At 42.0% G+C, this 134,074-nt stretch overlaps 3 protein-coding genes across 8 annotated transcripts in view; 1 reads left to right on the top strand and 2 right to left on the bottom strand.

The window, feature by feature from the left end:
* The first annotated feature begins 27,721 nt into the window (after window positions 1-27,721).
* CDC42BPB (CDC42 binding protein kinase beta) lies at window positions 27,722-92,480 on the top strand. Of its 2 annotated transcripts, XM_018082179.1 has the most exons (37): window positions 27,722-27,808; window positions 38,791-38,874; window positions 42,369-42,464; window positions 46,649-46,797; window positions 50,099-50,192; window positions 51,991-52,191; window positions 54,029-54,277; window positions 55,242-55,321; window positions 56,315-56,481; window positions 56,570-56,689; window positions 58,534-58,667; window positions 61,038-61,280; window positions 62,820-62,930; window positions 63,388-63,632; window positions 63,808-63,913; window positions 64,480-64,604; window positions 65,338-65,443; window positions 67,056-67,204; window positions 67,777-67,871; window positions 67,959-68,038; window positions 70,483-70,572; window positions 70,995-71,084; window positions 71,479-71,584; window positions 73,946-74,082; window positions 74,659-74,798; window positions 76,358-76,439; window positions 79,563-79,779; window positions 80,179-80,241; window positions 82,967-83,563; window positions 86,534-86,631; window positions 86,743-86,827; window positions 86,982-87,102; window positions 87,196-87,313; window positions 88,251-88,289; window positions 88,419-88,527; window positions 88,620-88,690; window positions 90,732-92,480. In XM_018082179.1, exons 1-37 carry the CDS (start codon window positions 27,746-27,748, stop codon window positions 90,861-90,863), a joined length of 4,992 nt encoding a protein of 1,663 aa, XP_017937668.1. In that variant the 5' UTR covers window positions 27,722-27,745; the 3' UTR covers window positions 90,864-92,480. The 2 variants fall into 2 exon arrangements, with proteins under 2 accessions (XP_017937668.1, XP_017937670.1); XM_018082181.2 differs by lacking the exon at window positions 88,251-88,289 and having other exon boundaries at window positions 71,010-71,084.
* A 5,914-nt stretch (window positions 92,481-98,394) lies between these two features.
* Window positions 98,395-119,816, bottom strand: AMN (amnion associated transmembrane protein). Its single transcript, XM_008919488.2, has 12 exons — window positions 119,734-119,816; window positions 117,440-117,558; window positions 117,286-117,330; window positions 107,910-107,997; window positions 106,222-106,457; window positions 104,558-104,695; window positions 104,369-104,477; window positions 103,250-103,332; window positions 102,161-102,347; window positions 101,282-101,456; window positions 98,908-99,010; window positions 98,395-98,638 (listed from the first exon to the last, which is right to left on the bottom strand). The coding sequence occupies exons 1-12, from the start codon at window positions 119,774-119,776 to the stop codon at window positions 98,543-98,545; spliced, it is 1,422 nt and encodes a 473-aa protein (XP_008917736.1). The 5' UTR covers window positions 119,777-119,816; the 3' UTR covers window positions 98,395-98,542.
* A 5,949-nt stretch (window positions 119,817-125,765) lies between these two features.
* Window positions 125,766-134,074, bottom strand: part of TRAF3 (TNF receptor associated factor 3) — a 69,249-nt gene continuing 60,940 nt past the window's right edge. For all 5 annotated transcript variants that reach the window (XM_008919484.4, XM_018082213.3, XM_018082214.3 and 2 more), the window contains one exon: window positions 125,766-133,583. In XM_008919484.4, coding sequence (XP_008917732.4) covers window positions 133,012-133,583 — 572 coding nt within the window. In that variant the 3' untranslated portion in view covers window positions 125,766-133,011. The remainder of the gene's footprint in view (window positions 133,584-134,074) is intronic.

Raw genomic sequence — 134,074 nt, 5'->3', positions numbered from 1 at the left:
CCCCGCAGGTCTCCTCCCTCGGTCCCAGGCGAACCGCTTGGCAGCCGGCGGCAGGAAGAGCACCGGAGTGTCCTTGGCCTGAAACCCTGCTTGGCTTAGCCCGAAATGTCAGGCTAATCCGGCGCTCCTCGGAGGGTTTCCTACCTGGGGGAGGGGAGGAGGGGAGCACAGCAGGCTCAGGCTTTGAAATGCTGCTCTGGTGCCGGGTCGTTGCTTTGGAGAGGGCGTGTATGTGTATGTCTTGAAGAAACAACAGCTCCCGTTCATCATGCAGTCTTTTTTGTAATTTGGGTATGCCCGCGAAGGACAGAGCGTTTCTAGGCGGCCTTTATAAGACCTAAGCAGCCTGATAATGAGAGACCTCCCGTAGTCCGGAGAGCGCTGACAAAAGAAAATGTGGATACTTTTGGTAACACTTAGGATAAAAGTTTCCTATCCAGTGTTATTTAGTTAAAGGCTATTGACTACAGGTATGTGGAGAGCAGAGATCCTTCCCTGCTGCAAGTCTAAATGAATTTATGTTAAAGCGGCCATGGTGGCTGACTGGTTTATTCAGCTGAGTAAGTTATGAATAATAATGCATGATGAAGGTGACTTAACTTCTCTATGGAAATGAGAATTGAAGGGGAGGGAGGAGACATCATTGCTCACGAGTACATTGTCCCGTTTATCAGCTGTTTCATGCATGTACAGTTAATTAGGCCTTAAAAGACCACTCTTAAAAAAAAGCTGCCAAAACAACAAAAAACAACCAAGAAAACAAAGGATTTCCTAAGGGAGAGGGAGGGGCAGATTTACTTCAGTAAATGCAAATGTGCGTCTTCAGCACTACAGACCAGAGCACTACCATGAAGGGACAGCTGGTTCTCCTTAATTTCTGTGGGGACCACCACTCTTTGTCATACACTAACAAACTAAGAGGATTCACTTCCTGGACTCTTCTATTGACGTCAGTAATGCGATTGCCAACTGAATAATTAACCACTTTATCACATCTGCCCCCCAAGGCTGCAGCCCGGGGAACATTGATTATTTGTTTTGTCGTGGGAGCTTTGTGCATCTTCTGCGAAGTGCATTCAGGGTGTTTTGTTTTTAAGCCAATGGCTTGAACGGGTGAGCACCAGCAAACTGTTAAGTGTGATAGATCAGACTGCAAAGGTACTTTGAGCACTGAAGTTGAGGAAAGGATTTGGGGCAGGCCAGAGAATGATGTGCTTTTTCTATAGCACTGCTGGTGGTTGTATCTCACTGATTGATCCCTGCGTTGTCATTTTCTGTGTGATGGAGAGGCCGATTATCCAATTGTTTATAAAATCGCTTCTTTTAATTCTATTTATTGTGTTCACTGAATGTGAAAAGGTTACTGACTTGATGAAAAGTATAGCTCGCAATAAAAACAGTGTGTAGTTCTTACTGCAGTGTGGGATTACCCTGGTATAACAAAGTGCCTATTCAATAAATAATTGAAATGTATGTGAGCTACCATCTGGTGCTGCAGAGTAGGGATAAAAGTTTATAATCCAGGCTCTTGATGGTAAGGGGGTGGGCCTAAATCTGGACTGCTGTATATTTGTGTTCCATCAACAAGGGATACCCTTAAAACCAATTACAGTTGATACCCTGTGCTCCTCCCTTTCCTTCAAGCTGTTAAAAACTAATGAATGCCAGCAAGGAGACACCTTTTATCTGTGTCCTAATGCCCTCACAGTATGTTTCCACTGACAAGGAACTTGTTTCTGCCTCCAGCTTATAAGGAAACTATCATGCCAAACATGCTAATCTTCCTTATGTCATGATATGTCTTAATTACAGCCTGATTCTCTGTTAGAAGATATTCTGGATTGATGTGCACAAATTTTCTGTGCTGTTATGTGTCTGTGGAAGCATGAGAGTGTAGTTAAATATTTGGGATATACTTTGAAGACCAGTGTTTCTTTATCAACTGCAGACAGAATTTCCTTTTGACAAAATGGAGACTTATCACTGACAATGGAAATAAGCTGCATAGGTTCTAAGTTTGAATTAAACTGAGCTATGTAATAAGCATTTCTTTAAAATTTTGAATTTAAAACTGGGTGTGAAATTCCCTTGAAATGATTCAGCGCGGCTAATGGACTTGCTCTCATTCTTAATTGCCAAGAGAAAAGGGAGTTCAGGCGTGGTAGTTGAGGCAGGGCTTTTTCTGGCTGTGTGGTGCAGAGGAGATGAAGACTTGTATGGTGTAGTGTCTGGATGTGGATATCTCTGCTCTCTGACAGCAGCATGATGTTGCTCATATTCTGGAGCTGGCACTTGGTTGCTGGAGAAGAGAAACGGGGAGTCCAAAAAATTAAACTCCATGTTTATCTTGTGATACTTGGGCCAACTTGTCCCTACTCAACATCTGTGGAAGCCTCACACCTTACCTGCAGAGGCTGCTGAGCTCCAAATGGTGGATCCAATTGCTTCTGTCCTGTAAATCCCACTGCTGCTTCCTGGCAGACCTGCCACAGGCTTATTTCTTCAAAATCTTCTTCCTATTTTCTAACCAAAGAAGAGCGTAGGGTGTGGCCATTCGCCTTGAGGCAGCTTATGGCTTCCATTGCTTTACAAATGTTGTAAGAATCTGCCATTTTAACCTTGGCAATTACAGCTTTCCCATGGTGATTGGAGTTTTCAGACTGTTTTTTCCCTATAGTGGATGTATAATACACATATCTTTATGCCAGATATCTTTGGAGAAGAGCTAGCTGAGCTGCAAGTGAGGAGTCTAAAGTCCTTTTCTTCTAGTTATTTTTATTTATAACTTATGTTGAATAAGATCCCACCCAGTTGGTTATCAGCATATTGTTTATATAATAGATATTGAAATAATGCTCAGTATTCTCAGTGTGAATTAAACCCAAATCTCTTAGATAACAGACCTATATCTGCATGTTCAGTAAGAATTTTCCCAATCTGTGCTTAATGTCTTTTAAACTGTTGCTGCATCTGCTGCTCCTAGAGTGGGAAATAGAGAGGAGTGAGGAGTCGTCTTTATTCTAGTTGGTTTTGCTCATTCTTCTCTGAAAGTGAGACTTCTTAAAGCTATCAGCAAGCACAGAGGAGGCTACGTGTCCTTTGGACTTATCTGATGGACTGTGGTGCACACCAGTGCCTTGGTGCTGTGGGGTGGTATTGTCCATGCGCTGCAAAAAAAAGTGTGCTATCCCTTGTTTAACCTGACAAGGAGAGAAGCACAGGAGTGCTGGAGCAGCACTGCTGCAGCTCAGGTGTCCGAGCTCCACCTGTCCTTTAGCTTTCAGGTACAGCGTGTTCCTCCCTATGGAGCCTCTTGTTCTGTCATACTGAGGCATCTGAGTCTTGCATAATTCTGTGCTAGAGTGGCTGCTGCCAGGGCACCTTGCTGGCTGGCATCAGTTTTGTGCTGGTCTGACATCACCTTGTTTTTCAGGAGTTATCTTAGTTGGCTGTGGCTGGTGCTCACTGCCCCTTACTTCCAGTCAGCAGGGACTGGTGCAACCGGCTGCTCCATTTTTGGACAGCTACTTGGCACAGTTTGCAGCCGGTAGGCAAGCATGTTCAGGGGAAAGTCTGACAGGAATGGGCTTTATTTGTGTTCAAAATTGTCTTGATACTGCACAGCCTCTCTTGCTCCAGCCTTTGTTTCCTCTGACCCTGTGTCATACTGCTGGCCTGCTACAGAGAGCAAGATGGCACATGTCCCCATACACTTTGTTTGGTGTTGTCCCACTCCCGGACTATGTACTGGCTGGTTCTCTCTGGGAGAACACCTCAAAAATGATGTCAAAGTGGTTTAAACTGATCTGAAATGTGTTTGATTTTTTTTGCTCAAAGCAGGTGCATGAGATACTTCTGTGGACTATTTCTCCTGATGTGTTACGAGCTGCCTGTTTGTACACTGACTTATCTTCTATGTTCTCAGTTTGTACAAGGTCTGCTACTCAGCTGGAGTGGTGTTCTGCTTTTGGAAGGTGGTGATGGTTTTTTTTGTCTGTGTGTTTGTTTTTACTTTTTCCTGAGTGGAACTTAAAGGGGGCTGAAGCTGTGGGGAAAAGGAAGATTGCAGATGATTAGCACAAGTAGGCCAGCTGGGCACCTGCTGCCGGGCTCCTGAAGACAGTCTGGCATAATAGTGGATGCTGTTGTAGTAACAGCAGTGTGCTCCCAGTGTGGACTAGAGGAGAGAAAAATGTACACGCACAGTGCTCAAAGCAACCTCTAGCCTAGCCCTGAGCTGCCACTTTTGGGTATATATCTGTTACACTCGAGGCTTGACCATAGATAGAAAAAATCACACACAGAACGTTTACCAGGAAGGGCTGCTGTTGTGCTGGTGCAGTGATTCACAGCTTTGGGTCGCTGTCAGGACTGGTACTTCAAGTTTGGATCTTGCTGCTTGGAGGGGCTTTGTGAACTTTGCAAGTTGATTTGCTGCCCTTCTTTCTCTTCCTTCCAGTTCTTCTTAAAGAGGCACCTTAACCTTTCAAATAAAAGAATACCTAATGAGGGAAGGGAGAATCTTGCAGGGTGGCCTTTCTGTCAGAATAGTGTAAAGCTTGCTCTCGACCTAAAAGAAGTTGTGTTTAGAAGTGTAGATGAGGACTTGAGAAAAGATCTTCCCAGCCTGCATTAGAGCATCTTCAGAACGAGCTGCAGGGTCCTCTGACTGCCACAGTTACTGATGTACTAGACAAAGTGGTAGGTAAGGGCAGGGGCATGATGTGTGAGGGAGTGTGCTGCTGATACAGGAGACAGAAACTATCCTTAAGTATTTTTGAGATGATCTTAGAGTTGTTGGACTTTGAGCATTGCTTATGAGGATCTTTTTTTTTGGCCTTTCAGGGTTACACCAGGAAAAACTGTCACTTGATAACATGTTATATCTCTTGACTTGAGGGCTTAAATTCCTCTTTTCTTTCCCTTTGGCACTCCTACCCCATCTCCTGCTTGCAGAAATACACATAAAAAGCCAGGAAGGGACCTCAGGCTCTGCCAGTTTGTATAATGTCCTTCTCTGTGCAGGCAAAAGCTGTGCAGTGAGTGATAAGCCTGTTGGGCACGAGTGTGAAACGACTGTGGTTAGATAATGAAGACAGCTGATGAACAAGACAACTGAATTTCAGATTTTGGCTAAATTTCCTCTACTTCCATCCTCTATCCAGCAAAGCCTGTTATTATCTCTTATACTGGAGCCAACAGCAGGAGGGTATGGATTGAGGGCCCACCAGGGCAGTGTACAGGTACAGGTGCCTTTCAGAGGTTCTGGGAAGGCGAGTGGTGGTGGTCACTACAGTTTCTTTGTACAGTGTGGATGCAGCTGGAACCCTTACCTGTTCCTGAAGGCTTTCCTGTGGTCAGATATGGCACACCATAGCTTGGATCACCTTTGCTAATGAAGTCTTAGTGTGAGCATGGCCGCCAAATCCCAGTTCCCCGAGTTCTCTGCTTTAAACTGGTTTTGTTCTTTTAAAAAACGTATGTTAGCATTAATTCATGTTGAAGTAGCCCAAGATGCCATGTCATCTTTGACAGCATTGTAGGCTGGGCTAATGACCTGAGGGCATGAAGTTCAAACCCTGCTGCTGTGTGATGATGGACTCTTTAGAGGACATTTGTTTTAATCTGTTATTTTTAGAACGAGGCAATATCTTTTAATGACTTTTTCTGTAAAACTTTATGCAGTAAAACATTGTACTGAATGGTGCAGTCATGTTTTAGTAGCGGGAAAGTAATGTGGTCTGGAAGATGAGTGATCCATAGGCATGTGCTGTTAAAGTGACAGACTCCTGGGTGAAGCTTGTCTTTTGTCCCGTAGAAGGAAGTCAGTGTCACTTTTCTGTGGATAAATGTACTAATAAATAGCACAGCTCTTTAGTGAGGGCTTGAGGAATTGTGTGCTATGTTAAAGGCTGTGATCTATATTTTGCATTTTAATTTTGTTTATCTATGAAAACTCAGAAGAGGATAAGTAAGTCATGGATAAATTTGTCTTCGTATAGGAAAAAATGTGTGCAGCTAGGAGTTTCTCAGTGATGGTACATGATAAGGTATAGAATGCAGAAATAAGGTTTCATAAGCATCCATAAATCTAATGATTTTTCTGACTTGTTTCACTCTTATTTTCATATTGATTTTTCACATATATTAAGATATAATATTTTGTGAAAAAATTTACTTAATTTACATTCTTAAAATTTTCATGGTTGGCAGAGTTTTGCATTACCAATGAAATCTCTTGGAAGTCAGTTTAGCCAACAGATCCAGTACAATGAACTTTTTAAATCAAATTAAGTTGAACTAACCTGTTTTTGCAAACAATTCACGTGTGGGAGTGAGTCAGTTTCTTCCACACCTACTAGAACAAATGATTTTAACTGGGTGAATCTGAACTGAGGAGACTTGTTTCGTTAGCTATTTTTAGCAAGTTGCTTTTACTTTATGGTTCTATATTAATGTTTCAGATTTTAAAAATGTTGATCTGTAGTTGAGATTAGTTGGGAACGTTAAACTACAGGTTCTTTGTATTTATAAAAATTATATTTTATCCTTTGCGTGTAATTTGAAGCAATTAATGCCGGCTGGTTTTAGATGGGTATTACAAAAAGGAAGAATTATAATACTTACCTTAACAATTGCAAATTTATCTGAGCTGTTAACAGAATAGTATTAGGAAAAGTTTTATACGTTCATCTTTTTCATTACTCAAGTCTGAAAAGATTAGTAGGATGATGGACCATAAACCAACTTTTTAGAAAAATAGAAGTGGCTTGTTAAAGCTTTTTGCTGTATTGTTGCCTTTGATAATGCCTTAAACAGAGCTGAGATTAATTTCCTAGGTCTTTCATAAGGTACACTTGAGAATTCCAGTGTATTCTCGATGTAGTTACCAAAGGGCTTATATCATGCTCAATAATATGCTCTCAGCAAAGCTCTAGGTTTTGTGATGGTTTTTATTTTTTAATTTATTTTTTTTTTTTTTAAGAAAAGAGATTTAATTTTAAAAAGCTTCTCCAGTTCTAAGGATTTTTGTTGTTTGCTCTGTGGTTCACTGTGATCTGCTCATTTCAGCTCTCTCCTAACACTAAAATCTTCCACCCTATTTTTCTCATCGGCGTATGCAGATTGCCAGAATGCAAGCTTTCATTTATAAAGATCTTGTTCACTATAATGAATGTAGCTTTCTTCAATAGGAAACTACACACTGTTTTCTTAAGCCCTGATTTTGCATAGGCCTCAGTAATCATGTCTGTAGATATACTTAGAGTGCATTCAGATTAAGTGTGTGCATCCATCATTTCCAGCTGAGGCCTTAGGCATCCTGAAGTGCCTGAGATCTTAATTTCTATCATTCATGTCATCAGGGTCTTAACACTGAAACCTGTTATTACTTAACCATGGCCTAAAGCTTCAAATGTGATTAGTATCTTTGGACACCCAACCTGAGACCTCTATAAGAGAATCCGAGCTTTACAAACTGGTGGGGTGTCTTCACCAAGTACTGAATCATTGAAAATTAATGGAATTTATTAACCAGATGTGCATTATAAAGGCTGAGATATAGTTCTTAATTTGCTTAAGTGCAGTGCCATTGAGGGCTGAATACATATAGCTGCCTTTCTGCAAAAGGCCAAGAAGAGAAAACATCAGAAGCAGCACAAATTCCAAATTTTTTTCACCATTTATAATTGTTTTCCAACATAAAAATAAACATGGATAAACTTTGTGAAGTCCTACTTGAAATGTGTTTGTGCCAGTTTAGCAAGATGTGCATGCTTAGGGTTTTAGAAAAGTCTGTACAAAATTCTGTCTGGATTTTAATTCATCTTAAACCTGGGTTATATTATTCTAATTGTCATTAAACAATTAGGTGAAAGATAACAAGTAAGATGACACATGTTTTAAACTCAGGTAGATATGTGAAAGTCGGTCTTAAAGAAGTCTTAAACCACTGTTTTTCTGGCAATATTGTACTTTTATTTTGGACTATGTAGTTCACGGGTTGTGGATTCATTCTTTTTATAGGTGGTATAATTTTACCCAAAACATAGCAACCACTACAGAAATATGGGGGGGGTTGTTGTACATTATGATTGCCCTGTTAGTAATGGTCCCTTAGCCTAAGAGTTAAACTGTGTGCCTTCCCTGGATAGATGAAATCTCTGTCCTCATCTGAGGAAGGACAAGTTTTCTAGTAATTGCATAGTAATACTGGTGGGGCATCCGAAACCTTTTTCCCACTCTTGAGGAATTCTTCTGTCCCTGGTTCCCCCTCTGCCTCTTCAAGAGATCCGTGTGTACTTTGGGGGTGGATGGGGATGTTTTCATTGCCTTGCACACCTTTGGATTTCTGCTGCAGTTACATCACTTCTATGATCTTCATTTTGCGTATCCTTCCTCAAAAGTTGGCTTCTTCATGGAGCTTTTCTGTGTTGCTGTTGGCTTTACTGCTGCCCGTGTGACTTGGATTATCAATGAGGAAAGCTGTGAGTGTTCTGAGTGTCTCTCTATTTTACTGTAATTAAGGCAGAGTAGAAACAGCAGGAGGGTGACTTCAGGCATGAAGATCCTATTATATCATTTTGAAATATGCTCCCAAAGGTTTGCTTTTTAAGATGCATGTTTAGTCTTTAAATTTAGCTCTTTCTTCTGATAGGATTAGTTAGGTCATCCTGTGTAGTTCCTCCCCCCCCCATTTCTGTGTATAATGGCTGCATGTCTGGGCCCTCCTTGTCTCTTGTTAGCCCTGAGAGATGGATGCCCAGTGTGCAGGCACTGCAGGCTTTGTTCTGCAGGCTTCTGTCCGTTCTTGGACTCTGGGTCCAAAGGAGAGTAGCAAATGTGTTTTTCCTATACTTACAGGTGTACTTAAGTAAGAAGCTTCTATTGAAAATTTTAAATTAAAGATTTAAATTTTAAAATAATAATAATAATATATATATCATATTATTAATGTTAATGATATTAATAAATTAAAATTTTAAAATTAGGCTTCTGTGTCTGAGCATTTGCATTATGTCTGTGAGAAATGGCCATGTAATATCTGGCCACATTTTCTTTCTTTTTAGTTAGTATGTTCTTTAAGCAAAGGAGGAGATCTCGCTGTGCTCTTGCTATCAGTGGTTCCTTTTAGGGTGGCTTTGTTGTCTTGCAATGCTCTCAAGTTACTCACCCTAAAGGAAACTACATTATTATGATTCAGAACCTCACCCTATGTGACTTCCTACAGGAGGCTGTGAGAAGAAAAGTTTTACATGTACGAGAGGCTAAAAGTGATCTAAATGTCCTAATGGGGCTGGTAATTGCTACATGTTGGGTTATAGTGCAGAGAGAAGGCTGGAGTTTGTGGTATTTAACCTTTCTGCCTTTTAAGGGTAATATGGTATTTTTCTTAAACTCACAACGCTTCATCTCTCAGAGCAGACTTTCTGAGAAGTTGCAGATTAGTTGTGTCACAGGGAAGAAGCACAAACATTTTCTTTCCAGACCAGCTTTAACTAGTTGTAGTAATATGCCTTAGTCATGTGGCAACATATTGCTGCTGAGAGGAGTTAAGTTTGACTGTGTTAAATTACTCTGTTATGTAACTGAAGATTTCCATTACCAGTAAGTTCACCCTTTGGTTTCCTGAACAGTTTATATTTAAGTTGGGAATAATGACAATATACACACAGTTGTTTTTAAACTGTGGTCCTGCTGGCCTGATACTCCAGATAACACAGGACAACATACAGTGGGGATGCCTAACTGGAGGCTGTATCAGGCCCATGCACTGTCTTTATCTTGCCCTTAGAAATATTTACTGGTTATTAAGGCAACTGAACTGTGGTTATCGCTGTGTTTGTGATATTGTGAGCCAGCAGGATTTACTGGATTGGATTTAGTGCTCTATGAACAGGACTATACTAGTCAGGCTTGACCCAGGCAGGTCTACATCCATGGCTAGAAATAATCAATCCTTGTGAATCCTGAAGTTGACTCTGTCTGATGTGAATTGTAAAGATAAAAGACTCAACATTTTGAGAAGGTGGGAAGGGGGAGAAGTTTAAATAAAAAAATTAAACTTCGATGATGGAGAAGCTTTTACTGCCCTTAGGAAAGGGCTTTCAGTAATTTTCCTCAACATTAAAGGTATGCATGGATTTGAGTGGCTCAGACCAGGAGCAGAAGTACTCTGGTTGATCACGAAAGAATTGAATCTATAGGTTGTCTAAGTATAACCTTCCTATTCTTGTGGGTAGTAGACCTTACATTCTGTCCTTCACCTTTTGCATACCAGCATTATGCTTCCTTCACACTGTGAAACCTCATGGAGTTCAGCATGACAAGTGTGAAGTCTTGCTGTAAAAGCTGGGGAATGACCAACTAGAAAACAGCCTTGCAGAAAAAGATTTGAGGGTCCTGGTAAACAATTAGTTGGACAAGTCAGTGGTGCATCATTGTAGAAACAGAAGCTGCCTGTGTAGAGGGCTCCATCTGCGAGACTGTAACCAGCAGGCTGAGGGAAGTGGTTATTTGTCTCTTTGCAGCACTTCTGAGGCCATTTCTGGGGTACTTTGTCTACTTCTGGGCTTCCCAGTACAGAAAAACCACTGGGGAACTGAAGAGAGTTTGGCAGTAAACCACTGATGTGGTTGGAGGCCTGAAGTACAAGATATGCAAGAAAGGCCTGAGATATCTGAGGCTGGTCAGCCTGGAGAAGGGGGGCTGATCATGATCCTCAACTGCCAGATGTGTGGTTAGGGAGGACACACAGTCAAATGCTTCCTGGGTGCACTGCCAAAAAGGAGATACAGTGGACACAGGCTATGGCAAGGAGGATTCTGACTATTCAAATAGTCAGGCGGACATTTAGTACTCCTCTTGAGGGTGGTCTGGCACTGGAAGAGTCTCCCAGAAAGGTGATAGTCTCTCCATCTTAAGGGATAAACGTCCGCTGGACAGGCCTTGTGTCACCAGATTGAATTTTGATGTTATCTCAGCTTTGAGTAGGAGGGTGGACTCTGATCTCCAGAGGTCCCTGCCAACCTAAATTTACTGTGTGGTTCAGTATAATATTTTTTCCTGTGTTCACAAATGCATTTTACATCATGGCTGCTCTAATAGAAAACAGTTGTTCTTCATACTTCTCAAAATGGAAAGAAATATGTGAAATAGAATCTTCTTCTTGTAGTAGATAAAGAAGTTCACACAGCTTGTGTACCTTTACTATTAATTTTTGATAATCTTCGGTGGTTACCACACTCTGAATGTAAGTATTGACAAACTTGTAACTGGGCTTGTAAATGAAGGGAAACTAAATTTTTTTCATGTTGTTCTGCCATGTATTTAAAGAAAGCACCAGTTTCCTTGTTCCTAGCAGAGAATTGCCAGAACAGGTTTTAAGAACTTTGAACCTATGTTTTATGTCTAGTGCTTTTTCTCAAGTGTGGTTTCCTTATGTCTGGTTGTTGGCCTTGATAGCAGTTGAAGTATTTTAAAGCATTATTCCATGGAGGTGTCAGAAGAGCCTGAAATCCCTGCATGACTGCGAGCCTGAATCATCCTTTATGAAAAATACAGGTTTAGCTGTTCTTCTAGATATATGTTCTCATATCCCAAAGGGATCTCTATTTAGTAGAGTTCCTAATATCCTTCTATCTGATATTATAAGGAGTCTGGCTAAGCGGTTGCTAACAACAGGGTGAAACAAATCTTCCTCATAGTTCTAAAGATTTAATGGGAGATAGTAGCTGGGGTTTTTTGCTTCCTCTGTAGAATAAGAGCTTTATGACCTACATGAAGTTGGACTTGTGACATGGTTTTAATGCTGATGTTCTTTACTGATGATAGCACAGTGAGCCAACCAAAGTGCACAACAAATTCAGTGTTTCAAAATCATATTGATGTATGGAAAATAGCACAGGAAGTGCTATCAGTGATGAGGATAGCAATGTATAAATGGGGCAAAACCCAAGAACTAAATCCTTTATTAGTGGTGTGTCGTGCCTTTAGGGTATCCTAAGTGCCATTTGACTTTCCATACAATGAATTTATGTCTTTGAGTGTGTTGCTTCCAGCAAACTCCTTGGAAAATAATAAGATTCTTCAAAATTCTTACATTCCTAAATACCTAGAAGTCTGGTAGACATCCTTCTCAGAGAACATATACTGTCAGCTATGTCATGAAGGCATTAATTGACAGTACTATATAATGTAATGGTCCACTGCCCTTCTGGGGCAAGGACTGTGTCTGTGAGCAGTTTATAATGTGTGTTAGTTTTTCAGAAGAAACTTTTTTCAAAGTGTTCTGTAGTTGTTTCAGATGTTGTGGTACATGCACACTTGCAGGTACCTTGGAAGAAAAAGCAGATAGTAAAATAATGGCAATAACTTCTTTTTTTGTACTGAGTCTTGCTGGCTAAAACTACTGAGAAATATCATTCTCCTCCTCTCATGTCCTTAATTTCCTCTTTCATTTAGTTCAGACTCTTCACTTCTCATTTCCTATTTGTATTTAGAGAAGGCACTTTGCAGTGATGTTTTTAAAAAAACAATACACGCTTGTGCACACATTGCAGCAATGACCTTTTGTGTCTATGGCTGTAATATGTCATTTTGCACATCAGTAATGATAGCTCTTTCTTTAAGTGTATGCTTGATAGCTACAGAATAAATAATACAGAGACTTTACTGGAAAATGTGCTCCAGTAATTTACCTTCAGAGCTCTGTGGGGAGCTCTGAAATGGGTGACAGCTGGTGAAAGATAATGGATTATCTTTCTGCAAGAGGAAGCCATGGGCAAGACCTACTTCTTACTTCAATCTCCTTGCCCTCATCTCTTCCTCCCCCTTCATGTCCCATATAACACTTAAGAACCTGTCCTCTCCATTTTCTGAGAGACTTGGGTGGAGACTGCTACTTATCACTTTTGTGTTTAAAAAAAATTAATTGGCAGGGAAATAATTTTAGGTGGGCATAACAATTTGTGGAAGAGGAAATCAACACTGTCAGCTTGTAATCTTTTAACACTTATCCAGAAATAGATTGTTGAGGAGTCATAGTACTTGATTTAAAACTTGTAGTCTTGGAATAAAAAAGAAGCAGGTACATGAATTAGAAAGGAGTGGGAAAGAGATCATTTAAAGTCCTAAATATTGATCAATATACTACAAACATTTGTCAGGCCAGATATCTTTAGACATCTTAGCTTGTAGAAGTTCTTGTACTTTAAGGAAACTTTTGAGTTTATTTACTAAAATGTCTGTAAAGGAAGATTTTGAAGGAGCAATGGAACTGATGGCACTCAAAAAAAACTTTTCGTGTGAGATAAAGATTCTTACTAGACTTGGGTGTTTTGATCTATTCAAATATGCTCATGTAAGAAAGATGAGACTTCGGGTTGACCTCTTGGTTCTTTGAAAATGCCTTTCTCATAGAGTGGATCTTCAGTAAAGAATAATTTCTTAAATTTTGGTTTCATGTAATATAGTTGTGAATGCTTCTGGCTTCTTTCCTTCCTTTAAAATGCAGCGGAACAATCAGTCAGGAGCGAATTTTTGCCAGCAGTTGCACAAGCTACTCTGCTACTGTAAAATTTCTTAGAATAATTAGGTGCATTTTTGTTCCTGTGTAAGAGTAACTACTGGTGCAATCTGAGCACAGTAATAGAAACAGTGACAAAGTGACACTTGCTGCTCATGCAAATAATAAAGTGGAATAGTTTAACACATGACTGTTCCTGCTACTTCTTTTTAAAGATTTTTATGGTCCTGGATTATTTTTTTTAATGATGCTGCTATGGACTTGGTTTTAAAATTCAAATTACATAGGAAACAAGAGTTAAGCTTCCTAAAATTATTATAAAAGTGAAATTTTGTTGCTGTTGAGGTATAAACATTAGGACAGTTGCCAGAAGAATAGTCTTCAAGACTTAAACTCCTTTACAGACAATTTGATCAACAAAAATGCAAGTTTGTAAGCACAGCCTTCTTTCCCCTCTGTGCTGCATGGTATCTCTGTCTTGCAGACAATTGCCACAAACTTGTGTTGTGTGTGTACCTGCCCATATGAACCAGATTGAAACTTGTGTGTTACTTCAAAGACCATGAAACTACCAAGAGATTAAAAACATTTTTGGTAATATTCATGTCCTCGCTAGATTCACAGTGGCAACCCAAAGGTGGAATGATAAGTTATTCATCAAGCAGTCCTGAGCAGCCTTTTCATGATATTAAAAAAAAAAAAAAAAAAAGATGACCTGAGTGGCATATATATTATCTTAAGGGATTATAAAGTAAAGCAAATAATTAAAGATTACATCTCTTCCAGACTTTTCCGTTAGAGAATCCCAAAGTTTATGGAAGAAAAGGATTACATAGCCTCAGCTAGCATCAAAAAGAAACTAACTTGTCTGAACTACATTATCAAGGATGAAAAGTTTGACAGTCTTTATAAACTGTGGTTTGGGACTGAGTGTTTGGGTTTTTTTTTTAAAGTGAGTCGATGCAATTGGAAAATATTACTTAAGAGCTAAAAGAATCAGAGAATGGGCAAAGTAGCCAAGGTTTACTTAGATGACACTGGAGACAAATTAGTAAAGGAAAATATTAAATTCTATGTGGGGAAGAAGAAGGGAGTGGGGTATAGCTACAATGATGCATAAGGAGATAGAAAGACAACTATTTGGCTTTCCTCTTTGTAAATACTGACTCAATGTCTATACTACTTTGCAGAGTTTCCAGTTGCATTGAAGTAGGTTAAAGTATTTTGAGGATTGACTGAAATTCCTCATTCTTCTGCTTGTGGTCACCTCTTCTTCTCATGGTCTCCTCAGAGGCCAAGTACTATGTCAAAAGATTTGTGGGAGGAAGTTAATGCATCTTCACTGGTTTGTACTCTGGAAATGAAAAGCTGTAAAAGCACATCTATGCTGGTAGGGTTTTCCAGCTGCATCTGTACTGGCATGCAGCTGCTCACCCTGGTGTTGCATTGGAGCTTCCAAATGTTTGGTTGTTATTTCCAAGTATGAGTAAAGAAAAAGGTTGGAAGCCAAGAGAATGGAGCCTGAGGTACAGATGAAGATTTGAGATTGCCAGGGTACTACAAGCTTGTTCTAAATGCCCTGGTAATTGACTTTCTGTTTTGAAATCAACACACCTGTCTAGATGGGCTGTAGATGAGTAAAGAAAAGGAACTTTCCGCCTAAATGTGTGGAAATAAATCTTAGGGCAAAAGGATTATGGATGTGGTGGCTTATTAAACACAGATGGCATGTGGATAATCTTAAATTTAAGTAAAGTTGTGTTTAAAATGACAAGCTTAAAAGCAGAATGTTCTATCTGATACTTCATCTGATATAAAAACTTGTTGGGATGATCCTCACTTGATATGCCTACCTTGAAAAACTGAGGAGCAAGACATAAAGGTGAGATGTGATATCTACAACTGTGAGGGTAGTGATTGAACAGAGTTTTGTTTGTTACTGGCTTTAAGAATACGAGGCAAGAAGGAGGGAGAAGATAGAACCCAGGGATCTTGGACTGCTGCTGATCATGCTGGAGTGTGCAGTAATGGGAGGTATGTTCTGCATTGGAATGTTAGTGGGGAGGATACAAGCGTCCGGGAGCCTACAGGAGGTTTGGGAATGCCTAGAAGCATGTCCATTAAACAGCACATCATGTGGGCTGGCAGTCTGTTGAGAGCTTTTCTAAAATCATGATCCAGAAACTGGATTTAAGAATTTAAAAGGTATCACAGCAAAGATGTTAGGAAAAGACAGGCTATAAATGCTAAACAAAATCAAAACCAAAACTGTTCTTTGATACACAAAATACTGAGATAAGGGGAAAGAGCTTATTCAGTGTACTGTACATAAATTAGCAAAAATTTGGATAGGAAAGCATGATAAAAATGTGGAATGAGGAGGAGAGAAGAAGGAAGAACTTCATCCTGCCTGTACTAGAGGAAACTGAATTTATAATGCTTGGAGACTTGGAAATGTCTCTAGGAAAAGGCATGGTGTTCTATTTTTAGATTCTTGTTCCGTATGGTTTGCATATATATGTGATGTTAAAGCTGTTTAGTCATGCTGTAAATCAGTTAGATTTTAAAAATTCACTCCTAACTGTTCCAGGATTTGACTTCCCTAAGGATGACTTTTTGATTTAAAGGACAGTTTAAAAATTCAAACATGTGTAAACTGTCATGTATCTAATATTCTAAATTATCATTTATCCAAAATGTTTTCTTTCAGGGCTATTCAATGTGTGTTAAAAAAACAAACCCTGGTTCCAGGCAAGATTTAAATGGCTTTTTTTTCTTTCTGTAATAGCAGGCATTATGATCTTGGTCAGTCTGAAACTTCAGACTAATTAGTTGATGCTAGCAAACTGATAGCTGGAATGGGCAATATTCTAAAACAGTATTCTGCAGGCTTCTTGATTTATTTCCTAATAATGACATTTTGGGAATTTTTTATTTGAGGGTGGGTTTTTTTGAGCCATTACTACTTATAAAAAATTCTGTACAGCTAATGATCCATGTACCATACAATTTGACTCCATTTTTAGAAATCTGTATCTAAGGCCAAGTTTTCCGGTAGATTCTCCCCTTCCTCCACCTGGTAAAAATTTAGACCTTCCTTACCCATTTTAAATTTTAGCTGTAGTATATGAAAAGCCTGGGGATGGATATAGACAAATTGTGAAATATGCTATGTCAGTGTCAGACATTAGGGAAAAGTTGCAAAGTGAAATTAGAAGCACGTTCCCTTATCTGGATAAAGTTTTCATCACATCTTGGAAGGCTGAGAGATGTATTTCTCTTTCCTTTTTACACTTTTTACATCCTGTCTGAGCAGTAAGTGTTCAGAAACATCCTGACATGCCCTCTGGAGATGCGCTTACCTTCTGAATGACCCAGACCCCAGTGATTTTGCTGTTACAGGTGGCTTGCCATGCTCCTAATGTTTGCCCTGAGTTTTGCTGGTAGTGACCTTTAGCACCTGGAGTCCATGAAGACAGTGCTGCTGTAAATGGTCTTCCACTTCCTTGCTCCCAGCTGCTGATATTGGAATTAGTAGGCTGAGACAGAATGGCCTTGGCTCTAGATTTCCTGGTCTGGAGAGGGAACTGAGTGAGAGTATTTATAATAATAAAAAAACCACTCTGAGCCATCCACTATAATGTGTAGCAAATCTTAACATGGGACTTGCAAGTATTCTCTGCAGGATTAAAGGCAATCTCCCTGTTCTCTCCTTCAGAGTAACTTGAGCTACTCCAAATATTCTAATGCCTGGTTACAGTAATTGTTGTCGCATGTCTTCGTGGCCTTTTCCTATTGCAAAAATATGACTTTCAGTGACCTTTTAATTAGATCTCAAGCTCCAGGCAACTTTTGAAACAGGATGAGTAATGTCTGAGAAAATGTCCTCCTGTACACTGCCATTTAGAAGGAAGTGAAGAGAAAGATGTGCCACACCTGTACTTACAGTAGCTGCTGCTGCTGCTTGAACTCTTGAAATTGAAAAACAGCTCAGGGTGTTTATATGTGTAGTGTTGCAGCCTTGAGCCATCAAAAAAATAAAAATCAGGTGCAGTTCTGTAGCACTGTAAGCTGATCCTTAGTCTTATGTTTCCTAGTTTGTGGTGTTGATATGGTTGGGAACTGAAGCATCAGGAAAAAGGTAATTGTTTGTCTCTGCTCCCTGATCCAGCTTTCCATGGGTGTTAGCACCAAGGCAGGCCACCTCTGCAGCAACTGGACGCCAGCAAAGGCTGATGTGTGGGCAGTTCATCACACCCTGTGCCACTTGGGACAGTGACCTCTGAAGAACAGCTGCCCTCCTTTACCCTTTTGCTTGTGCTGGCACAGCAGCCTCTCACGACCCTTCAGCGATGATGATTCAGTTTGTTAAATTACAGGATGATAGTTGTGTTGTGTGTCTCAGGATCCTGCTGATTTAGTGAGTAGAATCAGGTCAGTGAGGTGAGGCCAGTTGGATTTGTTGGAGCTGATACAAGGAAGAGAGCAATCTCCAGAACTGCCCCTCTGGTTGCAGCAATCCACTATGGCTGTGTCATCAAAAGGGATACCTCATTATGTGGATTTCATTCCTGTCACTCTTAAGTGCATTTGTGTAGGGTGCTTTGGCTAGAAGAACTTCATAGAAACCTCTAACCTCTAAAGTAAAGGAGTTGGCATGTGGTAAATACAGCACCAGTGTAAAGTATTAATCGTTCTGTTACATTATGCATGCATTAAGTTTATAGTAACTTGAGAGAATATCTTGTATATATCTGGAGAAAAAAAAAGATGTGCATTCGCTGTAAGTAATTGATGCTACTTTTTTGCTAAGTTTTACTTCTAAAGTGAAATAAAGCGTGCAGTCAGGAACTAGAACTTTGCTCATACATTGATGATGTAAGTGGTGGCTTAATTAATGTAAGTGCATGTAAGCTTATATCAGCACAGTGTGGTCATCAGATTGGAGTTATTTTATTTCTTAGCAGGGTTTGCAAGAGGTGCTAGGTCTGATGAAATTTAGTTTCATCCTATGTCGTTGAAATTTGGGTGAGCTCAAATTTGAGATTTTCTTAATCTCTGCTTTGAAACCATCTGAAAAGTAAGTGATGTATCAAAGTTCTTTTTCTGAGCAGTCATAATTCTCAAACTATTCTACAAAAAAATAATTAACCATGTTTTTAAGATTATTCATCATGCAGTAAAATAAGTGGATTTTAGCAATATTTACAACGTTGTTATGGAATAAAAGAAATGGAATCATTGAAATTTTACTGTTTGGAACTAGCGATTCATGTAAAACCCTGAAACAATTTTTCCATTACTGATGTGCTTCAATATGCAATTACCATTTGCTACGGCTTAAATGGCCTCTCCAACACCTGCAAAATCTGGCCCTGAACTGGGAGTACAGAAAAACTGAGGCATGAATAAAGCTATATTAAACAGAGATTGCATTCTGTGGTGTGTCACATCTATTTCTTACAGTGTTTTGACATGTATCTTGGAAGATCCTGTGCTAATTTGGTACAGGTTGACTAGAAACAGGCTCTGGCGTAGCACTTCCATGCTCGCTGCAGTCCAGGCCAGATTCACATCAATTCCAAAAGCCATTTTGCCCTTCTCCAGTCTTGTCCTTCTCCCTGCCTTGGACTGGGGTGCCAACGTTATAGCTGTATCTGAGTCCCACTGGGTCAATGGTTTGGTGGGATGGGATGGAATGGGACAGACAAGTCAGCTTTCACCTGGAAATGTTTCCTGGTTTGACGTACACATGAATGCTAATGTTGATCCAAACGATAGAGTGGAGTGTGGTGGGAATGAACAAGGAGAAGCTCTTTCAGCAGCAGAATTAATTTCCTTTATGAATTAAAGTGGTCATGTAGCTCCCTATTCAGTTGTCTGAGATGTCTGGAATGTCAGACTGTTCCAAGGAAAATGTATAATTCAAAAGAGCCTGTATAGGACTTGATGTACATGTGTCTTCTGGGCTGGGTATGATCATTTTGAGGAAAATAAAAGGACTGAAGATGAAGCCTATGAAGGCATTGGGTATCAGCAGTTATATAGAAGTGGAAAAGTTTCTTTATTATGGAATAGTAATCTTTTCTTTGCATTTTTTAGCAAGGCTTAGGAGGAAGGAAAGTACCACCTTTGTAAATCTTACCAAATTTGAGTAGAAGCAAGATACATTTGTTTCAGTCTCTTCAGAGAGTGACAACTTGCAGAGATGGGGCTTCTGCTCAGTACGTTAGTCAGTGAAGGCTCAGTACGTTAGTCAGTGAAGGCTCTAAGGCTGAAGAGGCTGATGAACCACCCGTGAATCCATGGTTGGTGCATAGTCTGCTGAAGGAGCTGGAAACCCTAGGGAAAGGTTAGAGAGGCATATTGGCTTTCCCTCTCCCAAACAAATGTGAGAAGTTTGAAAGAGGTATGAAAAACTGGACTACAAAGTGCAGTAAGGAACATAATTTATCTGGGAGCTTTTTTCATTCTCCCATGAAAGTTGGGCTAGAACTTCATTTCAAGCTGCTGAATGTTTTCTGAAATGCCCTGATGAGCACTTCCAAAGGTGCAGGTTTTCTTGTTTACTGTTCAGTCTTTTTTTCCTGCTGTATCTGAAATGTTACATGTTGTGAAGCTTCACCGGGTTTGTGTGGATAGTAAGTCACTTCTGGCTTTCCCAAACAAAACGCTATTCACAGTCACGTTTTTCTTCAATCTTAGTACTAATAGTTCCATCTTCCAAGATCAACTCCAATGTTTGGAAGGGGAAAAATAAAAATACAAATCCTGCCTGAATTGTTTCTAGAGACCAAGTTATACTTCCCTAAATTTGGATCATTCCATGACAGTAACACAACAGTAAGCTGAGAAATTGGTTGCTGAGCTTTGCCCTCTGTTTGATGTAAGGTTCTTCTCCTTGTACTTGCATCCCTTGTAGCATTGGGATATGCCATTACCTTTAGGTCTGATTGACATGTTGTTTTTATTTTACCTGACCATTATTTTTCTTTTGGTAAACTAAGGTCTTGCATATATATGAGTACAGCAAATAGTCATTTGTTGTTGTTTTTTTGGGGGTATGTAAGCCAGCACTTACTTCCTCTCACCTGCTAGAACGCTGTTGCTGTTTAGTTCTCAAAGACACACGCGGTGGCTTTGATTAAACTGGCAACATGTTTTTCACTTGGGCTATTGGGAACCATCTGTGTGTTCCTCTCCTCTAGTCTGTTCAAACCTTGCATATTATCTTTGGTGTCCTTTCATTGTGAGCATGAAAAGCAGTGAATGGGCTAGTCAGGCAGATAGCCAGCTATTAAGTGTTTGTGGTAACATTCATCAGCGAGCTGGCATGTTGCTGCTGATTGAGTCCTTCTGTATGGCTCTTGCACTTGGGGCTTGCCACACAAAAAGAGTAACAGTGAACACAGATGATGTTTCAAGGTAAATGCCTTGCTCTTCTGCCGGCAAATTTAGCAGCACTAATAGGATCAACATCAGAACTACTACTCAATATTTTTCTTCAAAGCGTTTCCCAGTGCCATTACCCTTTAGCTTGGTGATAAATTTTTCATGCAGTTATCACAGACTAGTGTACAAATTCTAAATACCACAGTCAGGTCTTCTGTAATTGATAAAGCCACTTACAGAGCAAAATGCGGAAGCTATGAGCACTCAGTCTTGGTTTATGCCTAAAACTAATTATCTTTTTATCCTTTGAAATTTTTGAGGGGGTTGCGTGTAATTATCTAATCCAAATCTTGTCCCAGTTCATAGTTCTGTTAAGTGTCAGCAAGGTATCTGATTGAAAGTGGTCAAACACTCTTTCACATATGCCAGAAAGCTTTTATAAAATAAACAAATCCATAATCATGGCTGCAAATGGATACCTCTGTGCAGTAGTTCTTCAGAAGAGCTTGAGTGTTTTTTAAGTATTTGGGTACCAAATAAAGAAAAATATGATATTTAATAATTAGCTACTACTTACTATCTTTAAAAATCAACCTTAAGAAGACTCAGACTTTCTTGCTGTTGTGTTAATGTCTGTTTCTACTGTCATTTTAGTTCCGATAAATGCTGTTAGAACATCTTAAAATTTGGAAATACTGAGTATCCAGGCACTGTAAAACTGGATGGCCCCTTGCTCGGGCAATAAAGAGGACTCTAACAGTGTGTGAAGCAGTGTCGTATCAGGAGGCTGTTCTGCAAGGGCTGTAGGCACTTTGCAAGAGGTAACCAGATTGTGGAGTTTGTGTCATTGTAGTGATTACCAAAGTCTTGCACCACTGCACTGGTCTAATGGATGTTGATGAATGACGAAGAATCGGATCATTGAGCAAGAGGCAGACAGAGTAATGGAAGTGTGTGTATGTATGTCATAAAAACAGGAGGGAGGGCAAGCAGAAAAGGTGTCAGAGAACACAGAATGTGTCACCTTTGGCTTGTAAACAGCAGAATTTTGGTGAAGTTTGAACCCTGTAGAATTTGTATCTACCTCCTTTACTAGGTTCAGTGGAATAACCCCCTGCCCTTCCCACTGTACTACCTTCCCTTTTCTGCTACACTCTTCCTTTCTTCTCTCTTCTATGTTATATTGCTTCCCTGTCCCTGCATGACCATGGATGCTTTGCAGCTTGGTGTGTGCTGGCTGCCAGATCACCTTATTTCCTTAGGAAACCAGATTGGAAGAAAGCTTTCACTCGGGTTGACAGTAAGAGGAAACAGGCAGCACAGGAAAAGGGAGGCAAGGGTCTGTGTTTGGAAAAATTAAAACTGAAGTCAGCAAAAGATGGAAGAATAAAAAAATGTACATTTTTAAAATACAGGGAAAATTTCACAAATGGGTAGCAAGGCGATTGTACTTCTTTAAAACTGAAGTGTGGGTTGTAACAGGTATTTATCACCCTAGTGAGCAGGTTGGGGCTACCTGGGTGTGGGTATCTTCCAAGATGTGTATACAAGCACTAACTTGTTAAACCTGCCAGCCTTCTGTTTTAGTAGCAATATCATAGGAATGCTGTTTCTTTGAAAAGGGTGCACAGAGGGCAAACAAGTTACTTGATTTCTAGAATGTAAGTGAAGAGGGATGGTTGAGAGAAATGGTAAAACTTGCTGCTCTTTCATGTTCTTTCTCCAAAGAAAACATCTTAAATAAAATATTGTATCTGCCTGATGGGAATGTGGCTCCACAGACAGTTATCTGCGTCATTTTCTTGTTTCCCTGACGTTAATCTTTTGCAGTTCACATAGTTGCCTACCACAATGTTTTGTAAAGGGGATGAGTAGATAAAGGGACTGTGGTGGCAGATGAATTTCTGTCTGACCAGACGGTTTGGACGTACCTTCAGGGTAGATCTACCTCGGTGTTTTTATCATGATATGTAACGACTTAAACCTCAAATCACTTACAGGATTGGTTCCGAACTGTGAAACTACCTGGTGTAAGGCAGTCCAGTATATGAGCAGGGTTCTCCAAGAGCCCATGGAGTCTCCACCCTTGGAAGTTTTTGAAACCTGACCAGGCAGAACTCTGAGTAACCTGGTCTGAAAGCAGTATTGACAGTGATTTGAGCAGGAGGTTGGATTAGAGACCAGCTAGTCCCTTTCAACTTGAATTGTGAGTCTGTGTATTGTTTGCTTGCAGTTGTCACATTTATTTAAAACTTGAAGCTGCCAATGATACAAAACATCAGATGTTCTTGAACATTTGGCAGCTTCAGCTGAGTGATTTTTGTGAATTTCTGGAAACTTGCACTGCCTAACAAAATATGGAGGAGTCCTCAAATTACAGGCATTGGATAATTCCACCACTGAAGCAGTAGTTACCATAAACCCAGCAGGTAGTCTTTTGCCCACTGATGTAAAGGTGCTGGCTGGTGTGATTCCAGATGGTAAATTATGGACATAAATTGAATGATTCAGAATCTGAACAGAAAGTAAAAATTTAAAATATACCCTGACACTTCTCATTTTTAATGGCATTCTAGGTGGGAAGAGTTAACTTTTTATTTTTTGAGGGTGATGTTGACAATACCACCATCCTTCCCTGACCTGCCTTCAGAAATGAGAGGCAATTTGGCAAAAGCTTCTGACGTTGAGAGAGGCTGGTGAGCACCCATTCCTGGGTGCAGAGTGCCCAGTCTGCTGTGTCAGATCGTCTCCACTGGCATTTCCTGCAGCTTTTAGTCATTCTGAAACAGCCTTCAAATATTTTCTATCAGGTGGTATAATACAGATTGACTGCAGTGTAGATGCACCAGCTCCCAAACCTAAATCACAAACCTGTTTACCTGTGACTGTGCTTTAAACTGTATTTTCAAATTATTCAAATTGATGTTTTTGTGTAAATAAAATATCCTAATCCCAGCTCTCAGTGGAAGAGGAGAATATGATCAGAATAGAAATTGCGTGTGGAAAATTATGTCTTTCATATGTACCCCTCTGTTCAATGAAGAAATAAAGGTTGGCATTTCACTTCCCATTATGAATCAAAACATCGACTGTTACTGTTTTGTTTTATATTCCTGAGACTGTACATTACTTGGCTCCTTAAAATTAGTTCTTTGGGGTTTTGTTGGGTTTTTTTGTTGTCTGGCCTTATGGAGAACACCCTTCTTCCAAACAAGAATAAGTACAATAATGCAAAATGAGCTTGAGAGAAAAGGCAGTGATGCATACAAATATTTGCATGTAGAATGTCTATCCCAAATTCTGATTACATCCTCACAGTCATGAATAAACAAACTCTTGCAATTACTCTCAGCTAATGTTACCCTGACAACAGTGTGTATATATAACAAAATTCAGTAATCACTGCCAACAAAACCCCCAGCACAGCTAAGGCTTCTGTTTGCCAGGATGAAATACTTTCATTAAGTATTAAATCAACTCTAAATCATAAGTTCTGCCTTCAATATTAGGATCAAAACTAATCAGTAAAGTGTAATTATTCATTCCAGTATATGGAGATAAGTTTGTCTCGAGTTCCCTATTTATCAAATAGTGATATAGAAAAGGAGAAGCTGGAGCTTTTTACCAGTTAGATAGTGATAAGTCACTTGGCATTGTTCTGGCAAGCACAGCAAACACAGCCTGTCTCTGCTACTTTTTGGTGGAAGTTTCTGCTCCCTCAGTTTTGCCAGTTCTGTGCATGCTACTGATCTGGATATTTGTGGATTGAGGAACAGCAGCCTCCTGGGAGGAGAGTAGGAAAGCAAATAGGAAATATTTTTTGATTTAACTTACTAAGAGATAGAAATTGTGAAATCCAGTACTTAAATGCAGCAGGTCACATCCTGGTGTAAACAAGTGCTAATAAAGTAAATATGAGTTTAAATGAATTACTGGTCTGTTGCCTCCTTTGAACTCTGACTTGATGTGTAACTTTTGTTGTGGTCTCTGTGATGATGAGATTCTGTGGATATTAGGTTTTATTATAAGACTCAAATTTTTCTATTTTAAGAGAAGTTCTGTCCAATTTAAAATATTTCTGTACATTCAAATATTCATGTTTAGTGCTTTCCAAGAGAGAGGCCACTGAAGCTGCTGTGTTTCCAAACACCAACACCTACTAAATACTAAAAGCAAACATCAGTTAAGTGCACAAATGGCTTGTAAAAATAGTAACTTCCTTTTAGGAGAGAATACTTTTTTCATTTACGTATATTAAAATAATTAATTTTAAAAGCACTACTTCAGTTGACCAATTGAGATGAAAAAACAAGATCAACTAAAACTCTTGAAGTTTTTTAATTGAAATGGTGGTCAGGAGAATGAGGGCTGCTCATCCTTCCTTCTTCAAGGTACAATTCCTAGGAAGGTGGCGTTCATGCCCTTCCCTGCAGACACTACTTCTGCTTACTGAAATTAAAGTATGTTCTCTGCTTGATACGTAATATTTATTATCTTTTGAAATATAAAACTAATCGAATTTACTTGCTTTTATACCACTTTATGCATTTCTAAACTGAATCCCAGTTTTGGTGATGTGAAGTTAGATACACTTCAAAGCAAGGAAGTTTGTAGACAAAATGTTTTGTCACCAGTCAACAAAAATATAGGTTTGGGGTTTTTTTAAGTGCACAAGACAGCTTAGACTTTGATAGGTTGTCTTCCTGCTTTGAATGTTGCTTGTGTTCAATTTACAGTAACAGGGTTTTTTATTCTTAAACCAGTTATTTTATTGCCCAGAGAAGTTGTGGATGTTCCATTGCTGGCAGTGTTCAACCTGGTCTAGTGGAAGGTGTCCCTGCCCATGGGCAGGGACAAGGTCCCTTCCAACCTAAACTATTCTGATTCTATGATTTTGATGTTCTGTTTGCTTATCAGAACTATTGCTAAAATTTGTTATTTATTTAAAACAAAAATTATTATTGGGTTAGTGACTCCAGAAATAAAATTACTAGATTTCATTTCCCCTCTCCTTGAATTTTAATAACAGAAGCTGATGTTCTGCAAAATTAGTCCAAAGACCTCCTTTCTGTAGTAGCAACCTCATACTTAATAATGGAACTGTCATGTTTATTTCTTGTCTGCTGTTGTGCTTCCTCAGTCTGTCTTGGTTTGGTGGGAAGGAGGTGAGAGAACCTTGCAGAATAATTGACATATATCACAGGCATCAGCAGTGGTATTTACTTGTATGGGTGTCTGATTGGACTGGTATAGGTCTCTAACTGGTTTGAGGTGGTGTTTATAAACAATTTGGGGGTTTGGGGTGATAGTCTCAATGACCTTGTGGTGAGGAAGACTGTGGTAGGCATTTCTGTCCAGCTGAAATAGGGAGTCTAGCAGAATAGCTAGTAGAGTCTCATCATTAAAGTTCATACTTTGGGTAGACAAGAAACATGCAGTGAAAGGGGTATTACTTCTGGAGGAAACCTTTTCAGTAACACCTCTCCTAACTACAAGGAAGCAGCATGGTTATTCTTCAGTACAGCTGTTTCTTCATTTTTTTAGCTCTGATGATTTTTTGCTGAGAGGTTTTCAGGCTTTCTTGGTTAGACTCTATACTGAAGTCTGCAGTCTCCGGTTCAGACTTCTGTCTGTGTGGTTGTAAGGATACGTTTGTTTGTGTTATCATCCAAAATACACTGTCAAGGCAATGACCCCTCTTGTAGGAATTCTGTTTGGCTTGTAACTCATTAGCTTAATCATAGTGTAAGGTGAGGTAAAACAGGAGTCTGGGCTGAATTACAAGTAGTAGTTCTGTGATATTTTATTCAGTTGCACATGGGAAAAATACATGTGTTGAAAAACTTCATTCTTTTTAGTCTAATAATGTTTGTGATGAAGTGAAGACCAGCGATCTTTTTGTGCTTAGTTTGAAGAGTGAGCTGCTGCTTTGCTTGTGCATACTTGCTCTTGTGCAGTTTGGCTTGCACTTGCACCACTGTTTTTCCCTATTCATTTGATCTTCGTAATCAGAGTAGTGAACTGTAACGAACGTTGTATCTAAATAGTGATCCCCATGCTGTGATCTGGAGAGGAGAAAATTGATGGAGCTGCAGGTGCAGTAGTATTTATCAACCAAATATTTTGAGAAGTGTCATGAATTCAGTGGGACCACAGAATAAAGTAAGTGTGGGTTAGTTAATCGCTGGACATCTTTTAGGCTGGAGCCCTTCAGTACTTGGTCTAATTGAGATCTGGTGAATGTTGCTTAACAGAAAAGATAGTTCAAAGTAAAAATCCTAAATTAGCCACAGATCTTGTGGGAAATGGTTTCATTGCTGTTGAGTAGAGACAGCTCTCTTGAGAGTCAGCTGTTAAAGCTTTAGCTGGTACTAGCTGAAATAATAAAAAGTAAAGCTGCACTCTGCTTAAGAAGAGAATTAATCTAGTGGCTGAAGGGTAGGACAGATTGTCTCTAGGGTTTACCAATAATGAATGAGCTATCTCCCTTTCACGTGGTCCTTTAGTGATTCACAAAGCCCTAAAGAAAGGGGGGGGGGGATCCTTTTGAAAGACCACTTTACTCATTACTCATTAGCAGCAAGGCAGAGCCACTCATACGATTGAACTTTTTAAAAAACTTTTTAAGTGTTAATTAAATAGTGTTAATAACTTTTTTTTCCTTCTGTAGTTCTAATAGTTGAATATTTACTGTTGCTCTGGGTATGCAACAAGTACTTTTGACCTTTGGTTTATGGATTATTTTGGATTGCAGTGTTTCTCTTTATAATTGAATTTTCTTTTTTTTTTTCTTAAACAGCAAAACCATTTACAAAACTGGTAAAGGAAATGCAACTCCATCGAGATGACTTTGAAATTATAAAAGTGATTGGAAGAGGTGCATTTGGAGAGGTAAGAGATTTTTACTTGCAGTTGTACTAATATAACTTTCATCGTTTGTGCATCTGATTTCTTGCTATAGTTGACCTGTACTTATCCTAAAGACAAAAGATTCACACAGATGTGTTAAAATACTTCCAAATGTGGGATGAAGCAAGATACTAGTGCCAGGTCCCTTTGAAGCAGGTTATTTAGTGTCCAGTTCTGCCGTTTCTGTGACTGGCTCATTCTGACTTCAGTGTAGCAAAACAAGTGTCTCTTCAATGTGTTTATGAACAGGGTGGTCCCACCTAGAAGCTGCACAGCTGAATTTAGGATCTCTTCTCCCACTTGCCATATGTACTGCTGGGTGCTGCTCTAATTTAACACAGAACTGGGCTGCTTCTATGGCAGGAGTGCAGAGATTGCTCCACCCATCTGCCTGTCTCTGTAGCAATCTGGTAATGCAGAAAGACACATTTGGCTGCCTCAAAGACTGCTCCCTGTCATCTTTGAAGATCAAAGGCTGCTGGATCTGTTTTTTGGACAGCAAGTTGAATCATGCGGGGATGATAGGAACGCCTTGTGTTTTGAGGACTCGCCAGTCCCAGGACCCTGGACTGAAGCTTTACTTCTTAATATGCTTCATGAAAGTCTCATCAGTTACACAAGTCTGGTAGGGCTTGCCACTGGTAAAAGCATTTGTGAGCATGTCCCCTCCAGCAGGCATAGGATACCTGAGACTTCTGGAGAACCTCAAAGACAACCCTTTCAGCATTTAAGTACAGGTAACTAAAGTCATAGCTATCAGCAAGAGAGGTTATTAACTAGAGAATTTCTAGAAGAAAAAAACCCATAGATTTCTTCCAGGAAACTTCTTTTAAGTAGTGCCACACTAAAGTGAAATTTAGAGACTGCCATTAGTGGCTTACTTCAGCCCATTAGCACTTGGTTACAACTTCTGCTGCTGGTGGCTAAGGATAAGCTTCCTCATCTCCATCTCCTGTTGTCTCCCCAGAGAGCAGGACTATGTGCCGTGCAGGCCTTTCCTTCCAAGCGTGCTGTGCCCTGGACACCTCAAACTCTTCCATGTAGGGTTTGGTTGTGGGACAGGGTTGTCACAGGCCGACCAGAAACTAAGCTGGAGAAATACCAGAAATTCCAGGACCAGCTTCATGAAGTAATAGCTTCGTATCCACATAATTTTAAGCTACTTCAGAGACTTGCTTTTGAGAAAAGTGGACTCACTCCTAAGACAGAAATTAGTGTTTCAAGAATACCTCTTCATCTATACTATCATCTAATGATATAATGAGGTAACATGTAGTTCAGATGTAATTATTGTGAATACAGCTTCTGAAGGAACTGGAGCATTTTAAGTAAAATGTGCAGATAAACAGTAAAGTCTTGACTTGTAAGACAAAAGTTCACTTTCTAGTGGATGTTGAACTTGATAAGTACAACATTTGTTACAAAAAAGGGAATGTTAGGGCAGTGGAAATACTGCATGGAAATCAGTTACTTAACTTGAGTGTTTCTTTTTAGCTGATATGTATCATTCGAATATGACTTTAGAGAAAAAAGTTACTGCGAAGAGTTTGGCAGGAAAAAGCAAGACTTGGAAAAATTTGCTAAGTCCTAGGAAGGTCTGAAAAAAACTACAAATTTAGTCCAGGAAAGAGGTCTAAGCAGAGAGGTTTGTGAGTAGATAGAAGGCCTGGAGAATCAAGACAGTAGTAGGTAAGTGCCTACCTCTCTGTTAGGGTTTTGGTTCAAAGCAGTGGCACTGTTTTGAAGACAGTGTCCCTACTTACTGCAGAATGGTTTTACTAAGCATGAGCTGGGTTTCTTTTGGAGGAAACTAACCAGAACCTCCATTCCAGGTGTGCGCCAAATGCACTTTGGGCCCAAGGAGTACCTAAGAATCAATCACTGGGTTTGACTCTCCTAACAGCTTCAAAGCATGTTTGGTCCAGGAAACCAGGCTGGATACAGTCTGAAACAAAATTCCTGAACTGCACACAGTATAGATGGGAAGGCTCAGCACAGGATACTTTGATGTTGTTCTGGTCTTGCTGTGCCAAATTACTTGCTATAGTGGCTGTGACCACTGATATCTAAAGAATTTTAGATTAGTATTTTGGCAGTTAGTCTTTTGGCAAGATTAGAAGGGGTTTCTGGATCTTTTCAGAGCTAGACTTGTGAATGCTATAGCTATCAAAAATGGGAACCCTTTATAGTGACTTGCAGATGGAGTCAGTGTTGGGACTGCCTTCCGACAGTATAACTTTAAGGAAGGGCTGTTTTCCATGGTATTTGTTCTGTTCTTTTTCAAAAGATGCTCTTCTCCACTTAAGGAATTGACCAACTGGAAATCTCAGTACAACAGCAGAATGAAGTATTTATATGCACTTCCAGAGACTTCAGTTTATATTTGCCATGGGGCTTTAGGATGACCTTTCTTAGCTTTGGATCAAAAGTCTTAAGGTGTATAAAAGATACAAATTCTGGGTGAAAACTTGTATTAATAGTGTTTGGAGTGCCTGAATCAACAATGTGTTTCATATTCTTTCATTTGGAAAAGCATGGAACTTAACTAAAGCAATTCAAACATCCCATCCCCCTCAGTGGAAATGAAGTTTCACAGAAGTGAAATGAGAAAGTATCTTAATTTCATCCTTCTGTTAGAGCTGTGAGTGCTCACAGAGTCAGTGGTGTTAGTTATCTCTCAATATCACATCTTGTTCATCTCTTATCTAGAAAAGTTTTAGTTTATAGTTGCAGCAGTGTGAAGCTTTTTTATCAGTTTACGTTATGCAGGAATAATTGATTTTAAGTTCACTGTTCTTTAAGCGCTCTTGCCAGAGTATTTTGCGCTTTTTGCTTATGAAAGCATCCTTTGACCCTTGTGTATACTACATGCTATAACTGCCAAATATTGTAGGCATTATAAAATAGTAATTATTTAAAGGTTGACATTCCATAATAAGAAAACAAAATATAGTTTCTTGAGAGGAACTTGTGGCATTTGACTTGTATAAAATAACACTAGATAAAACTGAATGGAGGGGCTGTAAGTAATTTTTCCGTAGTACGTTCATTCATACATGGGAACTATGTTAGAAATTAGTTGAGGGGATTTATCTGCTAGAAGTAAATTTTTTAAATAACTATACAATGTGTTTAAATGTATAAAGAAATTAATCAGAATTAAACTAAACATATTCCTGTTAGAACTAAGTGCTTTAATTTAAGCACTGAACAGCTAAACAAGGCAGACTTTAAAAACAATGAAAATTACATTCCATTCTTCTCAGTTTAGCTCCTTTGGACTTTTTGGAGAATGCCAGCAGCTTTATTCCTACCTAACGCCTTTTGCAATAATCAGTAGCTTTGAAGAAGTATAGCTTAAACAAAATAAAAGCATGATATTAGTTATTAGTCAGGATCAGTGGTCAATTTTTGCCAGACAACACATAAGCCAGGGAAACGTGGTATTTGACCAGAGTGAGGATTGAGACCACATGTGAGCTTATCCCTGTGAACACAACTGCAAAATCAGTATCTAATTTAAGGCAGGTTGGTATAATCACCAGTGCATACCTGTACTGGCATGTCACTACCTTTTTCTTACTTACTTACTCCTTTGCAAACCAGCAGAACTCAGCTTGGTTCTTTACACTTTTTCCAGCAATATGAGAACAAAACCGAGTGCAAAACCTACCTGAATGGAAGTTCTTGTAGCATGGGAACTGGGAGTATTCCTGCTTACAGTATGGTGAGAGGGGTAGGAGAAGGACATTAAGTCTTTAAGGTCATGTGTCCTCATTTTGTGTAAAAGACCACTTATGCACATTGCTGTATGCAATTTCAGTTGAAGAGCAGTTGTTGAAGGAAGAATGTGTCAAGATGTACCTTGTTTGAGAACATGGATTGTATAACGTGGCTGACACCTCCTGGAAATTTGGCAGTGTGGGATTGAAACAATTGTTTTCCTTCCCTTGTTTATTAGCAAGGATTTCTTGAATGAGCAATGCTTACTGTGGTTCCAGAGGAAGGGTGGAACTGCTTAGTCTTGCTTAGGACAAAAATAACTAAAACTCTTAATGTGCCCCACCTAAGTATTACTACTCTGAATGGATTAGAAATACCTTTTCATATAAGTGCTGTTCTGTACAGACTTGATCTGTGTAGTGTTTAGTAATAGTACATGTCACCTCGACTCGAGAGGCTTAGTCAGTCTCAGCTGGAATCAGCAGACAGAAAAATGTGTTCCCAAAAGAAAATAAATAATGGTGGAGAGAATAAGACTGATCCTCTGTGTACCACAGGTTCTGAGCAGTTATGTGGTTCCTAATGAGAGAGATACTGGTTAAGGTCGCAGTGAGAGTCAAAAGTGAATATGTAAAACCTAAGCTTCCTGCGGTCAGTCGTGCTTGGCAGCAAGAGGCAGAGCTGCTTGTGCCCTTTCCATCTTGTAATCACAGCTGTAGGGTACTGAGTTCAATGTTTTGATGTAGTTCTAGAAATTAACCTGGGGCACAGTGAGCTACAGACTGCAATTTAAGGCTGTCTCACTTATTCAGAAGCTTTGGTGGCTGGTGTTAGGTGCCCAGCAGGGACTATACCTTCCTACATTGTGGATTAACAGAATTCCTAAGTATTGCACACAATATATGACACTTTTCATTGAGCTATTCAAAGAGTCAAAGCATTCAGAATATGATGTGGAAGTATTTAATTAGCTTTGCTTTTCTTCAGTATGCTCATCACAAAAAAAAAAATTAAATCAAAGCAAGCTATTTTCTGCTGTGGAAATGGATGAAGAAAGAAGCTGCTTTGTTTTGAAAATGCTTCAAAAGAGCTGGTTGCTATCTTAGTCCTCCCCAGATCCGTGTATGTTTGTATGGCAGCACCAAGTAACTATGGAGACAGGCAGGTTGCAAGGAGCTGGAGAGACACAGTTCATTGTAATGCTGCTGGGAGACCAGCATTTGTCTCTGCAAAACCCCCCCTCCCAGCTGCTGAGGAACAGCTTAGGTGCTGTTCAGGGTCTTTATTTTTACTTTGCAGAATCTTTCTGGCTGGCACTTGTGAGGCATTTCTTATTTGCACAACATGAAGATATATACTGCATGTTCAAAAAAACCTGATTTTGCTTTGGAAATGTGCACCATGGCACATGAGCTCTATCAAAAGATACTGATTGTTAATTTTATATGTAAAAGAGACATAAAATAAACCTGATAGAGCAGCCCAGACTAGTTTTTCCTCCAAGATGCAGTATTAAAACTATTAACTAATGAGCTCTATATCAAAGACTTTTCATATCCAAGACTCTTATGAGGATAAAGCAGTTCCTGCGGTGTTTTTGCAGTAGCTGGTGTCCACAGTATCAATAGCATGAGACAGAAATAGTAGAGTAAAAATGGCATACACAGGCTTTAGCTGAGGGAAATGACTGTAATATTCAATTATGAATCTGGTAATAAGACATTACAGCTAAATTGTTTACATCTGAAATGACATTTTGTCTCTCCTCCCGGTTGAAAGTCTTGACTAAAATCTCTGCTCAAATGTCTAAAGCCATTCCAAGTTCCTGCCAAAGGTTAATTCATGATATTTTACACTCTTTTATCCATAATTTTATTGTCCATTAGCCTAAGCAGATCTTTTATCACCCACATTACTGATGTCCTTCCTCCCAATTTTATTTGTAGATGACAATAATATCTACCTTTTTTTTTTTACAGGTAAAGCTTCCTCTATTCCCACAGTAGTATGAGACACTCTTTAGTTCTTTGATCATCTCAATAGTCCTCTTTCACACCTGCTCCAGATAAAGTTTATTTTTCTGAGGTGTGGCTGTGTGTGGAGTTTCCAATGAGTTTGTATTACAAGGCAGTAATGTTTGCCCATCCCTAGTGGTGTGTATCTATCTACCTGTGAATTCCAAAATCAAGTTTGCCTTTTTTCTTAACCACTTGCCATTATGAGCTGTTTGCATGAGTATTTTCACCTATATGTCTGTGTTCCTCTTCTTTTCAGCTGAGAACATTTTGTTCTTGAGTTTCACCTTATTACTAAAGTCCAGTCCTTGAGGATAAGTTTTACCTGAAAATTAAAGTACCATGAGCATGAGTACTGTCCTAGTGAGCATTTTTTTATCTTTGCTTGGAAATTAATGCCAGCATAGTTTCCAAGAAGTCTTTTTGTTAACTGTCTCAATTGTTTTCTGGAAAGCCAGTCTTACATTTAAATGATTTCTGCACTTTATTGTGCCATACTTATCGTTTACATAAAAGAAAATTTGTAACTTGATGCTGCTTACTAATGCTGATCATGTCACTCAGAGGGCAAAGTACAGTGGTGGGAAGTTCTGTCATGTTTGTAGAGGCTGATTTGGCTCAGATTCCCACCCTGTAGGTTTCACTGGGGCATGAGGAAAGGTGGAAATTGGCCTGGGATACTTTGTACAGTGCAACCCTAAATGTCAGTATTCAGTGGGTTTTGAAGATCAAAATGTAACAAAATACTTTTATAAAACAATTCAAGAAGGAAAACACTAACTCTTGCTGAAGTCTAGAAAAGTTACTTTAGCTATACTGGTTCTTTATTTATTTTATTGCAGTACAAGTGAAACAGTGCTTTGAGGTACAAAGTATGGGAATAAAACAGATGGCAGAAGTAATACAAATCTGATTGGATGTTGTGGCCTGTAGTAACCATAACTGGATCTCACTTGCACTTTAGCACCAATGCTCATATATTTTTTGACATAAATATGTCTAAAGTTGGTTGAATGGTAGGCACTAGGATTCATTAGACTTTCTGAGGTCCTTGAGGAAACATACTTGATCTTTATTGCAGTGTTCCTGTTTCCTGAGAGTTACAGTGATGCTAATGACACCAGATAGTAATGACTCAGACAGTAAACCCATACGGACATGCCTGGCAGGGGGTGTTGCAGTGGTGGGGGAACCCTTGCATCTGCAAGTTTTCCTTACCAGTGTTTCAAGACTCGGTAAAACAGAATCATATAAATCTCTCTACCAAACCTCTCTGTGATTGTTGTGTATTTGGACCCCCTGATTCCGCATTCCAACTTGACATTATGAAATGCAAGCTGGGTGAGTTTTAATTTTCTTAGTTTGACACAGGCATCAAAGGTAGTTGTTCTGGGTCAAAGGTGTGAGGTTTAGTTAGCCCACATCCCATCCCTTTGGCCAGGTACAGAGGTGTAGGAAACAAAATCCAAGGACAGAGCAGAGCTGAACCCTCCCAGTTTCCAGTGGGTGAGGGTTCAGGGACTCCCTAACCCAGCAGTCAGCAGTCACTGAGACCCACACTGCTGTGTGTGTTACTCAGGTGTTAAGCATGTACGTACTTAAATACTTTCTGAATACCTAGGTGTCCACAGCAGCCTGTGGCTGAGTTCCAGAACTGTTGTGTGACAATAATACTTCCTTAATCTTGTTACCTTTTTATTTTATTTGATGCTTTTCAATTTCTGTGTTATGAGAAACAGCAAATTATTGTTCTCTGTTTATCTTCTTCATGGTTTTATATATCCATCATAGCTGTTATCTCTTTCAGGCCTGGAATATTTTAGGTTATAAAATCTTCTTCAGAAGATTCTTCCTCTTTTATTATACCTCTACTTGTACAGTTTTTTCCTTTCATTATCCTCAATATACTTTTTTTTAACTTCTATTACAGTATAAGTTGTATTAGCCTTGGAAATGAAGAGTGAGCACCAAAATTAAATCCTGGTCTGTGCATAACATGAGCACTTGTTCAGCCAGTAGACTTTTAAGTTCTGAAGATAGAAGCAATGCTTTTGTTCTTAAAGTAGGCATTTGTAGCAGTTTACAAATCTGTGTCCTTTGGAATATCTCTGAACACCAACTTTAGTAGATGTGGTGGATCAGTAGGTACTTTAAGAATCATTATATTTAAAATCAGGTATTTTGCATGGTTAGTAGAATTGCAGTAAAAGAGGTCTCTGTTTCATCTTGCAAAGTGGTCAGTGTTGAATGTAATTGTAATTGTATTTGTTGAAATTGTAATTGAATTTGAGGTATGCCAGAGAAAGAGGAATTAATACAAAAATAAGAAAAAACAACTCCACTGCACTATGTCAGAAGCAGCCAAAGTCAATGACAATAGTAAACTTAGAAATACTGCCACCTGATGAAGAAAGTAAAAGAAATGTAACTCAAAGGAAACCCTGAGGTGTTTTATAGAAGAAAGGATTTTTTTCATTATTGTAAGTACTCTTGCTTATAACAGCACTGAGTATATCAGAGCATAATTTCCTTTGTGCTTCCCTGTTTCAGTTCAGACATCAAGGAGGTTTGGGTTACACTTTTCTGTTTGTTTTCCTTTAAAAAAAATCCTAATCATTTGAATTGGTTGAGGAGTCAGGTCTAGTCAGGCAGAAATTCTGTCACTTCTGTGAGGTATCTTCCTTCAGACTTCTTTTCAGAGATAAAATTCATGGGGAATTACCTAATTTGCTGTATGGTTCAGTTAATTTTTCTGCTGACACAAGAAGCTGCCCCTCTGTCACCCTTACAGCTAAAGCAGAGTGTGTTTACTGGTGTCATAATTTGATAACCACTTAATATGAAAATATGACTCAACTTTCTTTTTATGAATTCTACTTTTTCTTCCACAGAAGACAATTATCTTCCTCCAGAAAGTTTAAATTGGGTCTTTTTTAAGCAGTCCTTTCAGTTGAAAATAAATAGCACTAATATATAGTTAGCAACTGGGGAATCGCTAAATTGGTCCTACAGATTTGGCATCCTTTCTTCTCTTCTTTTTTTCTTTTTTCCAGGCCTGTTTCATTTCCTACTTTGTTCTAACATTTGCATAGCTCCTCAGCTGTGCCTGTCCTCCAGCACTCCAGGCTCCCATCCTTCCTCACCAGTTGAGCACGCTCCAAACTTGCACTATCCTGCAGTGCTTTTGGACAGTGATGGCCTTAGATGAAGTGTAGTAGATGCCTATCTGGGTTTGGGTTCGTGCACTGTATTTGTAGTTAAATAGCTGAGCAGTTCTAGTGCTGTGCTGTAGTGAAACTTGAATGTTGCTACTCCAGGGCTCACAGAGCTGCACTTGCAAATTGCACCTGCCCCAGAGGGTTCCTTCCTTTGTTCCTCTGCAGCAGGTAACAGCATTCTGTGCTGTTCTGTCCCTGCTCTGGAGGTGGGGGCTTTTCCTGAGTTGTCATGTTCTTCCTGGAACAGTTTAAGAAATGTAGTCAGCATCTTACAGTTTTTCAAAGCTTTTAATGTGCTGTTTGACTTACAGTGTGCCTTCAGCTGGATCAGGGTAATGACCCAATTAAGTGTACGGAGAGAGGCTGTTACAGTGACTTTTAGCTGTGATGAGGCAAGGAGCAAGGCTGTTTAAATTTTAAGCCATTGCTGAAGGTCAGTGTTGAACGGTTTCATATGTGCCAAGGAACCTCATGTGTTTGGTTGAAACGCTCCTGTCTTGCTCATCCTTCCCCTGCAGCATGAGCAGTGTCTGCAGGAGGTGCTTGTAGGCCAGGAGGCACTGGGATTGTAATGTAGCTGTGGATATTCTACATCACTTATAAAAGCTGCTTCTTAGTGCTGTGCCTTTGCCAGCTGTGCTTAGGGCCAGATTCCCATGTCTTTCCTGTGGTGGATAACTATGAGACCGTTTTTAGAGCTGTTTTTCCATTACATGGAATGTGCAGGTGTGTACAAGGTGCTGTTATCCATTATGTGACCTGGTGAGTGGAGTTTCACTCATTGACACATGGAAGGCTTTAGGAATTCACCTGCATGGTGAGATATCTGTCTAAATGTGAATATCCTGTTCTTGTGTTACTGGAGAAGCAGTAATCCCTGTGCCCCTCGTCTGGAGCTTCTTTACTGCTAAGGTGCAGGGAGGTATGACACTTCCCCCTTCCCTCCTCAAGACTTACAGCTTTGTATAGTGTTGCTCTGCTTGACGCATAAGTCCAACCTTTTTTTGTAGTCAGCGTCATCTTAAAGCTGCTGTAGTTCCTGAATCCTTTGTAGATAAGGGTTTTTAAGCAACAGAAGAGGCGAGCTGATGTCATTCCTTTTACTTTTCACACAGCTATTCAGAGCTCTGTTGGAAGCTGGTTGGTTTTCTGCTTCTGAAATAGAGATGAGCTGAGAAGCAGTAGAAATATTCAAGCAGTCCATGTATAGTCCTGTGAAAATGTTACTGTCTTAGTCATGATGCCTGGGGGTTTTTTGCCAGCTGCAAGAATTTTGTGGAAATGGTGTCTTTACCACAAGAAGAATTAGTTTTGGTCTTGGAGAATACAAGTTTTGGTCAAAATAAAGTCTTTGCATTCTTAAGCCTTGAAGTTTTTGTAGTCTCTGTTTTTTCTTCCACAGTTACAACTATGTGCACAGCTACTGTTCATAACAGATCAGTGTAAGCAAATCTTGTACACAGGATGCAGAGTAAAATGCTTCAAGCAAAATGGTGAATAAATAAATGATTATTTTTTTCTTTTCAAGTATCTGCATACAGTACACAAAAGCATGCTGATTTGCAAATATCTTTCAAGTTTCTGAGACCTGAAATGTGAAAACAAATTAGTCAAATGTAGTGTATTTCTATTGACACCAGCCTTTCTTGTTTTCCCAGGCTGCCCTTTTAAATGTTGCCCCGTTGGCTGCAGGCCTGGCTACAAGCCCTGCTTGTTCTTGGGAAACAATGCAGCTCTACTACACATCTTCATATGAAAAGCTTCATGCTCCTCCTGTATCATCCCCCATGTACTTCATCACGAGCACTTGACCACACATGGTGCATCAAGCACATAGTATTAATGTAGGAGGAATATAGAAGGAGCAAAGACTCAAGCTGTGGTTTATCAATGTGTCAATTGATCACTCATGACTAACTTATTTTGTTGATTTGTGAACATTAAGCTGTTTGAAAACTGTATTTTTCTGACCATGCTTCTGTTAAATAAAAATATCTTATTATTTCAGGTTGCAGTTGTTAAAATGAAGTGTACAGAGCGCATTTATGCAATGAAAATTCTGAATAAGTGGGAAATGCTTAAAAGGGCAGAGGTAAGTAATATGGTTTTTTTAACATGGAGAATTTTTAAAATGACATTAGGAAGATTACATTGAAGCTCTTCCAGATTAGGAAGAATTATTTCATGAGCATAGGAGCTTCATTCTTTTTTTCTTTTTTTTCCTTAAGCTGTTTTAATGCAATCAAGTCTGACAGTCCCTTCCAGGCATCTGTTGTTCTCAGCATTACTGTGTATTCGTTTACCAGACAGTCTGCCCTAGTTCTTACCCTGAATTTATTGGCCAGATTTTTGTTTACGGTAAAGGCAAGTGAAAGACTACATGAAAGCTGAGATTGGTGCTACTGTGATATTCACAGCTGTATACAAAAACATTATGAAAAGGTCTTTTTTCTCTTCCATTCAGAAATCATACATTAAGGAGCTTTGCATCCTACAGTTTGTAACAGGATTTGTATAACTAGTGAAACTGTAACTAAATATTTTGGAATCAGAGATTCAAATTGTAAAACAAAACGTTAAGAAGGTAAATTTGTTTAAGAAGGACTTTTTTTGTGAAAGGAGATGTACATTGTCGCAACAAATCGTGTAAATGGGAGTGGGTACTTCACAGATGAGGAAAAGACCTACTAAGAATACGCAGTGGGAAGCAGCTTTGTAGGATAGATATTCCTAGGATACCTATGCTTGCACAGTAGAGGAAAACCTTATAGCAAATGTAATATTACATAAGCTAACAGCAATAGAGTAGAAAGTACATGTAGTGCATCAGTACTTGCAGGAGTTCTGTTAAGGGGTAAGCACTAGCTGCTTTGCTGAGGACCGAGCTTGCTGACCCTTCCCTGTCCCATTCTTCTGTCCCCTTCCTGACACCTCCTCCCCCCCAGCCTGCCCTTCCCAGTGCCTCCCTTCCTTTCAGTGAGTCAGTGCCAGCTCTTTTCCTGTGATAAAAATCTCCTCCCTCCTGTTAAGCCCCTCTTCACCACTGCCTTTGCCTGATTTAGTCACACTCTGTCCATCCATCCATGCACTTCTTTACAGGCAGCAGCAGCCCGGCTCTCCTTTGAGCTGTCAGGAGATTTCACACTCTGGGCTGTGCTGCATCAGCAGTTCCACATTAAGCCTTTCCCTGTATGAGGGAAATTTGGTGCCCTTTCTATGCAGATTTCAGCTGTGTTAAATCATTGGTCAGTATAGAGTTATTTTAAACAGAAATGTTTGCAGGTATCTCTCTCCCAAACTCTCATGGAAATACAGCTAAGCTGGCTTACTTCAGTCATTTTTAAAGTGACTTCATTATCTAAATAGCTGCAACTTTTGCACGTAGAGATGTCCTGAGAAGACAGCTATTTACAAACTGTCTTCAAATCATGCAACTAACTCCTCTTACCCTCTCAGACAGGCATGAGGTGGAAGAGGTTTGGCCCCCAAAAAAAATGTATAATAAGCAATAGTTTTCCCAATATACACTTAAAATAAATAGTAGTTGAAAAAAGTTCTCTTTCTGCTCATTTTTCACATCTACAAAAGGCAATAAAGGAATTGTCTTCTCTGCTTGACCCCTTTGTCTTTTCCTGTTCAGTTTGATCACTTGATTTGGCTTTTCTGGGTAAGCAAGACTTTATAACCTGCATATCAAGTTCACACAACATTTGGGTGTTAAAATTTCCCAAATGTGGTAAAACTTGTTATTTTTAAAATGAAGCTGCAAGAATACAGTAACCTCTTAAATGGGCAGTTCTACTGAAAAGCAGACTTCAGGTGTTTTATTATCCACTGTATGAGTGGTCTGACAAGCATGTTGTTTTACTGGTTTATGTTTGTTGTGTATGACTTATTAAACCTAGCAAGAAGTTATCTAAATACTGCTTATTCATGTACTGGCTGCAAGAAAAAAAAAGCCCCACATGGTTGGAAGCCACTAAAATAAAGGAAAGATTAGTGAATATCACCTGACATCACCTGATAAATGGGTTACAAGCAAAATTGGCATGCCATCTGTGTTGATAAGGACAATTTGCATTTATTGTTCTGACAGCAAAATACATAGTCATTACCGTATTACTTTTGACAGTTCCAAATAAGTCCTGACTGGGTGATTAGGTAGCCTGTCATGCTTTTTCAAGTCACATCTCAAGGCCTTTTAAGCTAGTGTAAGCAGAGAGGGAGAGTTTTATACTCTGAATTCATGATGCAAAGTGTTCAGCAGCATTGCTGGGTTTTTAGTGTTCATAACGTTCCCTCACTGTTTGAGGTTGCACAGTGAACTGGATCAAGGAACTGATGTCTTCGAAAATAAACAAACTAGTTTTCTGTGTTGGCAGCCTCCTCACATTGTGGTGCCAGAAGATCTGAGAAGGGCTGTGCTCTGGTGCTGCGGGAAGGGAATAGGATTACTTGGAGCTGCTGTAGCTGCCAGACTTTTCTGTAGAGTGTTACTTTGGCCTTGCATTCATAAACCGTTAAACCACTCAGTTAGCATTTAATTACAATTTACTTCTCTTTGCACCAATGATTACTAGCTTTACAATGTGACCACAGCATGGTCTTCTTCAGTAGAAAGGTAAATGGAATTTTGCTTCCTTTGAGGGGAAAAATGGTCAAGATACCTTTATACGGTGCAATCATGTATGGTAAGGCTTGGTCTCCCCAGGCACATTTCCATTATACATTTTCTAAGAACTCTGAATGAACAGCAATGACAGAAACAAAAAAAGTCAATTCTTGTCTAGAACCCTAACACTTGAATCTACTGAATATCCTGATAATGCCTCTCTGAACTGAGAGTAGTGGAAGAGTCCCAAGGTCTGTGTCTTGATGGTTTTGATCCAATAAAAACATTAATATATTTTTATTAAGGAGACTCGCTTGAAGTTTATGAAAGTTGGTTTTATGTAAAGATGCTGAGAAAACCTGTTACACAGAGCTTGCTTCTCTGAAGTGTTGCAGTGTGCTGTTTGAAGTAGAGGAAAGATTATTGAAAATGAAAATGTATTGTACTGGACAAAGATAAGACAGTAAAATCTACTTATTTCCTATAGTGTGTTAGCAGTGTCTGGAACTGGGACTGTAACGTAATAAAAGTATACATGAAACTGTTTTCATAAAGGTCTTTATCAGAAGAACCAGACTTACTTTCCTAGAGCCATTATCTTTCTGCTACAGATGGCGGTGACAAGTTATCATTTTCTGGTTCTTAAAAATACTTTATGAAACAAAGATTTAGTGTTGACTTGAATTGGTTTGTGGGCTTTTTGGTGTTTGTGGGGGTGTTGTGTGTTGGTGTCGAGTTTTTTGGGTTTGGCTTGTTGTTTTTTTTTTAAAGTCCCAGTCAGGATTAGAGTGACTGAATGCCTGACTAAAGCCTGCAGAGATTCCTCGGCTTGTCACTTGTGCAGACTGAATTCCAATGAATAGAGACCTCTGTTCAGTAATTCAAAATAATCCCATAAAACATCCATATATATTCATCCTGTGAAAACTACTTGTTGATGTTGACAATGGCTTTTTCCCCCTCTCTTCCTTTAGACAGCTTGCTTCCGAGAGGAGAGAAATGTCTTGGTGAATGGAGATTGTCAATGGATTACTACATTGCACTACGCCTTTCAAGATGAGAACTATTTGGTATGTTTGATTCATCAGCTAATAAAAACTTTGGGTTATGAAAGAACTTTATTTTTTTGTATATTTTAAGGATATTAGTGCATTAGATCAGTCCACCTCATGCCTCACAGCAGTGTTTCAACATTCTTGTTTCTCCTTGAAGAAAAACTTCAAAGGGACTGACTGTAACTCCAGGAGAGTGAGAAAGTTGTGCAGTAATGTAGTATATAGAGCTTTAGTTGAGCATTTTAAATTAAATAATCTACCGTTGCATAAAAAATATCATGTTCAAGTTTAATATTTTGGATAAGACTGCAATTAAATAATTTGAGAGGTATTAACTCTGTGAAAGTAAGAAATCTTTTTATTTTACTTTTAACTTTCAGAATGTCTTTTGAAGCAAGATTTTGTTTAAAACTGGCAAAAGTAATTTAAAATGTTGGTATTTTAAAAACCCTAGGGGGAAAAAAGGCCTATTTCTTAAAAGTATTTATAAAGTATGTTTTTAAATCAACAGATTGGTCATCTCAGTAGATTGAGAGACTTTAGCAACCATTTATAAAGAAAGTCCATACTCTTATGACATTTTTTAATGATGAGTTACTAGAACTGTAACATAAGCTGTGTTTACCTTAGTCACAGAATACAGGAGAGTACTGGTTAGGAGCAAAGACAGTCAAGTCCCCACATTCTGTAACATGCTGAACCACACAGCTTCCCCGTGGCTACTTGAGGCTGGATTTGCAAGCCTGCTACTTCTGTAACAGCTGACAGAGTTGTAGTGTGAAAGTTTTCACCTTCTTAACACTTTTTAGATAGTACCACAGTAGCAAGTCATGAATATAAATAAGAAAAAATATATTGATAAAAGGCTGCCAAAGAGTTCAGGAACTAAGCAAGAGTTAGAAAATGCACATTCATTTCCACAAATGCTGAAACAAAATGCATTACTTTATCACGTTTGAAGTATTTTTAGAACAAGAAGCACATTGTAAGAAAATAAGTAGTCATGTCTTAGGCCCTCATTTACAGGCTATTTCCATTGAATGGTTTGTGATAGATCCAGGTTTTTGATCTCTCACAGTTTGGTTATCTCTGGCACTGCCTTGTGTAGGTAGCTTATAATTTCAAATTCCCACAGAACCAAACAGCCTTCAGACTTGCAGAAAAATAACATAAAGTATCCTGTTTGTATTTCCAAGTAGCTTGTAAGAATAGAGCTACCTAAGAAAAAATTGTTAGCTGTGCAAGATAGCAAGTGATAGTGATGACAGGGGGATCTAATACCATTTTATGCAAATCAGTTCCAAGTGAGATGTATCAATATAAATACATTTGTTTTCCCAAAGTTCCCAGAGGCACTTAGATGTTGAAGTTTCACTCGCCAGCAGAATGTAGACATCTAGCATGTAATTAAGATCCAGTATCTGAGAAAGCAACAGCTCTGCCCAACAGCCAAAGTCAGCAGATTCTCAGCTTGCCTGAGGTCTGGTTCTGCATGTGCTTGAGATGCTGCCTTCCAATTTGGTCTGTTACTCAGCATCTATCTCCTGTAAATGTGTGGTGCTCACAGATGGAGTGGATCTGCATCTCAGTCACTGTTGTAAATGATGCATGAAGAGAAGGTGAAATACACCGGGAAATAAATTCATCCAAAAACCTGGACAGAAGGTTCTCTTTCATACCATCTAGTGCTTGTCTAAGGGCTCAAAGATCTCTGTTTGATTCTCTTCTGAACTTGAAGAAGTTTATAGCTACATTTTTGATTATCCTGGAGAGTGCTGCCTTGTTTCAGAACCCGGGCAGATTTGGTTTACTTTTTAGCTCATCTGTGATCCTTGTAGAATGGAATACAAAGCTGAGAACAAAACAAGAACAGACAACAGAGCTCAGTTTTTCAACCTGGCCCTCTGAAAGAGAAAGCTCTATATTCCAGTATCTCCTCACAGCGATACTTGTGCATTATAGCTAGAGATTCTTGAATTCAAAACTACCTAAGCCAAATCTGAAGCAGAGAGACAGCCTTGGTGTCTTCCCACACCTCGGGCTTTGTCTCTTCTGGCTGCATGACAAAGGGTTCGGAATGAGACAAAGAGAAGGTAAGATGTTAAAGTAGCAAAGTAGAAAAGGCACCTGCCTTTGAAGAGTCTAAAAGTAACTAGGGTTCTATAGACTCTATTTAATATTAATAGAGCATTCAATAATGCAGAACTTATATTTAATCAAGAAATACAAAATTCTACAAAATGTGTATCTTCTGGAGTTCATTTTCGGGTTCTACTTCTGTAGTTTTAAAACCTTTGAAGTAAATACGTCATACATTACTTTTCTAAACAGCCAAATCTTAAATGACAATACATGGGAATGGTAACATGACTTTTTTCTTCTGGTTCTTAGAAAGCTTTCATAGAGCCATCTTGAGTCAAGATGAGTTAAGTAAGTCTTTGGTGATTCTGCTGAAGCAGATATGATGTAGGTGAAACATAGTCCATGAACATTAAAAACTTATATGGGACCTGAAGTTCTCCGTCTCTTCCAGATTAAAATCTGTTAGTTTTCTTTCCCAGTCTCAGTCATGATGAAGGGGCATATATGTTTGTCTGCTGTCAGCCTCTTAAAGGCTTCTGAGTACTCGTAAGAGTATTTTGATATCCTTTTTTTCCTTTGATTTCTAACTACTCTCACCCTGTTTGATGTAGTCAGTTCCCTGGAAGAAATGCAATGCCTCTAGATTTCAGCATCAGAATAGCCTTTATTTTAACCCCATAGGAAGCACCTCCTGGCAAGTAGATTGTTCTGAATTGAAAGGTGAATAAAATTTGACTTTCTTACAGAAGAGGTCTCATGATCTTTCTCTGATCCAAGTTCCTTGCTTCTGGGTCAACTGAGTTCTTGTTGAGTTATAAATGCTTTGGGAGCTAAGGGAAGTGCATTACCTTGTCCCTGACAGGCAGGATATTTCACTTACCACAAAAGGCTCTGTAAGGTCTCTTTGCCTTGAATTTGAGAGAAAATACTTTAGGACAATATCCCTTTTAGAAGATTGATGGTTCAGAGTCACTCTTTTAAGCCAAAAGATAGTGAGGAAACGGTTAGTATTGCACTTTATGTTCCTTTGCATTCCTGTCTTCTTTAATTTCCTTCCCTTGTGGAAGATGAATCTGTGGCAGGGACGGTGGATTTTAGGTTGCTTTACTTTGAGGAGAAAGATAACATGACTGCTTTGGAAACTTTACTCCAGAATAAGCAAAGTTAGTCCTAAACCCACATATCATCAAATCATTTTAGGAAGCATGGAACAAAATGGCTCAAGACTGGTAGTACTAGATAAAGTCATTATACTTGAAGTGATGGTCTGGATTTAGGTGGCTATTGCTAGGGAATAACTCAAACATAATCCTTATTTTGTGGTATGAAAAACAAATAGCACACCTGAGTCCTCTTCTTTCATGTTACCCTATCAGTATGGGTCCTTTCCCTGGATAGGGTAATGGCTGTTTGGCCTAGGAGGCTCTTTACTTTTTCATTGAAATATATTCAAAAGAGGATTAATCTTTGATTTTTAAATTTCCCACTTTGGTGCCTCTGGCTTGACAGCGCTTTTGGCTTGTCATGGGCATCTGTAACGTATAGTGTCGGCAAGCTCCTGCCAGCTGTGTTATGCATCCATGATGTGGAATGTGCCAAGATGAGTATTTGAAGATGTTGATGTGATAAATGCTACTTTTGGAACAACTAATAGTATGGAATTATACCAAAAATAAAAGTAGTAACGAAGTGTATATTTTAGACTAAGCTGCATCAAATAGTGCTTTTCACTATACTTGTTTTTTTCTTCCATCATCTCTTATTTAAAGAGTTGATAACGAGCATTAGTTGTGATATTAGATCATTTTCCTTGTGTGATAACACAATAAACTCTGATTTACTTGTTTATTGTTACCATATCTTGTTTGGAGGTTTTTTATGGTAAGAACTAAATGCTGATGTGTCATTCTTACTGTGATTATTAAAGGAATATGGTATCTTTTTATACTAAGTAAGCAAATAAAAATAAAACAGAAGATCACCAATTTTGACTGCATTCCACAGGCACAGAAAAAAAGTAGTGAAAGTTTTTTTTCGGAGATTAACTGGTGAACTTTGAGGTTTTTTATTTCCCAACTGTCTCCTAGTACTTGACTGCTTTATTTCTCCATTTTCAGTATCTAGTGATGGACTACTATGTTGGTGGTGACTTGCTGACACTTCTCAGTAAGTTTGAAGACAAGCTTCCAGAAGATATGGCTAGGTTCTACATTGGTGAAATGGTGCTTGCTATACATTCCATACACGAACTGCATTATGTGCACAGGTAAAATACCATCTCATTTGGCAATGTAATGGAAACTGTACATGGAACTGTACATGGAAATACATGTACAGTTATATGAAGTTAATCCTAAAGATACTGCTGCGTATACAAATTATCACAGTAGCCACAGGCAAACTACTGTGGGTACATGCTTAGTGTAACTCTATAATAGCTGTATAAGCTATTACATTTTAAATATCAAGTGTTGATAGATTGATATTTGAAGCAGTGACATTTATCTGACTAACCTTTTACTGAAGCTTCTATTTTTAATCAGGGTTCTTGGCTTATTTTTAGTTCACCTAATGAATATTTATTTGCTTTTGTCCAAGCCAACCTAGAAGTTTGAAGCAGTTTGAAACAGTTTGAGCTTTATACAGATGTTTGGACATTCCGCAAAATTTATGCACGGGTAGCCCATGATAACATCAGTGCATCTGCTTACCTGAGGTCATCTCAGACAGTTTTTGTAATCAGTGGGCACATATCAGTCTAATTGTTTTTGTACACAGGATGTGTATTCTGAATCACTGACTACTATCGTGTAAACTCAGGTTGTGGTTTGTAACAGTACAATTAATGTTTGAAAAGCACAGGGAATTCTCAAACTATAATGCTTTGAACTCTTCTGTTCAGACTTTGCTGTTTTAAAAATCAATTAGAAAAGATATATAAACTCTGCAGAACTTCTGTGAGTAAATGTGGGCAATATATGGGGATTTAAAAATGTTACAGCCTCGGAGAAGTTCACCAGAGGCACCTTGCATCCGTTTCTGAAGAAGGTGGCCTGACTACCTGACCGGCTACATCTTTTCATGGGACTGAGTGAATGTCTGTTGTGACAATAGGAATGGATGGATCTGAGGCCAAAACATATGCTTTGAATAAGAGATGTATGAATGCCCAAGAAATTACTGCTTGGTGACTGGAATGGATTAGGAGGGAGCATGATTGCTCTGGAGAGGGTTTCAAGGACCCTTTAAAGGCTTATACAACCTTTTAGCTGTAGATAGGAAACAGTGGAGCTCAGAGATGAGGAATTAAGCCTTTCTGAACAGCAGTAATGGTCCCTGAGGCAAGTGAGATCTGCATGTGAAGCAGAGAAGTGTTGCATGAGATTGCCTCATGCTGCAAATGGCACTGCGAGCAGTGTTCTTTAAAAAACAAATGAATTACTGTATAGTTGTATATTAGCTTTCATAGTCCCCTGCAACTATTGAGCTTCACTTGTGGTTATGGGACTGTTAAGGAATGTTGACAATATCTGGAGCTGAAATGTACAGAATAAGTTTAACAATACAAAATTGCTAAAGTATTTATTGGAATAGCATAGTGACATAGTCTAATTTTCTCAGCACATATTTTTCTGTATTATCAAAAATAAATATGCATTTAAATTTATGTTGACAGGCATAGATTAGCATTTATTATTTTGTATTAATACTGTTAATGAGCAACATTATTAGTGACATTTCAGGAATTAATTGCAGAGCAGTAACCTTTGGTTAAAAAAGGTTAATGCAAGTTTGTGTTGAATCAAAATGTGTCAGGTTGGCAGGATTTTTACACATATGAGGACCCTTTGTTAAACCTATCACGGTTCTTCTCACAAGTCTCCTCAAGTGTGAAACCAGAATTCAGCACCTTAAAAATCAAACATTGTGAGCTTCCACATCTATGTAGCAAGGTGTATTAGAGCACAGGGTTTTTGTTTACAACTAATAATTCTAGTCGTCTCCTCAAAGATCAAGCTGAAGGTATTGTACAGTATTTAAAGTTTTGGGCACATGTAGTGGCATTTGGAACTTCCCTTTTGAAGGTTTAAGGTAAAGCACGTGTGATTTTATATATTACTAGTAGATAGTATTATTTGAATAAACATAATATCAAAAAACTCCCCCCACCCAAATCAACACATTTATTGGCTTGGTTATCTTTTTCTTAGCTAGCTCAGATCAAAAATAATATTTCAAAAATGGCATGATGGTGTGCTGGCATGTTGGAAGTTGATCCTGGGTATTGTTGGCTAAAGGAAGGGAGAAGACTGGTATATATTGTCTTGGAAGACATGGATTTTCTCCTTTTTAGCCTGCAGAATTGGTACAAAAGTGAGTTGGTTTTGCTTTCTGCTCTTGTTCTTCCCTCTTCCTTTCTTGCCAACTTCCCAATATATTGGCTAGGTGCTCTTAAGTCATTTGGGATATCTTAAGGCTATTAATTAAAAAAAACCCACTCACCAAACCAAACAACAATAACCACAAAACCAAACAAAAACTAAACAAAAAACCAAAACCAGCCCAGCAAACCAACCAACTAACCAGCCAACCAACCAAAAAACACCAAACAAACAAACAACACGTGAATGTCTGAATGATTATCTTTTGCTGATACTTCACTTCATGTGAATTTGAATGCAAAGTGATGAAATAAAATGTCATTAATTGGTGGACGAAATTAAATAAATATGCTCTTCAGTAAATCCTTTTAGTGACCTTCCTGATATTAAAAAGAATATCAAGTAATAAGCTGGAATGAAACAGGAATGTTAGTTTGTGTAATTTAGTAGCTTTATCATGCTGTATATAATTTTATACCTAGCTATATCTATGTAAGAACAGGAAAGATGCAGATTGAGGTTGGAGACTTTCTAATGTTACTGTATCCTGTTGAAATAGTATTACCCTGAGCCCAGAGCTGGATGAATTCAGTGGCTTGTAGGGTAACTGCTGCCTGTACACAGGATGCAAAGATCCTTAGGTATTCCTAGAAGCAAATATGCTGTGCAATAGTGTATAGAAAGACTTGAATAGCAAATAAAAATACTAGTGAACAGAAATGCTGAACAAAATTCCCCACAGTAAAAAATAGTCCTAGATAAGAAGTTAGAAGTCAGTTATAAGTCTTGGCAAAAAAACCCAACATTTGATTAAAAGATTGTCTTTTCTCTTTTATTGTTCTTGCCTCTAAGCAATGTATTACAATGCATATTATCTTGAAATTATGTTGATAAACTGCCTATCTGTCACAGTTAGTAGACTCATTGTCATTGATCTGCCTGGTTATTTGACCATTCAGTGTTGAACTTTGAGCTTAAAAATCTGATGTAGTGTACATCTTCAATATTGTAGGCAAAATTTGAAGTTGGGCAGGAGGAGAGGGTAATAAATAGTACAGTAAAAAGCGTTTGCATCAGGGGGTATCCAATCTAAAATTCTGTGTTATTCTGATGCGAGAATAATCTTTACAATCAGAGCTAATACTATATATGCTTAAATCTTTTCACTTCTTTCTCTTCTAACAGGGACATAAAGCCTGATAATGTTCTTTTGGACATGAACGGCCACATACGACTGGCAGACTTTGGGTCCTGTCTGAAAATGAGTGAAGATGGCACAGTATGTATGAAGTAAAATTTAATTGGGTTGCTGGTAGTAGGACCTTTTAAGTGAGTTGCTGATCTTAAGGAGATTAGACATCAGCAGCGTGCATCGGGATGTGGTATATTGTAGACTATCTGATATGCTAAAAATTGAGGGAAGAGTGTAACTTAATGTACTTAAACACATTTCTGATGTCTTCATCTCCTCGTTTTACAGACTGCTAAACTTTTAAAGTTATACTTTGCTATATTTTTCTGGTTTTCACTTTTTCTCCTACTGATCATTGGAGTTTTCAGGAGATTTTTATGAACTATCCAAATTTATTAAAAAAGGACAAATTTCATATTATATATGTGTTAGAATCACATGTGACCAAGAACCGTAAAAGCCATGACAGACTTGAGTATAAGTCATCCCAAGTGAGGACATAACTAAGCCCAACTAGAACTTAATCTGGCTACTGCTGTAAAAAACAAAAATGTCTTCATAAATGTATTAACAACAAAAAGAGTGTTAAGGAGAATCTCTCTCCTTTATTGGAGTGGAAATATGGTGACATATGCAAGTGGAAATATGGTGACAAAGAATGAGGACAAGACTGAGGTACTTAATGTCTTCTTTGCCTCAGTCTTCAATAGTAAGAGCAGTTGTTCTCTGGGTCATGAGCCGCATGGGCTGGAAGATGGTAATGGAGAGCAGAAATGAAGTCCCCACAATCCAAGGGGGAATGGTCAGTGACCATTTAGACTACACCACTTAGACACACACAAATGTGGAGTCACCATCCCTGGAGGTATTGAAAAGGTGTGTAGATGTGGCACACAGGGAGATGATTTTAGGTGGACTTGGCAGTGCTCAGTTAGCAGTTGGACATGATGATCTTAAAGGTCCTTTCCAGCCTAAATGATTGTCTGATTCTATAATTAATAAGCAGTTTGTTTTATATGCCTTTGACAAATGGAACAGCAACATGATGGTAATGGGCCATCTTGTGCACCAGATTGGATATACCTCTAAAAGCTAAATTATGCATGATGTTTTTTTGTTTGTTTTGCCTAGTTTAGGGCACTTGCAGGGGTGCCAGACCTGCCAAACTATGCCATGCAGCATCATTCACTGATTTTGGCACAAGCTCACATCTTGGTGATGTTCTCTAGTTATAAAATGCCTGCCAAGGCTTTACCATATTAAAATGCAAAATGAAAGAGCTATTGGAATTGAGAACATATTCCTAGAGATCAGAGCTGTTCTGCCACTGCCCTCATGGTCACGTCTTCTCTGCTACTTGGGCACAGGGCCATTCCCCACCTTACCCCTGTATTGTATCCAGTTGCACATTAGGCAATAAACATTTGGCTAATTTCCGACATAATAAAACTTACCCAAGAAACCTGTTTTGTGATCTTCAAATGAAACTGTAAAATTCAGTAGTAGGACTTGGTCTCCCTACTTATCCATTTTTCATTTCAATTTCTGGCAGCCAATTGCAATTTTAAAGTATAAACAGACACAAAGGAAAAACATATTTTGTCTTTCTGCTTTCACAATAGCTGTGATTATTTTGGGTTTCTACTGTCTACAGAATAAAACGTATCAACTGATTTTATGTAGCAGTAGACTGGAACTTAATCTTTGCAGTCTTTGTTACCTTCTTAATATTTTCTTTGTTATGTTGCTGGGAATTTATAAATCTCTTCCTTCTCCAGAATCATGTCCTGCTGTCTCTCTTTGTCAGAAATAGTAGTGTGTGAATTAAAAAAGTTGCTGAGAGAACCTGAAAACTTATGAGACTTATGTTTGCCTTATATTCAAGGTACAGTCATCAGTAGCAGTGGGTACACCTGACTACATCTCTCCTGAGATCCTGCAAGCAATGGAGGACGGAATGGGGAAATACGGGCCCGAATGTGACTGGTGGTCACTGGGTGTCTGCATGTATGAAATGCTGTATGGGGAAACACCCTTCTATGCAGAGTCACTAGTGGAAACCTATGGGAAGATTATGAACCATGAAGTAAGAGCTATATTACATGTCTTGTGTTTCCACAGAGTTTATAATGTTTACAGAGAAACTTATCACTTGAAGATGTTAAAGTGATGGTAGTTCTTAGCTTTTTCACGGTGTTTTAGAGCCATGTTGTGTAGGTTTGATGGTTCAGGTTTTAGGAATGTTCAATTCTCTGAACTGCAGAAATTTAATTGTTTGACAAGTTGAAATTTTTCTCTAAATGCTGATGTTGTTCTCATTGGAAAATCTAAGCAGTCATCGCAAAGTCAAAATTAAAACCTACTGTTATGTTAGGCCCAATGCAAGTTTCCTCTGGAAAGTGCAGGAGAAATGAAGTAATGCATTATTTACACAGCTGTGCACATTTTCTGTCACACTGATAACAGTACCAAAAAGGCAACAGGCAAGTCAGTCAGTGTAGACATGAGCTGCATGAAGAACCTGAGGTTGGGCATTTGCCCAGGGTCAGAGTGGTAGAGAAGAGTTGGAACTTGTGGGTGCATTTTGAACATTAGAGAGTGAGAATAAAACAGTTCATCGTGCCCTTTCAAGAGCTGTATTAGAAGGACACGTTTATGTGCATACTCATCCCAGGTAGCCAGAAGCTGTTGCAATAGGGTTATTATTGCATTTTCTTCTTCCCAGGATGAGTGCACTCTTCTGGGGTTTACAGTGCTGACTCTCGCAGTGAGGCAGTGATGGATAAGACATGAAATCCTTGCCAGAGCTAACACCCTTGCTGTGATGAATATTAATATCTCTCTTGCTTTAATTCCTTCAATGCGTGAACTGATTGCAAATGTAACCTGTCCTGCAAACTCAATATTTTAATCTCACTTGGACACACAGTCAATATGATTGTATGTTTTTCATTGGAAGTTTTTAAGTTTAATTTAATTTATGCTGGTTTGGTCCTTAATGATCTCATTTTTAAACTTGAAAAGTTGTATTATAAATATATATTTTTATATATATCTGTCAGCAACCTGATCTAGTGGGTGGCATCCCTGCCCATGAAAGGGGAGTTGAAACTAGGATGATCCTTAAGGTCCCTTCCAACCCAAACCATTCTATGATTCTATGATATGTACAAATATGCTATTGTCTTTTACTGGAAAACAAACAAACCAACCCAACCAACCAAGCACCAAAAAGCCCTTCTTGACGATACAGCAGTGGTAGTAGTAGCAAGCTAAAATACAAATAAAGGTTTCCCATTTTTTTCTATCTATGGTAATTTCAGTTGTTAGTGATAATTACAATTTTTATATCTTATGTTTGTTTATGATAATATAAATATTTTCTGAATGTAGATTTAATTTTGGTAAGAAAAACAGGTGTTTAACCTATAAATTAGAAAAATACATCCTTAAACATAACAACATTTGGTAAAGAATTAACTATCATCATGGGGTTTTAAGAGTTGAAATTAATTAAATCTCAAGGAATAAATCTTAAGGAGATCAATGGATCTCTGACTAAGAGTACCAGTGGGGGCCTGTCTTTATTGTATAATCTTCAATATATTGCAGTGTGTTAAAATTCTGGTTTATCTTAAAAAAGGTTTACTTTTCCCAACAGAGTTACTGTAACCACAGTTAGTTTAAAACATATCTGTATTAAAGAAATTGAAAAATGATTTCTTGTCCTCAAAATCCATTTTAAGACAAAAAGTCTATCACTGAATGTATTGAATTGTGCTCCTGTCACTGCTCGCTGGAACTAGAACAGTATTTGACTATTCATTTCCAGTTTTACTAGCATGTTCTTTTTGAAACTACTGTTGGAAGTTACAGAATAGATTCCTTCTCTAAAAACTTCTCTTATTTGTTTTGTTTTGTAGGAACGATTTCAGTTTCCATCCCATGTTACAGATGTATCTGAAGAAGCAAAAGATCTTATTCAGCGACTTATCTGCAGCAGGGAGCGTAGACTGGGACAGAATGGAATAGAGGATTTTAAGTCTCATGCATTTTTTGAAGGACTTAATTGGGATAACATCCGAAACCTAGAAGCACCTTACATTCCAGAAGTTAGCAGTCCTTCTGACACCTCAAACTTTGATGTAGATGATGATGTACTAAGAAATCCAGTGAGTCTCTGTTTTTAAATATTACTAATGGAAGTGTTCAACCTTGCTGCACTGAAAGGTAGTAGTGAGAAATTATTTCAAAATAAATAATGTGAGAGATGAAAAATAAGTCACTTCAAATGTGAAAAATTCAAGTTTTTCATCTCTTTGACATTTTGGGTTATTAGAAGTCATGAGCTGCTTTTCTAAGTGGTAGCACTTGCCAAAATGAAGTATTGTTACATGGCCAAAGTTAAAACATACTTAGGTGGGGAAAAAAAACCTTTAGTTGCCCTTTCAGTTAACCTTTACAAGGAACCAGTATTTGGATTTATTCCTTTTCAAAGGTGAAAAAATATCTGTCTTTAGAAATACACATAAATTCTCCATGCAGCTTGCAATCACAGCTGTCCAGGTGAGAGGACTCACACTGCTACTTCTCCACTGACTTAAGAACTGGGAGGTTGGTTTTTGGAGTAGGGAACATTGGAGTTCTGGTCCTGCATTTCTGTTGTGTCATAGTTTGCAAATGTGTCAGGAAGAGCAGAGAGCTTTTGTGGTAATTTGTTCATCAGCTTGTATTCCAAGAAATAAAGAGCTTTTGGCACGTTTTTTGATTACATGTTCAACAGTAACTAGAATACTAAAACTAACAACATGCATTTTGGTGCCAGGTCACTTTTAATTAGGAACTTGGTATTTCAGATTTTCTTTTACTGGCTACATTCTGCTTTGAACTTGTTGAAATGCTGCCCTTTCAAGTGCCAGTTCAAGAGGCTCCTAAATTCAGGTCATTATATTAAGTGACCTAATCTGAAATAAAGCTTGTTCAGGGACAATGGAGCATAACTGCCAATTGTCAGTTGGTGTACTAAGAAAAGTGTTTCCACTAGCTGTCTCTCTTTTAGCTGTTGAGGCTCAGTCAAATGCCTTTCACTCTGTGTGGGTTCTCTTTCGGGTTTTCATGCATGTTGTTTTCATGCAGGAAGTGGTGCCACCAAGTTCTCATACAGGCTTTTCTGGATTGCATTTACCGTTCGTTGGGTTTACATACACAACTGATAGGTAAGCAAAGGATTTGTTCTTCATTAAACTTGTTTCCCAAATGCAACTAATTCTAGGAAATTCTCATTTTTAGAAACATGTAGAAAGATTGATGTTCACAGGTATACTTCTGGATAAACCTGTATCCTTCTTTTTTTCCCCTTCAAATGTCTTAACATATTTTGATTATACGTGCCAAGATTAGATGCTTTTGTATTTAATATTTTATCTGTTTGAAATGAAAGAAAGTTAGGGGACTAGATGTGTCAATTGCAGTTGGGTGTAAACTTGCTGTCCCTGCACTGTGAGGCTGAGAGCAAGTATTGTCCACGCTGGACATCTTCCAGTAGCTGTTCAGGATTATCTCATTGCTCCAATGTCCTACTGGTAGGCCAAGTTAACACAGAGGGTTCTGAGCACGGACAAAGTGGCTCACTTTGCACATCTTTGAAATGGCCTCCATGTAGAGAGATCTCCATGAGATCTCTCAAACATGTTCTTGTCTCTCATGTTAAGATATTCTGCCCTGTTTGTTACTTTGTTATTTCTCTTTGTTGGGGTTTGTTACCCTGTGAACCCAAAATACACGTCTCATCCTTTTCAGAGGGAGATCATGTGCCTTAACTGAAATCCATCTTTGTCATGCTTTAAACTTTGGGGTTTGTCCCTCAGCTATCTCAGTGCAGGTACACTTACCTGCTTCCTTTTCTCTGCCAGATAGTAGTAACCTTTGGAATTGGAGAGTTAACATTTCCAATCATTTAGGCAGTTTGTGAAGTGAAATGTGTGTCTGCATTACTGAAGTCCTGCATGCAGGTATCTTAATTCTACAGCAGCATGGACAGTAGTTAGGGAATAATAACTTTGCCCTGACAGTTGTCTCTACAGTAACAATTACTGCATTAATTGTTCTTGTAAATTTAAGGTGCCTATTTGGTGGAATCCCAGCATGTCACTGCTATAGACTGCTGTGAGTATTTATTAAAATGTTCTAACTTATGTAATTCTTTTCAGCTCTTTATCTGATAGAGGCACTTTAAAGAGTGTGATGCAGTCTGACACTGTAACCAAAGATACAGATGTACAACGTGACTTAAAGAACACTTCACAAATAGAAGGCTATGAAAAGAAAATACGGAAGTTAGAGCAAGAAAAGCAGGATTTGAACAGAAAACTGCAAGGTTAGTGGTCTGTATTTGTTTGGATTCTTACTTCTGGTCATTGGAACATATTTATTGAAAATATTTTCCTTTCTTTTCTGATTTTAAGAATCTACACAGACAGTGCAGAGCCTCCAAGGTCCAATGTGTGTTACAGTAAATACAAGCCGAGATAAGGAGATTAAAAAATTAAATGAAGAAATTGAACGGTTGAAGAACAAATTAACAGGTAAGCCTCTGGCATGGTAATTATAGTAATGCAATTTATTTTGGTTCTCCTAGTAACATGATGTGCTGTGTTTTTGCAATACGTAGAATTAATGTTCTTGAGGTACTTGAAAAACAAAAGAGTTTTTTAAATCCTCCTTCAATATGAAGTGACATTTCAGTTTTTCCAAATGAGTGCTTAACTACTTCTTCCACTTGCTTGACCTGATAGCATATACTAGAGTGGGAAGTCTAGAGTACAATGAATTGTGTGCATGGATTCAGTTAAATATTTTATGTGATGTTTGTTTCCTTAAAAATCTCAGGAGATTATGTTCTCTTACTCCTCCTTTTTGGGGAGAGCACTGTTTTGGAGGGGTTTTACTTGGAGGCAGGTGTAAGAGATAGGGGAGAGAGAAGTGTGGTTGCTCTTAAGTAACATAAGGGAATAGATGGGGAGATGTATAATAATAGTTCACATTTAAATATTTCTGAGCTCCTGCTCCCTTTGTGTTTCTATTTGGTGATGCATTAATTAGGAATCTGTCCTGAGGGAAGACTGACTCATATCACTGAAAATCTGTTGCTTGACAATGCTATTAGTTTATCCATACAAGTTTCCTGTTAGCACCTAATTTTTAAGTGGGAATCAGTGATAAACAAAATGTTAGTTTTGAATCTCAATGATTTGGCTGAGAGTTTTATAGGGTCCCATAATATAGCATATGTGAGTTCACATGTGGAGTTGCTGATGCTGATTTATTTTTTTTTCCCCATCATTTTGGCAATATACCCCTTTTGTAGGTGTAAGCATTGCAAAAATCTGTTCAGCTCTCCTACATAGATTATCCTTCCAAAAAAAGCTATTCTTGTGTATTCTGAAATTAGGTTTGAATCTAACAATAGTTAGATTAAGGTGCTACTTCTGCAGATGGTTCGGGTTTATCTAGCTCCTTCAGCCAATGTTAAATATAAATTCTAGCAGTATGTCCTGATTTAAAAAGAAGTGGCATTGGTTCCTCTAGGGTGGGAGGAAGTTTGTGCAGAAGTGAGGAAAGGAATAATGCTTCAGGCTTACAGCAATGCTTGGGATTCCTGAATACATGGGTCCAGTTTCCTGTTCTGCCACTGACATCAGTGGAACTTGAGGGAGACAGTTATTCCCTATGCAATTTCTTATTTATTTGTTTTAAAGAGGTAGTAATTAAAACCAAATGGAGAATGGTAGTTCATTTTATTACCAGTTCTAAGACTGAGCAGAAATATATAGAGGTGATTAGTGGTTTGGGGCTTTTTTTACACTTAAAAGCGTTAATTTCAAGTCAAATTTGTTTATTTTTCTTTGAGAGTAAAGAGAGAACAAAATGCCAGTAATATGGGCAATCCAGTCTCCAGCTCACCTCGTCCAGGATAGTTTTTCCTTCACAGACTATTAGTTCTTATCTAGTCTAGAAAATATCTTGCCTGTCTGGTTGGATGCACTAATGACTGACTGTAGCCTTTCTTGTCACATAGTGAAAAACTATTTAGGAAACACATTACTAGAACTAGAATTGGAACAACTCAAGTTTATTTAATGTTTTCAAGGGCTAGAAGTTGCATTCATCAAAAACAAAACCAAGCCCTGTGCTAAGGCTTTTCACTTAAGAGTTCACAGTCTTTGGGAGAATTTCTTTAAGAGGCTGAGAAAAATAAAATTGTTTTGAGGTATCAATGCCCCAAAATTACCTCACACAGTCTAAAATGGTGGGAATGGGAAAGAAGTTTATTTTCCAAGCAAAGTGATGCCAGTTTGTATGAGTGATGTTGCTTGTTTTATTGGTGTTAATTTGGGACCACTTACCTTTAATATGTATTAATCTACAGATGTAAGTAAATTGGAAGCACAGCTTGCAGATGCAGTGGCTTTTCGACAAGAACATGAGGACTCCATACACAAGTTGAAAGGACTGGAAAAACAGTGCAGAGTACTGCGGCAAGAAAAGGAGGACCTTCATAAGGTATTGATCCAAAGACAGATACTTTTAAAAATGGTCATGTAATGTAGTTGTAGAATAGTTATGTTGTGATTGCAATTTTAATGTTTTAAATGCTGTTTTTTAGAACTATACTGAGATGTTAGGGAACCTGTTCTGCATACAGTAGCTTCTCGAAGTATCACTCTTTCTCTTTTGGAAGTTGCTGGGCTTTTTATTTCAGATGCGTTCTGCTAGGTAGAATGAATACCTAAAGAATGGTTTTAATTAAGCTGTTTAATTATTCTTAACTGTTTCAATAGAAATCTGAGGGCAATCAAGAGAGACTTCAGAGCCCTGGGATGACTTGTTGAGGGGTCAGGAACATAAATATTGTTCTCCTCCATTCTTCCAATTTCAGAGAATGATGAGGGAGGAAAGAGGAAGAACTGGCAGATCAATAACTGGCTGGTACCACTGGCAGAATTCTGGGGGTTTTGACCATGGGTTGGTTTACATGACACCAGGCCTGATGGTGACAGATGGGGTACACCTGTGTTAAGGGGGGAAAGGATCTTTGCACAGAAGTTAGCAGGGCTCACTGAAAGAATTTTAAACTAGATTTGAAGGGGGAAAAGGGATAAAGCCAGACTCAATAGAGATAAGCTGGGGCGGGTGGCATACCAGTGTTTGGGGGATCATGTGCTAGCAAGGCCCTGCAGTCTGTCATCTCAGTGGAAATAGGGGATGGAGATCCACGCAGCAGCAAAGACACAAGGGTTATTGATGTGTTAAAACCAGAGAAGTGCCTGAGAATGGTCACATAGGAATTAGGGCTTCTCTCCCCAAAGAGGGGATGGGATAAATAGCAAACTTGTAACAGATTCAACGAGGTGAAGACCTGGGTCCTGCGCTTCAGTCGTGACAACCCCTTGCAATGCTCCAGGTTTGGGGCAGAGCATCTGAAAATCTGCCCTGCAGAAAAGGCCCTGGAGGTCCTGTCAACAGTAGCTGAACATGAACCAGCAGTGTGCCCACATGGCCAAGAAGGCCAATGGCATCCTGGCCTGTATCAGCAATAGCGTGGCCAGCAGGACCAGGGCAGTGATTGTTGTGCTGTACTTGACATTGGTGAGGCCACACCTTAAGTAGTGTCCAGTTCTGGGCCCCTCACTGTAAGAAAGACATTGAGGTGCTGGAATGAGTCCGAGGAAGGGCAACAAGGAAGCTGAAGGGTCTGGAGCACAAGTCCTATGAGGCCTTGAGTGGCTGAGGGAGCTGGGATTGTTTAGTCTGGAGAGAAGGAGGCTCAGGGAACACCTTATTGCTCAACTGCCTGAAAGGAGGTTGAAGTAAAGTGAGGGTAGGTCTCTTCTCCCAAGTAACAAATGACAGGATGAGAGGAAATGACATCAAGTTGAACCAGAGAAGATTTAGATTGGATATTAGGAAAAATTTCTTCACTGAAAGGATTGACAAGCATTGGAACAGGATGCCCAGGGAAGTGGTGGAGTTACTATCCCTGGAGGTATTTGAAAGACGTGGAGAGGTGGCACTTAGGGACATGGTTTAGTGGTGGGCTGGGCAGTGCTGGGTTAACATTTGGACTCAATGATCTTAAAGGTCTTCTCCAGCCTAAATTATACTGTGATTCTATGATAATATACACAGGAGTTAAACTCAGATCTATATATATATGTGTATGTGTGTGTATTTTTATATATATATGAAAGAGTTAATAGAGCTAAGTCACTGCTCCAGCTCTTTGCTGGAGCACTTGCTCTTTGTTATACCAAAAGGTTAATTACTGCTTAAGACTGATGATGACTTTTACGTAATTGCTGATTTTATTTGCTGCTCTGTAAATTATACCTTTGTTTGCTTCCTAAAATTTATCAGTTTTTAGTTTAAATCAGCAAAATATTTTGCAGTAAAGTAAATAGGGAGTTGCATATGCTACATACCACTTTTAATGATATTAAAAAAAAAAGCTATCTGTATTGGAATAACTAGTTTTGGAAAAGCCTCCTAGCCATATTGTTCATGGGCATTCAGGTGAATCCAAAAGCAATCTGTGGGCCAAAATCTCTGGGCTGTTTGTACCTTAGAATTTAACAGTCTCTCTTCTGTCTGTTAACCAGAGTGTATGAGTAGCAGAAAAGGCTACACCAAAGGTAGTCTTTGAGCTGCCACACTAGAAGCAGAGTAATGACTGTCTTGGTACCTTACTGGAGCTGCTTAGCCAGGAAAAAAACTCAAACAATTGTGTAAATTAAGAATTAGAAATAATCTTTAGAAGTTATGTGAGATGGTTGAGCTTTCAAGTCATGCTTATGTAAGTCCAGTGTCTTTCTTCTTGGAAAGAATATATGGAGTTCAAATTACTCTTTTTATTATATTTTTTATTTAAACCAGCAACTTGTAGAAGCCTCAGAGAGATTAAAGACGCAGTCCAAAGAATTGAGGGATGCCCACCAGCAAAGGAAGTTGGCTGTGCAGGAGTTCTCCGAGCTCAGTGAGAGGATGGGAGACCTGCGGTCTCAAAAGCAGAAGCTGTCCCGGCAACTTCGCGACAAAGAAGAGGAGTTGGAAGTGAGCATGCAGAAGATTGATGCTCTGCGACAGGACATCCGTAAATCCGAGAAGATAAGGAAAGAGGTAGCTTGATAAAACAGCCAGCAGTAACTTGTTCAGCTGCTGCTTATCAGTATCTCATATCTGATTGTATTGAAAAACTGGGAGTGTCTTCTGGGTTTTCTTGGGGTTTTTTGTTTGTACTCAGATTTGAATCTGGAGGAAGCTGTTTTTACTACATACCCAGGTTATTAGTTCTTGTGTTTTGATTCTTGTAGACTCTGACTCACAGTCAGCTTGAAACCTAGAAAGCTCAGTGAGTTCTTCATGTGCTTTGAGGTTGGAGTATTCTAACTTCACTGTTTTTCTTAACTGAATGTTTCTCTTCAGCTAAAAGGAGGAATAGTGATACAGATTAAATATGTGGTTTTCCTTCCTCTCTAGTCATTGTAAGAATATCTGTAATATCTTTAAACAAGTTAATTTCCAATTAGTATTCAAGGTAATTTATAGTTTTACATAAGATGAAGTGGATAACCAGAAGAGGGCATAAGAAAAAGCTACTGTGGTTAATCCAGAGTGTTTTAATCACTGAAAAGTCATCATGTTTTAGGTATTCTCTGGGTGAAGTGTAGAAGAGAAATTCAAGAGCTTTATAAACATTACTGGAAAATGAATTGAAGGGCAGTCTATGAAAGTGTAGTAAAAGATGAAGTTTCTCAGGCTTTTATCCATGAACAAGAAGTGGTAGATAACTGGGAACTGGCAAAGAGCTCTGGCATCTCGTCTCTAGAGCAGAGTGCAGCGGGCATTCAAGTGTTGTTCTTTATTCAGTTAAATGCTTCCATGCAGAGCTTTAAAATCTCCTGTCTTTGTTCTTAAAAATTCCTCTGTACTCCCTTTCGTAACAGTTCTATCAATCTTCTATTCAAAACATAGTCTAGAAGTTCATTATCTTGTCCCACAGTTCTAAGTACAAGCCTTTTAAAAACAACTTTGTGAGTTTAATTTGAACACAGAAAAACAAATTTTACTCTTCCTGTCAGGTTTTGAAACTGTGTCACTATTGCTTGAATTGCAAGTTGCCTTAGTTGCCACTAAATCCAAATTGTCTTTCTGATAAGCTTTCTGAAGTCAATAAATGGATGATCAAGCTTATTTGTTCCATAATTGCAAGGCAAAAATGTTCAGTGTTCATATTTGAAGTATTTTGCAGTGATTTGGGTCAAAGATTGAGATTTTTAAGCTGCCTTACTAGATACTGAGGCATGGAGCTGACCTGTAAACATGGGAGACTGTCTTCTTTCACAAGTGCAGTGACGTCCTAGTGCCATTTCCTTCTCTTTGCTTTAATGGGAGCTGTGCAGTTATCCTTGAATGGGTTTGATGTAGTTCATATCAGTACAAAGAGTCATAAAATAATAGTTTTGCTGCATGAGACAGATGGATGCCTGAATCACTGAAGGCAAAACAATTATCATGACATTCTGAGATGATTGTTATAGTGGTATAACTTAAAATAGAAATAAATATAACTTGCTGCTAGTCCATATGGAGGAAAGGAAATGAATGATACAGATAATGCTATCATGGGTTGAAGTGACCTAAAATTACTTGTTACAGCTGGAAGCCCAACTCGAAGAAGTTGTAGCAGAAGCATCAAAAGAACGCAAGCTTCGTGAGCACAGTGAGGTTTTCTCCAAACAACTGGAAAATGAACTGGAAGCTCTAAAGGTTACATGTTTTTTGACAAATATTTACTCGTGGCCCAGGGGCTGCAATAGTTTTGCTTACTCAACTGTTGATACCAGTGGGAGACTTGAAAACTACAGCATTACTAGAAACCTGACCTAACCTGTCCAGATTTATTTGCCTTTTTTGCTTGGAACACTTTACTTATTGGACACTAATGTCTTGAAAATACCCAGTTTATATAAACTTTAAGCAGATACTAAACTAATGTGGTCCAAATCTGTTATCTCTGCAACTCATTTCAGCTCCTTATTAGGGTCATGTAAGCAGAGCAGTTACTTGGGGCTTAATCCTTGGAGACAGGTCTCTTTTAAATCACTTGGTGCCCAAATAAAAATTTTTCCAAATTGCCACAATTGGACAATTCTGACTTTAAAGAATATTCCCAAAATATAAAGATCATGGCCTCTTCCTGATGGTTTCTCCTCTTCTTCTGCAGCTGAAGCAGGGAGGCCGGGCAGCTGGTGCCACACTAGAACATCAGCAGGAACTTTCCAAAATTAAGTCTGAGCTGGAAAAGAAAATCTTATTTTATGAAGAAGAGTTGGTCCGACGAGAAGCATCACATGTTTTAGAAGTAAAAAATGTGAAAAAGGAAGTACATGATTCAGAGAGCCATCAGCTTGCACTGCAGAAAGAGATCATGATATTGAAGGATAAACTAGAGAAAACAAAGCGAGAGAGGTAAGATTTTGGGCATAATTTCTAAACTATGGATTTCTGTTTCTTGCCTGTATGTATTGCATTGCAAAGGTACCTGTGCTGGCTGCTATTTCACCTTAACTCTATTTATTCCCTTTTGAAAATCCCACAGGTTTAGCAATGTTAAAGTGTTCCTATTTCTTGTCCTTCTCCTTAGGCACAGTGAAATGGAGGAAGCAGTAGGAACAATGAAAGAGAAATATGAGCGTGAAAGATCTATGCTCTTGGAAGATAACAAAAAGCTAACAACAGAAAATGAGAGGGTAATTACTTTAGGAAATATTTTTAAGCAAAATATAATTCTTACGTCATTAGTCTGGTGTTGAAGTAGTCTACTCATTGATCAAAACAGGATCTGTGAATGTTCAGGCACTATCTGAATAAAACAAATGTCATTTTCACCATATAAATGTCAGATTTCGCTACATACTAACTTCAGCATCCTCGTACTGCTCTTTGGGGGACTGATTCCCACAATTCAGAGGACACCATCCACTGATTTCTTCCTGAAGGCTGCTCAGAGAGGGAAGCATTGATAGACTGCCTGCCTTCCTGATGGCTTACAGTTAAACCTTATTCCTCTCTGACCTCTACACTTGCATTTTCTTTTCCTTAGCTCTAGATTATTTTGTGTGAACTGGCAGATCCACAGTAAAGAACCCCTTCCAGTCCTTTGCTCTGTGTTAGAGCTCCCAGATAGCCCAGGGTGGTCTTGTTTGTTCAGATTCTATAGGTGTTTAAACATACACATACATAAAAAGTGACAACTTTTATATATATGTCAGTGAAACTGGCATAAGTCACAAGTGAAACTAATCTTTTGTTTCAGCTCTGTTCCTTTGTGGACAAACTAACAGCACAGAACAGACAGCTAGAAGATGAACTTCAAGATCTAGCAGCAAAGAAGGAGTCTGTTGCTCACTGGGAAGCTCAGATTGCAGAAATTATTCAATGGTATGTGCTGTTTAGAGATCCAGATATGACCACTTTCAACTCTGAAATATTGATTGGCTTTTTTTTTTTTAAATGTATAACTAGGCCCTCTCTCTGTCTGAGATGAATAAAAGCATGGTACTTCTGAGTGTTGATTTTGTTGAAATTGTCAGATGCCACTGCAACAAGTACAAAGGAGAAAGTTTTGGTGTCAACTCTAAAGCGATTATTAAATCGTCCAATCTGGAATATTTTGATAAATTAAGTCAGGAAGATGGTCATGATTTTAAAGGTCCACGTTAAAATATAAAACCTCACTAGCTGTACACTTGGAATTAATTCCTAGGTCTGTTCTTCCCTCTCTAATTCACTGTTTTAGCAATATGTGTGCAAGTATTTCAGCATCCAAAACAAAAAGGACTGGAAGGTAGCCCTTATAAAAACTAAGCAGTAACATGCAGATCATGTTCCAAACTATAACAGTGAATCTCTGCAGAACTCTTGCTGATGGCGAAAGGGAAACTTCAGTTTCCCTAGCAACTGCTACAATCAAGAAAATCAGATAAAAGAAAAATCTAAAGTAGGCAATCTAAGATATATTCAGTTTTCTGTTGCTGGGAGAGTTTTTCCTGCTCTGTCCACTTCTGTTATGTCCCTAAATCCAGTGCAGACACTCTGATAATTTGGTGATACACTATTTGGTGCTATGAGCCATGAAACTGCTAAGTTACAGGTTTTTGTAATTGCACAACAGGGTAAGTGATGAGAAGGATGCTCGTGGCTATCTCCAGGCATTAGCTTCCAAGATGACAGAAGAACTAGAATCATTGAGAAGTTCCAGTCTGGGGTCACGAACACTGGTAAGAAAATAGCAAGCATTCAGGCTGTTCTGGGGATGTCTGAGAAGCTACATTTTTGGTTTTGGCTACCTGTACATAATCAGAATTCTTTTCTAATAAATCCCTTGCTCTGCTTTCTGGTTTTTAGTTATTGCTTGTAAAACCCAAGTAGCTAATCTGATCAGAATTTGATAATTACAGGGGTTAGTTGTTTCATACTAATATCTGCCATCACTAACTGCTTTAAACAGTACAGAGGAGAGAAGAAACAATAACTTAAACCATTAAAGGGGAGTACAGAAATGTACCTCACCATGTTAGATGCAACTGAATAATTTTAACTGCTGTTACAGTGAGATAACGAAGTATGTTTTCTTCAGTGAAAAAGTATTAACTGGTTGATACTGGCACAAACTAGGGACATGCTGAAAGCATGTAGCTTCATTTATATGCAGAACAATGAAACCTTATTCTGTAGTTTTCCCATATAGCAGTAACATGAATTCCCAAAAAAATCTGCAAATTGTAAGAGCTCTCATAAAGGAGTAGGGTTTCAAAGAGAAAAACACCCACAGAAGGAGAGGGAGAACCATTTGCAGCTTGGCATGGAAGCCCACATCCCTAGCAATGCCAGTCAGCACAGTCTGCCATGCAGAGTCCATCTGCTGCTGGTTTATACATTTAAGAAGTTACTCACCCCTTCCAAACCTATGAATATGGGAGAATAAGAGAAAGTTATTACTTCTGTGAGCTAACATTTGCTTACATCGTCAAGAGGTGATTATAATACTGAGAGGTTTAATAGGAAGAAAGATCGGATCAAATGCAGTTGACATTTTCATCTTAGCTACTACCAGAATAAAGAATGCTGTCTGTTCTTCTTATTACAACTGGTTTTGTAACTTCTGCAGGACCTAATCTAAGGCAATTACTTCTCAACATAAAAAATGCCTCTCATTTTTCATGACTGTTATTTTCAAGTTCGTGTGTGACTAGAGAGGCATTCATTAGGGAATATCAGAAATGTAGTCCATACTGAAAAATGCCTGGAAAAGATCAGAATTTTAGCTTTTGGGAGTAGTAGGGTAGAATTGCATGGTGTATGCAGAAGTGTAGCATATGCTACTTAGCAAGCATAAGAATTCCTTAGGCAAATGTTCTAGGTATCTTGGGTATCTCAAGACCCAGATTCTTTCTTTCTTTCTTTTTTCTCATAATTTTGCTACTCTTGCTATATTTTATATTAGTATGTTTTACATTAAATATTGACATTTATCTCATGTTTGAAAGTCCATTATGTCACTGTGCAAGTTTTACACTCTACTCTAGATTGGACAGTGAAAACTAGCCATTTTCAATGGGTTCTCTTGGTTTGACTTCCATGCTCAGTGATCTAACATTTTGGTTTCAAGCATATTGTGTTAATGGTATAACCAGTATTAAAATAGCTCATTACTTCATTTTTTGTGTAATGAGGTCCAACTACTGACTGATTTTCATGCAGCAGGTATCCTGTCCATTACTAATTAAAAGAGCATTCTCTGAACCAGTGTGAAAGCTAATTTATATCTTTGGACAAGAACTGAATTATCCTTAGACAGTTGATACTAATATTCGGTAACTTATGCTACAGGATCCACTTTGGAAAGTGCGACGCAGTCAGAAGTTGGATATGTCAGCCAGGCTGGAATTACAGTCTGCTCTTGATGCAGAAATTCGTGCCAAACAACTGGTTCAAGAAGAGCTACGAAAAGTTAAAGATGCAAACATATCTTTTGAAAGGTAATCAGACCTTTTGTTCTGTTCAGGTTTTAATATACTGATCTGAACTGCTGATTAGAATAGTAGCAACTTTCTTAAAATGGCCCCTTGTGCCTGGGATACTGGACTTTGCCAGAAAGATCCCATTCTACTGACTACACGTTTCTTCCATAGTCAAATGAGAACTGTAAAAATTTCTTCAAGATTTCACTGCTATACTAAGATATAAATCTTGGGCATCTGAGGAAAAAAAGCATAAGAGCAAATTCAAAGCAAATTCACTACCATTTAGTAGATTAACTGGAGAGTTAGGCATGTTCTTGGGAATTAAAAAACAAATTGCTATTAGAATAATACCACGTATCTGCAAGGGTAGCAGAAATCTCAAGTTTTAAATATCTACAGTTTTAAATATCTAGTCAAGTATTGAGGTGTCTATTCATGGGAAAAGTAAAATTAATCAGCCTTAAAATAATCTCTTAAAAAAACCCCAAGCTCCTCAAAAAAAAGGCATTTTCTGAAACTTTTGTGCACTGCCATTCCTGCCTTTGAGACATTTCAGATTGCATTTTGATCATATTGTGTTGCTTTAGTAAATTAAAGGAATCAGAAGCAAAAAATAGAGAACTGTTGGAAGAGATGGAAGGTTTGAAGAAAAAACTGGAAGAAAAATACAGAACAGATTCAGGTAATTAGAGTTACTGTGTTTTAACAAATTTCTAACACCACCTGTGACGTTGCCTTTTAGCTAAACCTGTTCTCCTTTTGGTTTTAGGTCTCAAACTTCCAGATTTTCAAGATTCCATTTTTGACTATTTCAACACCTCTCCTCTTACACGTGATTTGACTTTCAGAGTGAGTTATTACATAAAATAACTACAAAAATGCGATAACCAAATTATATTTTTATTATGTTAAAGTAACTCTTAGGCACTATATGGCACATTTGGATCTGGCATATTAGCCAAATTAGCGTGGCACAGAATTGGATGCCCAGTAGATGTCAGATTGCTTGGCATTTTGTAGAGAAGCTGGCACCTTTGGGAAATATTCTCAGAAGTTCACATTAATTATTTTCTATTCTAGCTTTGTTTAGGTTAATATCAAACATTTGGCTAAATGAAATATATTCAGGGTCTTTTGGAAATGCTGGCACACCCTGTTACAAATAAGGGATTAAATGCTTTGCAGTTGGAAGATGCTGATTATTACAAGGAAAAGTGTTCACACAGTTCAAGGAGTGTTTAAACAGATATGTAAAATTGTTGGCTCCAGATCTTAATGGAGTGGTTAGAGTAGAAGGAGCTGGGAAGAGAATCAGAGGACCCACAGATGTTTGTATAATAAGTTTATCGTGACACACCCTGTGATCCTTAGAAAACTAATCATACAAATCACAGCTCCAAGTAGGCGTTTCACTTTAAATGATTTGTGCATTCCCCGAGGAAGCAGCTGTTAAATGCAACATTGAATCACATTTCCTTACTTCATGAACTCTTGATCCGTGGAGATTTTTCTGGGATTTTTTTTTTAAATGTTGTTTTGCAAAGCATAGACAGTTAAGGATAAAACCAAGAGCTCGAACTGGAGAGAATAATCTGTTTATGAAGCGGAGTTAAGGGGGCTCAGGTTAAAACCTATGGGCATGCTGTGATATTTGCATACAATTTGTGTATATGCTGTTCCCAGCCACAGAATGTCCATGCTGACTTCCTTAGATGTGCTATATGGATGAGGTGGAGGGAAGAGAGAGAAACATGATATATGCTACTATCTCAATAATAACTTTTATCTACTGACCTTGATTTTTGGAAACATTGCTTTAAAAAGTACCAATATACTTAAAAAAGTAACATGTAGAATATCAAGCCCATAACTAAACAAGATTCCATTCTACAGATCCTGAAATAAGTACATAGTCTCTGTGAAAATACAGGTGGCATTTTCTGATTAATTACATTAAAATTGCTGATACTGTGCTTAATGACTTACATTGGCAATTTTTTTTCACATGTACTTATAAAGATAGTTTGTATCATCTGCACTGGGGTTAATTTAGTTTGAATAAACATCATTTGGCCGTATAAAACATTTTATTTAGTTAGCCAACTAATATTCTATCTGAAGTTTTCCTATGGGTGATAAGCGATCGTTTTTATCCCTCATATCTGTTACAACAAAGGATTCTGTTTCTTCTTCGTCTACATCTTCTCTGCTAGCCTTTTGGGAAGAAGTAAGTTTTTGATAGTAGTTTTGTGTCCTTATTTTGTTGTGACCTGTCATAGTAAAAATGGCCCTCTAAAATTAGATACTGTGCTTCCTTAATTTCTCTGTAACTTAATCCACTAAACCTCTTTAGAGGCTTACTTGTTTTATAGTTTGACTATCTATATGGCTAAAGCTGAATCACACTTAGCATTTTGAAATTGTTCATATTACATAATGGTACAATTTGATCTTAAATGGCCCAGCCCTACTGATCAGTTCATAACAACACAAAAATAACAAGTATCTGAACATATTTAGTGAGCTAACTGAACTTGAGCGAAGCTTCTTCCTGTCTAAACTGGCTGGGAAGTGAGTGATTCATTACTTGTTGCCTTTAGTGCTAATTACATCACTGATGTGAAGTCTAATCTGATGTTTGTTAATCATGGTTTTTATGATTTCCTCAGAGTACAGTAACGCAGAGTCCTACTTCCACACCCAGCTGCTTTAGCTCTGGAATTGTAGCATACTTCCCCCTTGTGCTGGCAATTAGTAGTTGCTAATTTAAGTGTGAAATTAATAGATGGCTTGTAATGGATGCTAGTCTTAAATTTTAGTGAAATATAAGACACTGTGATTAAGTAGACATTTTTAAACAACTTTTTTAAAGATTGAGTGTTACTACTTTAAGAATTTTTCTTGTGGCAGACTTTCTGGCTGCTGTGTGCTAGAAAAATCCTAGTGTAGTAAGCTACCATGAGAAATCAGCTATTTTAGGGATGATTGCCAGGCTTCTCAAACGTTATTCCATACCTGCATGCAAGAGATTAGACACAGCCTTGCTGTGAGAAGATGACTTGCAGCATTGTAGCTGCCTGCTATGAGGTTTTGCACTTCAGTACGCCCAGCTTTTCCATCAGGTGGCAGGGTTTGTTTTGAGAAAAGATCTTTTTTCAGAGTGGAAGGTTGTTATATGTTTGTGTATTTCATCTAGAAACCAAGGTTGGGTTTTGTTTCCATTCTGTTGTTGTGAGAATGCTTCATTCAGATACGTGGTATCTAATCTAACATGTTTGCTGTTGCTTTTGCAGACCAGCTCTATTAGTGAGCAGGAAATGCAGGGTCCCAAGTCAGAAGTTTCACCATCTACTTCAGTTGTAACTGCAGAGCAACAACAAGAAGTAAGAAAGCTGTTATTTTGCCCTGAAGAGTAATTCACTAGAAAGTCTCTCTGTCTTGTTCACAAAAATACATATTGCAGCATTCATCGTGAAGAAACAGGATTGAATGCTGCTTATTTGCAATGTCTCAGTGTTAATTTCACCTGCTTTGAAGACAGTTGCAAATGAAGCCTTTTCGCTGCCTTTCTGTTTGTTGATGTACCTCATTTTCATGTTTTCTGTATTGCTGCTTATTTGTTAGTGTGCAGGCTTTCCTGTGAGTGCTTTAAAACACAATCTGTTTCTATTAAATCAGAATGGTGATGTTTACGACAATTAAATTTTTGATCATATTCAAAAAAATAAAAAAAATCAGAAGACAATAAGCTTTGCTACCCCAATCTTGACACAAATTCTTGAAGCCTTATTTTGCTCAATTACAGTTTCTTGTGATTCAGGAACCAATTCGGCTTCAGAGGATGCCTGCTGCTCCTTCCCCCACCATTCAGTCCATTTCTCTAGCTGTACCAAAGGTAGGGGGACTGTGCTGACCTTATTCTAAAGAACAAAGGAAAAAAGTATAATCTATAAATTAGCCCTCTGTGTTTGTTCTTGTCCTGTGTGGGTTTGTCATATGTGTGTTTGTTAGGTCTGTGTTTTTAATCAAATGTTTCCAAATGTGTATGGATGGGTTTTGTTTTGTTGTACGGGAGGATAAAAAATAGTTGTAGGTTTTAGTTTGAGTATCTTTTGCAGTTGGAAATAAAACTGTTACTGTTGTCTTGCAGCACCTTTTACAAGCTGCACTTACATAAAAGAAGCCCAGGTTTCATAATGTGCGCACTGATACAGGGTGGTGAAGGGAGGTGCTTGCATTACCTAAGTCCAGAAAATGAAGTTATTTTTTATCCTGAATGTATCTTTCAGCCTAAAGCTCACCAGCTCAATATCAAGTCATTCACAAGTCCTACTCAGTGTAGTCATTGCACCTCTCTTATGGTGGGATTAGTTCGACAAGGTTATGCCTGTGACGGTGAGTCAGTGAAACTTTTTATATTTTCAGCAAGTCCCTCGAAAAGCATCCCAAAACACTAATGTATTTGAAGACAACCATTTCTTTGGGGAGGGAATGAAAGAAAGGAGTGGCTGCCACTGAATGGTTCTCCTTTCTTTTGCATCCCTTTAGAAGTATGATGATGATGTATGATTTCATATTGCTAATTAATTCTGCTAACATTAGTGCTGTTACAGTGCGAGGGAGGGGGCGGGGAAGGCAGGACTGGTTTCTGTTGCTGTAGTAGAGAAGACTACGGGAATGATCTGATTATGTCTATTTTATGTTATCCTAATCATAAACCCTGAATGTTGAGAGGACCATTTGCTAGATTATTTCATCTGTAGCTTGTCTTGCTGTCCATTAGTTTTATTTAAAATGCTTTATCTGATGCATGTGTCACTACTGAATTCTGTGTTCAAGTATAGGGAGGTATTTTTATTTGAAAATATTTACTGTATCTTGATTGGACACATGAACTCAGTTAAATAGGTCACAAATCCGATGAAGGCACTACAGTATAAATAACCTTATTTCTGTGCCCAGCTTAGTCTTGCTAGTGACACCCTCTCCACTGACACCCTCAGTATCACATTTAGATTGCCTCATCTGCCCTTCAGGGCTTTTTTTCCTGGCAGATCTTCTGGTGGCAGTTCTTCCCCAAGAGGACCTATCACTCTGCCAGCACTTGCCCTGGGGCTGCCTTTTGTCTCCTGTTGCTGACAGTTCTGAACTTTTGTTTTGGGTCTCTTTCTACAAGCTTGAAACTGTCTTTTTCCCTTAGTGTAGCTATCAGCTTCACTCTTCTGTCTCATGTGTTTTGATTAAGCTCTGCATCATTAGTTTTCCAGTTTGCCTATTCCACAGCAGATATTAATAGCTACAGAAAAAACTAGAATCACATTCACATAAGAATAGAGATGATTCCAGTAGAACAAAACTTTGCCATGTTCCACTCTCAATCACTTACTTTTCCCAGTTCCTCCTCTTTTTAATGCTGGAGACTATGGTAAAATACAGCTACACTTCCAAAGGCCTGTGAAACAGACTGTGAAAATCCTGTGGATTTTCCCTATTCCACAACTGGTGTGCCTTGATATGCACAGTCCTAAATAGTTATGATACCTCCTCGAAGAGCTGAGTTTATTACCTGGTCTTGGGGAGCACCTACAGTACTTTGCATGTATGACTTTTTGGTAACCCCTGCCTTCTTGGGAGCAGACAGTAGCTCAAAGAACAAGCCAGGCAGCCTGCTCGGGGCTGCCTTCTCTGCTGTCTCTTCCCTCAGGCATCATGAGGAGGAGGTTTGTTGCCCAGTCTATGGCTTTAGCAGAAGCAGGCTGTTTCCAGGTTTTTTGGAATCCTTTGACACTTCATAATTACAGGACTAAATGTACCTAGGATAGCTGCCAGATTCCCACTTCTGAGAATATGGTTAGAAAGATACACAGGATAGATCAGAGTGTTGTGCCCTTCTCCTGCTGCCTTCCCAAGCCTACTGGGAGAAACAGGGTAGCTGGGACAAATTAAGCAGAATCTCTGTGGAAAGATCTGACCAATAAGCTGTGAGTTGAATGCCTCAGTATAACACATTAACTCATTCTGCAGTTCCTGTAGTCTGTCTCATGTAAAATGGCATATGAGTTTTTTGTGTGTACTGCTTCTGTATGAAGTGCTCTATAGGCAAGAGACAATAGAGACCTTTGTCCCTTACTGGTGCAGCATAAAGGGGTACAAAATGGTGCAAATGGTAAGAAAGCATGCAATGACTAGTATAGATGTTTGCTGCTTATTTGAACTTGTTTGATCTCTGGGCAATATATATATATATGCCATTTTCATGCAGTATTTCAGTCCTTGTCCGTTGTTTCTATTTCATTTATGCTTTCAAGTCTGTATCTTGTATTTATTAGTTTAACCCTTTCTGTCTTTTTAGTTGATTTAGTTTTACTTTGTCTTTGCAGTGTCCTTGCATACTTGGATCAAATTAAACAGCTATTATCACTATCCTGTAATTTTTATTCCTCCTTTACTAATACTGTTTCTCTTCTGTCACTGGTTGGTGCTTAACGTCAGTGAGGCTGCCAAACTCCATTTCCTTGAAATGTGAACTCAGTTCCTGCCCTTTGTGGATGTAATAGGCTAAAAAGAGGAAATAAAAGAGCTTTGGAGAGTCTCACTCAATATCTAAGTGTGTTCACTCCTTCAGCATAGTGAGCTATTGCAAGTGAGCTGTTTGCCAGTTTCAGTGTGATTAATTAATTTGCTGAGTGTAGACTACATTAATCACCTGTTGACTCATACATGCATTTCACTGTGAATTTTCTCTTTTGTACTTAGTGTGTTCATTTGCATGCCATGTTTCCTGCAAGGACAGTGCACCTCAGGTCTGCCCTATACCCCCTGAGCAAGCCAAAAGGCCTCTTGGAGTAGATGTGCAAAGAGGAATAGGAACCGCCTATAAAGGTTATGTCAAGGTAACAGTCTTTTGTTCTTGGACAAGAGAAGAATACTAAACTTCACTTACAGCTATGCAGCTTGGAACCTCTAAGTATGTTTAAACAGATCACCTAAATAGTGCTAAAGCCCTAAGGCTCTGTGTGCCATCGTGTAACTTATTTAACCTTTGTTGCTTTAGATGTGGGAGAAACACTTGGTTTTACTACAAGAGCTGAAGGTCAGTAGATTAGTAGTTACAATGTTCATAAGCAGCAAGGGAAAAAAAAGAATGGTTTAAGAAAGAATTTCTGTCATTGTTGATGTAAACACAATATAAAAGGTAAACTGTGCTACCGTTTTGGCATTTGTGCAGTATACAAGCCTAATACCTTTATACAAGCCTGAGTATATTTATTAAACTGTAACAAGGAGTGGTTGAATTTAAGAGAGGAGAAATGATTGCTTGATTACTTGACATTTTTCATACTATTTGGAAGGGCAAGTAGAATGTGTTGTAATTCCATTGATCTTAGTATAATCTTTTCTAAATGTCTTGCTTTCTGTGTCTACTACGTGTGCTTACATTTAATAAGCAATCAGTTATTTATACGCAGGTCCCAAAGCCTACAGGAGTTAAGAAGGGGTGGCAGAGGGCTTATGCAGTTGTCTGTGACTGTAAACTCTTCTTATATGATGTGCCTGAAGGAAAATCCACTCAGCCTGGAGTTGTGGCAAGTCAAGTCTTGGATCTCAGGTTTGTATTATTATGACAGAGCAGAAATCCTCTGTACTTTTTTCTTAACAGTGGTATTTATTTATAGTACCTAAGAAGCTATAACATTATGACAGCTCTGGTCTGAGAAGATATGTGTGTTCTGTATATAGACTGCAGCTAAGTTTAGGCTGATAGATTGGGCTCAGCAAGAAGTCACTTAAGTGACTCTGTAGTCACTTATAGTACTGTCACCAATATTTACAGAATTAGCATGCTTCTTCCTAGACTTCCATATGCATCTGTGGGAAGCAAATGTACTTTGGTAGATTGCTTTTCCCGTACACTCTGACCTCAACATTGAGTCACAGATCATCCCATAGCAAATAATTTCAGCAATATTAGAAAAACTGAAGTAGTCTACAGAAGAGCACCAGCTAATTTACACTGCAAATGGCTCTGACCCTGCCATCTCAAAGGAGTTATTATTTCATGGGGAATCATTTGAACCACTGAACACTGTCTACAAAAGATCTGAGACTTACAGTGATCAGAGTAACCAAGAGGGTTTTTTATTAAAATTTATGGAAATATCAAGAAAGTGTAATACCTTTTAATGTTACAGCACCTTTGTATCTCTGTTGAATATAAAGTTTGCATTCACAGGCACCTTGATCTATATTTTTTCCAGACAGTAGTAGCGTGGGGTTGCACCAGTAGTGCTGTGCTGTCCTCACAGTCACTGAGAACTGTCAGTGTCAGCTCCCTGACATGCTGGCAGTGGGAGCAGAAACGTGGAAGTATTGCAAATAGCAGCATTCACATCAGTACATTGCTTGAAGCAACTCAGCCAGATATTATACCAACTGTCCCATCCTTTATCTGCTTATTGTAGCTACCTCTTTGAGGCTGTCTTCTGAGGATTCTTAGATGTTTTTAATAGATGTTAACCACCACAGCTATGAATTTTATCATGGGCAAGTTTCAGACATTAGTGTCATCTTTGCACTAAAATTGGCAATTATGGTGATCAACTTGGTCAAATTCAGTTTAAAAAGGCTTGTGTAGACAAGCCCTCTGGGGTGGAGCACTCTGAAATGCAAAAGTTGTTCTGATGTCTGTTTATTTTACTGTAATAGAGAATAAAATCTAGCTGTTTTGAAAACCCTTATTTGAATCCCACAAACTATAATTATGTTGCCAAGAGCTTTTTATGTGATTTTTCTTTTTTTCCAAAGGCCCCTCTCTTGCTACACATTGAGGTATGAATTATTCATTTCTAATGTGTCTGCTGGGCTGGAAGAGCAATATTCTTGCTTCTAATTGTAGAATAGGTGTGGTTGGTACACCAAAACTACACAAAGCCACCCCACTTAACTTCAGGTGGACTGAGTTACCAAATGCTGTAGAAACATAACTGAAGCTTGTGAGTTGTTTGGGTCAAGGATGGTTAGAGCATAACAAAGCAGTGATGGCAGTTGTGACCTCTGTGCGGTGTTAGGAGATGGCAGCCTATTGGAACAGTGGTGATACCAATTAGATGGTACTGAATAATGTTAGTGTGTGCTTGTATGTAATTCTCTTGCTCTCTTTCTTACTAGAGATGAAGATTTTTGTGTGAGCTCTGTCCTAGCATCGGATGTAATACATGCAACTCGTAAAGACATCCCTTGTATATTCAGGGTATGGCAACCAATTTACTCATGAATGAAATGCAAGTTGAATACCAGTGTTTTGAGAATGGCATACATTATCCATATATAATGTTGATTGAGTTATGCAGAAGTGTAAGAATTTACAAGGGTTGCTGTGTAGAGGAACAATATGGTGGTACTCATATCTGAACTGTAAAGAAAAAAGTTCTCCTTCTTTCACTGCTTCCTTGTATAAAAAGTTTGGCTTTTTTTATTTTCTTGATTATAATTCAGTATGTTTTGTCTCTTCTTGCATTGGTATTACCAGATTCTGTTTTTTCTTGCTTAGCTTTGGACTCTTGCTTTAGGAACTGATGCTGTAATAGAATATTCTGAAGCTGGGTTGTGCTCATTGATTCTAGTCTGCTGTGTATTATCTTGTATTTAAGAAATACATTTGAAATTTCAGTTTCTTTAATTACGTATTTAAGTACAGTAGGAAAAAATAAAATAAGAGAAAATAATTAGCTGATTTAGGTTCTATCTGAATGCTGTATTTAGTTTTTAACAACAGGAACTTCTTTCCTAGGTTTTATGTGAATTACATTTAATCTGGAATTTTAAAATTTAGAGCAGAGTACATAGTAGCCAGTATCTATAATCCCTTGCATTTGAATACAGAAACTCACTGTTTTCAACATCTCTGATCCTCAGTCATTTAGAATCAAGTCAGTGAAACATGGAAAGCAAAGAGCTGACAGTCACATGCAGTCCCTATCATTTGGTCCTTTAGGGTTTTACTTAGGAAATGTCTTTGTACTTGACTGCCTATGTGTCTTTGCTTTTCTGCTTTTTTCTAGAAATATTTTCTGCAGTGGAATTTTATGCTTTAGTTTACTACTACCTTTACCTTAATTTTCCTCTTACATGTTTCTGTTTTGAGTTTTGTTGGTTTTTTTGTTTGTTTGTTTGTTTTTTAATTTCCATCTGCCTGCTCTCTTCTTAAATTAGCAAATGTGGAATACTGTGGGAAAGAGCTTCTGAGGAGAGAAAATATGCTATGCAGAATGGTGGTTCATTCGTTTAAGAACAAGGCATCCATACAATTTAGCCTGCCTGACTTGCTGCTCTAATTTCTGCCTGCAGTTTTTAAGTGAAAGAGCATCTAAGAAAAAAATAAAACTTCTGTCAAATATCCGCATGTAATAATACTTGTAGAGAGAGACATTACAAAATATCTCCATGGTTTGATCAGATTATCTGCTGCTAAAGAGATCTGATAAATTAACTGGAAGCCTGGTGTTAGAGTAAATCCATTTAGATACCAGAGGAGATGCTGCCAAAGTCCACCTCTTTTTCTTAGTTTTATGTCCCCCTTCAAAAGAAGAAATTTCTAAATCTGGAAACCATTAATATCTGGTGCAAGAGTCTCTTTTCTTAATTTCATTTAATTCTAGATTTGCTTCTTGCTAACATAAAGACATAGAGTAGCTTCTACATAACAGTTAAAACTGTTACTTCATGTAATCTGTGTAAAAATGTAGTCCTTCTTTCATATGTGCCATATAACATAACACATTATGATATTGGCGGCCCACCAAAGACAGATTTTCATTTCTTCTGGATCTTTCACCAGCAGAAAGCAATACCAGAATGCTGCCAAACACTAAAATGACCTGTGACCACCTCTGACCCCTCATGAATTCAAGAAGAGGAAGGACTTGTCTCAGACTCCAACATTTCTACTTGGCAACCAGTTTTTAAAGCTGGATGTTGGGCTGTCCTGCCATTTAGATACTGCAGTCTGTATTGGAGTGTTTCCACAGCTTAGCAGTTTGAGTTAAGAAATCTTGAGTTTCCTAGCAAATGCTGGATTTTTGTATGATGAATAATGCAAGGTATATGCATATGACTTCTCACATTTTTTCCTGCATTTGACTATATGTAAGATGCCACCTTCAAAAGACTGAGAGGAGTAATACATGGTGGTACTTCAAAGGGAAAGCCTTAGCTGGAGTCTGGTTTGGTTTTGTTTTCTAACTTAAAAATATTATCCATTATGCCTAAATCTGTCTTTAAAATAATAATGCCTAGTTACAGTTTAGACATGAAAAAACTCTATGCAGAGTAATAAGAGCTGTGAACAATCGCAAACTACTTGGTTTTTTTCCTACCTCCCTTCGCCTTCATCTTACTTCTGGAGTCCTGTCTTTGATATCCTATTGTCCCAGGTTTATTTTCAGATATATTTTATGTTTGACATGAGTGTTATTGTGCAGTTCTCTCTTTTCAGGAAATATGTGTGTTGCATAACCACATTATCCACCTTTATGATGATTTTCTTACGAAAGCATATAGGCTGAAGGTCTGTTAATCCATGTTACACCCTTCAGATTTGCCCTTTTGCACTTTTTGTTACTTTTTTCTGTGACAGAAAGCATAGTTCCCATGATCTCACAAACCCTTCAAGCTCTTCATGCAGGACACAGAACTAATATTAAGAATTAGTAAGTGCATACTTCAGGCAACAGAAGTTCCTGGATAGTTTTTTTCTGTTTAGAATGCATTCTGCTTTGAGATCTATAGGATGTTTTACCTAGGGCATGTAGGAGAAGGCAGACTTCGGTCTCAAACATCGCTTTCCACCAGAGCTTTGAATGCAGATATGATGAGCTCCTCCCCTTGGACAAATATTTTGAAAATTAAGTAGCAAAATCAAGATCTAGAACCGATCATAGCAATGCCTTTGGGTTTAAATGCATGTAGCTCAGAAGGCATGTGTGTCACTTTCAATAAGTTATTAAAATGTCATGGATAGGAGGGATCAGGACAAACTATAGTATGCTACTGAAATTCCAGTTCAGAGCAGGAAGGAACCTTTTACTGCCATGTATTGATTGTTGAAGGATAGGAATGCAGCATTCCTTGCCCTTATTTTAGGATCCAGAATGATTAAGCAAGACTGAGTACTTTTAAACAAAACCACTGTGTCTTGTGCAGTGGTTGTTTTTAGTTTGTTTCTTTGAAACACTGTGGCCGTTTTTACTGTGTTGTGCATCCCCCCCACGTACATCATTGCATTGTTATGAAAAGTATTTCATTTTCACAGTTCTGCATGACAAAAAGGGCTTTTATTACTCTAGCTAATTTCACTTTCTCTGTCTGTTAAAAGGTTACAGCTTCTCTCTTAGGTTTGCCTTCAAAGTCTTGTTCTCTACTGATCCTGACGGAAAATGAGAATGAAAAGAGGAAGTGGGTTGGAATCCTAGAAGGGTTGCAGTCTATCCTTCACAAAAACAGACTAAGGAACCAAGTTGTGCATATTCCACAAGAAGCCTATGACAGTACACTGCCTCTTATTAAAGCAAGTTTAGCTGCTGCTATTGTAGGTATGATTGTTTTAACTTTTATAAGTGTGTGAGGGTTCTTGGACCTTTTAGACGGAGCTTTTATGCTTCATAATGAGAGCACTGACACTTTGAAATAAATTCCTCAGCTGAACTCCTTCATAGGAATTTAATAATGGGGGGAAATGTTAATCTTGCATTGAGATTCAGATTTCTTCATCTACTTGGGGTAAATAATACTGTTTAATTGTTTAGCAGGTTGTTTTAGCAATATGGTATGTAGCATGCTTTTGACAGACTGTGAACTTGAACAAAATCGATTTGCTGCTGAAAATCTTGTTTGTCCAGAAATTTTTTCAGGTGTTCAAATCAAACAGTCTGTTTTGAAGACAAGATTAAGTGTAGCTGAATTAATAGCTCTTTTTTTTTCTCTTGGTTTAGATCGAGATAGAATAGCAATTGGTTCAGAAGAAGGACTGTATGTGATAGAGGTGACCCGTGATGGTAAGTTAGGCCATAATGCATGCAGTAATTACATACAGAATAATGAGCTCCATAACTTTTAGTGCTGCTGTAATATAGGTTGCTCAACAGCCTTTCATGTGTAGTAAGTATTAAGCACTCACTTAATTGATGAGAAGGAAAAGTGAATGTGAGATATAAGCACTAATTTGGTCATTATCATTACATTCAGTTGACTGGCTGAAATTAAAGGGATGAGTTACTGGGCATATTCTGACACATTCTCACCTTAACTGTGTTCCCACAGCAGGTAGCAAAATGTCTGAGCACCCAGAGCATGCACAGCACACACAGAGTTTGTAGACTTTCCATCAAAGCCTCCATGTCTCATTGTCTGTTTCTTCCAGAAATGTGACAACCACTCACATTCTCTTTCACACCGATGATGGCCAAGTGCTTCCTTGCTCCCTTCCATCATCTATTTCCTTAACTCCATGCTTCATCCTGAACCTGCTTTTTCCTTCCTGTTCTTAGTGCACTTTGCCTTCTGCTTAAGGAAAAATGGGATTAGTGTAGTCTGAAGTTCTTTCTGAAGACTCACAGTGTCCATTCCTTCCTTGACCTGCTGGTGATGCTCTTCATAGTGTATCCCAGGATTTTTTTGGCCTTCTGGGCTACAAGGGCACACTGCTGGCTTGTGGACAGGTTGTTGTCCAGCAGTGTCCCCCAGTTGTTCTCCACAGAGCTGTTTTCCAGGAGGTTGGCCCCCAGCCTGTACTGGTGCCTGGGGTTCTTCTCCAGATTGCAGGACCCTGCACTTCCCTTTGTTGAATTTCAGACAGTAACCACGGTGGTGTTGGATCAAGGGTTGGACTTGATGGTCTCGGAGGTCCCTTCCAACCCAGCTGATTCTGTGATTCTATAATTCCTGAGGGCTGGTCTTATCAGTGATTTCCTTGATTTCCTTTTTCAACGTGACTTAGTATGTGGCTATTTGAAAGCGGGATTTTAGTCATGCTAAAACTTCTATTTCAATGTAAAAGTAGACTAATGAATACAGGTTTTTAATTCCTTTGACTTCCAAAATTAAATTACATCAGGGATGTAATTTTAAGTCAAAAAGCAAAATGTTATCGCTTCATCTTGTTTAGAATAAGACATTTCCCAGTTCCAGGAGAAACTGCTTTATACATGGAGACAGCACATATTTGAAATTCTTTTTAGGAGTAATGAATGCCATTCCTTTGAGTAAGCTTCCAGTGGTCACCATTCTCTGAGTAGTTAGATATAAAGATAACTTGAGATGCAGATAATTCCAGAGATTCCAGTACAGCTTCCTGCATTAAAGAAAATTGTACGTCTAATTTGAAAGGTTATTTCATAAAGGAACAATTACCTGCATCACCGTGTCATGTGTAAATGTGAAAATGAATTGTCAATTTTGGTTTAAAGGTAAATGATATTTAGCAGGAGTTTTCTATGGCCAGTTCTGTGTGCTAATAGCATTCTTATGAATGGTAATCTCTTTTTCATTTTATGGCATTTGTAATTTTCAGTGTTAATTAACTGCCAGATGTTTATATCAAAGATTTTTGGTCAGAAGACCACTTAATTCTTGACAAATAAGCTAGAGCTGGAGCTAGAAAAAAAATCTTTTCTCTCTGGCAAAGTTCCAACAGCTGGTTATTTCATAGAATTTCTTCAGACATATCATCTGTTTGTGCAAGTGGAGGGATGCCACAACAGCACTTGGCTTTGTGATCTAAACAGCCAAAGTCTTGTTACCAAGTTTACAGAATTCGGTAACTTGGCTACGTTACTCAACTATTACTGAAAAAATGGCATATAATTTCCAGTTAATATTTCTCCTTTTTTTGTTAATTGTCATTTACAAATACTTTTAATGCATTCAGCTAACAGAAAATGAGTTATAATTTGATATAGATATGGCTTATGATTATTATGTTTCCTACCTTAGTATTTCCCATCTATTTGTACTCCATGAAATACTCATGGCATTCCTGAAAGTGCTTGTGCAGCCACGATCCCAAAAGAAGAACACATTGTACCTAACCCCCTTAGCTGACTCTAACCCAGCTTTAAAAAAATGCTTCAAACAGTGAAACTCCCCAGCTGCCATTGGCAGCCTAACTAGTCCTTGCTGTGGGGTAGCTTTTCCTGGTGCCTGTCCTAAACCTCTCTTCCTGCAGCTTAAACCCATTCCTTCTTATCCTTTCCCCATCACAGCATTTTTTGCCTTTCCATATAGGTGTTTTACACTCACTTACTGTACTGCTTTCTTATCTGGCTGAGAGATCTGCCTGCATTTTATTTCCTCAGTTATCAGCATTAAATACTTTATATTTCTTCTCATTGTATTCTGCTAATTTGGAATTCCTCTAAAATTTACTGAAGATGCCGATGTTTTCCTGAAGGTGGGACCCATTTTAGAAAATGTGGTATCTGACACTGGACACATGATATTATATAAAAATTATATAAAAAAATTTCTCCATTTATCCCACATGTTAAGCATCCTTTTCCCACAAAGTGTTGTTGAGACTTTTTATCAATAAATTATAAATTGCTTCATTGTTTGCTCTCTGAATTGATAACAGAGATTGAACACATGTAATAAGTGCTCTTCCTCACCTGGTACATGTCTGTGTTTAGATTCGTTTTCAGACATCACTGTGTAATACTGCAGTGTTTCCAGGCCTGATGCTTTTTCCTGTTTAACTTATGGCATCTCTTGTTTCCTTTGCAGTGATAGTCCGAGCTGCTGACTGCAAGAAGGTGTACCAGATAGAGCTTGCTCCCAAAGAGAAAATTATCATCCTCATCTGTGGTCGGAACCATCACGTCCACCTTTACCCCTGGGCCTCTCTGGATGGGTCAGAAGGGAACTTTGACATTAAGCTTGCAGAAACTAAAGGCTGCCAATTGATTACAACTGGAACACTAAAGAAGAGTTCTTCTACTTGTTTGTTTGTGGCTGTCAAGCGACAGGTTTTTTGCTATGAAATTCACAGAACTAAACCTTTCCACAAAAAATTCAGTGAAATTCAGGCTCCGGGAATTGTACAGTGGATGACAGTGTTCAAGGACAAGCTCTGTGTTGGCTACCAGTCTGGGTTCTCTCTGTTGACCATCCAGGGAGATGGACAATCTATAAACCTGGTAAATCCTAATGACCCCTCGCTTATCTTCCTCTCACAGCAGTCTTTTGATGCCCTTTGTGCTGTGGAGCTCAGTAATGAGGAATACCTGCTTTGCTTCAGCCATATGGGAGTATACGTCGATTCGCAAGGTCGAAGGTCACGCATGCAGGAACTAATGTGGCCTGCAACTCCTGTTGCCTGTAGTATGTATATGTTTTTCTGTTGCCATATCCCTGTTGCTGCTTTACTTGTCTAAAAATAGTCAGCATTGTATTCAATTTTGCTTCGGTTTGTCTTTGAATATCTACAGTTTAAATTTCGGTGAGTTAACAGACACGTAAGTTCTTCCTGATGGTAGTTTTGGATGTGGAGATCCTGGATGCTGCAAGAAAAGCTCTGTCTTGTTCAGGACACAGAGAATAAATAGCAGAATGCAAAATAATTTCTACAGACAGTAATCCTGGATGCAGGACAGTGCAAGACTACCTGTCTGTGAAATTCTATAAAGATTTTTGTTCCCCTAGAGAGTGTAAATATCTAGTTGTCCGTAGGATGTCTTCTGTGTCCTGTACTCAAAGTACAATAGAAAGCTGAAGAAGAAATGTAACTGCAACTCTAAAGGTTCATGAAGATAACAAGAGATAAAAATACTAATTTTGGCAGAACTGGTAGTACTTTTTCTCCTTTTGGCTTTATTTTTTAGGGGGAGAATTTCCAAAAATAGTGTAGGTGGAGGGTAATTTTTCAACTACTCTGCGTGTTTCAGGAGCATTGATTTATCAGCTAGGTAGGATAGAGGTTACATGCAGAGCATTTTTCAGTATTCAGTAGTCAAAGGCAGGTGATGATAAAACTGGGATTCCTATTTGAAGCTCAAATAGCAATTCAAAAATTTTGAATGATCAAAGGCAAGAAATAGCTTTTTGTTTAAACAGTGCAGCAAGGAGTTAGGTGCGTGTTGGTTTGATCAGGCCAGGCCATAATAGCAGTTTGTTTAATTTTAATTGTCTTGGACTGAAATTGTTTGCTTGCTTTACACTGACCTAGTTTTGTACAGAAGTCTGAAGGAAAGGCCCAAGGAAACAATGTAGTGGCAAATTTACTTTAAAACACCATTAGCTAAAACTAATGTTTCCTTTTCCTTAATCAGCTTTACAGTTTTAGGCATTTCAGCAAACTAGACTTGCTAGTTAATGGTCTTGTCTGTTATTATTAGAAGTGTTTGTTATAACCTTCTTGTATGTGCAATCCTGAGTGGCACTGGCCTAGGGCTGTTTTTGTAGAAAGAGCAACATTTTTCGCTGCCAAAGGAACCTGGATTACTTCCCTTTTCATTAGGCTTGTCCTCCATCCTCAGTCCTGGTGCCTGTCACTAGTGATGGTGGCTTTTTTTAACTTTCCCTTCAAGAGGTCATAAAATTACAGAATGGTTTGGGTTGGAAAGAATCTTTAAGATCATCTAGTTTCAACTCTCCAGCCATGGGCAGAGACACCTTCTACTAGACCAAGTTTCTCAAAGCCCCACCCAGTCTGGCCTTCAGCACTTCCAGGGATGGAGCAGCTTCTTCCACAGCTTCTCTGAGCAACCCGTTTGAGTGCCTGCCAGGAAAGAATTTCTTCCTAATATCCAATCTAAACCCACTCTCAGTTTAAAGCCAGTACTCTACATCCTATCACTCCATACCTGTGTAAAAAGTCCCTCTCCAGCTTGCTTGTAGTCCCTGTAGGTACTGAAATGTGCTATAAGGTCTCCCTGGAGCCTTCTCTTCCCTAGGCTGAACAACCCCAACTCTCTCAATCTGCCTTCATAGGAAAGATCATTGAAGTGGAACTGATTCTCCCCCTGTTATGGTTTCTACTGTGGTAAAGCACCATGTACAGAGGTTTAAGGGTACAGCAGAGAATTTGTCTCTGGGGCATTTGGTGCCCTCACACATGGAGAGGGCAGGGGCTGCACTCACACAGCTCTGTTATCCCGGGTGGCCTGTCTGGGTTGCTGCTACACCAGCTTGATTCTGTGCTGAGTCAGTGCAGATGTCGTGGGGCTGCTTGGCTCAAGTGCAGTGGAGCCAGCAGGTCTCCAGGCTGTAGCCTGGGCAAGCCCAGTGCAGACACTGACATGTCTCACTGGGAACCAGTCAAGATCTGGTCTAGCTCATCAGCTCTGACTCGCAAGTGCCAGCCTTGGCTACAAGCTGGTCAGGCAGAAGCAGTTGGTGTTTCTGCCTGATGCTCGGTTCTCTCCTTTGATTTGAACATCCAAGCCAACTGTGACCCCCTGTAATAAATACTTGACCATAAATCATTTTTGTGATACATATATATGATAGCTGTCCAAGGCTTTGTGTGAATGAATTTAATACTAGCACCACACCTTACTTCAGTTTTTCTAAGAAGATTTTGTGATGTGTTTAGTGTCCTTTTGGGTTATTTTCATTTTGCTTATTGAAGCATCTCTTCTCTATTAAATCCCATAAGTTTCTAGTAACTGCTCTTTACATCAGAACACAGCCTTTACATAAGCAGAAGCTCTAGAGATCTCCGCTTTTCTTTTGGCCTAAAATAAAGTTGTCTGATGATGCCTTTTATGCTTTAAGAAAAAAAAGTTGAAAAGAAAATGAGTTATGGGCTTTAAGCACTGTGACATTTTTATGTTAACCTGATGAAAGCACCCATACATGAATATCTAAAGCTAGATAATTGTTGGCAAAAGAGGAAGGAAATTGAGAACAGATCTGCATCATGAGTTCACGACCCAGCTCACAGATGGTGGCCCTCTCATCTCCTCTGCACACAGCAGATGTATCGTTAGTTTGCTGCTTCCGAAATGAAGTAATCCATAGAAAAGCTAGCTGCTCACTTCCTACCACCTAGCAAATTTGTATGCATGTGAAAACTTCAGATGCCATTTTGCAATTTCATGAAATGGCAGTGTGAAGGTTTAAAAATACTGGAAGGGTCAAATTTAAATCTTTCCATGATGCTGGTAGTTGTCATTAGCAAGTCTATTATCACAAAAAATTCTATTTGAAACTGGGGCTTTGAAACAGTGTTTTAAAATGTGTCTCGCACATAGTGGAAAACTTGTAAGTATTGAAATTTGCTCAAATATATGTCAGATCTGGACTACTGAAATGACATTAGGGTTTTCTGTTTGTTTTTAATCTGTCCAGGTTGCAATTCTTCTTATGTAACAGTGTATAGCGAGTATGGTGTTGATGTGTTTGATGTTAACACTATGGAATGGGTCCAGACTATTGGCCTGCGAAGGGTAAGTAATTTTCCTTGAATATTGAACTTAATTGGGCTAATTTCAAATGAGATGTTTCTTCATGGTGTATGCTGGGCTTGAGTTAATTCGCTGTCTCCTTCCTCAAAACAGATCAGACCATTAAACATGGATGGCACACTGAACCTCCTTAACTGCGAGCCACCGAGACTAATATATTTCAAGAACAAGTTTGCAGGTGAGCAAAGGGCAAGGGGAGAAATGGGGAACTGATATGAAGCTAACTGAGTAAATTTAACCGTGTTATTACCTTTGCATCGGATGAAATTTGTGTTGGATACATCTGGGTCAGTGTGTACCTGTATATGTGAAATGGCATTGTGGTATTACAGCAGGAGCTGGCCTCAGTGTACCAGAAACATCTGACAACAGCAAGAAGCAAATGCTTCGAACCAGGAGCAAAAGAAGATTTGTATTTAAAGTTCCTGAGGAAGAGCGATTACAACAAAGGCGGTAAGAATTTAATTGTGGCACATAACTTAATGTGTATGATGACATGCAGAGACTGGGAATGCTTATTAAAAAAAAATCACTCTGTTCTTTTAGGGAAATGCTTAGAGACCCTGAGCTAAGGTCAAAGATGATTTCTAACCCAACAAATTTCAACCACGTGGCTCATATGGGACCAGGAGATGGAATGCAAGTTCTCATGGACCTCCCACTGGTAAAATACATTTTAAAGGGAGAGAGATATATGTGCATTTGTTCTTGATCACAAAAACTGTGAAGATGAGCTGTATGGGCTTCAAGTATTATCTCTGTACCAAATTCTTCTTTAAAGCCTTTTGAGAAAGGTGAACCTTCCTGCTGTGTAATGCTTCTAAATCCTGTGCAAGGAAATACTGTTAGCTGGCTTATGAATGAGACACTGAATGAAACAGATATCACTGCCAGGAGCTTGTTAGTAGTTTTGTAAATAATCCGTCTCTCCTCCTTCCTTTTTCTCGTTTCTCTTCTTAAAATAACAGAATGAATTTCCTTTCCCCTCATCCTTTCGACATTCTGCTCTTGATATCACCTCCAACAGGCTTTGAGCACGTCTATCACATGAGCCCTATCTCTGCTGAATTCTCTCTCCAGAGTGACCATTCCTCACTGCAAGGCTCCCCTCTGCTTTCTTCCTCTTCCTGTCCCTCCTCTGCTTCCCTAGCAAGGGTAGGAGTAGCTACAAACTGTTAGGAACTGGAATGGTATGCTTGTGGCACTTTGCCAATTCTAGAGCAATAACAAGAGGGAAAAAACTAATGCTGTGGAGGTAACTAAAATGCATGTGAGTTGCAGTGCTTTCTAGCATTAATTTTATTTTGTATTTAACTAATACATCATTTTGTGAGCTATTTTAGTGTTAAGTCCACAAGGGGAAGACAAGTGTGAAGGTACATTTCTACATTCTGTATGTACCCTCCATTTCATAGCTGTTAGTCAGGCTTTCTCTTGTCTTTCTCAGATAGCCCAGATGTGGGTATGGCATTTGTTCTTTCAGCAGGAGGAGGAAGGAAAGCAGAGCTGTTGGTACAGTCCCTGCCCCTTCATATAGGGTTTGCTGGCTGACAGGTTCTAGTGGCTGCTATGGGGCTTAGTTTTTTCTCTGTCTTTCTCAGGGTTTGTGTCTGTTACTGAAAATATGTGGATGTGGTCAAGTAAGTTCAGTTTTTCTACCAACACTGGGTTGTAATAGCTTCAAAAGCACAGTAAAGTTTTCATGAGTAACAACTTCTCGTTGGATAGCCTTTGTTGCTGGCTAACAAGGTGTTTCATCTCAACTGTAGAGTGTCCTACCTCCTGCACAGGATGAAAAAACCTGTCCGTCTGCAGCAAACCTCTCACGGCAGCAGCAGCAGCAGAGAAACAAAACCTACATCTCGTGGCCCTCATCAAGTAAGGCTGGAAGGCAGCTTGTCAGTTCTGCACTGTAATCTGTGGCATCAACAAGAGGTGTAAACCTGCCTTTTTTCCTTTATTCCCTCCAGGTGGCAGTGATGTGGGAGTGGCCATGCCTTCCCGAAGTATGTCCGACCCTGACCAGGAGTTTGACAAAGAGGTAAAATAGCTTTTGTTAAACAGAGACTGGCGATATCCTGTTGACGTAGGTTGTTTTCTTTTTCCAATAAATTACATTTCCTAGGAAATATTTCATAGAGACGTTTATGGAGATGTTTTCCTTCCACAAATGTTTTTTTCCAGCCTTTAATATACGTTTGAAAGTTAGATATGCCAGCACAAAAGCAAAGCTGTGAAAAGATCTTTTTATGGTGATATTTTAAGAAGTATTATGTCTTGGATTAAGCTTTATAGGCAAGGCAAATTTGACTAATTGATGAAATGTCCTCAAAGCTCCTAAAATTGTTCTCTGGGCTATTAGCATAGAATAGCAAAGTAATATGACTCGTTAAGTAATTTTCTGTGCTGCCTTAAGGAAGACATTTTGTCATGTAACTTGAGAAGAAATCATATTTTAAAATATATAAAATTGGTTTTAGTAAGAGTACATGCCAGTAGTCACCAAACCAAAAGTGTCCAGGCTGTACAAAACTGGTGTTCTTGAATCTAAATAGAGAAGATATATGATTTTTGCTTCCTTGATTTATCATGTGTGTAGCTTCTTCCAAGCTTTCCTGAGGGACTGTCTGTGCAATTAAAGTGTTAGGAAAGAAAGTGTTAGTGGTCCTGCGAGAACAAACGCTTAGATCAAGATCTTTTTTAGTGCTTTTTGATACCCAACTGCAAGCCCATGTAATGTTCTGGATTTTTAAGCATGTTTTCCTGAAGCCAGACCTTTGCAGGATGCCTTAGTACACCCCAAGTCCAGAGTTCTGATTACAGTCATGTTCTGACTTCCTTTGTCACCTTCAGTAAGCTATTAAAAGCACAGGAAAATGGGGATCTCTAAACAGGCTTGATTTTCAAAGGTGATGATGATGGACTATGTTAGTTGACTTAGTTATTCTGCACATCCTTTCCAAATTCCATTATATTCCATGCTGTAAAAATACTTGCAGTTTGTAGGTACAAATGATAGATTCTAAAGGGGACTTTTTACAATCTTTTCTCTTTTGGTGTATCTTACAATATCTTGTGACTTTCTAAATGTTCAAAAATTGTAGTGTGAAACTGGAAAGAGGCTCTAATAACACCTTTTGGCTTTATACTTTTTTCCCTGTAGCTTTTGGCTTTATTGCAGCATGAACTGGATCATGTTAGGATAATCTTGTTATAGATGATCTTATTATTGTTCAAGCCATGCAAAATCTTGTGAACAGTGTTCTCGAAGGATGTTACCTTTCAATCTATTTGCTAAATATATATTTCCCTTTCTTGAAAATAACTTGCTGCAATGGTACCAGTTTTTCCTGTGCAGTGTTTCATTAGCTGTGAATGTGTGCAGTGCTCAGAGTTGTAACTCACCAAAATAGTGGGAATCTTGCCAGCCATCCTGTTGAAGTGAGACCAGGCTGTGAAGGCAAATATCCAACAACTAATCTAACACTGGGGAAATAACTGTGGATAGTCTTTATTAGATATTGACGTAGGATGTATCCAGTAAGTCTGTTCTGTTTCCAGATCTCCAGCCTGATTCTTGGCAACCTTCACTCTTTTGTCGGGCACTTCACATGCTTGTTGCTGTTTTGTAGACAGTTCACATGCTTGTTTCCTTCCTTCTCACCAAACTGAGGATGATTTGACTGTAATTGTTTACATGTTTACATGGGTAGATTAACCTCCTCTGGGGCTATAAAAATTACCTAGAAATTGCAGGCTGGTAAGTTCTGAACAACAGTGAACAGACAGATGCATTCCATCAGGAAAGTTTTGCAATGGCTAACAGAGAGGAGCTGGAGATGTAGCGATTTCCACATACTTTACCATAATTCCTGTTACGTCAGAAGGTCACCTTTGGGACTACACTACAGCCTGTTGATGATAATGGAAGTACTTGCATGAATGTTTAACTATGAAATTAATGTAATGCACACTGCTTCGTAGGTGTTGCTCACCCTAATTTTTGAGTACCTTTGAAAGCTCTTGAGTATAAAGAATTCACTTTAAGTAAACATAATTTTTTTAATGTTTCTCGTTAACAGCCTGATTCAGACTCCACCAAACACTCTACTCCATCTAACAGCTCAAATCCAAGCGGTCCCCCAAGTCCCAACTCTCCTCATAGGAATCAGCTTACGCTAGATGGACTGGACCAGTCAACCTGTGACGCATAACACTACCGCTCTCACCATTCCAGCTCCGGTCATCCACTACTCCATGGTATTCAAGAGCAGGGCAAAGCTGACTCAGATGCTAGTGCCAAGACTGACACAGACTCTCTAGTGTTGTACAAGAATAATTATATATCCAGATTGTAGATACAAACTATTGAAATGAAGAAAATTCTTTACTAATAGCGATCAAGCTTTTTATGCAGAATTGTTCACTGCTCAGCTATGGTTGGTTCCTTTCTGCACAGCTGTGACATGGTTTTATTGCATAGGAGCATTTAAGGCCACCAGTAAATAGTCTTATTCTTATGGTGAAAGAGAAATAGAGAGAGATACTGATAATGTTGCTACAATATCAGGAATATTATTTTTCTATAGAATGATGTAATGTCTGATTAGCAGGAAATCCTTTTAGACAGAATTTGGACCTCTAAATAGGAAATGTGAGCAGGTCTAGTTACATCCTCAGATGAATACACTTTTCCCTTTTTCCCATAACTGTTTGTTTCCTAAATCTTAAGGAGAATGCTAGGAAGCTGTAGGTCATTTCCAACATCACCAGGAAGTCAAATGAAAGCTGGTTATAGTTTTGTGGCCTTTTAAATCATTTAGCCATTACATATACAGCTGCATAACTGTCTTTCTATCTTTCTACCAACTTTTTAGTCTTGTACATAGGACTACTGCCAGTTATCTCTTTACCCATTCCCTGCTTTTTAGTCCTCATCAGTCACTAGTCAGGGCTTTTAAAATACTGGTAATTACTGCTGTGAAAAAAAAAAATTTTACTCCTAGTTCCTGCCTATCTCCTCCTGAGAAGTTGTTTCTCCTGGGTTTTTTGGTGTAAGGACACACTACGCTGTTTAGCTAGCAAGCCTTCTCGTGGACGCATTGCCCTCGAAGTCTGCCTGACCTAAGGGACTATATCGCACTAAAACATCAGTCTGCTTTATTGGCTACCAAAGTGGAACGTGAAGGATGTGTAACTGGGGGTGCTGCTTTTCTCATTAACTGTATCCTCACCTGCATGAAGACCCCATGATTATTAATCAAGTATTGATCATGTAGAAAAATGCACAACACACTCCTGTATATTTTGCGATGGCCCACGTGCAGTGATGTTTTGCGTGTATATTTAATCTCATGCTTCCATGTATTATACATTTAGTAATCAAGGATTTGTGACCATGTTTCATTAAAAGCTTGTAATTAATTCCGTGGCTGGCATATCCAGTTTGTCATTGTCACACTAGTGTGCCTTCTGTGCCAATTTTATGACAGTTGGATGTCACTTATTTAAAATTCGGTTTAAATGGGCTAATGATATGCCAATGGCTAATGTTCTTTTCTGAAACACTGTATAGGACGTGCACTTATCTTTAGTTTAAACTGAGTGTTCTAGTCAACATTTAATCCTGTTACGTTAAGTGTTCGACAGTACTTGCTCTTTTTCTCAGATTCTTGATAAAGGGGCTCAGTTAGAGCTGGACACTACTGCTTTGGGGGTTTTCTGGTTTTTACTTTTTTAATGTAAGTCTAAGTCTTTGTAATTATTGAATTGTGAGAACATTTTTGAACAATTTACCTGTCAATAAAGCAGAAGAGGGAGGTTTTAAAGTTCATAGTCGTCTGTCTTGACATCTGAAAACAATCTGCCACTGACACTTGCTTTAGTCTCATGGTAAATTCACTTCGTTCACATGGATGTTTTACATAAACTGAAAGATACTTCGAAGCTCTGTAGGCGAACACTACGAGAAAGGTGCAAGTTGCTGCAGGTAAATGAATGTTCAGGAGAGACAGAAGTCCTTTGGGTGGAATACAGTGTTAAAATGTTGTGCCCTCAGTTTGTGTTAGAGTTGTCATTTCATTGAGTCACTGGCCCTATTAGTTCCTTTTTAATCGATTTATGTGACTGCTTCCTTACGGCTGAAGCACAGTAAGGAGGCTGCAGGATCTATTCAGGCATCTTAAGGGTGATAAAACAATAAATATTTCTGACTTTTTGTCAAAGCAGTAGTCCCAAAGAAAGGCTTAGGAACATTTCAAGGATTGGTGTGTGAATGGTGCTGCCCCTCATATAGGGTGGGTTTTTTTTAAAGCTCCCTTCATGCTCTGGTATTTGAGCACCACAGAGCCCACTGTAACTAGAGCAGAGCAATATCTTCTCTAGTGTGTTCTGGGTAAACATCCCTCACCCATAATGGAGTGCCTGAATTGCTTCTTGGTTTGGCTCACCCTTAACAGGGAAGGCCTTAGTGGGTGTTTTGGACCCTGCTGTTCCTTTCCTGACCAAACCTAGCTGGGCAGACTGGGGCAGGTTGGCTTGGGAGAGTGCACCCATCCCATCCTGGGGATGGGGTGATAGCTGACAGGAGGTTTGAGGCTGTGTGCCGGAAGCATTCTCACAAGTATTCATGCTAATCAGCCTTTGACTTTTAAAAAAGATTTCTCCTGCTCTTGAGCTGATTTTTCTCTGCATAGTGAGGACTTAGGATGACAACAAAGTCTTTAATTATGGGGGTATTAAATCATAGCACTCAGCAGTGCCAGGGCTTGGTTATAATTTAAGCAGGAGAACGTTTCTAGAAAAATAAATTAATTGCTCATATGAATACATTATTCTTTTCTTTCATTTTTTTTTCTTCCCTCAAGTCTGGCCAAGCAGAATTCCTTCCCAAGTCCTCTACCACAGGCCTTTGCAAATCATCTGTTCCCTTGAGGATTCTGATTCTGGTTACCTAAAGAATCCTCTTGAGCCCTAAGGAGAACTTTCAGAAATGCAGAAATTCAGGATGTGAAATGGTCTTCTGACAATGCGCTTTCTTATCCCTGGAGGCTACCAGTCTAGGATCGAAAGTGAGGAATTGAGCTATGCAAGGAATTAGGATAATTTGGTCTCTGCCAGTTCCTTTGCTCATTCCATTTTCACAGAGGCATTACATCAGGTCCCAAAGCTGGGGTGATGGGCACACCACTCACCAGAACAAGTTGATCACTTCTAGCACAGACCTTCTCCTCGAAGCTGCGTACTTTGGAATACATCATGGTGTTCTTGCCACCCTAGACCTAAACTCATCTGCCACCACCTCTGTCTACAGAACAGATGTGCTGAGAATAAACAGCTTCCTAAATAGGTGCAATCTGCTGGAGGGGTGTGTGTAAACACTCACTTTATCTTTGCAGGGTAAGTGTTTAACTCAGGGAAGTCACGGGGGGGCTTCAGCACAGAAATGCTGGAGGTGCAGGCACCCTTGTTGTTCTGCACAGCACCAGATTGGGCATCCCTGGGAGAGAGCAGATGTGTAAAAACCTTAAGAGTAAGCCTAAAGCACTTGAGAAGCAGGAAAGTGTTTGAGGGAAGAGATGACTGTGGGAACTGCACTGCACCTTGAGGTGCAGTTAAGCAAAATATTAGTTAAAGGAAGGTGTTGCATGCATCCTGACCAAAAACCTTGCCTAGCTTATTTTAAAAGAAAAAGGAAAAAAAGACATGGCATTCTTGTATGCCAGGCTACTGGAACATCTCATGTTCCAGTTTGCACCCTGTCTGAAACAGCTCCAGCAGTCAGAAGGGAGGACAACCCAAAAAGCAGCAGTCACCTGCCCAGCCCTTGCCTTCCATTGCTGTGCCTTCTGTCCATTTGCACCCCTGAAAATGTGGCTCCCCTCTCAATTAACCCTTACAGCCCTGGGGCTTCTCACAGCTTGTGTGGCAAGAGCTGTGGCTGCTGCCACCCTCTCCCAGTGCAGGGCAGCCCTTCCTATGGGGTGAGAGCTGCCCCCTGTGGCTAGGACAGAAAGCACAGTGATTGGAAAGAGCCATACGATCTCGGTGCTGCCTTGCAGATCTCAGTGCTCCCTTGCAAAGCCTCCTAAACATGTTTCTGGGGACGGGGTGACTATGAGACCGGGCATCAGCTGCAGGGCTGGTGCGGGATGCCTGGGAAAGCCAAATGGTGGCAGAGCATGTCCCAGCGGTGCCTGAAGCTCCGGCCAGCGTTGCCGGCGGGGTTAGCTGAGGACAGGAGCAGAAGACAGCAGGACGTGCTCAGCCAGCGGAAGCTGCAGTGCTGTGCTCCAGCCAGAGGAGGAACATGGACTCAGGAATGAGCCCCTTCCCTGTCCTTGCAGCAAATATTTTCCCTGCTCCCCAGTAAGCTGCAGCACTTTTTTGTCATCTGACTGCACAGGTTCATGCAGCTTTATTGGTTGCTTTCTCATAGATAAAACCCTCAGATTTTTTTCAGCATCGCCTGCTTTCCCATCTCTTACGCAGTCCCTGCGGTCCCGTGAGGACGGGCAGTGCAGAGCCCTGTGTGCTGATGGAGGAGATGGCCAAGACTCAGCTGTCACCCCGCAGCGCCTTGGCCAGCTCCTGCACTCCGGTGAGACCAGTCCTTGCCAAACGCCCTCCCTTCCGCTGCTGCTACCTCCTGCTAAAAAGATTTTTAAAAAGAAATTCAGTGGACCAAGTCTGTCTTTAGGTTTGGGAGTATTTTGAGCACTGTGCCAGTCTGAGTCAGGGTTTGCACAACTTCTGTGAGCTGCTGTATCGTGCAAAGGGAAGGAACAGTGATATGAGTTGGTGTCCATTAATAGTGTGCAAGTTGCTTTTTCTCTTAAGATCTAGGGAAGGAATGATTCCTGAGGTCTTGCCATTGACACTAACGCATTTTGAATTAGTCTGTCCCACGGGGAACCCCTGACTCTCAGGACCAAGAGCAAAACAAAGCCATTAGGTGCCGCGCCGCGCACAGCCTCGGCAACCACCCATTTAATATGCTGCTTACCAAAGATGTCTGCGAATTAAATTCCTTGTTTAGGCAGGATCCCGGGAGACACTATTACGTACCAAGCCCCTTTGCCTTGCCCTGCCTGCACCGCGGGCTATCTGCGTGCGCCGGTGCGCGGAGTCGCGATCATGGATACAGCTGTTTTTCTCGGCAGCTGTTGGTCCCCGGCGTCGCAAACTGACTCTGGTGCTTCGGGTTTTTTTTTTTTTCCTGCAGAGCTCCCCCCTCCCTGCGGTGCGTTCTGTACGAGCGAGCGGACGTGGCTCCTGACGGAAAAGTACAGACTGTGCTCTGCCCGCGCGCTGACAAAAATTGATCTCTACTTTAATTAAAGCCTCTATTGTAAGTGACCTCGAGCTGCTAATGCATTTTAAAAATGAAGCTTCGCCAACAGCAAATCCATACACCCCAACACGGAGGGGTGAGCAGGCGGTGATCCGTGCCACAGGGTGGGCTGCCTCACCTGCTGTGCGGTCGGTGATGTGTCCCAGGAGCCTGTCCCACTGCACGGCCACACGCCTGACCGTGGCTCACCCTGAAATCCCAGGGTGCCCGGGTGGGACGCAGAGCTGATGTCCTTGGCTGCTTGCAGGGGAAGGACAGCATCCTGCCCCCATCCTGTGCAATGGTCCCTGTTGCCAATGTCTTTTCCCTTCCCCAGCATGTGGCCACAGGATACTCTTACCTCTTCCCTTCAGCACACATCGCAGGGATGCAGCCACCGCGAGCCCTCATAACCCTGGAGTGAGGAGCCCAAACGTAGCCAGGGAAGGAAGCAATTCACTCCGGATGTGAGTGAATTCACACATTGTGTGAATCCGAGGGATTCCCTGGGGGATGGCCCTGAGCCCCTTCTTTGCACGGGGCAGCGCCGGTGTGATGGGCTGCCTGGTGCAGCGGCCTCCAGCGTGCAGCGCTGCGTCGGCCCAGCCCTGGAAAGATAACTCGTGTATATGTGCATTTAAAGGCTTGTGAGCTGGAGGAGACACAGTCACCTGCAATGAACTGATGTGAAAGGGGAAAAAAGAGGAAAAGGCTCTCGCAGGCAGAAAGTATGGATGTGGCTGCCTCCCTCCCGCGTAGCGAGACCCAGCCGCGGTGCGGGGCCTGCGGACGCTGCGGCTGCTCGCACAGGCACCATGGAAACATCTCGGTGCCAGCGAGCAGCGCTCGGGATGACCGAGCTGCACCGCGGCCGCACCGAGCCCCCCGGTACCGGGTGTTGTCCGGCCTCCTGAGGTCTGTGTGAGGGCTCGGGCTGGCGGTGTCTCCCTTGGGTTCACATCATATGAGTGACTGAAGGGGTGAGCTTTTTGGGTCCTGTCCCCGGGTCACTGCTCCCCACAGGATGCATTTGTTGTAGAACCATGGGATGGTGGGACTTGGATATTCCTAACCTGCCAATATCAGCCGCCGCCTGCAGCAGCCGATGGCTTCCTCTGCTTTTTGACGTGCCCGGTGACCATTTCATCCAGCACCAAATGCCTGACAGACGCAGCAGAAACTCCTGCACAGGCAAGTTGCTTTTCATCCCAGTACTGCCAGCGGGGCACCCTCGGGAGAGGCGTGCATGGCGAAATCCCAAGGGTGTGCCCTGAGCACAGACCTCCTCCCAGCCCCGGCTCTGCCCCGCTTGCAAAGTCACGGCAGCAACCAGGAGCGCGGAGATAGCCTCGTTCCCTGCCTGGCTCGTGTTTTTGTCCCGCCTGCTCACATCGCCTGTTTCCAGAGGCCTCTCTATGGGCAGGGGGGCAGCAGGGCTGGTCTCACCACCACATGCTGCCTGTTGCCCTTCGTCAGGGCTCTAATGCGTCTAACGATGAATTCCCAGGCCTTTGAGAAGGGATTATGTCTTCCAGAGACTAGAACAAAATATAATAAACTTAAAATAGCTGCTTCCTTATGGAATATGCCAACAAGCCCTACTGAAAACCCAGTAGAGTGTGAATTTGCATACATTTGCATACATATCCATAATTTCAGCCTCACCCATCAGACCTGCTCCATAATGAAGAACCGCCTGACATTGTGGGCAGCTGAGGGTGTTTGACACATGCCAGCACTAACAAGGCCCCTCAGTGCCACTGCCCCGACCCTTGTCAGAGCTGGGCTGATGTGACTGTCTCCAGCCTTCAGGTGCCTGCCTCCCTCCTGGGGGACCCCTGGCACCAAGCCTCTTTCCCTTTGTACCATGAGGAGACACACTTTCTCACTTCAGGTAATAACGTGATAAATCTGCACATAGGTCCAAGAGGGTTTCATACCCGTTAGCCCAGGCACAGAGGGAAGGAGCAAACTCCAGCAGCTCAGGGCAGGGAATGGGGAGGGAATTGTTTGCTCAGGACTGAATCTCACCAGCGCCCATGGGACAAGAGTGAGGGAAGGAACAGGAGTTGAGTATGCTGCTGGAAAGCAAAAGAACCATCCAGCTAATGGATCCAAGCCATGAAGGCTCCAGGACACATTTTGAAATGTGTTTGAGCACTGAATTTCTGTCATGCATCCAGGGATGCTTCCTTCAACCTGCTGTGTGCCCTGAGCAAATCCAGCACAGTGCTGGCTAAAGCACAGGATGCTGAGCTAGACTCCAACTGCCCTGGATACCACCTGAGACTCAAATCTCAATGTTGAACTGCCTAAAAAGAACTGATACCTAAAAAATACACTTTAAAACCCAGAAGTAACACCAGGGAGGCTGTGTCCATATGCCTGAGCCCCAACAGCAAAGGTTTGCTATGTTTTCCTTCACTTCATGGACACTTTTATTCAGGTGGGATCTGCTTCTGGCTTAGATCCCACCAGGAGCTTCGTGAGGGGCTGTGAGGCCTGGAGAGGTGGTGGTGTCCCCAAGAAAGTGGTGTCTGCCCCCAGCATGAGTCCACACCATCAGGTCTCCGTCTCACTTGCGTCATACAGAGGGTTGAGGTAGAAGACCTGGAGATCTTTGGGTGCCTCCTCTCCAGGGTCAGCACTTGGGGGCTCCTGCAACAGCAAGGGAGGTAAAAACAACTCATGGGGAAGGGAAGCAAAACCCTTGGCAAAACTCACCCAGTGCTGAGTCCCTGCAGCAGCTGAGAGGCTGGTGACCTGGGGGAAGATGGGAACGACCCACAAACCCCTCCTGGCCTGGAGAAAGGAGGACTCCTGCCAGATGAACCCCAACTGGCACTCAAGAGTGTCCCGGCTGGGGCCCCACACCAATCCTGCCCATGGCCCCAAGCATCCCAGTGTCCCTGGTAGCGGTGACTCACCACGTTGAACATGGGGTTGTCAAAGCCTTTGTCACTGGCTGGTGCAGGGGACACCGGGTCCTCCAGTCTGTCCCAGGGCCAGGGGGTGCGCAGGGCAGGCAACCTGGGGAGAGACCTGGGCATTACCCACCCACATCCCTCCCAGCCCAGCAGCTCCCCCAGCTGAAACCCTGCATCTTCAAGAGGTGGATGGGAAAATACAGGGGCAAAGTGTCAGGCTGACTTTGAAATGGGAAGTTTGTGCCCTTTCCAGGGAAAAACTGCCATATCCAGCAGAAACCATTAAGCTTGGAGGTCTGGGACCTGCATTCTGGAGGGAAGAGTTTGCAGAGGCAGACAACTCTAGCACAGGCTTCCCTTTGGAGCTGTCACTCCCTCCCTATGGCCTAAAATGAATTGCCACAGAGCTGACACCTGTTCCCACTGCAATCTCATCAAGTGCTAATTATCATTGCTTTTATCACGTTTTCATCATCTTAATCACCATCACTACTTGTGTTATTTTCTTCACTACTCCTAGCCTAGGGGTCCCAAACACGACTCATCCTCCCCTGCACTGGGCACCTGCTGCAGGTGGGCTCAGCAGCAGGTCCACACACATCACCTCAGGAGCTGTGCTACCTGCAGGGAAGCTGTGCCGGGCCCTTTTTGGTGGAAATAAGCTGAATTCTCTGGTTCCCTAGTGGTCAGGATGGCTCTGCTGCATAGAAGCAGACTCTGCTTGCAGGCTTCCAGAGACTCATGACTAATTTGCAGCATCCCTGGTGGTGTCAGATGCCTCCACGATCCTTTTGACAACACTACCCAAAAGGGCCCTGCCCTGGAGCCACCCAATGACACACACCAGGAGTGGGTCGACCGGGGACATTCCCTGGGCTCAGGTTCAGCTCTGTCTCCTGTAGCTACAAGAACTTCCCTCCTTCTGCTGACGGTGCTGGTTTCAAAGGCCTGTCCAGCATCCAAAGAAGTGTCAGTGAAAGATAAATCATCAAGTAGCAATTATGGGTCTGGGAGTTTTATTTAGAAATTAAATGAAGGCACGGGTTTACTGCTAGGAAATATCACGTCAGCACGTGCCAAGTGGCAGAGCAAGCTCCCTGGCCAGGGCCGCTGCTGCATGGTGAGAAAATCCCAGTGGAGGAACCAAGAGGGAAGAAACAACCTGACTCGTGACTCTGTAACATGGCCAACCCCAGCACCGGGGAGCTCAGCATCCCCTGGCAGACAGGTGCACTTTGCACATGCAAATTTCAGCAGTTCCCGTCCCCTGGTTATTAAATGTATAAGGTCAACCCCACTTGCCCACAGGTGGGTGAGACAAGCCACAGTGGCTCAGCAGGCAGACAATAAACCCTGCAAAACCCTCCACGTGAAGGTGAGTGCACAAAGGGGGAGCAGAGGTGGGTGCCCCAGCAACTGCCATGGGCACTTCTGGGATGCCCTTATCACTGCCAGAGCTCATTTTCAAGCTATGGGGGAAAAAGGTGGTGGAGAAGGGGTATTTCTGACTGGCTTCCAGTTGTGGTGCAGTCAGGTGCTGTGCACCCGCCACCCCTCTGCTGGGACCTGCACTCCATACTCCAAGCTGTGTGAACAACTAATGTACCAGAAGCTGCATTTGCTTTTGGATGATGCTGTCACCCCCTTTCACGGTTATGAAGCTGTGGGACAAGTGTTTTGCATTACTTTGATGCATTTCTATTTAGCAGCTGGCAGTTTCAGTCCTCCACACCCTAGCAGGGCTGCAAACTGATGGTGCCAAGAAACAGATGTCACTAGGCACCATGACCAACTCCATCTGAGCTGCAGCAGCCCTGCTGTCACCAGGGCACACCCTACCATGACAAGAAGCAATTCTTCCCAGACATGGAGGAGGCTGAATTACCAGTCCAAGAGTGCAGAAGTGCCTTTCAGTCACCTCTCCTCCAGTAAACCACAAGGAACAGGGACAACGGTTTTAAACAGATGGAGAGCAGGTTTAGATTATATATTAGGAAGAAATTCTTTACTCTGAGGATGGTGAGGCACTGGAACAGGTTGCCCAGAGATATTGTGAATGCTTCATCCCTAGAGGAGTTCAATACCTCAAGGTGCTTTGAACAACCTGGTCTAGTGGACAGTGTCCCTGCCCATGGCAAGGCTGTGGGAACTAGATGATCTTTAAGGTCCCTTCCAGCCCAAACCATGCTGTTATTCTATGAACTAGTAATGTTGGGTGTAGCAGATTGCCTGGCCATGCCCATCACTGCAGGAGCTCTGGGCAACACTGTGTGGCCCTGTGTGCCAGACCAGCTGGAAGGACAGCCTGGGGTGACAGCTGCCTCGAAGCAGAAGCAGCCTGACTATATGCTGCTGGCAGAAGCCCCATCCCTACCTTAGCTTTCCCTTTCTGTAGAGAAAGAGGATCCCTCCAAGGAACATGAGACCGAAGAGTAGCCCCATGACCGTCCCCACTGTGATCCTGCTCAACGTGTGGCTCCCCCTTTGCCTGCTGAAGGTGCTGCCAGTGGCCACTTCCATTTTGCCACTTGAAATGCCAAGTGCTTCACCTGGGAAAGGGCAGGAAGAAACAGGAGTGAGGACTGTACAGGGCAACACATCCCCACACCCACTCCCAGCCAGGGCAGAAGGAGCTGTCAGTTGGGTCTGGCACTGCTCTCCTGGTTGATCACCTTTCCCTGGGGATGGGATATACAGGTGGATGGACTCAACAGGAACAAGCCCATACAACAACCACCAGGTCCCCTGGCTGTGACCTACATGCCCGTCAGCATCTGCCAGCTTCTATGGCTGCCTCCACATACAGCATTCTGGCTGAGAGGGACCTGGGGATCCTGGCAGGCACCAAGCTGGTCATGGTCAGACATGGCAGGGAAGCACAGTGGTATCCCAGGCTGCATGAGGAGAGCTGACAGCAGGCCAAGGGAGGTGACCCTTCCACTCTGCTCTGCCCTGGCGAGACACAGCTGGAGCACTGAGCCAGGCTTTTCTCGGAGGAGCCCAGTGACACCAGGGCAAGAGGCAATGGGCAGATATTGAAATACAGTAAATTTCACTTAAATATAAGAAAAAACTGTTTTACTGCAAAAGTGGTCAGTTGCGAAGACAGGTTGCCTGGAGATGTGGAATGCATCCTGACCCACTGCTTTCCAGAGCTTCTTGTTCCCTGCCAGCAGCCCACATGTCCAGTGGGATTTGAATGTCTCTTAGGATGTACCTGCAGGGGACCTGCCAAGGAGGACAGGGGTGTTACCGTGCTGTGCCACGTCCTCCATGATGTCTCCTGCCAGCTGCTCCGCAGCAGTGCCAGTCTGTGCTCCTGCCCTGTCATCAATCAGCACGATTTGGATGATGGGAGTGAAGCTCCGGGATACGATGCCCAGGAAGGTCTGTGCTTTGTGCACCTTGGATATGGCCATCTGCACTCCAGTGTACTTGGGCTTTTTGAAACACAAGGAGACGTACAGCCCATGAGACTGGAGGCAGAAATTAGTCACCTCTCCAGGCAGCCACTATGGGTACAGCTGCAAGGCCCACCTGAATTCTCATGTGAGCCCCATCCCAGAACTGCCATCCTGTTACTGCGGTGCCATTGCATTTCCCAAATGAGAGGCTCCTATGTCCCCTCTCTCCCAAGCTGTGACCAGCAGCCAGCATGCAGTGTGCCTCCACGGAGGTGAGCACGCTGAGAAAGCAATTTCGTGTATCACACCCATTAAAAGCTGTATTAAGATGTGTGGCAGGCAGCTGGCTTTCAGCTGTGGATCAATAGAGCGATACTTTGGTATCGATCCTCCCAGTGCAACTCGGAGCACAACCCCTCCCCTGGCAGCCCTTGGCAAGGAGGAGGGATGTCATGTTGTGTCTGACGAGCAGCAGCAAGGAGGGATGCCTTGTAGAGCATCTGAGTGCTGACCAGTGCCAGTTACCCACCCAGTGCTTGCCTCCTTGTCACAAGATGCCCTGCTGCAGGTTTGCATGATCACAGCTGCATGCACTGACCTCCCATGTTATCTAGACTGGACCTGTGTTTTCTAGGGCAGGGTTTCCAGCAAGCTCCATCCAGCAAGCATCCTTCCACATCTGCATGCTGGCAGCTGTTCCTGCCCTGCAATGAGCAGGGCAGTGTGGCTGTGTGGGGAGAAAAGGACCCAGCCCCACAGCTGACACACCCCAGAGGTCAAATGTGGGCTGTGGGCCCTACAGGGTGGTGGGGAGTGAGCCTGAACCCCTGGCATCACTGGGACCACATGCCCCCCCCAGACAGTCCCACCAGCACTGGAAGATGTGGCTAGTGACTTGTGGTTTCATTAGCCCCTCCTGATCCAGCAGGCTTATGTACCTGGCTCAGCAACTCTTGGACCAATCTGTCCTGGTACTTCTGCAGGTCAAAATCAGGAGTGAAATCCAGGTTGATGGTGGCCCCTGCAGCCCAAAAACAAACAGAAATCAAATTGTCTGCCCCAAGTCTGGGCAGAGAGCTGTGATGGCAGCACAGCTCTGGCTGTCATGAGTGGCACTGAGACCCTGAGACCCCTCAGCATCTCTATGCAAACGGTCTGGCTGGGCTCAAAAAGAAACCTCTCCTTCCCTTCCCGGTGTTTTTGTCAACTGGCTTTGATGACAGTCTTTTGGCTTCCATTATATTCTGAAGAGAAGATTTCCCTGGAAAGCTTTCTCCTCTGTATCCCTCTGGGAAGCTCTGCATGTACCTGGTTTTGGGGACACAAGACTGTGATTCAGCAGCGCTACCCTTTGGAGGGAAGGCTCAGAGGATGAAACAACTGTGCTCCCTGTACCACTGCACTGCAGGTAATGGAGAAAAATACTTTCCTTGGAAAAAAATGCAAGTAAACATTTGTTGAAATATGAAATTTTCCCAAAGGCTGTAAGGGGCTCTGCTTTTAGGAGCGTGTTGGAGAAACATGGTACCATTTTAATGAATTTGGTATGATATACCAAATATGAGATACCAAGTATCCAGGTACAATTGTGCATGAAAAATATCCCTTAGCAACCTTTCACGTGGATTAATGGAGGAGCACCCATTGCAGAGAAAACACTGTCAATCTGCATGTTTTTATTTTAAATGAAATGAAACAAGCTGGCTGTTGGGAAGCTGACATAAGAGTGGAAAAGGCTGCATTTCCTCTGAGTGTTTTCTGCTGCAGAGCCCTATTAGCTTGACGAGCTGTGACATCCTGGCAGGATAAACTAGAGGCAGGGACAAAGGCCTGCGCCTCAGAACAGGCTCCCAAAAGCCAGGATGATGCTTCAGGGAGATCTGCTGGGAGGGTGGCACAACGGGACCTGCAGATGAGACCCTTGGGAGCAGCGATACAGCAAAACTTCAGCCTGTGACCAGCAGCACCCCCTGCACCCAACTTTCCCCCATGGAACCAGAGGAAGGGGGCTGGGGCAGCTGGCAGGGAGGAGGAATAGGGCCATGTCCCCCACTCACCACAGACCCCACAGCAGTGGCCAAGGGGCTGCAAAGGGCTCTGGCACACTGGCACTGGGCACTGCTTCCCCGATGCCCTGAGCAGGGCTGCGCAGATGCGGGGGCCATCCTAGAGGAGAGCAGGGCAGCGTCAGTCCCCACCCCACAAATGGCACCGGTATCCCCCAAAACGGAAAAGGGAAGACTCACCGGGGCATTCCCGCAGGCACAGCCGGACTTGTCAGGACAGCCAGTCCCTGTCACCTGGAGAGTGCCATTGCCGTGAAACTGCAGCGGGGCAGAGGGGCCCTGCAGGTACCCAGCCCACGCCTCTGGGGTGCTCAGCTCCTGGGCAGGGAAGAGCAGCAAAGCAGGTGAGTATCCCAGGGCAGGTCCCTGTGCTGTCCCCAGGTGCCGCTGGGACACCTGGTGTCATATCTGATGGCCATTATTGGGCAGCCCCACTGCGGGCAGTGATGCAGCAGGAAAACCCTGCCAATACACCTATTCCAGCTTTTCCACTGGACCAACAGAAAAACTCTCTCTAAAACCGAAAAGAAATGACAATGAGATGGCTGGGCCTTCTTTTCCTTTTGGTTTTCATCTTTCTCCTGGCCCAGAGAATTCAAGTTATCAGCTTTTCACTACTGGGAGGAAGGGGCTGGATCTGAACTGTTTTCCTTTCATCTGGGAAACATTTCCATGGGCTTGGCATTAGTGAAGGCTGAGCTGGACTGACCAGCCTCATCCTGCCAAGCCACTGGTAATTCCCTCACCCACTCTCTTCCACAGGAAGCATATCCATGCCCTAGCAATACAGGCAGACTTCTCAGGCCCTGGGGTGAAAATAGCCAACACAGAGCACGGAGTGGGCGGGATACCAAAAGATATAAGCTTATAAGGTCAGTTTTTAGGAAAAATGCTATAATCATAAAAAGCACCTTCTTCCATCTCACTGCTCAGCAGCAGCCTCTGCCCAGAGGGACAGCCAGCAGTGGTCCCTCGGGGGTATGATGTGCCGTGGAGTATTCCCCAGGCATCATCAGGACCAGCATCACTCTGAGCACCCAAAAGCATCCACCTCTGCATCCCTGGGGCTACATGTGCCTGAGGTGAGCTCTGCTGGGGTGCTGCCTTGTTCAGACTTGCCTGCACCTGCCTGGCACCGAGTCTATTAGCCAAAAAGCAGCTACCTAAGGCCTGGCCCCGAAATGGCAGATCCCAGCCAGCACAGCAGTAGAAATAATAAATAACTTATGAAATGCCTGATGCATCTCCCACTCCTGGAAGGAGCCTGTGTTTACCACTGCAGCGCCTGTGATCTTCTGCTCCTCCGACCAGCGATGGATGGGGTTCATCGTGAGCCTGATTCCCGGGCTGAAGCACAGCAAGCTGCCAGCGCTTCTATAATTATCCCTCCAATCAATTAAAGAGCAGTGCTGAAGTAAAGCTGGTAGATGATCGCTGAGCCACAGGCCACGTTAAGGTCGGGGGCAGGAGGGAGGTGTCCCCAGAGGGTCCCTGAGCAGCACGGCTGCAGACACGTGCCTGGGAAGGGAGCAGCCTCTGGGCGCCAGAGAAGATGCCATTTGCTGGTGGTTTGACCTGCGCACATTGGCCCTTGTTTTTAATATGAATAGTAAGACAGCCTGTGCTCCCACAATGCAGGGAGGGAGGTGATAACAAACCAGTCAAAGAAGAAAGCCACTGAGGCCATCCACAGCAGCAGCAGCCCGTGAAGCTGCATCCCCATAGGAGCGCCCCATCTCCCCACGCAGTGCTGCTCCTCCATCCCTGCTGGTCCCTCCTCTCCTGACCTACTTCGGGGCTTGGTGAGAAGGCGTCGAGCCAGTTTCTCACCATCCCCACCTTACCTGGCCCATGACAGAGATGCTGCGGAGGTGAATCACTTGCTGTGATGAGTCGGTGTTTACGCGGAAGGAGGTTTCGGCCGGGAAGATAACATCATCGTAGTGGCACGGGACGCGTTCCTCATCCACGGAAAACACGCGCCCACTCGGCTTGAGCTCCCCGCTGGAAAACACATCCTGCCACAGCGTGGGGTCAAACCATGAGTGCTGCTCAGCGTCAGTGAACCTCACTGTTCCACCTGGCAAGGCAATGGGAAAGGTTGAGCATGACCCAAACCCAAAGCCAAAGTTCCCACAGATGCATCTGGGTTGGTAAAACCAGGCACTGTCTGGCCCGAAGCAGAGGATCTCACCCTATGGGCTGACCCTGGCACGACCCTCACAGTCAGCCTCTGCAGGCACTTCCTGGAGCTCAGCAAAGCTTCCCAGCACTCAGGGCTGGGGTCTCAGCCCGAAACCCCTGTCTGACTGCAGGCCTCCAGCCCCAGATACCACAGAACATTCCTTTTCCCCCCTTCTTTAAAGCTCACCCTTCTGGTTAAGGAGGAAAACAGCTGCCTGAATGCTGAGTAACAGTTAAACCTGATAAAAATGGGTATGATAATTCATGCCCCAATTTCCCAGCAGCCTGGCAGGCCTAGAGAAACGTGACAAGTCCTGTTCCCTGCAGCAGGCAACCCCAAAACAAATGCCCCATTTAACCATTAATTATTTGATCATTAACCATTTCCCTGCTGGTTAGTCTCATCATGCAGTGCCTGCTTCCTTCTCACCCTTCCCAGCAGCTGAACCTTTGCCAATTCAGCCAGCATGCAGGGGCTTAGTGACTGAATTTTTGGCATTCATTTTGAAATCATGCTTTAAAAAAGTCCATTTTTGAAAGTTGCCCCAGAAACGCCTGCTGATTTCAGGGGAGCAGCGCATGGTCAGCAGGAAAAGCCCAGTGCAAGGCACAGCTGCCAGAGCATCCCTGCTGGGGGACAAACAGAAAAATGAGAGGGATGAAGGATTTCAGAGTGGCTGTGGTCTTATGCTACAGTCCTTCCTCTGGGAAGACTCGTTTGGGCTTTTTCTCTCTTTTTTCTCATTTTTTTGCCAGTCAGAGTGCAGGCACAGTGTCTCTGCTTGGACTCTACCTTTCCTGCAGGGGAACTAAAAAGTTACTCGCCACTGAAGGCATGAGGTAGCTCTTAAGTACCTAAAATACATCTCCCCATAAAACAGCTTTCAGACTAATAATGGGCACAAATGTGCTGTCTCAGCCATGGGCTGGAGGCTGAGAGGTGAGAGAAGGATGCGTTTGGGGCCAAAGGCCAGCTCGCTGCAATGGCTGTGGCTTGGCTCACCAGTGTGTAAATCCTAACCAGTTTTCTTTGGAAACACTGTGGCAAAGAAAATAAGGGCTTTGATGTGGCTACATGCCTAATAGGCAAGGTAAAATACAAACAATATTTGCCTCTCTGCTACAACTTCAAAGGCTTCCCTACTATAATTACTTTTCTAGAAGACAGGTGATGTAGCAGGAAAAAAGATCTGATACGAGGGAGGTCATCAAAGAAAAGGTAAGTATTGAAGAGGAATGATTCACTTTGCTCTGAGGTGGGACAGCAAAGACCTTTGTAGAAGTGTTGAGGCTGAATTTGCATGATTAATCACGGGCTGATGGGGTGACTGATCTGGGCACAAAATACCTGAGTCACATCCTGGATCCCAGCTGCCATCGAAAGCTGTGAATCCTGCACCGGCTGCCAGCACGAATTCTCCATTCAGGGGCAGGTACTAGATGGAGGGATTCAGAGTGTTACTGTGCGGTTCCACTGCCAGCCACCCAGGCTTGTAATCAAATAACAGTGCTAATTACTAGGCTGCCTATTACACTCCCAGTCTCTGAGGCACTTTACAGTCATCAGGAGCCGCCCTCGCCCTGCCCCATGTAAATGGAAAAGTATCAGTTCCCAGTTTTACAGATGGGGACGCTGTGATGGGGAGAGGTGGTTTGACATTATCTTCCACAACACAGAAAAGCATGAAGCATTCAGTGAAGCAAGAACAAGGAAAAAGCAAAGTAAGCTCTTTTGACAGCTTCTTCCTCCTCTTGCACACACTCCCAGCAGCTCAGGGATTGGATTTATACATTGGTACACCATGAAAAACTCAACCTTACTCTGCAAGTGCCAGAGGTCCCCTCACTTAACGCGTTTCCACCTCAAGGGGCTGTGCTTGCCCCACAAAACATAACTCAGGAGCCCAAGCTGTTCTTGGTGCCATGACAGCTAGTGACCTGGCACTCAGCACAAGCTAAAGAAAGTACACAGCAGCATTTGGAGCAGCTTGCCATAGCTATACCCTCTTCTTGTTGGGTAGGACATCACCAGCAAGCAGTCAGGATCGTGATACTGGCCTGGCTTCAGTCTGGCCACAGACAGACCTCAACAGGCACACTTCTGCCATGAGAACCTTTTTGGCAAGTAACTGTGGCCACCTGGGTCACCAGCCAGCACTGCCAACTCCAGGACAGGCCCTGGCAAATGATCGAGTCAGGTGACTCATTCACAGCACACAGGTTACTCAGCCCACCCCATTTTATTTTACATCTAGAAATTACCAGAGAAAGCCGTGTTTTCACCCAATATTTTTGAGTGAGTGATGTTCAAGGCTCTCTTCTCTAACTCAGTCTATCCAGAGTTTAAGCATCACTCCCCAGACAGCGGCTGGAAGCCCTCCAGGACTGCATTATGCCGAAGTACTGGGTCCTGTGCTCAGGCAGAAACACGTTAAATGGGATTTTAAGGTTTCATCTACTTAATTGGTCTTTAAATATGTATGCAGGTTAGAGAAAGCAAGACTTATGACTGACTGCTGCGGGTGGCTGTGATAGCTAGCTCTCTGTCCTTGGGGCAGTCTTTCCTGAGGATGCTCTGTCCCACTCAGGGACCACCATGGGGAAGGAAAGGGTGAGGTAGACATGGCAAAAAGCTCCTCACCCCCAAACTGTAGGCAGGTCTTTAGAAGTTTAGTTCCTTGGTGATGTGGTGTTTTGAAGGTCATAGCCCAGGTCCCCCTCTTGGTTCAGGAACCATGAGAAGCCAGGATGGAGAGCAGAGAGTGGCTGCCACCAAGAGCCCTGAAGTGCTTCTCTGCACTGTCTGCTTCAGACCCAGCAAGGGCTGGACAAGAGGGGATGGCACTGTGACTAGCTGAGGTCTGGGCAACATGTGCCCCAAGAGTATGGGGTCTCCTCACCAGCCAGGAAGAAGCCTTTGCCTATGGACACTGCTCCATCAGACCATAGCACGTGTCCTGCCATCTTGTTCTCTGAATTTCTGTTACTCCTGAGTAAAGCAAATTTTTCCAAAACTAAAGCACTGAAACAGGCCGAAAGGCCTGCCAGGATATGAATGGCAACATGCCCTCTAGCTGCAGATAAAAAGCAACATCTAGTGAAGTTCTGAGGCTCAGGACTTGGCCTGCTTTGAGCTGGATGAGGGCAATGCTACCAGCTTCTGTCACAAGATGCTGTACTTCAAGTGCCCTGGCTTGTTTTCCTGTGAGCCCACACAGGAGTGGGTGGTGGGAGACACAGATGACATCTATACCCAGGGCAGTACCAGCAGCACTGCCAGTCAAGTCCCTCCTCCCAGGCTCCCTGAGCCATTTCAGACTGGAGCCCCTCACCACTGCCTTTTGCCCACTTTGCAGTCTGGCACCCTGCTGTGCACGACAGGGGGGCCAAGGAGGAAGGGTGTCCAGCTGGCTGCTGGTCCATCTGAGCTGCTCAGAGTGGGGTTTTGGAGGGGATGAAGTGGATCCTTTCACCAATGCGGGGTACCAGCTCTTCACAGCAGTCAGCTCAGGGCACTCAGCCCCAAAACTGCAGAGATCTTTGGGTGGAAGAAGGAAAATCAGGAAGCAGCTGCTGGTGAGGAAGATGGTTACACAGCAGGACCATGACTGGCCCCCTCTTGCTTTCCCAGGCTGCAGAAGTTGGCATCTGTGAGTGTTGTGGTTGGATCAAAACCACTGGGTTGGGAAGTCCCTAATCTCACTCCTGCCTGCCTGCCAGCTCTCTTCCCTGTAGTTACCAAACACTCTGACTATGGCTGTGCATCAGAACTCCCCGAACTCCCTGTGATGGCCATGCAGGACACGACGAGCTTTTGGCTTCAGGGCACTGTTCATTCAGATCTCCACAAACTAACCAGGGGGGAGGAAAACGCACCAAGGATTCACATAGCGGGGCTGAGTTCAGTGTGGCAAGAAAGGAGATGAGGTAGACTTGCTCAGTTAGGGATGCACATGTGTGCACACACATATGCACAGTGCTGGTCCCATGATCAACCACGGTGTTGCCCCTCCTGCATGTGCTTAGGAGGGCGAGTGGGTCTGGATGGGGTGATGGCAGACACAGGGCCAGTAGCACATGGCACCAGTCCTGCCCACAGGGAGAAAATGCCTTGTGCCAAACCTGCCCCACACTTGCTGCACCTGTGCTCTGGAGACACTGGCCTCCAGGCTCTCAGAAGATGCAGCTTCTCCAGTTACTCCTGGAGATCCCCCTCCACCACCAAGGACAAAACCCCAGGCTGGTTGGACTTCCCAAGCCCAGAGGAAGCTGTCCACGTGAGTGTGAGTGTGGCAGAGAAATGAGAGTGAGCTCACACAGTGTCCCTCAGCACTCAGGGAGTGCCCAAACACTGCAAGCACCACCCCTGGAATTAAGATGCAGCACAACACAATGCGAGATGGGACAGAGTCACCACATTTCCACAAAGGTGAAGTGCAGGAAGAGCCCCGTACTGGTTCGTCACAGGAATTTCTAGGGCTGGTCCCCACAGCTATGGCTCCATGCCCAGCGAGGCAGCTGTGCTGCTCATCCACCACCAGCCCTCCCTGAGATTCACACCACTGGGCAGTGTTTCAGAACTGGCTCCATCGTCCAACACTTTTTTGTAAATAATTTGCCTTTTTTCTTTTCCTAACAGAAGTTAAGCATCTTGGCTTGCTGCAGAGGACAAATGGAGACTCTGGTTGGGCAGCGGCTTTCTACCTTTGGGAGTTTAGTATAGAAATTGCATACAGGTTGGGCCACTTTCCAAGTACATTTTGAACTGAGCAATGACAGGTACCAATGGACTGAGGCCAAAAAGCAGTTTCATCTGCTTTCTCTTCCTCCTGCCAACCTGTACTCCAGGGCCATTAATACGGCGAGTGCTTAGAGTCCCATTAGTCATTTCCCATCCCTGATACTGGTAAATCATTTATCTCCTTGGTCATCATTATCAAGTGTAATGACAACTGAAACACAGTCATCATTTTTCTTATCAAATTCAGAAAAAAAAAAAAAAAAGGAAGGACCCCATGTGGCTCTTGGCCCAGCCCCAGGATTGCACCACTGAGAAGGAATCCAATGCATAGGGGAAAATGAAACTAACCTCTGAAATGTGAAAGAAAAAAATAGCAAAGGCCTGAGAGATGGCTTTTCAAGTGGGTGGCCTTGAACTAGCCTGCAGCACATCCTGGCTCCGCTCAAGTCACTAGTATTGGACTGAGATGACTGGCAGCAGCACTGTAACTGGGATGTAACCATCATCAGCACAGGAAAAATGCAGCACTTGTTTTTAACCTGGGTGAGCGATGCTCATGACTGCAGCCAGTTCTTCCCCCAGCCTTGCCCTGATTTGCAGCATCAATGTATTTTAATTCCTTGCTCAGGTGAGATGGTGCCACCATCCCCACCATGCAACACCAAGACTGCCTGTGCACACTGGGCTCTGCAGTGCTGCATCCATGGCTGCACCAGCAGGTCAGTAGCCATTGGGCCCCCAGGTACAACCCCTCACCTGGCACCCAGCCCAGGAGCAGGTCGGGGGCTGGTGCTGGTGGCATTCCATTGAAAAACATCACTGGGGTAGGATGTGAGTGGGTTATTGCTCCAACGTGGAGCGCCATAGCCCACCAAAGGCAATAATGCACCAGGGAAATTATTTCCCAGTCCTGCTCTGCTGGGGCAGTGCAGCCCATGGATGGCAGCATGCAGCTGCTCCCACAGGTGGGAATAGCAGGGATTTTCCCAATTCCCACTGGGGCTGGGGGCCTCAGCACAGCTGGTAGTGGTGCCTGGGTGGTATCCCAGCTGCTGGCTGACGGCCCTGGAAAGGCACAGGGCCAGAATAACCCACAGGTGAATCCCTTTGACATTTCTGAAGCATTGCCAGGGGCTTGCTGGCAGCAGCATTTCTTTGGTTTATTACTGAGGGTTCATTTGTTTGCTTTCTTGCCCACATGAAGCTTTTCCACCTGCATCCTCAGGATGCTGTTCTTCCTCCCAGCCACACATGCCACCTCATGTCCCCAGAGCCAGCCTGGCCCCACTATGGCCCCCAGTCCCACACCAGCTAATCCAGATCCCCTGTGAGAGGGGTCAGCAAGGCAGGATGACCTCCATCCACCCCAAGACCCTGCTGCTGGACTAGCATCTCACCGCACAAAGATCTCCTTGCCCAGGCACATGGTCCCCTGAGAAATGAGGCTTTAGCATCCCAAGGAAGCCAGGCAAGAAATGCAGTCTGTATCCCCATGAAGCCACTGTTCAAGCAGGCTGGCGCGGCCCAGACCAGAGCACAGGAGCTGGTGCTCCTCTCCATGAGACCCATCAGCGGTGGTGGGCAATGCCCACCAGACCTCCTCTGACCCCAGCAAGTCTCGAGGTGTGGGCAGGGGTGTGCCCAGCAACGAAGGGAGGGCAGACGGTCCATGGAGCATCTGCCCAGCCAGACCCAGCATCCGCTACAGTCCGGGATGCCGGCAAGCTGCTCCACTCATCACAGACTTTAATAACTTCACCTGCTGGAAACCAGCCTAGAAGGAGCAAATAAACTCGTGGAGATGACTGTAAAAGACTATTTTGCCACACTCCTTTCCGAGGGCACACCTTCACTGTGAATGCTGATGGAGGAAAGACTGCAAGACTCAGGCTTGGAATTACGTGCTGGCACATATGCGCACACACATGCACTGCCCTGAAATATTTTACCTTCATCTCAGGAGAAGGAAAAATAATCCCTTTCTTGAGTGTCTCATTACCCCGCTGTCTGGGAAGCGGTGGGGGAGGGAGCGCCGGTGCCTGGGACGAGCGCAAACTGTGGCAATTCATTAGAGCCGGTGCCCCTGGAGAGCAATTGGCATTTCAAGATCAATCTCTGCCAGGAACCGAGCAGGAGCATCCTGCAGCAAAGCTGAGTACATTCTGCTCTCACAATTAGGCAGCTAAAAATATAAGGCTGGGGGAGGAGTCCCTGGTCAGACCCCAGTGCCCCACACACCCCCAACCCTCACCCAAGCTTGCAGCCCCTTGCCAGGTGGGCAGGAAGGGGGTATGGGCAACTGCCATCCCACAACAAAGCTCAGGGATGGGGCAGAGCTGGAAAGGTAATGTCAGCACTGCTGAATAGCCCCAGCAAGTGCCCTGACCCTGGCACCATATGGACTGAGCAAGGCTGCTCTGCCACGTGACTAAATCTGACTCCTGCCACCCCAAAAATAGAAGTAGCATCATCCACCCCTGGCCTGCACTTTAGTGCTGGCTGGCTTCAGCACAAACTGCACCAGAGCTGGCATTATTGGGGCAAACACCAGGCCCACAGCTGCAGCCATGCCCTGGCCTGGCTCCCTTTGGAAGCAAAGCACAGCCACAGCCAGAGGGTCCAAACCCCTCACAGGAGCCCTTCTCCCCTGTTAGGGAGACAAGCAAAGCCAAAGCCTGCCTTGCCCTGGAGCACCCACATAAGGCACCACTACCTCCACCTCCATGTCCATCTTTTTTGCACTTCTACTCCCAGGCACCTCCAAAAGCTGGCTAAATACTGATTTGCATCTTTAGGCAGCTAACTACCATAGAAAATCCAGCCTAATCACAATGGTTGTGCTACAAAGCCACTTACGCTTAAGCTGGATTTGTATTTAGTGTGTGGTTGAATTAGGGACCCACTTGAAACTTCAAATAACCATTGAACTGGGCAATCATTGGGTCTGAGCAGGGAAGTGGGCTCCCTGCCCCAACAGCCTGGCCTCCTCCCAAGAAAGCATCTCCCAGCACTCAGCTGCTCCCCACACGGGATGGATGGGGAGGAGAGCTGGAGGGCTCACTGTACAGAGGCAAGCTTTCACATAAATGTCTAGGAGGGAAGTGATGGTGGCACATGAGGAGCCCCCAGCACTCTAGATCCCACTCCTCAGTGAGGATTTGAGATGAGAGATCTCATGCTGCCCCTCAGGGCACCAGCACTGAGCACCCTTCCCTATGTTTGCCACAGCAGGCACTATCCTCATGAAAGTCAATGAGAGCCCAATCCCTCTTCAGCCGTGAATTTCCTCCTGCGCTACTATAGCAAACAACACTCTCCTTTTTTTTTGGCCAAAGGCCGTATAGCATCTCCATGGCGACTCTAAAGCTTAATGTATTCTTGCTGATTTAAGTGATTAATGCTCCAGCGCGCGTGGCCGGCAGCCGAACAGGTGCAGCCCAGCCTCCCTGCAAAAGGCCTCATGACCAATTCATTTTCTAACCAGCTGGTTGCCAAATTTCATGCCATCCGCATGAGTGGCAGCCCTGCTCAGGTGCTGGGTTTCATCCCTTTTTCATCCTTAACCTTGGTGGTCCCTGTATCACCTGGTGACAGCAGAGCACAGCAGTGCACGGAAGGGAAGTGCCTGACCTGAAATTAAGAGGAAATATTAACCACGGCACTAAGAAACGTGCAGGGACAGTTCACAGCAGGGACAGTTCACAGGGAATCGCTGGAGTGGTGACACTCAGAAGGAAGGTTTGAGCTGCAGTACAGGTTATACCTGGAGACAAGCTTGGCTGCTCACCTGCAGAGCAGTCTGGTAGAGGAGGGGAATGGTGCCCTCACAGCCTGTGCCATGCTTTATTCCCTCATGGATCCCCCAGCAGTCCTCTCCACGTGCCCAGCAGTGGGATTATAAAATTCATTGGAACCCTGGAGCCTGTGCAGCTGCCTGCCAGCAGCAGGGACCCAGGGAAACCCCAGGGCAGCAGAGGGTCCCCAGGGACTCCCACAAGCACTCTGGATCCTTTGATTGGGATAAGCTGGGGGTCACTCCGGCAGCCTGACCCATCACTCAGTCATGATGGGAACCATCCACCTGAGCAGCCAGCGGACAGCCAGCACAGCCGTGGGTGTCATTTTGTGTTGTGCAAAGGTTTGTTGGTCTCCCTCTCCTTGGGAAGCCGTGGGGCTGCTCAGCTCCGCTCTCCAGCTTGGCTGTGGAAGGCTCAGCCATAATGACTAACGCTGCTCTGCAATTATGCACTTTGCAGGCCTCTGATGAAAGTACTTTAGAAATATTATACATTCATCTGTAAGTAAAATAAAATCTACTAGAGTGGTATTTTGCTCTTTTCTTCTCTGGGTAAATTCCACATCATTTATTACATTATATTTGTACGTATTTCCCCAGTATATCCTTTCCTTCAAAAATTCATATTTAAAATGCCATATAAATAAAGTATCTCCTCCAAATATTTGTAGAGGCATTAAACGTGGCACATGGCGTTATTAAAGCATCAAAACTATTAGTGGCGTAGACAGCCTGAACAAATTACACCACATAAATTTCAAGGGCTTCTTCGGATTTAATGGCCGATAAAAGAGCAAAGCTGCCCTGAAACCGAGAGAGAAAACTCGTCCACAAGCTCATGCTGTCCAGGGAAGGAGGTTTTGCAAACAGGATCCAGCCCATCTCTTGCTGTCCCAGCACTGGGAGAGGGCTCACTGGTGACCCATCCCCCACTGGTGTGTTGGGGCAGTGAGTTTGCTTTTCCCTTTAATTCCTCCCTGTTAAATTTTACCCTCTGAACCATGGAGACTGAGACTCCATGCTTTCATGTCTGCCTGTCAGCCTGCTCTGGGCAGGACTCCTCCTCTGGGGGGAAACCAGCTTGCTCAGAAACCCCTCTGAGGTGAGACTCCCCCCAGTCTTATCTCACTCAACACATATATTTCAGCAAGGTGTTGCACCCCTCCTGCCACAGCCAGGCTAATAATGCTGCAGAAAATATAAGACCCAATGGCACTTGAAATAAAATTTCTCAAGCAACATCTTGGGATTTCCCAGAACATTTTGTTTTCCTTTCAAGGTATTTTGGTGTCAGCTTCACTTAGCCTCTGCCTGGGGCTAGTGCCTGCTCTGTGTCGGCAATGCGGTGGGCTGGTCCTCCTCAGCCAACTAATGCCAAGGTCTCCATCCCATGGAGGGGGTTTTACCCCTTCTTTGGGGAAGAAAAATTAATTTCTTTCAAGTGAAATGGGGAGTTGGGGTGCTCTCCCCATCTCCCCCAATTAAAAAACCAAACAACACAACAAAAAAAAAAAAAAAAAAAGAAAAAGTCCAGAAACAGCCTTTGATTCCATGGTACAGAGAAACCCTGGCTGCTGTGGGACTCCCGTCCCCTGCCCCAGCTCAGGCATCTTGGTCTGGCTGGACCATGGAGCAAAATGTCAAAGTCCACAGAATGACTTTAAACTGAAAGAGGGCAGGTTTAGATTTGATATTAGAAAGAAATTCTTTACTGTGAGTGTGATGAGGCACTGGAACAGGTTGCCCAGAGAAGCTGTGGATGCTCCATCCATGGAAGTTTTTCTTGAACTCTGTCAGGCTTGGTGCTGTGACCACTTCCCTGGGGAGCCTGTTCCAGTGCCCAACCACCCTCTGGGTGAAGAACCTTTTTCTAATATCTAACCTAAACCTCCCCTGACACAACTTCAGGCCATTCCCTTGGGTCCTGTCACAGAGAAGAGATCAGTGTCTGCCCCTCCTCTTCCCCTCACGAGGAAGTAGATGGGGCTTTGAGCAACCTGGTCTAGTGGAAGTTGTCCCTGCCCGTGGCAGTGGGGTTGGAACTGGATGATCTTGAAGGTCCCTTCCAACCCAAACAATTCTGTGATTCTATGGAGAGGGGGAGAGGAGAATGTGCCACCAGCTGGCAGAGCTTGAGCACTGGCCCTGCCCTCGCCCACCCTCTGGTACCCCTGCCCACTGCCTTACCATGTCTGTCAGCGCATAGGGAGACCTGACGAAGACTGAGACGACCTGTAAGAAAAGCAAAAATAAAAGGGTGCTTTGCCCTGTCAGGTGAAGTGCTTTTCCAATGCCCAATGATGTTTTGCAAAAAATAAAATAAATCAAAAATGTCCAATACCTTGTCCTTCTCAAAGCGAACCACGTCTCTGGCACAGGGGACTCTGCCTTTATCCCAGTTGGAGGCGGTTTCGAAATTGGTGTTGGGGATCCACTGCTTGTACACAGCAGCAGCAGCAGCTGGGAGGAGCAGAGAAATCAGGGTAATCCAGTCCGTGGGAGTCACTGGGAACCCTCTCTGGGATGTGCTTTAGGGTGGCTTGGCCTATTTGGGCCAGATTTGGGGATTTTCCACCCAACATCAGTTCCTGCACTTTCCCAGCTGAGCAGTCACAGCCCTTCTCTTCATAGGGGATTTTTTTCAGCTGGGTGGTGGTTTTTACCCATCCAGATAGGAAGAGGGACAAATACTTGGCAGGCAGAGGGAAGGCAGTAAAGTGTCCTGCAGGCAAAGGGCAAGAATAACATACACTTGGTAGTTAAGCAATCCTTGCAGTGGATTTTGTTGTCACTCAGACTAATTAAATAAGCAGAGATTCCTCAGCCTTTGGTTTCCAGCAGGTAGCAAGCGGGCACACAGGACTGGCAGGACCATGAGGACAGGGCAAGAGGAGAAATGACATTTGCTATGGGACATGTAGCACAAAAAACAGATGTTTGGGGCTGGGGGGGAGGATTCAGCGGTGTCTCGCAGCCTGAGGCATAGACAGGTTGGAAAACAGGGTTTTTCCCCATGGCGTTTGCTGGGATGGTGGCAGCCCTGCCCATGGGTACCAGAGATGAACCTGCTGGCCAGGGACAGCACACAGCAGAGGGGGTTTTCAGTCTGACCTGCCCTGTTGGCACAAGCACAGCAGAGCAGCCTCATAACCTGACATTGCCCAGGCTTGGCTGGAGGATGCACATTCAGCTGAAGATAAATCTCCCGCAGCCTGAATTAAATGGCTTCAAGCAAGTGAGTTATGAGACACAGGAAAAAAAATAACAAACCAAACCAAAAAAAAAATCCTTTACCTTTATTATAGATCATATTTTCTGTAGGAGAGAGACCCACTAAATAACAAAATATGTAAAAAGCCAGTGGTGGAGAGGCCTGGGGCACTAGAGATCGGGTGGAGAGGGGTTACAGGGACCCCCCAGCCCAGCCTGGGGAGGGATGGGGGTTCTGGATGACTCTAGCTGATGGAGGGAGGTGCCTTGCAGAAAGCCTGGGCCCGGCTACTCCAAATGTATCCCTTCCAACTCAGAATATTCTGTGACTCAAGATTAATAAATGATGGGGAGGGATGTGGCTGCAGAGGTGTTATCAGCACACAACGATCGCCTTGGGGTGTAATTTGCTCTGTCTAATTCTGCCAGGGGCTCTGCTGAGACCATTTGCTGTAGGTAGCCATCTCCAGATGAACAGGAAACAATGTATTTTTAACCAGAATGGAAGCCCTAATGTAGGAAATGGGTCTGGGGCCCAGGTGCAGAGGGGCTCCCCCAGCCTTACACCGGTCTGTGGCCAGCACTTCAGCTGCCTGAAGGATCCCTCAGGCAGATCAAATATACCCCTGCCGTGTCCTCTTTAAAAGCCACTGAGAGGGGAAAAGACGCTAAAAGCGGTAAGAACAGGGGCCAAGCAGCTGCTTGCAGTGTTGTAGGCACAAACACCTTGATGGCTCAGAGTCAAAAAGACCTTAAGAAAGGACAAAGCACCTGGATGGTAAGGGCAAGTTGTTCTGTCTCTGCTGGGATTGAGTCCCTTCCCTCCCGGCCAGGGAAGCGAGGGAATGGAGAGGTTAAAGCTCCAGGCAAAAGGCTCAGCCAGCCCCATCGCACACACGCCTCACGTTCCACAGCTGCAGGTCGCTGTGTCAAGAGAGCTCACACGGCGGAGATGGCCCTGCATCCCACCCGGCTGCCGCGGCATCTCCTTCGGCCGAAGGTTAATCTCCTGGTGCAAAGCCTTTTGCCCCATGCAGCAGCTCTGGTGCATTCCTGCACCCTCCTCAGCCCTGGAAATATTAGTCTGCTATTTAATCAGCCCTGTCTCCCGGGAAGCGCAGTCCTTGAACATCAAAGCGACATACATATTCAACAGGGAGCGTGTCCTGCGGCGCAGCGCTGTTGACTTCAAATGAGAGGAACAGCAGGCACCATACGGCTATCCCAGCCTCATTCCCCTGCCTCATTCATTCAGCTCTGTCCGGTTGGAAGTGCCTTTTCTCGTTTCCCTTACAGAAACGCTTTTAAGTGACAGAGCCCGCAACTCTGCTCCAAAACACGACTGCCAAGAGCCCACCCGAAATGGAGAAGTCACCCAGCGGTCACCCCTGCCGGCCACGGTGGCCGAGCCCTGGGCGCACTCACCAAGGAGCTGCAGGACACCGAGGAGGAAGAACAGGCGCCTCATTTTGCAGCAGGCGGCCACCCCTCGCCTCCGCGGCCCCTGCCCGGCTGGACCTTGCACCCTTCCCGAGGGCACGTGATGGGCTCAGCCCGCAGGAGGCTGTGGGGTGAAGGGAGTAAACCATTACGGGAGAAAGGCTTCCCCCTTCACCTTGCTCTGTCCCAGAATCCGGTTTGTGCTCAGCTCCTCTCCCAGTCTCCCCGTTTCCTTGGCATCCATTGGGAGCCTAGGAAAGACTGAAGGAGTTGGGGAGGCAATAGTGGGGGTCCTCCCAGCTTGTCTCACCAGATCTCGGCATTCACACTCCCCCCACCCATCCAGGTCCAGCTAAAGAATGCCAAGGGCGAACACTTGCATGCCCATCCCACACCGCTCTCCCCTGCTGAACAACGGCTACCTTGTAATTATTAATAATGGTCTCAATGTATTTTCAATTAGCTGTCTTGGAAGGGAGCAGCTCCCAGCCACGACTTGTAATTGTACTTTGGCCACCAGCTGATTTGCTCATTACCAGTGCAGGAAGCAGCAGTGCCAGCACAGCCCCACGTTGCTCCTGAGGAGGTTGCTGGGGGATGAATGGAGCTCCTGGCTGTGGCACCAGTGCGTGTTGGATGCAGGAGGAGGAGCAAAGACTTCACCATCCCTGTCCTCCACCCTAGCACGGAGTAGTGCTGCATGCCAGGACCACATCCTTACCGAGGATGTGTTAGGAGCTGGAAAGGATGGGAGGAGAGCAATGACATCCTGGGAAAGGGACAGCATAAGGTTGGTGACAGAGGCCCATGCCCAGAGGAGAGCTGGAGGCCTCAGCAGACCTTCAGCTGACACTGGTACCAGCAGGGGGAGGGCAGAAGATCTGTGACTGCAGGGGTTTACTGGAGGCTGAGGAGGAGACTGGAGAAGGGCTTGGAAGGGACATCAGTGGAGGTGTCAGACCAGAAGCAGCTCTGATGTGACACAAGAAAGGATTTAGGAGTGCAGGAGGGGGGAGCAAACCACCCCCATCCCACCCTTCGTGCTCCCCCTGCTTCCTAGCTTCCAATTCAGCAGACTGGAGGAGAGTGGAAGACTCGTGGATAATATCCCATCTCCCAAAACCTTAACCCACTTGATTCCCAGCTCTGCTGCAAGCACAGGAGTGAGAAGAGCCATAGGGCTCCTGTCCCCAGGGGGTCCCAGTGCAGTCCCAGGTGATGCACCATGCCCTGTGAAGGAACATGGAGGTGCCCCTGTCCAGAGCTCTGTCCCCTCCGGAGTCACAAGTGTGGACCACGAACTGCCAGGAGAAAAAGTTCCTGAGCAGCATCTCTAAGCCTGGGCATCAGCCAAAACACAGTCAGCACTTTCTGTTCAGGGAGCTCAATACTGAGAGATATCCTCGAGGTGAAAGGCTCCTGCACTCTAATTACCACTCACAAATCTCTCCCAGAGGACTCTCGGGGTGAATGCTGGCTGCAGTGAGATGCCCTGTATTTTAATAGGGAAGGGAAAAAATATAAATCATGGCTACTCAGCAGCAACAGCTTGAAGAAAGGACTGGAGTGTGCAGAGGGCAGGTGTACGCTTGTCTGTGGCCTCAGCATCCTTCAGCATGGACAGGTTGGGCAGGAGGGGAGAAATCTCTCATGGGACCCTGTGCAGAGAGCAATACCATAGCCCCTGAAAACCAGTGTTTTGAGAGGTGCTTCACACCCTTAGTTTTACTTTTTGAACCCTGCAGTTGCTGCTTCTCCACGCTGCTTGTTCAGCAGCTCAGGTCCCAACAAAGCTGATACTTGATTTTCAGTGAGCCAGGATTCATCTGGTAAGCAGGCAGAGGTCTAAAATCCCCAATTTGCCCTGAATTCATCCAAAGGCTTGTGAAATCCTGCTCGAGGATGGACAGTCCCTGCTCCCCCTGCTCCATCATTAGGATAGGACAAGGCAGAGCAATGACAGAAATTTCAGCAAAACTTGTGCTACAGGGGCCAGCTGCTCACTGCAGCATTACTGCTGTGAGCAAGGGGACAGAATAACCCAGCCCTTGCTGCAGGTCTCTCCCCAAGGTCAGAGCATGCTCCTCTCCATCCCAGCTTTTGTCACTGCTGCCATCCCAAGATGCTGCTACTGTGCCTCAGGACCAGGGCAGGCACAACAGAAGGCTGCACAGGAGGGAGGTTTGCATCAGGCACTTACAGGGAGAGTGAAACAAAGATGAAAGAAAAGGAGAAAGCAGTCCCCAGAGATTAAAGCAGCTGCCCTAATGCAAAAATAGCACATTTTACTTCTTGATGCCCATCGGTCCTTCTGCTCCCCAGTGCTGGCTGCCTGCAATACCCCTGGGGCAAGCACATCACCACCACAGAGGGGAAACAGCACACAGTGGATATTGACCTTCCTAGCACTGAGTATCAAAGCCAGAAACACTGTTCCCCTTAGCCAGACTGCAAAGCCACCTCCTAAAGCCCATCAGGGATATCCGGCACCTCTTGGAACTTCCCTGTTGTACAGCTGCATCTCTTCTTACCACTTAAAACAGTTGTAGCCTGCAAAACAAGGTATGAGCCCTCAGCCCAGGCACTTTGCACCTGGAAAGGGAGCCCAGAGCTGAGCATTAAGCAGTGATGATTGTGAGCACCAGTCCCCAAGGTGGGTGATAACCCCCCCCCACACACACACACGCTCCCTGCAGCCCTCCAAACAGCCAAGCAGCAGTGGCACCATCCCCAGAATGTCATTAAGTGCATGGGAAAATTATTTTGTGGAAAATAACCATATTACATGCTGTGGCCTCAGAGGGGAGAGGACAGGCATGCCAAAAGCTGACTCCAAACCCCCAGTGCCGAAGGTACCTCCAGTGCAGGGGTCAGGCTGTACCCAGGCACACAGTGTCTGCCAATTTCCTTGGCACAGCACAACAGTGCTTAAAGTTTCAACGTGAAGTTAATCCTAAATAAAAGGGTAGAAGTGCCCTGGCAGGTGACAACCCCTGTAGCTCTTACATCTCATGGCTGCCCTCAAAGCAGGCAGACCCTAGCAGCAATCAGAGAAAATCCCCCTGTGGGATTTCCTTTAATTTAAAAAAAAAAAAAAATTATAATGTCTCGTGTACAACAGCACAGTCTATACCGCCAGAACCAATTCCTGGTGCCAGAGGAGCTGTGTGTGCTGCCAGGAGAGGCACGGCCCCGTTTCAGGGCTGGTCAGGAGCTAAAAGTGAATAACAAGTCAATCTGTGGAGTTAAACTCTCTTTGGAGCTGCACGCCAGTGCTTACAGGCCTACAGCAGCCACACAGTCACCTTCCCCTTGGGGCAGGAAGGCAGGAGAAGTCACTGGAGGGGATCACATTTGATCTCAGAGCTATCACTCTGACTCACTTATCTTGTAGCATGAAGCAGGGAAAGGAGCTTTCTGCTAGGAGTGGCCTCAAGGAGCAGCTACGGAGTGAGATCTGTGTGGATGGAGGGATGTGAGCAACCAGGTTTGCTTCTCAGTCCTGAGCCCACACCACACTGCACACTGGAGCCAGCCCATTCCATCCAACCGTGTGCTTGCAGAGATTTCTTTTTATCCTTGAATGCCACTTATCAGCCATCACTATCTACCCCAGGGACATCTGCTAAAAGGGTCATGACTGGGGACAGGCTCATGCCTCACCCATGTTCCTGCAGGCTGATGGCAAAGGGCATGCTGAGGCCATTTCCACCAACCAGGTAGAAATATCTGGTAGAATTCAAATATGTTTGCAAAGAGCTCCTGCCTCCACTTGCACAGCGACGCTGCCAAAACAACTGGCACCGCCAGCTGTGCTCAAACATCACTTAACCCAAGGTGCAGCCTGTGGGTGGAAGTCAGTTCATGAGGTCTCTTCTGTATTTACCAGCCCTGATAGTGGGAATTCAGCTCCCAGCTTGGGCCATTCCCCATTTTTGGGAGCCTACAAGACACACAAGAGCATGCACTGAGATCCAGTGTTTGCAACCCAACCTGAAGGAGCAGAGATCTGAGTGGGCTCAGCCTCCCCAGGTGCCACATTTTCCAGGGGGGTCAAAGGAAGACACTCAGGTTATCACCTCTGGGCCAAACAAGGGCAAGCCAGACGCATTACTAGACAGTGACAGCCTCCAGGGCTCAATCCAGGCACGCAGGAAGGAGCCGCACAACTGACTTATGGAAAACTGGCTTTGGGGAAGGATGGGGGAAATCATCTCTTTCACCACTCTTTTTGATCACTGGATCCAGGACTTGGTTGCATTGAAGCAGGCAGAGAGCAGGACATAGGTCCATATGCAGGACTGAGCATTTTGACAACCTCTGACTTCTTCTTACTGGACAGCAAGCAAACCAAAGGCTTGAAGCTCTGGAAAAGTTCTCCAAAAATTTTTAACCCCCCTCCTGCAGTTCTTGCAAAAGATGGCCCCAGCAGCAGGTCCATGCTCAGGCACTGTTTGTTTCTGCCAGCACCCTCTGTATCCCAGGAGTGCTGCTCACCCCACTGTCCTGGCACTCTGCTCCTGTCACTGTAAGTACCGTGTTGCCCACCAGGGGAAAGCACAGCACAAAGCTGACAGTCACCTACTGTGACCTGTCGAGAAGAAGAAACCTTTCATAAGGACTTGATGAGACCAGGAAGGGCATCATGTGTAATTTCAATTATGATTCTTTGCTGGGGGAGGAGGAGCAGGGAGGCGAGGAGACAATTGTTGTTTGCCTTCATGTTTAAAGCAATTTGTTTCCTCCCTGCCTATTCTGCTGTAATGATGTAATGACAAAAACATAATGTCTGAGCAGCATCACACTTCCCAGTTTGGGAGGAGGAGAAGCCCTGGGGATAGCACAGTCTGCTCTTCCCCAAAGAGTAACGTGCTTTATTAAGACAACAAGGAAGTTCACAGCCCTTTCATGCTCCACAGCAAGATGTGAAGAGCTTCAAGTGGCGCAGCCTGGAGTGCCAATCGTGGGAGTACAAGTGGAAAGTATGATGAGCAGGGCAGCGGATGCCAGAGCATCCCGAGAGTCATGTAGTGACTGCTCTTAGCAGCAGAAAGGAACAGCCACCTCAGCACATCCTGCACGCAATGAGGATGGTGTGCCACCTTCTCCTCTCACCATGCCCACCTTCCTGCATTTGTCTTTTCTCTAGCATCCCCATTTTATCAAGGAAGGGCACTTGGCCAGCACTTCAGACTACCTGCTGCGAACACCAGTATGGGCTGGCCAGGTCGTAGTCACATTCAGGTGCCTGCAGCACAGCAGCAGCTTTTGCCAAGACAGGGCAGTCTTGTCTCTGAGCACAGACAGGACATTCCGGCATTGCTAAAACCAGTATTACCCCTGCAGTGACGTAAAAGAAGGGAAATTGAAATTTCAGTAAGAAAGGGGTAGGAGGGACTGTAGGGAAGAAGAAACAGAAGGACAGTGTGATGCTTAGTAGGAGAGACATGCTTCATACACCACCTCTGGGGATCAGAGTTTTTTCATCACTAGGCTGAATCTGAAACATGATGGAAATATTGTTGCTCCACTCATTTCAGAACAGTGTGTTGTTTTTACAGACTGCATCATGTTCTGTGATTTCAAACACACACCTGAAATGTGTTTCTGAGTTGAGAAGAGTCACTAATGACACTGGAGAAGAAAAAATAATAAATCTATATCTTCACACATTCAAGCCACGCTTCGACTCTCCCACGCCTCTTTGGGAAACCGGTGTACCACAAATGCATGAAAAGCCATTTCAATTATTTCTACTCTATTTGCACTTGACACTGATGTTAGGATGAACACCATCACCTAGTTTATTCAGGCAGAGATAGCGCCTGGAAAATAGGACTCTGATAGAAGTTATGGCAAGTTACCTGTGCAGAGGACAGGAAACGCCACAGAAAAGGTCTACTGGGTGTGTAAGCACAAAGCACTGAACAGCCAATGCACAGTGGGTTCACAGAGGAGAAAGGATGAGCCTGGGTCATCTGCAAGTCAACAGCAGTCATTCAAATTCAACACACCAGTTTTTTTTAAAAAATATGATTTCCTACTTATTTATTTTTCCTTTAATAACACAGTTTAGCATTTCAGAGTTCGGCATTCTACACTCTTACACACTGTCCTTGTTTATTAGCATTTAAACACAAAAAGACATAGCAAGACCTCCAAACACAAATAAATACAAAAACACAATATACAGTAAACTGAAATACAACATATAATAATGCTATTGGGAAATTAAGACATGTTGCTAATTCCTTTTTTTATTATTATTTTAACAACATGGTTATTGCTGAGCAATAAATTATACATTTTAAAGTTGTTTTTCCCCCTAAAAGAAAAGGACGAGAACCACTGGTTACCAGATCACTTGCACTGTATCCTTACAGCTATTGATAATTAAGACAGGCAGAATATACACAATCAAATGAGGCTGGCCTTCTTTGGTCTTTGTTTTTGATCATAAAACTGAACACAAGTGTACCGTTCACTGAAGAGTATGAGATTAAAGAAATGGATACACAAGTTTCAAACACATTAATTTGTACATTATTCTCAATCATTGATGTCTTTTCCATAGATAGTTCTTACAGAATTTCTTGGAAACAAATTTCAGCTTTAGTTTTCCTGATTATTATGTTGTTCCATGCATCTTAAAGGTTATCCTACTTGTCTAAGAGAAATGGACCTACACTTAGCCCATCATCTCCTAATGGGGTATTTTTCACAGCTCTCTAGTCACCACTAATTCATTGGAGTTTTATACCTTGTAGAAAAAAATCCTGAACGTCCCCATATTTGTTTCTATAAAACTGAAAAAAAAAAAAAAGTATAAACCAGACAACAGCTATAAGAAAAACAAAACAGGTGGATTACACGATGCATCAGCAACGATGGAAGCTTGTACCTTCCCATTCCACAAGTACAGATTACACAACTCTCTGCCAGTGATGCAGGTCATAGTTGGAATACGTGTCCTTTCAGGTGCGAGCTATATTCAAATACAAAGCTCGGAACACTACGCAAGAAAATGACCTTTACGAATGATAATGCTGGTTTATCTCAGTAACCCTTAGACAGAGTCAAATTTTATCACTACGCTTCACACTGCCAGCAATGGAGCGTGTGAACACCGGCATTCCTAAGAAGTTAAAAAGTCCTTGCAGAACTGGCAACCAAATTAAAAGCTTAGTTCCAAAGGACCAAGAACACAAACACCACATAGAGACAACAAACCCTTCCCCAAATGGGTAGGTTAGTAAGCCACAGAGTTGGGATCCAGATTTGAATTCCACATAAAGTCTGGGATGTTTGGATCCAAGGTTTTGGTTCAGGTGCTTCTCTGTGAAATTTAGAACTTATTTGAACCCTAAGGAACTAATCCTAACTTGGAGGGGAAAAAAATGAGAAAACACAGCCTACATCATCTACACTAACATCATGAAATGGAAGACAGAAGCTGCAGTCTTGACCATAAATTAGAAGAGAAACAGGAATAGTCAGATCCCTTATGTGTTGTATATCTCTACTCTTCTAAATCTTAAGAGGATATCCCTGAATCAACAGTCCCAAGTTTTCCACCACCTTCCTATCTGGTGCTTCTCAGCAAAGGCCTGGATTAAGAGGCAGGAAAGAACAATTAAGCCCTCTAGATTTTGGTTTACAGAAAAAGGGAGAAAGCCCCACAAGAAAGAAATGGTCAGTCACACACTGACTGGTAGAACAAAGATGAACCCACTTCACTGTAAAATGGTATTCTCCCTCCTCAGTTAAGAGGAGCATCAAACGAGACTTCTTTTGTTAGGTGATTCTGAACAAACAGAGCAGGACACACATTTGCTGCTATTATTCACACTGACATGCTGTGCTGGCCTTCCACTCTGCAGGCTGTCAAAGCACTGCCAAAGAGCAACCCACGTCTGGGCCACCACACATGCACAACCCCAAATCATGACAGCTTGTATGTTTATTCTAGCCCTTACTGTCCTGACGTGGGTCTTCAGTGTATGTCAACTTGTTTTTCGGTTCCTTTAAGGGAGAAATGTATTAAAAAAGTAAACCCTAGTGATTTGGAGATAACACTAGGGACCTGGAAAACCTCTCATTCAGTCCCAGCTCCAGGAGATTCCTTTTGTGACTCTGGACAAGTCACTTCACATCTGATCCTTGATTTCCTTTTTTCCAGAAAAGACAAATAGCACTTGCTATGGACTGTACACAGTATTAAAAACTATTCTCAGACAGATTAAATTGCCAAACCAATCATTTTTATTGCAGCAGCTATGACTTCAAGGTCAACCAGAATATAAACGTATTGACTGAACAGAATAGGAATTCCAGGAAGAGGTCCAGCTGCTTTTTATCATCTTTTGTTTCTAAATTAGAGGAAAAAATTTGCAATTAAAAAGTTGCCCATCACTATGGTTGTTTAAAACACAGGAATCTCCAAATTATCGGAGCATGAGGAAGAACATACGTCCTTAATTACATTTCAAGGTCTTCAGAAAGGCTAAACAGTTTTTGCTACATACAGGTCTTCAAACCTGAAAGATAAGAAACCAAAGTCTGCCCTTAGCCAAGATCCTCCCTTAGCAGCAGCAAGTTACATTTGCACCAATTGATCAAGTAAAACTTGGAGGAAAGGGTTTTGTTTCATCACTTCTACATAAAGACTTTGCATATACATGTGCATGCATGTCCGTGTGTATATGGATGTACCTACACACATACAAGTAATTTACAGAGCAAAAACTAAGAGATTACGTATGCAACCCAAGAATTTCCCCCCCTTCACCTATTTGTATATTTGCATAGTTAAATCATATCAAGGCATCAATACTGCAGTCACGTTTTTCACTCTTCTACAGTGCAGGCAACATTTCTGTCACTCCCTACACTTTTCTCTCTCTTGGACCAAACAGCACCAGTGTTTTAAAAACTAAACAAAATATCAACAGAAACCCTGCACTATTGGTGAAATGCCTATCCCAGGTGATGGAACATAGATACAAATAGGTGGTAGCTTTTAAACTCCATCTCAACAAGCCATAATTGTGGCCAGCTGAGGAAACAGGAGCAATACAATCACAACCTAAGATGGGTTCAGCACTTAAATTCCAGATAACACAAACCTCTTTTACCTTTGCATTTGAGAAATTCACCAGGCACAGAAACAGGCACATATCTTCATCTTTCCTTTTCCAAGTAGAAAACACCACAGGAAAAGGAAATAAGCTGCATTTCATTTTTTTTTGTATTTTTAAGAAAGCTAGCATGTTTTTTCCATCAAAATTATACTACCCACCATTCCCTTTTCCTATTGCACATTCTCTTTGTGAAGAACAACATTTACAGTACATGGCTGAAATCAACATTGCATATTGTAAGTCAGCAGTTGAAGGTGTACCATGTAGACAGTAACTGAAACAAGACCCCAATTAATTAGTTCGGAGAAGTAATGCAGACATGGTGCTGCATCATAATCACAGGTTGGTCTTTAAACACCCAAATAGTTTCATCCTGTTTAGAATTCAAGACTTTCTAGGTAACAGATGCACTCACCCTGTGCTGAGAGTGTACAAAAAGGGCAACAAACAGATTGTCACACACTGGAATCTCCCTAGAGAATGTAACTTCGAGCATCATGGTGGAGAAAGAATACCAGCAAGAGACTTCAGTTGTGTGCTGCTAAGAATTACTAAGCAGAAGACAAAAGGGTTCCATTGAAGAAACTCTGTTCAAAGTAATGCAAATACTCTGAGACCCCCTTGCAATAATGGCACACTCCAGGAGTTAGCCAGGATTCAAGAGCATACATGAGGGCAGGTTGTTGCCCCATGAATCACTTTAAACAGACAGTCCCTAGAAAACTTTGGATATCTTAGTCAAGAACAAAGAGAAAAAGGATAAAAGGGCATTTCAGCAATGAGAGAAACAGTTAAATAATTTAAAGTGTTGACTAAAGCACCAGGTATCTTTTCCTTTCAACTTAGAGAATATACAGTGGCCTTGTTTTCACAAAATGCTACATACTCCTTGCTGGAAAGCAGAGGAAACCGATTTCTATGTACACAGTAAGAACTCTACAGAGATGGCCCACGAGTTCTGCGGAGAAAGGGGTGTTACAGTCAAGGCTTCAGGTATTCCACAGCAGGCGGTGTCTACATTTGTGTAGCAAGATCCCGGATTTCACAGTACGCAGGGTTGGCAAACTGGAAATTCTCTGGCAGCTTCATGTAGTTTTAAAAAATAAGTGCAGTAGGCCTCCATTTTATTAACTGTGATAAAAAGCATATATGCAAAAATATTTTTATATTGATAGCACATTACTGCATTATAAAAGCTGCCCAAGTGAAGCTGAAGATTCTGGCAGCTGGTGCTTTTGGCACTTGGGAGATGTGGAAAGCAGCATAGAGATCTGTGAAATACAACAGTGACTGATGTTTCTGCTACAGTGATCGGCATTAAGATAGTTAGCAGTGTTCATATTTAAACTTCTCTACGAAGTTTCTGAGTCAATATCCCACCAAGACGAGATATTCAGATCTCTTAAAGCTACTAGTTTAGGCTGTGTGCAGACTCAGGAAGACTTCCCTATTGGTTTACACATTCGCATGTTTCAAAGTCCTCTTTCAATCACCAAGGCTGGAAATGCTTTTTTTCCTCCTCTTTTAAAGAGCCTGGATTTAGAAGCGCAATTCTGTCACAGGAGTTGGAAACTGTAGTCACAAATCTGCAGAATATTCTGGGCCCTGCTTATACTAGAAATCTCCTCCAAGTCCCAGATCGAAACAGGATATAAACTGTTTTGAGATGGCCAAACGGTTTCATTTAAGTTTACAAGACATGCATTAGCAATGGGAGGAGAGTCCTTTGGACATTTCCACTTGGGAATCCTGTTTTCAGTAAAATTCTGTGATGCACAAACACAAAAGCTCAGCTGCCTACATTCACAATTATTAAAATGACACAGGTTGAGCGAACCTTCGCCCTAAAGCGTAAGTGATGGGTTTGCTTATGCAGCCTGCATAAAACTGCAAGTGCCATACAATTATATCTAGAGATATAGGTGTGGGTATATCTATAGATATTTATCTCTTGTGCAGAACATCCTCCTTCCTTCCGTGCTAGAAATTAAATGCCAGCACGTGCCTCCATATTTGAGCTTGCACCTGTTGACAGCTACGTACCATAAAGGGAGTACAGTACCCGGACAATGGAAGGCAAGAAAAGGAAGACGAGTTGCTGCTGACAGCCTGGACGGTCAGCAGCAGGCAGTATTCTAGCAGGTGCCTGGAAAACCCATGAAGACCACTTAGCATGCATTGTATATCCATAAATACTTCTTGCAGGCACTGTGTGTGAAGGCACAGCCAAAAAAGACAACGGCAAAGACAAGCTGAAATACAAAGGCATGAATTCAACTGCACCTTGGACAAAAATTGTGACTATGCCTCAAAAAAGCAGAAAACTGATACGACCTGACAGTAGAGGCTGAGATGCAATGTTTTCTTCTAAGCCCATGAAGGCTGAAAACATGGTGGTGCAAGTCCGCTCTGTTTAAGCAGTTTGTGGGTTTTAAAGAGCACCACAGTCAGGCTATGTCTCTAGACTCGCTTGTCACAGGCTATTAAACAGAAGCAGATGAACACAGCAGGTTGCAATCAGCATGTTTCAGGGCAAGCAAATGCTTTCCACTACAGTTCAGGCTGTTACAAAAAAGAAGCCCGTGCATTCCCCATTAGGATGCTTGTCTGCTATGAGAAGCTGTCACAAGCATCAATATTCACAGCCCCAGAGATCTCAGATGGGTTCATTTCAAGTGATGCCACCTTACAACCACAGGCATTAGAGGAAAAATGTCGCCTGCCTTCACAGTGGCCATGGAGACTGTCTAGTCCAAGCTCCATAGGAGCACTGAGCATAACGTTTTGGCACCTGAATAAGATGGATTCCACCATGGCCAAGTCATAGAAGCTCCAGAAGCCAAAGGAACGGGCTTTGGCTTCTGTTCTGTACATTGCAAGGTACCTAAGGGCTCTGAAGACAAGGCTAAACATTATGCCTGAAGTCCAATTAAACTACCATTTCAGATATCAGAATTAATCTGAATAAAAAGCTATGGTTTATAAGCAGCACAGCACATCTAAGGCACATGTATGCATGCAAGCCACCATCACTGTATTAAGACATTGCTGGTTTGTCTTGAAGCAATGGCTGCTAGTACAGAACAAACATAGAGGCTTTTTTCAGCACTAATCCTCCTCCCCAATACTGAAAATACTATATACTGCTGACAGCATAATGTGCAACATATATAGCTTGATTGGAAAGCATGGGGCAGAACTTTAAAAAATGTACAGGATTCCGTTTAGAACTCCAAAGTTCAACAAATGCCCTATTTTAGGGTGAAAACAATTATAAATCTGATAATGATGCACAGCATCCATGAGTGATTTTTCCTTAATTTTGAAATAGTGTCATTAACTACGACATATATTGTAGGTTTACATTTCTAAAGAGAAATAACAGAATTGAATAGTTTTTTTTTCCTATCACAAGTGATAACCAGTGTTTGATATCTTCTATTTTTCTTCCAAGAAATATCAGTCTATCAACAGTTTTAAAATAAAATGTTTTCTGTAACAATAGAACTTTAAATAAAAATATGATTTTGATTCAGATACTTTTGAGAAGACATGGATACTTTTCCAAGATCTTCTGACAAAGTAATTATTAAAACAGAGACCAGATGAGGCCTTAAAAAGACAATATACTATATTTCAGACAAGATTGCACCTCAGTTTTTCAAAGAATATCATAATTGCAACATTACTTCATCATTTCTTCTTTTAACATGCTGACAATTTCCAGCTAGCCCACGTGTGAAGGTTTTTTTGTATTCTAGCTTAAAAGAAATAAAAGTCAGTAACTGATTCAGCACATACTGTATATGTCTTTTCACCTCCAATTGACTAGATCATTAATAAGTTAAAAAAAATCCTCTCTGACCATAATCATTATCCTCATGAGGGATAAGTGATTCTTCAGAGCTCAAGTGTTGCTAGTTCTATTAAAAAATATACCATGGTATGATTTCTTAATGTGTTGCTACTTTCGCAATTGGACCCTATGCAGTTATGCCTTCAAACTCTTCCGTCTGTTCCACAAGGTGGTTCTGTGAGCTTTAGGACCTCTGATTGAAGACAAACTGATACAAAACCCCCAAACGGAGTTGCCTTCTGTTTAATCTGCCTCCCCCATTGTATGTCAGGGGTCTGGTAGATCCGATGTATCCACTATGACTTTAATAAAAATAGTATCATCTTTAATATACGTTCCATTCTCTAGAACAGTTTGAGCCACAAAGACTGGGCAGCCAGATGCAATGTTCATTTCTCCAGTTGGCTTCTTGAAACTGCTGCTGTTTGGATCTGGCTTGAAAGCATCTCCTAAGTGGCGCCGAGACGGTCCCTGATCCATTAGCATGAGAGTCACTTTCTGTTTGAAGGGCCAGGGAAGCAAAGCATCGTATTCACCACGCATTATGACAAAGAACAGAGACAAGTGCGTCCCCTTTCCCATGCCATCTCCGTTAAGGTAAACTCTGGCACACATCTTGTAGCCAAAGTATCCAGTATAAAAGGGTTGGCTGTACAAGGACAGAGTCTTCCCCATGACTGCCTCTTGCTTCCGACGTTTATAATCTCGGATTTTCCAAATCAGCACTCCGTTGTAACTCGCAGTTTCTAGAACTTGGAATCGGAGGTCCATGTCAGCCAGCCGGATGTCATGAACACTCAGCATCTGATCGTGTCTGCTCAGCTGTGTCTCTAGCAGGCCTGTTAGAAAGCAGAAGGGATGGGGGTGAGAAAACCGCTGTTTTCTAAAAAGACTGTAAAAATCAAACTGCCAGCGCTGCTATTGCATATGAAAACACTTTCCTCCTCAAGAACCAAACTGCACTTGGCCACTGATGAAGCCGTCTCCACAGGCAATAGGTTGCTGGCTGGCATCTAGGTTAACTGGGATTTTTACAAATGTGGGTGTTAATAATAATAATAATAATGCAGAAGTCAAATATTCAAATCACTTAACAAATTTTTTCTGGTCACTAAACAATATAACTATTGAGGCTTCCATTTTTTGAGAGGAGACTTGGTAGCATTATCTGCATATTGCTATTTAGCAGTCAAGACCTTGAAAGCAGTCACACAGCCTACATAATCCCTCTGAAATTCAGAAGCACTGCTGATCACTCAAAACATGCTTTTCAGGCACTACTTGTCTCAGAAGTGCAGTGCTGTTACCATGCCTAAAGTTCATCATAAAA

Source organism: Manacus vitellinus, unplaced genomic scaffold (assembly GCF_001715985.3).
Source record: "Manacus vitellinus isolate BGI_N305 unplaced genomic scaffold, ASM171598v3 scaffold_6_pilon, whole genome shotgun sequence".
NCBI lineage: Eukaryota > Metazoa > Chordata > Aves > Passeriformes > Pipridae > Manacus > Manacus vitellinus.
This window is presented reverse-complemented; position numbering and strand designations above follow the sequence as displayed.

Excerpts from the sequence above, each read along its gene's own strand:
- CDC42BPB (XM_018082179.1), top strand. The coding sequence starts at position 27,746 with ATGCAACTCCATCGAGATGACTTTGAAATTATAAAAGTGATTGGAAGA. Across the intron at positions 67,205-67,776 it reads GCAAACATATCTTTTGAAAG|TAAATTAAAGGAATCAGAAG; the intron begins GTAATCAGACCT and ends GTGTTGCTTTAG. Across the intron at positions 68,039-70,482 it reads CACGTGATTTGACTTTCAGA|ACCAGCTCTATTAGTGAGCA; the intron begins GTGAGTTATTAC and ends TTGCTTTTGCAG.
- AMN (XM_008919488.2), bottom strand. The coding sequence starts at position 119,776 with ATGAGGCGCCTGTTCTTCCTCCTCGGTGTCCTGCAGCTCCTTG. Across the intron at positions 107,998-117,285 it reads CCTATGCGCTGACAGACATG|TACCTGCCCCTGAATGGAGA; the intron begins GTAAGGCAGTGG and ends CCCTCCATCTAG. Across the intron at positions 104,478-104,557 it reads GTGCCTGCGGGAATGCCCCG|GATGGCCCCCGCATCTGCGC; the intron begins GTGAGTCTTCCC and ends GCTCTCCTCTAG.